At 40.1% G+C, this 144,179-nt stretch overlaps 5 protein-coding genes and 1 pseudogene across 19 annotated transcripts in view; 2 read left to right on the plus strand and 4 right to left on the minus strand.

Moving 5' to 3' along the window:
* Window positions 1-1,440: 1,440 nt before the first annotated feature.
* On the plus strand, window positions 1,441-28,804 carry lcorl (ligand dependent nuclear receptor corepressor-like). 2 transcript variants are annotated; one of them, XM_051704977.1, is made up of 8 exons: window positions 1,441-1,580; window positions 5,298-5,363; window positions 5,499-5,578; window positions 5,866-5,998; window positions 9,639-9,854; window positions 17,321-17,393; window positions 22,421-26,856; window positions 27,399-28,804. In XM_051704977.1, the coding sequence occupies exons 1-8, from the start codon at window positions 1,484-1,486 to the stop codon at window positions 27,410-27,412; spliced, it is 5,115 nt and encodes a 1,704-aa protein (XP_051560937.1). In that variant the 5' UTR covers window positions 1,441-1,483; the 3' UTR covers window positions 27,413-28,804. The 2 variants fall into 2 exon arrangements, with proteins under 2 accessions (XP_051560937.1, XP_051560938.1); XM_051704978.1 differs by lacking the exons at window positions 22,421-26,856; window positions 27,399-28,804 and adding an exon at window positions 18,074-22,204.
* Window positions 28,805-29,416: 612 nt separating this feature from the next.
* Window positions 29,417-54,652, minus strand: LOC127445156 (condensin complex subunit 3-like). Of its 4 annotated transcripts, none has more exons than XM_051705013.1 (22): window positions 54,515-54,652; window positions 53,230-53,344; window positions 52,909-53,130; window positions 44,084-44,312; window positions 43,811-43,956; window positions 42,765-42,849; window positions 42,485-42,680; window positions 41,753-41,902; window positions 37,502-37,642; window positions 37,201-37,324; window positions 36,156-36,245; window positions 35,872-36,057; window positions 33,413-33,523; window positions 33,080-33,199; window positions 32,768-32,998; window positions 31,936-32,117; window positions 31,670-31,832; window positions 31,386-31,556; window positions 30,408-30,534; window positions 30,234-30,272; window positions 30,047-30,113; window positions 29,417-29,909 (listed from the first exon to the last, which is right to left on the minus strand). In XM_051705013.1, the coding sequence occupies exons 2-22, from the start codon at window positions 53,335-53,337 to the stop codon at window positions 29,783-29,785; spliced, it is 3,015 nt and encodes a 1,004-aa protein (XP_051560973.1). In that variant the 5' UTR covers window positions 53,338-53,344; window positions 54,515-54,652; the 3' UTR covers window positions 29,417-29,782. The 4 variants fall into 4 exon arrangements, with proteins under 4 accessions (XP_051560973.1, XP_051560974.1, XP_051560971.1 ...); XM_051705014.1 differs by having other exon boundaries at window positions 53,230-53,347; window positions 54,515-54,585; XM_051705011.1 differs by lacking the exon at window positions 54,515-54,652 and adding an exon at window positions 54,148-54,293.
* Window positions 54,653-58,055: 3,403 nt separating this feature from the next.
* On the plus strand, window positions 58,056-92,605 carry LOC127445151 (protein FAM184B-like). 2 transcript variants are annotated; one of them, XM_051704994.1, is made up of 19 exons: window positions 58,056-58,511; window positions 64,640-64,819; window positions 65,553-66,206; window positions 71,808-71,943; window positions 72,163-72,314; window positions 74,946-75,218; window positions 77,239-77,334; window positions 79,819-79,998; window positions 80,314-80,420; window positions 82,670-82,787; window positions 82,885-83,067; window positions 83,641-83,857; window positions 86,519-86,649; window positions 86,764-86,930; window positions 88,504-88,656; window positions 88,815-88,923; window positions 89,013-89,117; window positions 90,330-90,586; window positions 92,457-92,605. In XM_051704994.1, exons 1-19 carry the CDS (start codon window positions 58,377-58,379, stop codon window positions 92,545-92,547), a joined length of 3,444 nt encoding a protein of 1,147 aa, XP_051560954.1. In that variant the 5' UTR covers window positions 58,056-58,376; the 3' UTR covers window positions 92,548-92,605. The 2 variants fall into 2 exon arrangements, with proteins under 2 accessions (XP_051560954.1, XP_051560955.1); XM_051704995.1 differs by having other exon boundaries at window positions 88,815-88,920.
* A 576-nt stretch (window positions 92,606-93,181) lies between these two features.
* LOC127445153 (uncharacterized) lies at window positions 93,182-110,343 on the minus strand. Of its 6 annotated transcripts, none has more exons than XM_051705001.1 (18): window positions 110,214-110,343; window positions 109,385-109,563; window positions 109,154-109,258; window positions 108,049-108,222; window positions 107,857-107,959; window positions 107,098-107,675; window positions 104,090-104,888; window positions 102,556-102,730; window positions 101,132-101,292; window positions 99,823-100,008; window positions 99,616-99,701; window positions 99,455-99,517; window positions 97,332-97,423; window positions 97,163-97,242; window positions 96,950-97,038; window positions 96,059-96,201; window positions 93,508-93,610; window positions 93,182-93,408 (listed from the first exon to the last, which is right to left on the minus strand). In XM_051705001.1, the coding sequence occupies exons 2-18, from the start codon at window positions 109,549-109,551 to the stop codon at window positions 93,204-93,206; spliced, it is 3,309 nt and encodes a 1,102-aa protein (XP_051560961.1). In that variant the 5' UTR covers window positions 109,552-109,563; window positions 110,214-110,343; the 3' UTR covers window positions 93,182-93,203. The 6 variants fall into 6 exon arrangements, with proteins under 6 accessions (XP_051560961.1, XP_051560960.1, XP_051560962.1 ...); XM_051705000.1 differs by having other exon boundaries at window positions 108,049-108,219; window positions 110,202-110,333; XM_051705002.1 differs by having other exon boundaries at window positions 107,857-107,923; window positions 110,202-110,333.
* Window positions 110,344-118,771: 8,428 nt separating this feature from the next.
* On the minus strand, window positions 118,772-119,697 carry LOC127445540 (neuronal acetylcholine receptor subunit alpha-9-I-like; annotated as a pseudogene).
* An 18,925-nt stretch (window positions 119,698-138,622) lies between these two features.
* Window positions 138,623-144,179, minus strand: part of LOC127445142 (rho-related GTP-binding protein RhoH-like) — a 27,093-nt gene continuing 21,536 nt past the window's right edge. For 4 of the 5 annotated variants that reach the window (XM_051704966.1, XM_051704970.1, XM_051704971.1 and 1 more), the window contains one exon: window positions 141,767-142,077. In XM_051704966.1, the coding sequence (XP_051560926.1) occupies window positions 142,002-142,077 (76 nt within the window). In that variant the 3' untranslated portion in view covers window positions 141,767-142,001. Of the gene's footprint in view, window positions 142,078-143,781 lie in introns of all 5 variants that reach the window. The other variant, XM_051704976.1, reaches the window with a different exon arrangement.

Raw genomic sequence — 144,179 nt, forward strand, 5'->3', positions numbered from 1 at the left:
GTCAAGAAATGGTGAATTCAGAGGTTTATTTATCATTGCTGACAGAATGTGACTTCTGAAGCTGACTGTATTTCTGTGCCACTGCCAGTCTAATGGGATTAAATTAGCAACCATTTACAATCAGCTTCAGTGATGATCATTAAGCATGGCAAACAGTGTTTTTATTGTGTTTTTTACACTTACATAAGAGATGGTTCACGAGCACATTGTAAATGTCTTATCAATAGTGTGATCATTCAGGTGAGGTTGACATGAAGAGTTTAATTTGAGGCCAGTACAAGAGTTCTCTAGAATCTAGATGACAGACAATCAGTGTTGGGTAAATTACAACTACTAATTACATCTAATTAATTACTAACTACTAATTACATCTTCTACAGTGTAAGTAGATTACTGTACTAATTACTCTGTCTGAAAAGTAATTGCATTTCTTATTACTAATTACTTTTCAAAACCCTTATAAACCTCGACCAGATGAAAAATACATGGATTGACATGAAATTGTTCTTTTGATTCTTTCAAATAAATAATATAAAATCAAATAAATTATTCATGAACTGGCCAAAAGAATTTAAGGGGGCTGCGTTAAATTAGAAAACATTTTACATTACCACACCTGGTGTCACGAGTTCTAATCCAGGGCGTGCTGAGTGACTCCAGCTAGGTCTCCTAAGCAACCAAATTGGCCCGGTTGCTAGGGAGGGTAGAGTCACATGGGGTAACCTCCTCGTGGTCCCTATAATGTGGTTCTTGCTCTTGGTGGGGTGCGTGGTGAGTTGTGCATGGATGACGCGGAGAATAGCGTGAAGCCTCCACACATGCTATGTCTCCGCGGTAACCCACTCAACAAGCCACATGATAAGATGCGCGGATTGACGGTCTCAGACGCGGAGGCAACTGGGATTCGTCCTCCGCCACCCGGACTGAGGCGAGTCACTACGCCACCATGAGGACTTAGAGCGCATTGGGAATTGAGCATTCCAAATTGGGGAGAAAAAAAAAGAAAACATTTTACTTTATACATTTTAACATTCACTATTGTTTTATATAGAATTGTTCTATAGTCTATATACAGTATTTAACGCAATTACATCAGAAGTATCTGTAATTAAATTACTGAGAAATTAATGTAATTACAGTAATTAATTACTTAGTAATGCATTACACCCAACACTGCAGACAATATACTCAAGTGTAACTTAAACTTCATTGTCGACATTTTTTAATATCGAAAAATACCAAGTAGCAAAATGTAATTAAAATAAATAAATAAATATATATATATTTTTTCCTCAAACAATACTCCCTATTTATCCAACAACTTTACTAAATAAATAAATAGATATAATGGGGTAGGCGGGTTGTTTATATAGCTAAGCACCGCCCCTAGCCTGTTCTGACACGTGTCAATCAATTGGAACCGGGACGTTGATGACGCACTGTGACGTCACAGCCAGAGCCGGGGGGAAGGTGGACGGACAGAATGGCGACTCAGTGCCGGATCTCCAAGTGCACGGCGGAAAAAAAAGGATTCCGGCGGGAACTCGACTCATGGCGGCACAAACTCATCCACTGCGTCGGTAAGATGAAAGCAAAGTTTGTTCGCGTAGCTCAGCGCGGGGACGTATTGCACTCGGGTACACCATTCGCTCCGTCTCGCGCTCGGTTTCTGTTTTTGCCCGGGTCTCGCGGAGTTGCTAAGCGAGCGTGTCACGTTCATTACCGTAGCCATCGTCCGCGCTAGTCCTCGATAGCTTTTGTAGCTAACAGAACAAAAACGGCTCCATTTTCTTTGTCCCGACTTCTTGATTCCTCGATAACCGAGTTAGCGTTGCACTCATTGACCCTCTCTTCCTAATACTGAGGTACAGATGACCGTGTGATTCTATAATAACAATAATGATAACTGCTTTTGAATATATGGTGTGAAATATGCGGGTAGTTGAATAGATACCGCTTAACTTAAGCGGTGTTGACACTTTTGTTGAACCGAGTTAAGGTAGTCTTCACATAATTAATGTTTACTGCATAAACAGATCACTAAATAACCGTAATATTACGTCACGCTGTTGACATGTAATGCATTGCTGTTAATACGATAAGCTCGTGAACTTTTGTATTTATTTATTTTATTTTTTTTTGACATAATGTAAATGTAGTTGAAGTGAAGGGCGCCAGTCACAGTCATACATTTTTATCATGGCATAATGACCACATGCATCTGCAGTCTGTATTTGCTTTTGTTGTTTGAGCAGATTAGTAATATATATTATAATATATTGTATGTAATTTTATGCACTGATCAGCCATAACATTACAACCACTGACAGGTGAAGTGAATAACATTTATTATCCAGTTACAATGGCACTTGTCAAGGGGTGGGATATATTAGGCAGCAAGTGAACAGTCAGTTCTTGAATTTCATGTGTTGGAAGCAGGAAAAATGGGCAAGCGTAAGGATCTGAGTGACACAAATAGTGATGTCTAGATGACAGGTTCAGAGCATCTCCAAAACGGCAGGTCTTGTGGGGTGTTCCCGGTATGCAATGGTTAGTACCTAACAAAAGAGGTCCAAGGAAGGACAACCGGTGAACCGGCGACAGGGTCATGGGCGCCCAAGGCTCATTGATGCACGTGGGGATCGAAGCCTAGCCCGTCTGGTCTGATCCCACAGAAGAGCTACTGTAGCACAAATGGCTGAAAAATGTAACGCTGGCCATGATAGAAAGGTGTCAGAACACACAGTGCATCGCAGCTTGCTGCGTATGGGGCTGCGTAGCCGCAGACCGGTCAGAGTGCCCATACTGACCCCTGTCCACCGCCGAAAGTGCCTATAATGGGCACGTGACCGTCAGAACTGGACCATGGAGCAATGGAAGAAGGTGGCCTGGTCTGATGAATCACGTCGTCTTTTTAGATCATGTGGACGGCCGGGTGCGTGTGCGTCGTTTACCTGGGGAAGAGATGGCAGCAGGATGCACTATGGGAAGAAGGCAGGCCAGCGGAGGCAGTGTGATGCTCTGGGCAATGTTCTGCTGGGAAACCTTGGGTCCTGGCATTCATGTGGATGTTACTTTGACACGTACCACCAACCTAAAGATTGTTGCAGACCACGCACACCCCTTCATGGCAACGGTATTCCCTGATGGCATTGGCCTCTTTCAGTAGGATAATGCCCCCTGCCACACTGCACACATTGTTCAGGAATGGTTTCAGGAACGTGACGAAGAGTTCAAGGTGTTGACTTGGCCTCCAAATTCCCCAGATCTCAATCCGATTGAGCATCTATGGGATGTGCTGGACCAATAAGTCCAATCCATGGAGGCCCCACCTCGCAACTTACAGGACTTGAAGGATCTGCTGCAAACATCTTGGTGCTAGATACCACAGGACACCTTCAGGGCTCTTGTGGAGTCCATGCCTCAATGGGTCAGAGCAGTTTTGGCGGCACGAGGGGGATTTACACGATATTAGGCAGGTGGTTTTAATGTTGTGGCTGATCGGTGTATATCAAAAGCCACTGTGTTGTCACAAATGATCCGTTATACAAATTAAGAGAGACAAACAGCCTTAATCTTTTGTAAATTGTCTTTGTAGACCTGAAAATACATCATAGGCTTATCAACAACTTCCCTAATAGCACACGTACATCACCCAGACGTCTGTTTGATGTGCGTGTTTAGATCTGGAAGACGTATTTTTTTACATTGTTTGCTGTTGTGCAATAGGTCTGTATTGCTTTTCTGTCAAAGGTCTGTGCATGTACATCTCAGAGACATCTCAGATGTACATGTGCTATCTTGAGTTTGTGCTGGGAGGCAGAGGTTTTGAAAAATGTTTAGCAGCAATAAGCAGGGCCAAGCCGAAAATTGGCAGCAAGTGTCACACACTAAGCAAACCCCAAAGAATGCACAGAGCGAATATGATGTACATTAAATATGATTCACGAGTCACCCCAAGCAGGGCTTGAACCAGTACGCTTCTGATCTGCAGTGCACAAATGGCCAAAACAGTGACAGTCACCAGAGATAGACAAGTTGATATTACAAAAGAATTGGTGAGAAAATGTTGTAACAGCTCAGTGGTGTTGAATTATGCAGTGAAGTACGGCTTATGTTATAGTAAGCCCAATGTGAAGACCCAAAGGTGAACAGAAGTGCAATTTTAAAAGCTATACTTCATCGGATTCGAACACTTAATCTTTCAGGTTTTAGTCCAGATAATTACACATTGCACCACTCAGTTGACACAGCCCATCGATGGCAAAAAGACATGCCAAGGTTAGAGTCAACAAACTAAAGTCTTGGTAAGTTATCTTTTAAACTAAAGGTGGTGCTGTCTCCAAACTGCTCAGGTACCCACAGGATATGCTGTCAATGATGCATAACCAATTTTATTTCAATTCTGACAAAGTATTCAAAAGACGCATCAATTTATAATTTCAGTGTGAAGGAGGGGCAATATGAACAATGTCGGAAAAATTGGTATCGTCGAAATCCTCAAGCCCCAAGGAATCCATAGACACCAACCTCATGATTAAGAAATGGTTTAAAAGTTATGGGCAAAAATAGCAATTTTTGAGATTTCTTGACCAATAGGTTGCACTGTCACCAAACTTGGCATGTACCCTCCGAGCATGGTCCTAATGAAGCATGCAGAGTTTCGTTTTGAAAGACTAATGTGTTGCTGGGATACAGGCTTCTTCCTGTTTCACGTCGACGTTGTTAACTTTGAGTGGTTGCTTTTCAACAAAGGCGAAAATCAAAATTCATTACAGTCATTTTTGTGCGGCTCGGTCTGAAGAATATCTGAACAATGATTTTGGACGAACCAGAGAATGTTTGAAGAACATGACTAGAAAAAACGATAAACATCATAATCCGAGATGGTGGATTGTAATGAGCAGAGTTTTCATTGTTTTAGTTTAAGGGGTCCATTACAGTCAACATGAAAGAAATTATACGCCCATACAATTTTGTGTCTAGGCCAAACAGTTCAAAAGATTTGCACAAAAGAAAAGTAAATATTTGAACTGGTGGTGGCGCTATTGAGTTTGTCCCAGAGACCCCAAATTTTGTCAGGGGGCTGTTCAGACCCAGCCCTGTCAGTGTGCCAATTGTAATCATTTTATAATGAACACTTCATAAGACTGCCATAGACTCTCAATGGGGAGGAAGAAGAATAAGAAGAAAACACAGATAATAGGCTCTTCGGGATTTTGCCCCATAAAATGCTAGTTGTCTAGGGCATGTTTACTCTTTGGGATTTCTTTCTAATATGTTGTGTATTGTTACAGGGTTTGAAAGTATACTGGAGGGAATATATGGACCAAGACTGCTGCAAGATCTCAATATATTTGATGGTGAGGTTTTATGTTGTTTATTTATTGGATCATTTTATTCTTTGCTTGGTCTAAGAAAATTAGTCCTTTCATCAACTCCGTGTTAAGCTTCATCTTTGATTGACACTAATCGTGATTCATCTGATTCTCCCCCAGAGTGTGAACCAGAGGCTGTAGATGATTGGTCCATGGATGCAAACTGCTCCTTTTGCAACCTGCAGCTGGAAAAACTGAATGTAAGTCATCCCACAGAAGCCACAAAAAGACTAAATTAGTGTGTTAGCTGGTAAGAAAAAGCTGGCTTTGACAGTTGAATAGGATGAATAATTCTGTGTGTTTAGCAGCTGTTGTTCTGGTTATTTTTTAATTCAAGCTTTCATCTTCATAAGGCATGGTTAAAAAATTGTCATAAGCACATACAGTATAATCATAACTGAATGAACCTCAAGCCTGTGAGGCTACAATCAAGAATTTGTGCTGAATGTGGCAGGTGTCTGATCAGTCCACTCTTTTTGTGACACAGGACCATCCTCCCACTGTGATCGTGCCTGGGTCGCCACCCCCTGCTGAAACCCCCCCACCTCAGGGCCAGTCCTCCTCTGAAAAATTCCAGTGCCAAGCAGACCGATTCCTCCACGCTATATTTCACAAAAAGGGTGAGCAATATTACCTTACTCCCAGGACATCTTATCTATGGGGCGTGATCTCATTGTGACAGCTAACTGATACTTTATCATTGCTCTGAAAGACAATACTAATGTTATGCACTTTGATCTTACCATTAGGACCACCTAAAAATTATATTATATTCACCTATACTTCCATATAAAGGCCTATTCACACAAATGCAAAATGTAAATGCAAAACTAACTGCCGCCGCCAGGTCTATTCATTCCAAGACTGAAATGAATATTTGTCTGCTGAAATGACCCCTAAATTCACTCCTGTACAATAGGCGGTGCTGAACTGCAAACACATCATGCAAGCAAGCTAGTTTAAAGATTCTGTCTAATGTTAGCAATGAATAATAATATACAGCTCAGGAAAAATTAAGAGACAACTGCAAAATGATCAGTTTCTCTGGATTTACTATTTATAGGTATGTGTTTGAGTAAAATGAACATATTTGTTTTATTCTATAAAGTGCTGTCAGCATTTCTCCCAAATTCCCAATAAAAATATTGTCATTTAGAGCATTTATTTACAGAAAATGACAACTGGTCAACATGACAAAAAAGATGCCGTGTTTTCAGACCTCGAATAATGCAAAGAGACAAGTTCATATTCATTTTTAAACAATACTAATGTTAGGAAGAGTTCAGACATCAATATTTGGTGGAATAACCCTGATTTTCAATCACAGCTTTCATGCGTCTTGGCATGCTCTCTACCAGTCTTTCACATTGCTGTTGGGTGACTTTATGCCACTCCTTTAAGCCACTCCTTTATGCCACTCCTGGAACAAAAATTCAAGCAGCTCGGCTTTGTTTGATGGCTTGTGGCCATCCATCTTCCTCTTGATCACAATCCAGAGGTTTTCAATGGGGTTCAGGTCTGGAGATTGGTTTGGCCATGACAGGGTCTTGATCCGGTGTTCCTCCATCTACACCTTGATTGACCTGACTGTGTGGCATGGAGCATTGTCCTGCGGGAAAAACCAATCGTCAGAGTTGGGAAACATTGTCAGAACAGAAGGAAGCAAGTTTTCTTCCAGGATAACCTTGTACGTGACTTGATTCATGCGTCCTTCACAAAGATGAATCTGCTCGATTCCAGCCTTGCTGAAGCACCCCCAGATCATCACCGATCCTCCACCTGGTCATCTAAAGATGACCTTTAGACCTGGAGAGGCCTACAAGCTACAGTGTCTCACACTCACTGTGAAATTTGGTGGAGGATCGGTGATGATCTGGGGGTGCTTCAGCAAGCATTTAAATGTGGGAGTGAATCCGCTAAAATTTTCATTCCATGTGTGGATGAAACACAGAACTGATTTCCGCAATAGAGCGCAACAGTGCTGTCCACTTATTCGGTGTCTGGGTTCTGCGAGTATTTTTCCCATATATTTTTTGCATAGGCTTTTTATAAAATCCTCTATAAAAGAGTTCTAAGACCAAACCAACCAGCTCCGAGGTGAATTGCAACATCAAAAACTTTGTTTTGAGGCAATAAATTATTTGAAAATTGGACAAAAAGACAAAGGTACAAGGTTGTGTACTTAACATCTTTCGTGAGGGTACAAACTACAATCCCATGAAGTATTGCGAATGATGCAATTTAAAGAAATGATGGGAATATATCAAACTATTGGTTTTAGGTTGTTAAGTATTGAAACAAAATATTGTACGTTTATTGCGATATAGTACAAAATGTACAATGAGTAGTTTAAGGGTAAATGGAGATTGTCACTTACAGTGCGTCGTGGGCAAATTATGTGGGCTTTGTTGGAGGCGGTTCTCCGATTGGTGAACGGTTCTCTGCTGTGCCATGTGTAATGTACTTGTTTACCAGGAATTCCGCTATCAAATACGCAATTTTCGCCTCAATTCGGGAGGCGGAGGATGAATCTCAGTTGCCTCCGCATCTGAGACCGTCAATCCGCGCATCTTTTCACGTGGCTTGAGCACGTTACTGCGGAGACATAGCGCAAAACATGCTATTTAAACAATGAGCACGTTTACAAGCACACCCAAAAATCTTAAAAGCTTATTTTAAAAATCAGACAGCAAATTTGAAATAATCGCATTATTCTCTACTTCTGACGTCAAACTGTGAAGAGGCATCTGCTCAACATGTGCACATTGGATGAGCCGGTGAAAATGCTGAGTAAGGTGTTTACATGGCATGCAAAATCGGCATAATGGGCAAAAATCTACCCATGGGTTATTCATAAGCCGTTTATGGGCTTTACGGCGATAAACAAACACGGTTTATTGCATTTATATGCTTAAGCATAATTGGTGTAAGCCCGTGCATGTAAACGTGCTCAGTGAAGTTGAAATAATGCAGACAGATGGCTTCAACAGAAGCATATACCATCGATGAACAACCTCGGAGCTCAAGGTAGGTCTGTTTTGAAATGTTTATAAGTTATCATTAAAAATCAGTTTGTCTATGGAAAAATGTAATGGGTTTTTTACTTCCAGAACCAGACTGTTGCGCTCTTATTGCGATGATTTACAAGTGATAACCATAGCAACACTTCAGTGTCTAGCGCCTGTGGTTAAAAGAACAATATACATCAATAAAAATGGAAAACAAAAAGATTTAAAAAATAACAGTAAAACCTGGGGCCTGGGTAGCTCACTACCACCCCTGGAGTCACAAGTTTGAATCCAGGATGTGCTGAGTGACTCCAGTCAGGTCTCCTATGCAACCAAATTGACCCGGTTGCTAGGGTTGGTAGAGTCACATGGGGTAACCTCCTCGTGGTCACTATAATGTGGTTCTTGCTCTCGGTGGGGCGTGGTGAGTTGCGCGTGGATGCCGCGGAGAATAGCGTGAAGCCTCCACACGTGCTACGTCTCCGCGGTAACGCGCTCAACAAGCCACGTGATAAGATGCACGCATTAACGGTCTCAGACGCGGAGGCAACTGAGATTCGTCCTTCGCCACCCGGATTGAGGCGAGTCACTACGCCACCACGAGGACTTGGGAATCACCCGAAGCTTCCAACGGCATTAGGGTAACACGCATATATAAACCTATATATCTTATAGGTCTATCTCATTTTTATAATAACGTTATAATTCAGTGGTGAAAGTTGGCTTTTATAAAATGCGCACTTCCATTGTTCCGAGTTCGCTTTGCATTTTCTTTCCGCCGATAAAAGCTGATCCTCGTCTGTTTGTTTGCAAGACTCCAATAAGAACCAGATACAAATAGAGAAGAACTGAATAAAAATCTAAATATAACAAGTATTGCCTTGTAAAATAACTTGGTTTTTGCTTTAACCATTGCTGCACATTTTTAATGTCTTTCTTATTTAACACACTTAAATGAACTCATCTGCTGATTAGTGGACCATTTCATTTACCTGAGCTGGGTGTGTCAAATCCAAAATGCGTAGTGCTGGGAAGGCTTCAGGAATGGTTTGAAAATCCCTGTGTTGTCTCATAAAGCTTAGTGTCTATTGTCTTTAATTCCATTTGGACACCGCATGCAATAAATTATTCAGCCGAAAATCTATTTGTGAGGTGAAATAATGCACTTTTACCTAAGGAAAATCTTCAATGCATAGAATTTTTCTACTTCATAAGATAAGATCTTCAACTAGTGCTGTGTTCAATTTCCCAGAGTTCCCTCAGAGCTGCGATTCAAGTATACCAATGGTGGCGCAGGACTTGATGCGCAAGATGATTCGGCGGTTTGCCTTGGATTATGCATGTAAAAGTCAGTCTCATGAGGGACTGATTGGCCTGAGTGACAACTCTAACCTTCTCCCTCAAGAAACAGATCCTGATGGGCCCCTGGACCTCACTATCAGCCGGGCTTCCCAGGCCCTGCAGCAAGGTTAGTACCATAAATGTTTTATTTTAAATGGAATTCACATCTGTTTTCACTTCAGGAGATCAGCACACCGTCATGTACGGGAGTTTGTAACTGCAATATTATGTCGTTGATTCTTGAGACATGGGACAAAATGGGCTACATAACTGAAAAAATAAAATGTATGAAGAAATTTTGGATTAATCCGTTCAGCGTGCTCAGGGGTATTCATCAAGTTTGAGCACAATGTCCTGCCTTTCCAATGACTCAATATGGGTCAACACTGCCAGATACCTAAAATGACAAATTTTACTGACAAATCTGGCATTCCACCACGGTCTGATCTGACAGTGTTGACCAGCAGTTGCATTATAAAAAATCTTTATCCATCACTCTGATGGACTAAGTTGTAAAATGTCTGTCATGGTCTATTTTTATCCGTCATATTTATCATTTCCCTGAAAAGTACCAGGACTACATTCAGGGATGTCACGTCCACAATAACTGATCGGACTGGGGGCGACATGTCCCTCTCACGGCTGCCGCAGTGAACTGAAGGAATTTGTAAGAGGTAGTCTACCATGGACAGCGGCCACTGCTTTTTTCTTTTCTTTTTCCATCAAGGACTACTGGGCAAACAAAGTCAGTCAGGTTTATTGCAGCTGCAGCAACAAATTACAAACAAATTGGGTTTGGTAATCCAGTATTTTACATGACAGTGGATATACACTGATGAGCCACAACATTAAAACCACTGACAGGTGAAGAGAATAACATTTATTATCTCAGTTACAATGGCACTTGTCAAGGGGTGGGATATATTAGGCAGCAAGTGAACAGTCAGTTCTTGAATTTCATGTGTTGTAAGCAGGAAAAATGAGTAAGCGTAAGCATCTGAGTGACTCAAATTGTGATGTCTAGACGACTGGGTCAGAGCATCTCCAAAACGGCAGGTCTTGTGGGGTCTTCCTGGAATGCAATGGTTAGTACCTACCAAAAGTGGTCCAAGGAAGGACAACCGGTGAACCGGCGACGGGGTCATGGGCGCCCAAGGCTCACTGATGCATGTGGGGAGCGAAGGCTAGCCCGTCTGGTCCGATCCCACAGAAGAGCTACTCTAGCACAAATTGCTGAAAAATGTAATGCTGGCTATGATAGAAAGGTGTCAGAACACACAGTGCACCGCAGCTTGCTGCTTATGGGGCTGCGTAGCCGCAGACCGGTCAGAGTGCCCATACTGACCCCTGTCCACCGCCGAAAGTGCCTATAATGGGCACGTGAGCATCAGAACTGGACCACGGAACAATGGAAGAAGGTGGCCTGGTCTGATGTGGACGGCCGGGTGCGTGCATGTCGTTAGGGAAGAGATGGCAGCAGGATGCACTATGGGAAGAAGGCAGGCCAGCGGAGGCAGTGTGATGCTCTGGGCAATGTTCTGCTGGGAAACCTTGGATCCTGGCATTCATGTGGATGTTACTTTGACATGTACCACCTACCTAAAGATTGTTGCAGACCACGTACACCCCTTCATGGCAACGGTATTCCCTGATGGCAGTGGCCTCTTTCAGCAGGATAATGCATCCTGCCACACTGAACACATTGTTCAGGAATGGTTTCAGGAACGTGACGAAGAGTTCAAGGTGTTGACTTGGCCTCCAAATTCCCCAGATCTCAATCCGATTGAGCATCTATGGGAATGTGCTGGACCAACAAGTCCGATCCATGGAGGCCCCACCTCGCAACTTACAGGACTTGAAGGATCTGCTGCTAACGTCTTGGTGCCGGATACCACAGGACACCTTCAGAGGTCTTGTGGAGTCCATGCCTCGACGGGTCAGAACTGTTTTGGCGGCACGAGGGGGACCTACACGATATTAGGCAGGTGGTTTTAATGTTGTGGCTGATCGGTGTATCAAAGATTTTTCCTATAAATGTTAGATGCGTTAACTTATTACGTTCTGTCACAAATAATACTATGAGGCAAGCTGATCATTCCTATAAACTTAGCTATATGTAGCCATATTAAAATGTCTGTAATAAAAAAATGACATTTCATAACAGGTGAGTCTTGTGAAAAGTTCTATTTAATAATTTGCAATGCTAGGGAATGTTACTTTTGAAAGTGATTTTACATTTTTGTGCCTATAACAAAAAGTTATGTTGTATCATTAGTTTTTAAGTTACTCACTTTGCATAATCTCACGGTCATTTCTGAGAGCTCGCTCTCTTTCTAAAACATACACAGTGTGTAAAGTGACAGTAAAGATGGTTAAGATGAAAACTGATGTGCTAGGTTTAAATTGTTTTCCTAATTTTATTTTTATCTGTTAAAACTTAGGGCTGCACAAGTAATCGAAGTGACCTTGTGTAAGGTGAAATAAATAAATAGTCTGATTAAAAGTTTATTTGCGCTGCTGTGCCCTGTCTGTATTTTAGTGCGTCATTACAGTGTTTTTAGAGCGGTTCTGTGCTCCATAACTCCATCTTGTTCTAAGAGTAACAGATGCACAATGAGGCCTTTATTATCGTCTGCAGTGGTGGCATCTCGGTCTCCGCTGGGCACATGTATCATAATAATAATACGGGATACAGATGAGGTGTACTTAAAGCATCTTTATTAAATGACTCCGGAGTAAACTGGATTAACAGCAGCACCTGTTGAGACTGCAAACATTCGCTCTTTCTTCCTCCAATCTTTCCTCACACAGAGCGTGTTCCCCTCATTAAATCTCGAGTGGGAACGAGTGAAAGCAGAACTGATTACCGACATTCAACAAAATGAAAAGGCAAGGAACCTAGATAAATAAAATAAGTCGAGATACTATAATGTAATGCATTGTTAAAAATATAATAATACAAAAATCACTGTTGTCAGTCGATAAGAATATTGAATCGTGATTAATTGCATGATTTTTCATTGTTAACCGCAGATTTCGAAAGTATTTAAAGTTGGCATGAAACGGAAGTTGCGACCAACTTTATTTCCTTATTGTGACGTACACTATATTGCCAAAAGTATTCGCTCACCCATCCAAATAATTGAATTCAGGTGTTCCAATCACTTCCATGGCCACAGGTGTATAAAATGAAGCACCTAGGCATGCAGACTGCTTCTACAAACATTTGTGAAAGAATGGGCCGCTCTCAGGAGCTCAGTGAATTCCAGCGTGGTACTGTGATAGGATGCCACCTGTGCAACAAGTCCAGTCGTGAAATTTCCTCGCTACTAAATATTCCACAGTCAACTGTCAGTGGTATTATAACAAAGTGGAAGCGATTGGGAATGACAGCAACTCAGCCACGAAGTGGTAGGCCACGTAAAATGACAGAGCGGGGTCAGCGGATGCTGAGGCGCATTGTGCGCAGAGGTCGCCAACTTTCTGCAGAGTCAATCGCTACAGACCTCCAAAGTTCATGTGGCCTTCAGATTAGCTCAAGAACAGTGCGTAGAGAGCTTCATGGAATGGGTTTCCATGGCCGAGCAGCTGCATCCAAGCCATACATCACCAAGTGCAATGCAAAGCGTCGGATGCAGTGGTGTAAAGCACGCCGCCACTGGACTCTAGAGCGGTGGAGACACGTTCTCTGGAGTGACGAATCACGCTTCTCCATCTGGCAATCTGATGGACGAGTCTGGGTTTGGCGGTTGCCAGGAGAACGGTACTTGTCTGACTGCATTGTACCAACTGTGAAGTTTGGTGGAGGGGGGATTATGGTGTGGGGTTGTTTTTCAGGAGCTGGACTTGGCCCCTTAGTTCCAGTGAAAGGAACTCTGAATGCTTCAGCATACCAAGAGATTTTGGACAATTCCATGCTCCCAACTTTGTGGGAACAGTTTGGGGATGGCCCCTTCCTGTTCCAACATGACTGCGCACCAGTGCACAAAGCAAGGTCCATAAAGACATGGATGAGTGAGTTTGGTGTGGAAGAACTTGACTGGCCTGCACAGAGTCCTGACCTCAACCCGATAGAGCACCTTTGGGATGAATTAGAGCGAAGACTGTGAGCCAGGCCTTCTCGTCCAACATCAGTGTCTGACCTCACAAATGCGCTTCTGGAAGAATGGTCAAAAATTCCCATAAACACACTCCTAAACCTTGTGGAAAGCCTTCCCAGAAGAGTTGAAGCTGTTATAGCTGCAAAGGGTGGGCCGACGTCATATTAAACCCTATGGATTAAGAATGGGATGTCACTTAAGATCATATGCGTCTAAAGGCAGATGAGCGAATACTTTTGGCAATATAGTGTATTTCCGAGTGAAACGGCTTATCAAACAAGAAAAACAAATGTAGGATGTGGACTTAATTTTCTCCATCGGTTGTTGATTGGATTGTGAAAAGTGGCCGTTGCATAGCAGAATGTAGTCAGATCTGAATGCGAGTTTGCAGTCGTTACAAACACACACTCCTTCCACCGTGCTGCTCGAGCCAGAGCCGGTTATCGGTGAAATTGAACAGCGATCTCAACACATTGATGATCAAACTGACAGTATAAACGCACGAGCACATCACGGTCTTCTCTTATGATCAGGCTGTAGCCGTTGAAAAACAAGCGAGTAAAAGATCACAATATTTTAACGTTTTGAATCACAGTACACTAAATATAGAGGGGAAAACACTTACTCATTCTGTACATCCCAAGATAACTGCATTAAAAATATGAATAAACTCCAGAGACATCCGAAGCGTTGTATTCAGTAGTGATCACCTCAGCAATTCAGGCGTGAAATGTCACGAACACCTCTGCGAATTCGCCGTTATTCCTCCTCATTCGAAATGTAAAGTCATGCAAGCTGGCCCGTAACTAAGTAAGTTGGGGTTAAGGAATGGGAGGTTTGGTGGAAAACAGCCGAAAATACACTTTTTAATTTCTGCATTAGCTGCAAGTTTGTTTATACTGAAGGGTATATTTCCACCGGTTAAAACAGAGTACCACTACGTCAGTCATTTCACCGGAATATCAAGTCATGATATTTCGATTAAAGATTACAAGGTTTTTTTTTTATTTTATAAAACAGCCGATATGCATGGATGAATTGTTTATAATGAGTCCAGTAACATGCATTAATAAAATAAATAGGGTCAATTTTGATTTTATGCCAACTTTAAATTTGACTGTGTATACTACTATTCTTGTCAAAATTCATTTAGTCCCTTCTTATAAAAGAAAACAATATGTAACAATGTTTAATTAACATTTTCCAAACAAAGTATTCCACAATATAAAGACAGAAATGCACTGAAGTAGCACTGATTTAAATAACATTTAAATGTTTTACAAAGTCTAAGTGGGAGATTGACTAATTGAAAAAAACTAGGTTGTGTTATTCACTGCAGTGGACATTAAATCTCTTAATCTCTCATCCTCCACAATATTATTAGTGACTATCCACTTTGCTACAGCAATTGTGAAGCTGCATTCACGTAATTCGTGCTGTTTTTTAACTCCACATGGAAAACGTCTAGTTTTGCTTTTAGCGCTGGCACTGCGCATGTAAATTATACTTAATCCAATTCCAAATTGTCCAGTTATCCGGTAAAACGGAAGCGCGACACGGCGCCGAGGTGACACTGATCCTTCACACTAGCAAGTCATGTGAATGCAGCGTTATACAGGTCTCATCTGGGTTTTTATTTGTACAAAAAACATGGTAAGAGGTCCTTTCTTCATTGCATGATTATAGACAAGGAGTCACTGTTGTGTGTTTTTGTGGTGTGAGCTCCAGTGTAATGACCCCAGGCAGACAAATCTCAAAGGTTCTGCCCTAATCCAACCAGTGTTCAGAACTCACACGGAGCCGAATGAAATGTCAGAATCTAATGTCAAATTGGTAAATGCGTCGATTGCGATTAGATGAAAAGAAAATCGGTGATCGGTATTCCTGATCAAAGCATCCCTAATATTCATGTTGACTGGGTTCCAAAAAATAATGATGAATAGTGGGCTGAGACCATATAACAAAGTGTACAAAAACAGGTACACAGTGGACAGGTACAATTTGAATAAGAAGATTCAAGTGCGGGTTTTTTCTGTTTTACCGTTTTATTTATTTATTTGTTGCCGAAGTGAAAAGGTCTGAGTTTGGTTCTTTTTAAAAGGTCTCCTGTGTGAACCCTCAAAGAATAGTGCAAGTCTTTTATTGGCAGAAAGACATGGGCAAAAATTACCGAATTTTGGTAAAAAGGAATCACTTACTAGTTTTGTTTATCATATTGCAGTTCAGATCGCAATCACAGTATTTTTCTAAATAATCGCAATGTGACTTTTTGTCCAAATCATGCATCCCTAGTCAAAATTATGGAAAGCATTTGGAATTATTAATATTTTGTCAGTATTTAAAATTGCTACATGACAGAAAGCACGAAACACACAGCACGCCCGGTGATGTCCGATTACCGAACGAATGACTCTTATGGGCTGGTTTTTTTAAGTGAATCAAAAGCACTTGTACATCAGTCAGAGCAGTTACCAAATTAATCTTATACTGATGCGCAAGTTATGAATGTCCAACTTGAAATGAAATAAGAGCTGTTAAAACATAACACAGTCTAAACTGTCTCTGGAACTGTTTCTGTTTATTTAATGTTGTGATTCAGACCTGTGAGTCTTCAATCATGCAGTGCAGTTACTAACTGGTTGTTCATATGACAATGTGCAGTTATTAGTAATACCTGAGCTATGTTGTAATCAGTGGAATTATAATACATAATATTATATCTAGATATATATGTTATCACATTTCTTGTATATTTAATATAGGGTTAGGATCAATTATTGGATTGCATTTATGCCTCTAAAAAGTGTGCAAACATGCCTTTTACAAGAATCGTATTAAATTGATTTCTAATTTGTTATATCTGCTCTATAGAAATCAAAAAAGTTATTTTACTGGGTTTTCAGATGATCTATCTTACTGTGTCTTTAATTATGTCTAACTCGGGGCCTGGGTAGCTCAGCAAGTAAAGACGCTGACTACCACACATGGAGTCGCGAGTTCGAATCCAGGACGTGCTGAGTGACTCCAGCCGGGTCTCCTAAGCAACCAAATTGGCCCGGTTGCTAGGGAGGGTAGAGTCACATGGGGTAACCTCCTCGTGGTCACCATAACGTGGTTCTCGCTCTCGGTGGGGTGCGTGGTGAGTTGTGCGTGGATGCCGTGGAGAATAGCGTGAAGCCTCCACGTGCTCCGCGGTAACACGCTCAGCAAGCCACGTGATAAGATGCGCGGATTGACGTCTCTGACGCGGAGGCAACTCGCCACACGGATTGAGGCGAGTCACTACACCACGAGGACTTAGAGCACATTGGGAATTGGGCATTCCAAATTGGGAAGAAAAGGGGAGAAAATCCAACAAAAAACTCAGTATGCACAGTGAAATAAGTGTTTATCTATTTACCTAATGTAATTAAGATGATCTTATGCATTTGCACTTAAACTTGATTAATAACCTTTGTTTTTAATTATTATTTTTATGGATTTCTTTTCGCAGTAGATGGAGTACTTGACCTCTCTAAGAAAAACACATCTTCAGAAACAGCATCTACACAGCAAAAAATTTCAGGGTGAGTACTTGAGCTTTTCTTGTCCTGTTTACCAAGTTTTGTGTTTTACTCAAGAAAATTCTGGTACCAAAATGGTAACACTTGTAACTAGTAACATTTTGACGGAGTAAAATTTCCAACATGCTTTTTTTATTGGAAATAATTCTGACCCTTTTATGTACAAGTCTGTTTCATTTGTATCCTATTTGACCATTATGTGTGAACAAAGTTTAATCCTCAAATTTGATGCAATTTTTGATGTAGAATTTAGTGTTTGTTTTATTGCACTGCCAAAGGGGTTGACTCTTTTCTAACTTGTTGGAAGGTAACGTCACATTTGCCAACAGTCAGGGGCTTCACTTGTTACTCTGTGCCACCTGTATTTATTTATTTTTTTATTTATTTATTGATGCAGTATTTTCACATGAGAAATAAATAGGTGAAATACAAAATGCAGCTGCATTGCAAAGATACTGGAAGTACTTCCATAGATGCTTGTCTTTCACCACACGATTGACGAGAGACTGTCCTTCCAAGAAGTATCGTTTGCAACCTAAGGCCAAAAACAAACAGTGATTACACAATTGAGAACGAGTGATGTTACCAAAAGACAAGGCAGTAAAGGAGTGGACCCTGAGTGTGTCCTGTCATTTGGTCCGCTCACCCGTTCGTTTCTCATCCTCCCACCCACCTCCCCTTAGGAGACCAGTCAGAGAGGACTATTTGGATCGCAGCTCTGAGTTTGCAGAAGGTTTGCTATCTAAAGCCTTGAAAGATATTCGGTCTGGATCACTGGACATTCACAAAGCAGCCATACTATACGGGATACCTCAAAAAACCTTACAGCTACGGACAGAGGCCTTATCACCAGAGTGGAAGGCAGGAGGACCACAGATCTTTGGAGAGAACGGTAGGGGCACAAATGCGTTGTGGCCAACCAATGACACACGACTGGTCCTGCAGAAGGTAGCGGCCTGGGCTCGCACTCAGTCTGAGCAATCTGAAGTAGGAAAATTTAAATTTCTCTCTCCAGAGCACACTGAGCTGAAGTTCCCAGCAGCAGTGGCTGCTTCGTCATACCTTCACCATTTAACCCTGCAGAGGATGGTCTCGCAGTTGCGGGAGCAGAACGACAGACCCCTTTCGAGCTCTGAGCCAGCCACACCTCCTCAGAGTCCTGCCATTGGTCCAGCTGTGCACATCCGAATCCCTCAGGTACGCCTTAGTGCTCAACCCAAAGCCCAGCTGGATCTGGCAGGCTTGGTGGATGTGGTGTACCAGGCCAACAAAGCCTCCGACGGCTCCACTGCTCTCCACAAGCTGAAGTCCATTCTCCCCAAACAGGGTTTGGTCGAAAGCCACTCTGGCCTGGAGTCACGTCTACTCCAGGGTGACCTGCCTCCACTGTGTCTGAACATAAAGAATGGGAGTGTCGGTGGGAGCGTCACTGGAAGTGTTGTTGACTGCAGTGACGATGACCGTCGAGACAAGCAGCCACGGAAAAAACGGGGCCGTTATCGACAATATGACCACGACATCCTGGAGGAGGCCATAGCCATGGTGATTGGTGGGAAGATGAGCGTGTCGAAAGCGCAGGGTGTCTATGGGATTCCACACAGCACCCTGGAGTACAAAGTGAAAGAGCGAACTGGCACGCTCAAAACCCCTCCAAAAAAGAAGCTCCGTCTGGCCGAAGCAGCAAGTTCAGGATCTGGAAAGTCAGGGACAACAACCAATGCCTCAACTACTGCCTACAAAAACAGTCTTAACTGAAAACCAAAACCTCAACTGTTTCCTAGAGATGGTTTTAACCAACACACATCGCCTAAACTACAGCCAACAAAAGTTTTTTTTAACATGCAGTCAGGGCCTAATGCAGACTTGGAAGATACACTTGAATCCTTAACCACAAGTTATATGGTACATTTCATGAAATCACAAAACATGCCTTTTAAAAAGTCTATTCAGGGGTTTCACTGTGGTTATCTTTATGATTATATACTTACGATATTGTAAAGCACTGTTGTTTTTTTAAGTTAAGTACGGTTTTAAAACTAAGAAATATTCAGGTTTTGTTCATACATAAGCTAATCTCAGCTTAATGATTGTCGAATGCAGCTTTCACACTTAGTCTGTGTAGCAACTGGTCATTTCATTTCAAGTCTATTCTCACAGTATTTTATATGGTGTCTGTGTGGCAACTTCGGGACCGTAAGCCTGAAATGCCTCATTTAACTAACTAGTGGGAAATGTCAGTCCTTATATGCAATGGGTAGGTTTGGATACCAAGTTGGAAATGCAACATAATGCATGTTAGAATGGTGCACGGGATAGAAAAAAGCTTGATGCAAGTCTCAGTGAATGTGTTTTACAAGGAATAATAATAGATTCATATTCATTACTTTTTCAGTACTCTGAACTACTGTAATCCTCACTCAGATTCTGCTTTATAATGTTGTTATTCACACTTAAAGGCGTCGTTTTGCCAGTCCACTACACACTTCATGAACAAAAGCGGTTCAGAGTACGGTGCTGCGGAGTGTGGATCAGAATTTGTCCTTGTTTGTTCCATGATGAAGTCATCATGGGAAGGGAATGCAAAGCCTGATCCAGGTGCTACTCTGAATTGCTCTGTTTGTATGGCCAGATTTTTGTAGTCTTGCTGCTCTTGCTTAATTGCGTTCTTTTCTCTTGTTAATGATAACTATAGCTTTTAATGACCTATTAGAGTTCTTATAGTTTGGACCTGTTTTTGAACTGTTTCGGAAGCTCTTGTAGTTCAAGAGTAAGATTCAGTTGCACTTTACAAAAGATGCACACATACTTGTTATAAGTTATCGTGTTTCATATTAGCTATGAAGAATATGGCCGTTTACTGACCTTGAATGGCATCTTTTTATCATAGTTCTGATCTCTGATTCACAAGTATACCTGCAGTGCTTTGCAAAGTGCAGCTGAGCCATTATGTGAATTTTGTGATTTAAGCTTCGGAGATATGAATAGTTCCATATGCAATGTTAATGTTAATTTTTGTGTTGTGAATGTTCTGTAAATGGTTTACTGCTTGCTCCTCAAAGTTAAATGATCCCCCAAGAAGAAAAAGAAACATTTATTATATTTAACTCTGATTTAAAAGCATTTATCATAACCCATCCTGAATGTTCTTCACAGCTCTTAAATTCAATAAAACAGTGCCTGCTCTTACAGCTACTGCAAGGTTAGTGTACAGGCTAGTAGCAGTTTTACTCGAAGAAAATATTTGAAAAGAAGTAATGGATTTATATACCATTATGAATCATTTATAGAATTTGTGTTGTGGATTTCCATGCTATTACTATGATTACCAATGTAACAAACTTTTCGGTTTTTCTCGGGGATAGATGCGTCACGGGCACGGTCTCACTTTTACCGTAAAGGGCAGTTATACAAGCGTTAATGACATTTAGATACTTTAAATTATACAGATGTATTCTCAGTGCTGTGCTTTCAGATTTTCATTATGTGGGATCCCTTTAGGCTCCCTATGGGGAATATTGGTCCCCATCCATATCACATTGTAATCCTAATGTTAGTGTGTAGAAACAATGCCAAGGCAGTCTCGTGTATAATTCACATTTGAGTATTCTCAGGGTAACAACAATCCTATGAAAATTGTGGAGCATGTTGGTGTTCGATCTGTTCTTTTATAATCAGATAAGGGCCCTTAGGATACCGTTGAAGAGCCAAATATGGTTCATCCAAAGCCAGTTTCTAGACAGTGTGTGTTTTGGAGTGGTTATAGTTCAGAAAGGCTAAATGTAAAATTATTTAAATTACATTTCTTTCCTTTGGAGACCATTTGTCTTGATGAGATGGATCACTAAATGGATTAAAATCACCAGTTTAGGCCTTTCAGAGTACATGTAATTTCATATTCATAACAGTTGCAGGATATGATTCATTTTGCAATCAGTTATTTATGCATATATTTGTTGCACTAAGATTGATTTTATACGATTCCCTCTAATTCTAATATCTAATCGTATTTGTGTTTGTGTTATTTAATTTGATGTAATCAGACTATGAAGTTTAAATGTTGTGTTGATTTTGTGTTGAAGCACTTCGTTGCTCTTGCACATTGATATGTGTGATGCTTTACTGCACTTGCATGCATAAGTGAGTTAATTGTCCTGTAATGTTCTTCAGTGTGTTTATATTTATTCTTAATGACTTTTTGATCAACTTGAGATGGGGGGAATACTAAAAAGCTGTTTGGTCCTTTAAACATTTATTTGTGTCTAAAATATTTATATTGCTGTGGTCTCTTTTTTAACATTTTAGAATGTTGGGGCTAATCAAAATTGCATTAAGCAAAAATGACATTTATTGTAAATTTAAGATGGAGTACTGAAGGCAAATTACTCTAGTGCTCTTTGTAACTGTCCTACATTCAGAAATATATCATTTTTCGACCCAAGGTCTTTAACAAATCGATGTCTCTGGGATTGAGCTATATTTACTTTGCAAAACAGACAAGTAGCCTATGTAATTTTACCGGTTTATAATTGGGTTTTGTCAAAAGACATGTTGATTGTCAGAAGACCAAATTAATTAGGTTTTATAAAATGATTAAACTGATATTCTGTATACAAAGTTTTTCTGAGTGTAAGCGTTACTACAATCGCCATCCTTTGCCTTCAAGTTATCAATAAAAACGTATGTGTACAGAAGTGTTTGTACTTTTTTTTTTTTCCCCTAATACATGCTTGCTATAGAGAGGTGGATTTTTGCAATACCTGTTAAACGTAATGTGTGTATATATAAATGTATCTGCAATGCTGTGTTATTTGATGCCTTTATTAAGATGAACAGTGATCTTTTACATTCAGCTATGCAACGGTTTATAGAAGGATTTTACTGAGTTTTCAGTAATTGAGCCATCTGTTGCTTTTGTTCAAGTTCACTCCGATTTACTCTAATTCAATATTTAAACTACTGCTATCCCACACAATCAAGTGCATTACTGAATTAATGAATGAGTAATGATTTATCCCCATTTATCTATATAGTTCCTTAGGGCCAAATGAGGAGGACCAGTCCAGACTGGGGAAGGAGGACGGTTCTAAAGCTCCAGAGGTCTGGAGAGTCACTGTGTTGGAGAAAGTCATGTCTTCGCTTTGTTCCCGCCATAGATTGCTGCTCTATCACATTCTAATGGACATGAAGGAAGACTACAACATATCTGAATCTCTGCGGGATGCTCAGAGACGACAGTTTAAGGCTGAACCCCTCTACTGCCATGCTGACAAAAAAATGCATAATGAAATCCAAACAGTTACATTAAGTGACTGCTCTGAAACTGCTGCCGTTTGTTGTAGAACAGCTTGTAGGGTTTCAACATGTGTGTTTGCTCCTATATGTGTGTGTCTGAAGAACATTCATGGCCACTCCTGCCAGAACATAGCCATGGCATGTGTTGGCAAAGTTAGCTGTTCTAACTCTACTGTTTGTTGTACAAAAATATCCCTGTGCCAGCATCAGAATGATCACGCCTATATTGCTTATCCAAGAGGTGTCCCAGTCAACTCCAAAAACGTTTTTAACTCTCATATTGGCGGTAAAGGAAGTCGTAGCCCCTCTCCACCACCACTCTCACCAAAGCCTGTGGACACTGAGTGCAAAATGGCTGCAAAGACAAGCATCTCCCACATTCAGGACTGCAAGGGCCTGAATATGGCACCACCTCCACTCCTACCTCACAGAACAGAGTTTGAAGACACAGCTTTGCACTCTAACATTCTTCGTTTGGGATCTACTGATGAACATTGCAAGAAGGTTGTGACATCTCATTCACAAGCAGAGAATGAGAAAGAGAATGACCACCAGTGTGGATCTTTAATAGGAGACCTAATGGATCGAGTCACTGAAAAGCTCAAGAGTATCCAACCATCAGAGAGGGAACAGACTCTTTTTACCCATGCCAATCAAATCTCCAAGACAAGTGATGACACCCATTTGACAGAGATTATAACAACTGTACTACACAATAGTAGTGACACCGATTACAACCTTAATGAGCTTTTACAACAGCATGTAGCCACAGAACAGAAATCACCTCAGACACGTTTCCGTAGGAGATTGGAAACTTTAGAGGCCATGAGCAAGTCACCAGACCTTCCATCATCACGAAGACAAAGCTTACAAATCAAAAGAGATTTGGCCAGACTTAGTCCATCATATTGCAGGAGGAAGATAGGGTTTGAGAGAGATAAGTGTCCAAAAAATGTTAAACCTCCCCCCACACATGCTCTTGTTGATCAATTTGAATGCAGTAGGCTGGAGAGAGTATCCAAGACGGTGGACACAAAGCCCCTAAAAGATTCCTGTGACAATCTGACAACTCACACACACAGTGATGAGACACAGCATATTCAGGAGAACCAAGAAACCCAACCCCAACATATTGGTCTTAAAGAACTACTGCCTCGTGATAAAAGGGCACAGTCACAAACTACTGGTTGTCACTGGAAGGCGAAAGCAAATACCCATGAAAAGAAAAGGCTAACTGTTCAAATTGGAAGGTCCAGACGAAATATTGTTCCACCCCAGCGTTTCTCTTCTTACGTCACTGAACCACGAAAGATGTATTTTGCGGCCTGTTTTTCAGAAAGTATATTTATCAAGCGTTCCCCTACGGACAGCACCTCAACAGCACTGTCAGAAGAAAGTGTCCGTGATGAACAACCATTCATAAATGAAGATGAAAAACAAGACTGTGATGTTCCACAGAACATGGCTTTACTGAAAGATGACATTTCATCCAAAGAAGAGCCACTTTGTGAGAATGGCAATGATGGAAGGAATCACCATAAACTGAGTTCAAGAAAAAGGAAAACAGGCCAAAATTCCTCATTACCATCAAAAAGATCTAAACCTAATAGAACAAACAGTCTAGACACTGACTCACACTGTCCTGCTGTATCTGTGTCTAACTCTACAACCACTGAGAGTGTAAAACATGCTAAAAAGAGCCCGTCTGGATTGAAGTACAACAGTCCAATAAAGCTTATGTTTGTTTCCACTGTGAGAGGTGAAGATGGTGTAAAATATACACTCAAAGCAGCCGCCTCTGGCTCAAATTCACATGGAGAGATGTTTGATCCATGTGTAGAATCGTCCTGGGCAGGCAGTGCAGTAGATGAACGTGTGCAGGATTCAGTCATTGATCCTGCTCCAGGGAAAACCATTGAGCGTGGTGGGAACAAATGCACCTCACCAAAAGAAGTGGCTTCACTTGATGTATTATCGCCCAGTTGTTCAAACAGTGAAGGTGTGAACCAAGAAACAGTACCAACTGCACATCAAACAACACCAGTAAAAAGGCGTCCTGGGCGCCCCAAAAAATTAGGGCCACAAATTGAGAAGTCTGTGAAACGTCCCATTGGCAGACCTCCAAAACCAAAAATGGTAGATTCAGGTGCTTCAAGAGGTAAAACTGTGTCCAGTGTGGTGAATCATAAAACATCAGAAATGTCTTGTAAGGATGATGGAAACAAAAATCTAAAGATTACCATAGTGTATGGAAGATCAAGAAGGGCAAGGAGGGTAGTTTCTGAGGATTTGGGTCATTTCCCAGCACACCAACATGTTTATGAAGTATTTAATAGTGGCATGTACAGTAAGACATGTTCTGGAATAACAAGCAGTGATGATGAAATGACCAAAGATCAGCTAAAGGATCTCAATTTGTTTATGCCTGTCAAAGATAGGAAATGCAAAGTCCATTCCAGCAGCAACATCAAATGTCAAAGTGACACGGCAGCATCAAGAAAACCAGGAAGACCTCCCAAGGTCAAGATTTCTGGGATTTCTGTCACAGTCACCACAGAATCACCAAGGCAAAGATACATACACATGAAAAGGGACACACAAGATTCACATCTGCACCGAAGGACACTTCTAGTTGAACTTGAACCTTCCAAAGAGCAGAAGACGATCAGTATTCCTACTGACATTCACAAGGATGAAGTGGATGCACTGAAAGAACATTGTCAGAATCCTAGAAGGACACTTATACCAGTGAGACATTCCATTAGAGAGCGGAAACCCTCCATTCATTTGCTCCACTCTGTTGCTACTGCCAGGTCCTGTGCGCTGGTCCGTAGGTCACAAACACTACTACTGAATAAGGCTAGATCGGAGGCCAGCCATCCTACACGGAGCAGACATGAGGAGCCACCAAACAATGCACTTTCCACAAAGACCAAGAATGTCAGCTGCATGCAAGATATAGCCCGTTTTTCTGCTGTGTCAGTGGACACAATTTTCTCATCTACTGAAGGTTTTAGGTGGTGGCCTACCTCAGCATCACCTGAGATCTTAAATGAAGAATTAGCCAGGAGGATCAGGCTGATGTCCAATACTTGGGTATCGGATGTCCTAGAGGCCAGCAAGTCAGTGGAGATGAAAACCAGTCTTGAACCAAAAACCTGCGAGAGGCTTAGTAGTTCTGAGAGGAAGTCTGCCTCTGCCATCAAAATGCTCTTTGAGAAAAGCTATAATATGGAGAAGCTCTGTAACTGGTTTATGCAGACCACAGAAACTCAGTCCCTTGCGATTGTAAAGAAGACGAGTGCAAGAAATCCCAAGGAGGTCTTTCACTACAACTCCAGCAGACCTAATTGCAAAGTGAATATTTGCCCAAGTCCACAGGCAGAGCGGCTCAGGAAACATGTAAAAAAATTTGCTAAAGTTGTCCCAAAGAGTCCATCAATGCACAAGCAAGCTCAAGAAATGCTGTCCATGGCAAGGAGGTCACAAGTCAAGAGAAAGCTCTTCAACATATCACCATTTAAACTGAGGCATAATGTAGGGCAGCAGATGTCTAGGTCTAAAGGCACATGGGTTGCCTACAAAACAGCTTTGCTCAGAGTAAGGCTAAAGTTTAAAACCAGGCACAGGAAAGCATTAAGAGCTGAGAAGGCACACAAAGTCTTTTGTGGCCAGATGAGAACAAAGACTTCAGGTGCTCAGACTATTGAATTGTTAAACGAAATGCCTAATTTGGTAGATAAAACACCCACACCAGCCATGAAAGCGCAAAATGCATTAAAGCTTTTAGTTAAAAGCCCAGGTATAGTCGAAGCTTCCCAAAAGATTACAGAAGAAAAAAGTATCAGCTCCAAAGCTTGGAGTCCTGAGTCCCTGAAAGAGTGCAGGGTGTTTCTAAAAAAGATCAACTCCCCAAACACACAATCAACGACGGAGGAATGTAACATTTGCACAGTAAAGCTCTATGATGTCTCTCCAGAGCAAGAGGAGACTGAGGGCATTATGATGGGGCGGACACTAAAATTTCCAGTACAGTTGCCCTTATCCCCAAAAAGCCAGAGCAACAGAGGCAAATGGAAAAGCTGCAGCACAAGAACATCTCCCCCAAAAATGCTCAGACAATCAAGGAGCAGCAGGGGTGTTCTGGGAGCGAGGTGGTGTGACTTTGTGTTCGGTAAGTTGTCTTTTAGCATTAGTTCACTTTAGTTTGTCTCTGTAGAGCATAGTTTAATTGACATTAAAATTGAATAGTGAGTTTTTGTAACACTTTACAATATGATTCCATTTGTTAACATTAGTTAATGCATTAGGTAACATGAACAAACAATTGTATATTTTTAACAGTATTTATCTTTGTTAATAAAAATACAATAGTTCATTGTTCACGTTAGTTCCTAGTGCATTTGCTAATGTTAACTAATACAATTTTTGATTAAAGGAAAATGTATTACTATATGTTAAAAATAACATTTACAGCATTTGTTAATCTTAAAGTATTTTTCATGGTTAGTTCATGTTAATGTTAACAAATGGAACCTTATTGTAACACATTACCAGTGGGGGTTTTATTGACTGGGGGAGTGTGGATGGTCTTTTTTCAATGTTGGGTTGGTGTTTTTATCAGGTAAAGATTTAAATATCGCAGCATGTCCCGTTTATATAGTTTGCATTCTCTTCAGAGCTCAAATATCAATGTCTCCAATTTGTTGTTTACAGGATCTTTGAAATAATTTGGGACCAGACTCCAAGACATTCTCTTGAACTCAAATACAAGGTGCCTTTTAACAGTGGCCTGTCTGAGTATCACAAGCATTACGACACGGGACCTCAGCAAGCATCATGTAGTAAAAAGATTTGACACTTGTCATTATTTAGACACTCGTTGCACTATTTAAATCTACTTTGATCTTTTGTTTGTGAAATGATTTTTTTCCCTTTTAAAAGCTCCCTCATGTTATTCTTGGTGCAGATCAAGTGAAGGAAAGATTGTTGCAAGGAGTATCAAAGGTTACATGAGGACTATTCTGTTTGTCTAACCTGTGATATTGGAGTCTCATAGCAGAGCTCAACCTGAGACATATAAGCCAAACATATGTTCATTTCAAACATTCATCTACATTTTACAGTATCTTGTAAAATAGCTCTTTAAATGGGTTCTTTGCAAGTACTTTTTTTTTTTTTAAGGTAACATGGCAATCTTTTTGTTGGAAAAGTCCCTTGATGAAAAAACTGCTTAAGCTAGTGTAAATGGGTTTGCTGGTCTCTTGGCTGGTTTTGGACACTTTTCAGATGTTCAGGTTTGGAGACCAGCTTGAAACAGGAAACCACCATGTTTTCTTTTTTTTTCTTCAGTAGGGTGTAATAGTTCTCTTATGTGCTATTATTAAGTCAGTAAAAACAACTCAGTTCTGTTTACTGTCCAGTCAGACTGTACTCACAAAGCATGAAGAATATATTTTTATTTGTGTGTGTGCGCATCTCTGTATCCAGTTAGTGTCCTCTTAACTTCCATGGAAACCTTGCTTTTCTTAAACTTCTGTGAATTTTGACTGTTTGCCAAATTGTTAATTCAAGCATTAATTTACAACCTGATTTTTGTTTTTGCACTACCAAGCTCCAACTGTTACCCATTTTATTTTTACTGACAACTATTATGTATAACGTCACTGTGGTGCAATGTTTTAGTCTCTGAAAGCCAGACTTTTTTAATTAAAAGCTTTTAGGGTGATCTAGAGACATATGTTCCACTTATAATTTCTTGAATAGAAGATATTTTGTGCAAACCTTAATGTGTGATCTATTGCAGTATGACACCTACCTCCTGATATCTACTGGTAAGGCACGGTGGTCTCAGCCTAAACTGGTATTGATTACCCTAGTGGTGTAACTGTGTGGTTAGCCAGGTCAATCAACTCGGCCTCTACCAAGAGCATTTAAACTAGTTATACTGCCTGTGCATGTTTAGTTTGCTCCAATTTATTTATTTCAATACTGCATTGCTAGCCTTTGTTTCCAACTGCTGTTGGTGTTATTAGTCTATGACCCTGTCCTTTCCCCCTTGTAACAAGACTGGTTTACGTCTGTGCAATAAAAAGCTTAGTTGATGCTACACTTTTAAACAACCCCCGCTGTTCTCCTTACATTCTCTACTCCGAGAAAACTGGTTCATTTTGACATGTAGCCTGGATTTTTTTTTTATCAAACTGGTTACTACTAGATTGGATAATTTAGTGTCTGGATCATGATTCGCTAGAGGCATTTGTTCTTAACCTACTGAATTAATTACTAGATTTGCTCATGTTTCATTATAAAGGGTTCTACTGTCTAACACAAGCATGTGTAAATGTACTGCAGAGATTGGCTAGTGCAGAAACCTTTTTATTGGCACTGACTGTGCCACAGCTGGTTGAACACCAACCAGCTACAGTTTAAGGGCCTCAATTACCAACATTCTGGAGCCGCCCACTGGTTTCAATGTGGCAAGAGAATGCGCAGAGGTTAATTTGTGCATTATGTGTGTATACCTATGCCAACAGTATGCTGGAGCTTGGAATGGGCCTTTTGTATATTACCATGTTCGTTTATGCTATTTTGAGGTTTTGGCCACTGTCAACTTGTTAATTGGTGCTATAGGTTGTATATAAACATCTCTTGTTTTTATATACAAGTATATATACACACACACTTTTCAATGTCTCATCATTAGAACAATAAAAACTATTGCAAATACATGATTTCATTTTCCTGTCAATAGTTTTATTCTGTGAAGAATTTTAGAAAAACATTTTATTTTGAGAAAGGCATATTGAATAAAGAAAAAAGTAAGAAGTTGTCCATGTTACAATGGTACCTTAAGCTGGTTTCTCAGCTGTTATGGACATGCACCAATGGTTCCAACATTTATTTGTGGTACAAACGATTTATAACAGCAAATAATAAACTGATGGCGGCAGGAATGAGTTAGGCCCAATCCCTCTATATTTTTATAGAAATGTAGGTAATGCAAGCTACAACAGACATCAAACCATTATTCCAGTCATGAATATGTGGAAGTGGTAAAATAACTTGCTGCTCTAAATTAAGAGTGCAAAAAATCTGACCTATGAACCATTGGCCTCTTGGTTCATGAGGGCAGTGAGATCCTGTTTAGTTTTATCCAGAGCAGCCAGCTTAGCACGGCGACTTGGTCTCACTGATGTAGGGGCTTCAGGAACATTCTCTTCATCACTATAGAGACAGCAGGTGTACAAAAAACACATGCTGAAGTTTAGACAATCTACAACAGCACATGCATATTTGAGATATTGAGAAACGAAACTGCCATCATGTCACAAATCCTTGATCAAGAGGTGGAGCAAGCGCACCTTTCATCAGAGGACTCTGCTTTACTGGCTTTCCTCCCATTCTTGGCAGTGGAAGCTTTTTTCTGGCCTGAAAAGACACATCAGACTTGATAATGTACTACAAATAAATACAACAATTTTATCAAATGCTATAGCAAGCAAAAAGATTATTCAAATTCAATAAAATGTAAAATGGTGTAAACTGTACCTCTTTTGGCACGTTTAGGTTTAGTCTCATCTTTGGTCTCTGAAAGTTTGCATGGGAATGTTTATCAGTGTAACTACTTTCAGGTACTCTCAGACAGTATAAAATAACTTATTTCCTTCTCACTCTGAGATGTGACTACAGAGTGGTAAAGTATGCATTTTTGTAAACTGGTACCTCCAATGTTATCATCCAGGGCAAGCAAGGTGGTGTCCTGGTTACTGGCCGATTTAGTAGAATGATCCCCATTAAGCTGGTTACGAAGCTTCTCAATAACCCTTGTGCAGTACTTATCTTTCACTTCCTGCATTACACAAGACAGACACTGTTAAACTGATGGATATATTCTTCTTCTCTATACCTCATGCCAACTTTATTCCATTGGTAGGCCTGTCAAAGTTAAGGCACACAATTAATAATGTTTGTTTTCTGCCACTATTTTATGTCTTTAGTGCATTTAATATGACATATAAACAGTTTTAGCAAATGACAGAGAAAGACAATCTTATATAACTTACAAAATCAAACCCAGATGGGATGCTCTACAAAAGGGAAGTCATTTGCATTCTTTGTATGGTGGCGTTTTCTTTGTCATTGCAGCATATTAATGATTACGGAGTTATCTGGATTTCATCGTTTACAGTTTAAACCGATTCTGGATTGTTACATTCTTTGAAGAACATCGGAGTTGCTGTCAAACAACAGGTCCATAAATTCAAATCTGATCGGTAGCAGGCTTATTTAACGTAATCAGGATTAGATCTCACCTTAAAGGAATATTCCTGGTTCAATACAAGCTTAAATCAACAGCATTTGTGGCATAATGTTGATTACAACAAAAATTAACTTCGACTCATTACTCCTTTTCTTTAAGGGGGCTCACACTGGTAGTTTAGTCCGAAATGGAGCATGAGTGACAGGGAAACTTTGTGGAACACAGAAGAGGCGAGGTGCCTTTTATATATGTGGGTGAGCGAGCGTGCAACCAGCTGAGTCCTCAAAAAAAGATAGTTTGTCATCAGATTTCGTCACCTTCTCCTGGACATGTACAACTGCTGAATTACAGCATGTGACGCACAGAGGCAAAAGTGTCGTTCGCTTTGGTGCGCATGGTTTAATTGTGATTACGCAAGCATGACATAACTATGGTAGTACCTGTAAAATGTCTTTTAGTAGGAGCTGCAATTCACTGTTGGCAGGTCCTGGTTCAGTGTTAATCTCCAACCAGCTGAGGGTTTTACAGTAGAGACGCACTTCAGGAGCAGAGACGTCCCTCAAGATCTCATTACAAACACGTGCTGCCAGAGAGTCGTGTACGGACACACCCTGCCATAGAGATGTTTGATAATTTTTATTATCAACAGAGATGAATGTAATTGTCTAGCAGTGTGTGTGATCAAAACCCCTTACTGTTATTTTTGTAGTATGTACAAGCATACCTGTATGGCAGCAGGTTGCACAAGTGCACTGGGTCGTGTAAGCTCAACGAAGAGTTCAGCCACGTTGGAGGTGTCTACCTCAGACAAAGGAGAGGTCACAGGAGCGTTGAACAGTGTTCTCATGGTTGGCAGAAAACTTTCCTCCACACATTCTTGATTTGCTCTAGAGTATAAACAACAACAGTATGATTACATGTCATTGTGGTAACAACAATCTTCTGCTTAGCTTTTAGTTTAAATGAGGTAGGATATCCCTGTATGAATACCTGCTCGCTCGGGCATACATCTGTAAGAATACCCCGAGGCAATGGCGTAGTCTTAGGTCATCCTCCGTTACAGGATTGTACCACAGCAGCACCAGGCGGGAGAGAAGCTTTGGACTTACGATCCTCCCACAGAACATCAGCTTGGCCAGACCCTCTGCTGTCTCGGTGCGGAGTTCACAGATCTGAGAGAGATTTTTTATTTGCATTAAATTGAGCATTTTTCCATTTAGAGTCTGTATGAACAGGGACAGCAGTGAAAATGCCTGCAAATCAGCACTGGCAATTTGCTGGCTCAAGGAGTTGCTAAAAAAGTTCTGACTTAATGCACTGTATGAACACGAAACATTAACAGTTAAAAAATATCTGAGGTTTGGATGCTCTGCAGAAAGAAGTCTATTATCAAAGGAGTTTGACATTTGAGTTGTAAACATTTGCCATGAAAATGGTGCAAATATTGTTCATTCAGCTCCAAACAGTGCCTTGCCTTTTTTTTTTCAAATCAGCACAAGCCAACTACGTTTGCAAGCTGTGACAGCGCAAAGAATCGCCTGTTTTGGTGTTACCACAATAGACTGGCGTGCAAATAAGTCTCATTTAAACAGTACCGCAGGCTCGGCAGACGTGAACAAGCTGACATCTCAGCATTATATCAGCCAATTGGCCACCATGCTTGCTAGATATCAGCATTGGCCATTAAATAAATCCATATCAGTCAATCTCTAGCTGCAATACATAAGACAAGTTACAGTTGTACTTCTATCGTAAAAGTTAATACAACAATTTTACAAGTGTCATGAGTGAAAGTGGCTATTGTAACAAGAACATGCAGTACCTCACTATCAAGGAATTCTGACAGCATCTTTAGAATGCTCTGCATGGGACTCTCCTCCTCATCCTTAGCTAGTTGGTTAGAATGTCCATCAGTGTTGTCTGGTGAGTCAGGTGTTTGGGAGGAAGGAGGGGCAGGCTTGTCTTGCAGGATGTTGAGGCCGTTCAGCAGAAGCTGGTCAACAAGTGCTCGGAGAGCACTGATTCTGATTTTAGGCTCATCTAGCTGCGTGATCTACACACAAACAAAGATAAATTCCCCTTCAAGACACAGTGAATTCAGTCTTCATTTACACAAGTGTGTGATATAAATTACCTGCAAGAGCAGCACAAGGTGAGTGTTGGCGAGGTCTTTGCTGTGGAGAGCAGCAGTTCCCAAACAGATAATAGCCATGTTGCGTACAGCAGGGTTAGGGTTGGACACACTTGGTAATATCTATGGAAGAGAGGTCACTTTGAAGTTCTCATAATAAAAGCAGCTCAAGTCAAGTATTGTGTTGATTCTGTGTTGAGGGTCCACTAACCAAAGTTGTGTAAGCACAAGCACACACGCACTAGCTAGCATCTACATAAAGAGCATTTAGGGTATGAGTGTATGAAATGTGTGCTGTAACGTGCTTAGAATTGAGAATAAGTGTGTATATTGTACCAGTGACTCTATTAGAGCATTCATTGTAGGGCAGATTCCTCTCTTGATGTTAATTTGCTTGAATAACTCAGCACACATCGTCAGACATTTCAATAGTGTCTCTGGATCACTCTGCGAAAAACACGCATACACACACAGGATTACTTTTCAGCATAAGCCACATATACAACAGGTGCTGTGAATAATAAAAAAAATATATTAAATCACACACACGTACTTCAATAGTCTAATAATACAATTGGGTTGTTGGGCAGGAACACCTGAAACTACACACAAGCACTTTTTTTTTTTTTTTTTTTTTTTACATTTACTGTGTCTACACTTCTGCTTCTAATTATAGACCGATATGTTTTTTATTTTAATGGCCGATGCCAATATCCAGAGAGCAGTGTGGCCAATAGGCCAATGCAATGCCGATATATCACACAATTTAATATAGTAAACAAACAAAAAATGCTAAAATATATAATATATGAATGAATAAACTCTTATTTAGCACTATATTTACTCAATTTTACACAACACTTTAACGTTGTCAAAAAACTAAAAAAATATTGTATTTTAAATAAGATAGTAATTTCTTCCAATTTCTGTTTAGTCATCAAATTTTAATAATTAATTTTCCCATGAAGAATGTGTTAATATATTAGGAAGAAGGAAATAACAGTACACATAGTCCAGCAACCATGGATGGCATGTGCGCATTAAAAATCGCATTCTCAAAAACTACCAAATCAAACCAATTGCACATACAGTGCATAGTGAATAAGACATTTACTCATAGTGCACATGAAGCACTTTTACTTTCAAGTTGCACTCACGCGGGGCCTGGGTAGCTCAGCGATTATTGTCGCAAGTTCGAATCCAGGGTGTGCCGAGTGACTCTAGCCAGGTCTCCTAAGCAACCAAATTGGCCCGGTTGCTAAGGAGGGTAAAGTCACATGGGTTAACCTCCTCGTGGTCGTGATTAGTGGTTCTCGCTCTCAATGGGGTGTGTGGTAAGTTATGTGTGGATCGTGGAGAGTAGCATGAGCCTCCACATGCTGAGAGTCTCTGCGGTGTCATGCACAATGAGCCACGTGATAAGATGTGCGGATTGACGGTCTCAGAAGCGGAGGCAACTAAGACTTGTCCTCCTACTAAGTAGTGGGAACTGGGCATACCAAACTGGGAGAAGTTGCTGCACTCACACGCTCGTGCAGATCCAGCGTGAATAGCAATCTCCTGACAATTTAAACGGCCTGGATTACCTGCTTGGATTGTCACCGACTGACCATCGTAATTTGTGAATCAGAAGAGCTTTTGATCCGTATCCTGAAGTTTTGATTCTGGCTGATGGAAAACGCACTGAGGAAGATATTAGAGGAGCGCTCGACGGGAAGAAAACACTGGATTTCCATGAGGTTCGTGAATTACATCTGTTTAAATGAGATATCTGCATATTTGCTGATGGTATATTATAGAACTTTTATTGATATTTGCCTTTTATCATTAGAAAAGTTACAGGGAACTGTTGAGGAGAGACTGTTAGAATATGTGCTTTAGAGGAAGATTAATGAGCGTTCCACAGGATGTTGGATTTGTTCAAGTTTTGTGAGGTTGGTTTATTACATCTGTTTAAACGAGATATGTGCATATGCAGACGGTATATGATTAGTTTCAGCGTTTCCAATTAATTGACTAGACTCTGGCGGCCCGCCACAGTCTAATTTGCCCCGCCACGGTCTCAATGAACCAAAAAAACATTTACACTTCTCATCTAAAATATTTTTGCACTCATTTTTGTTTCATATCAACAAAATATGTCAATCACATGCTCGAAGTTGGATCATTACATCATTGAATTTACTTAATGTTAACATAACTGCATTTTGTGTTTACATTGAACAGGAGGACCTTTTGAATTTAATGCAGAATATTTCACTTTAAGGGTCTATGTGAAATCAAACTTAGTAAATTATAGAAATAAGGTTTTAATTAAATTAACTACATTGAGCTAACCACAGAAATGAGGAGCCATCCATGGTCTTACCTTTGCTACTTGCATTGCACTGTAAATACAAGGGCAAGTGCAAAAGGGGTTTAAAGTCTGGGCCTCCAAGACTTATTGACAAAGGTTTCCTCCTGTCTAATATCTGTTCTGTTCGAATGATGTTTGATATTAGGAAATAATGTAATGACAAATAGTAGCCTAAACACATTTAGAAACTTTAACTACAACAGCCACAGCTGTGATAGTTTAAAAGATTACACCTAATAGATTAGCACATTTAATGAGAAGAATATTTTCCATGAATAAAGCACAGAACGCGAGATAAATGTCATTAATTTTGTTCCGGAAAATCCAAAAAATATTTTCAATGTAGGAAAAACCCTGCATACATGCATGACGGTGCACTGCATACGCACACATTTGATTGATTTCGGTGTGTGTGATGGAATGAGACTGAGAGGAATACCTTTTCCACATGCTGTTCCTTGATATTGTCAGTGGGCTGTGAGGCCTCCAGGGCGAGCTGGTTTTTTAACTCCTCCAGCTGAGTGATGGACTCCTTCAGCTCAGCTGCACGACTGAAGTCCTGACAGCTGATGCATTCTTCTAGAGTCTGCTTCGCTTCCATTATCTGCACCCGCACCTCAGCCAGCTATAGACAGAGTAAACCCAATATTTTAAAAACAAAGCCAGATGCAGTGCAATAGGTTGACACCTGTAAGCTCCTGTGGTTAATGAAATATCACTCACTCTGACTTGTTTCCTGCGTTTCTCGTTATCATCCACAGGCTCAGCGATGGGCATGATTGGCTCTCTCACATCAGAGATTATTTCAGCAATCTGATAAGCAAATACAAAACAATTAAACCTTCAACAAAATGGTGCAAGCAACTTGACTGTGGAAATCAGGGAATACACTATCTCAGGCATAATACAATGGTCATCTCAGGCTTTCATGTTTTTATGAACAGGAATTTTTCTTGGTCTTTTGAAAAAATATGTAAACATATAGTAATGCAAAGCTCCTTCCCCAGTCCATACAGAAAAACTGATAAACTGGTTGTTTAGAAACCTGACATCAGTGAAGAAAGTAATGCGTGTTTGGAACAACATGAAGGCGAGTAAATGACAGCTTGAGAAATCAAGAAGAAAAACAAAACAAAAAAAACACTAAAAATCTGTATAAGATGGACTTTGTTAAAAACCTTGCCAAGGGTGACAATGGCAGAATAAAACTCAGTGGACTAGAAATACCACAGTCCAATAAAATATGTTTAACAGACAGTGGACTCTGTCAAGATGAGGCATGTATGCTGGATCTTAAATGGCCTATCCTAAAAGAATGTAGATGACTGTCCCATCTATTATTAAAATGGAATAAACGTCTTTTTCCCAACATCAGGAGGATTGATTTAATGTAATATATTTTCTAAACATTGACACCATTCTGACTGCCACTTGCTTTTGACATATGCATTGATGAAAGGTTTCAGATCTGTGGAAAATATAGAGCACATTTTGAATTCTGTAGATAATTCTTCTTTGGCAGCATTATCTGCTTGCTCATTTCCAGAGATTGTGGACAGGTACCCAGCAGAAAAATGTTCAAGGGTACAGACAGATTAAAATGTTCATAATTACTGTTGGGTGATCTATTTAGATAGATTCCTGAACTTCAAGACATGATTTTGAATCAGAAACTATTAGATGATGACAGGAATTTCATTTCTGGGTGAATAATCCCATTAAGGGTATGAAAATCACTGAGGTGAACCAATTAAAATCATGCACTGACCACTTGAAGTTTCTGCGTCTCATCTCGTAAAATGCCAATCAGTTTCTCCACCAGTGGACCAATCAGAGAGGTGGGCGTGTTGGGCAGCACAAGAATATCTTGCAGCACTGCCACCATGCGCTTCCTGGAACAGACCATCATGAGAAGATTAAAACTTAACTGTTTTAATATAAAATGAATGTGCAGTTCAAGTTAAAACAAGGTTTTAAAGACCCTGAAGAACCCTTACTAATTGTCTAATGCAACCATGCTATTCTTCTTGATTAATCAGTAAGATAACAAATGTACTGAGAACTTATACCTTCCACCTTCTTCAGAAGTGTCCAGACACCCTACTAGCAGAATCAATTGTTGTCCAACAAACTCCTGGGTCATCACCATCTCAAGCTGTGTCATATCAGCTCTCTGCTCCTCAGACAGCTGAGTAATGGTCTTCAGATAACTGAAACACAACACAAAGGTTTCCTTGTATAGCTAAAATGCCAAGAAATGTTTGACAGTGGCAACTTGAGTGGACCAATTACAGTATGCAGCACAAATGAGTACACCCTCCTGTAAGTTATAAAACGTAACAAAATATTTTCTGGTTCTAGTTGAAGGACATTGATCAGCAGGTAATTTTTTTCAACTATCAGACACATATACGTGATTAGTTAGTGTAAAAGTGTTACTTCACCCATTGAATCACTCTCAGACTCAATGCTGACAACAAATGGACCACATGGGGGAGAATTGTCAAGTAGATGAAGAAAGAAAATGATTGAACTGCACAAAAGGGGACAATGGTACATGAGTATTAGCAAATAACTGTTATTGAGTCAAAACACAGTAGCAAAAGGTGAAAAATTAAAAAAGGATGGACTTGACAAGATTCCTGAAATGTTCAGACCATCGCTGTACGCTTTCACCTCATGATGAGTGGTTTTGCTAAGAATCGCCAAGCACGTGCCTCAGAGCTGGCAAAAGCTGTGGGAAGCCAAACTGGAGTGACCGTTTCATCTCACACAGTGACGCAGGTATCACATATCGCCCGTGAGCGGGGCTTGAGCAGTGCGTTTTTGTTTCGCCGCCCATATTAACAGATTACATCCTTCACATTGCAAGCGTGAGTCAAGAGGTGATGCTTCTCAGAAGCATCCCAGACACGGCAGCGAGCGGATAGTTTTGCCGTTTTTTGCAGCACGTCTCACGCTGGACTCAGCAGCTCAGGGTGTACAAAATCAAAAATAATCAAGAGATTATTGAAAATAACCAAAAGCAAATTAAAAATATTTAAGCACTACAATCTGCATACAAACAAATACAAATTAACTAAATAAAATAATTAATAAAACTGCAATGCTTTGGCCTGATTATGTATATATATATATATAGGGATATAGTAGGCTATAGGCTTTACAACATTAACCGATCATGACCAAGTTTGCTGATAAAATATAAACAAATGCACATGACTGCCCGCTGTTTTCATTGAAGCAACAATTTACCTCATTCAAATTTGCATGGCCACAACAATGGACGAGACCCGACTGATTGTGGAGGTTGAGAATTAAAGTTCTGGACAACCCTCAGCATTTATTAAACAAGAATTTATTAGCAAAGGAAAAGGTGTGGGATACAGTAGCTTCAGCAGATTTGTGCAGATATTGTGTAGAGTTAATGTTTTAATTTACTGTACTGTTCAACACGGTTTTACCAGGTGTTTTAACAAAAAACAAAAATGCTGCTATTTGAATGTTTTTACTTAATTTATGTGCTGTCGGGCTGACAAACTTTCGACTAAATGTAGACGATTAAGGACTCAATACTGTGTGGGTTAGGACCGGGGTCTGTAAATTACCATTGTTGTGTAAATGTTGTCCTCCTACTTATGTACAAACGATTTCATGAAGCCAAAATTTCTTATATTTATCGATTACCCCCTCTCAAAAACAAATTGCATTATGGCCTTATTAAAAGAAAATGTTTGGTGAAGGAACCTAGAGATAACTTTTTTTGCACAGAGCCGCAGCTGTGTCTTGCAGAAGAGACGTAGCCGATGTGAAAGCCCAACCCAACCACGCAGCACATGCCCCGCTCTCGTCTCGCTCACAGAGGATGTGTGAAACCGGCATAAGACAATCTGCAAAGTGGAATGCATGGTTGTTTTCCACACAGGAAGTATCTGATGGAATCCAAAATGCATGTACAGTGGGAAGTGCATGGTACCCACAGTGATGTACTGTCTGTACAATGTAGATTAAGTTCTTATATGTGGATTTATGAGTGCTGAAGGTGTGGGGGATTTTCACTTCATCAATGGCATCATGCATTCACAGATGTTCTGCAAAATCATAAGACGCCACCTTCTCTTCCCACTCTGGGCGGTTGGGCACTTTTTTACCATGACAATGACCCTAAACATTATTCCAAAGCCACTGCTACATTCCTATGGATAAACAAGATAGTATGTCACGGGGGGGGGGGGTGGGTGGGGGATATACCGGTATACATAATAAACCGCAACCAGTATACATTTTGGATAATCGTCTGTATCGCGGTTGCGCAAAATCACCACTGCGTGGCAAGAAATGTGCACCTCAATCTAGTCAGTTTCTACGCAGTACACATTCTGTCTGAAAAATGGAGAAGGAAGGTGGAGCGGCCTCACGTAAGACTAAGCAAATTCAATGGCATTCTTCTCACGACCTAAATATGCTTCTCATTTCACATATGCAGCCGTGTATCACGTGATTGTCACGCATGCTGTCTCTGAAGCATGAAAGTGTGCGCGAGTCCAGCAGGCTTCCAGATTGTGCTCCACTGACAGGGAAACTCAGAGTTTGTGATCACTCAGGTTCTCTCTATCGTGGCACAAACTTAAAAACTTGCATGACCCATTTGAATTCCACTGAGTTATGAGGTTTTTTTTACCTTAAAATATTATGGAGGAAGTCATACATCTCAAACCGCGAGACTGCCTGATATTCTAACCAACGCTGATGAGGAAAACAGCTAAAACAATGTGTCATGTGGCAACAATTGTGTGTCATCTGTCATTTTTTTTTTTTTAAACTTACTACATATCACCCTAAATAAAATTCAGTTCGAATGATGTTAGATATTAGAAAACAAACCAGCTTCACTTTCATATTCAAATATTGTCTAGAGATGATTTAAATCATTAAGAGCCTAATGAAGTGGGGCCTGGGTAGCTCAGCAAGTATTGATGCTCGAGTTCGAATCCAGGGTGTGCTGAGTGACTCCAGCCAGGTCTCCTAAACAACCAAATTGGCCCGGTTGCTAGGGAGGGTAGAGTCACATGGGGTAACCTCCTCGTGATCACGATTAGTGGTTTTTGCACTCAATGGGGCGTGTGGTAAATTGTGCGTGGATCGCGGAGAGTAGCATGAGCCTCCACATGCTGAGAGTCTCCGGTGTCATGCACAACGAGTCACGTGATAAGATGCGGAGTGACGGTCTCAGAAGCGGAGGCAACTGAGACTTGTCTTCCACCACCCAGATTGAGGTAACCGCGCCACCACGACATATTTTTGTATTTATGGATTATTTCCTTTGTTGCATTACTTTCAGATGTCGAGTTTCTTGAGGAAAGTTTTATAAAAATACTACTAGTCAACAACATCAGACTGAAATGTAAAATTTAGCATTGTGGTAAGGTTTATTACCACTTTTTGATTCCCACCAATTGATTTATTTTTTTACTCTATGTCAAGTTCCAAATAAAGAGAATATTATACAAGAGGAAGTAGTTTTCATTTATAAAAGTAAATAATTCAATGAATGGATTTTTCAAAAATAGGCATTACAACATGGTTATTTACCATATAAACCAATTTTTATTGATTAAAAAAAAAAAAATAATAATAATAATAATAAAAATAATAATTATATAATATATATATATATATATATATATATATATATATATATATATATATATATATATATAATTTAGTGATATCATGATATAAGATTGTGGTCATATTGTCCACCCCTAATGTCACCCAACCTCAACCCTATTTGAGCACCTGTGGGGTGCAAGTCGAGCATCACTCCCCATTAAACAGAGTATTCAAGGAGGTAACCCCCTAGGAGTGGAACAGGATAGACGTGACAATATGTCATGAACTTGTACACTTCATGTCAAGAAGGGTCAGAGCAGTATTTAAAAGTTACGGAGGACAATCTTAGTACAAAAATATTGCACAATTTTTTAAATGTATTCAAGGGTGTACTCATTTTTGCAACCCTTTACTTTAGCACAACTGCCTAATTTAAATTATTTTACAGATATTGATAAAATTTCTTCTTCCGATTTTGTTATTAAGTATGTGTTTTATGCATTCCACTTTTGTCATTTTCACAAGAATTGTAATAGTAAACATTCAGAAATAGAAATATATCTTTGGTTAGAAGGGGTGTACTCATTTATGATGCATACCGTAACAGAATTCGAAATACTGTGAAAGCAATGTTGTAGCACTACATTGTGCATTAAACATGTTGTATGGGATGCAACTCAGATCATGTGCAGCAAATACTCATTCACCTGTACAGATACTCAGCAAAGATGGCCGCCTCAGGTAGCAATTGCTCCAGTAATTCCTCTCCCTCATCTCCTTTACTCTTGACGAACTCACACAGCGCTCTCCAGTATAACACATTTTCACATGTTAAGGAGCCCACAGGAATTAGCTTCCTGTGTAATGAAACATACATTTATGCAATGAAACTGATGCTTATACTTCAGTCCGTTAACTGAAATTAGTGATTGGCACATCAAGAGCAGAACACTTAACGGTTTTCAGAAAAGATTTCAATATGGTCAAATGTGTTTAATGTAGAGATAACTACACTCTGGTAGCAGAAAGCATGTTCAAATTAGGCAAAACATTTGAATTTGACTTGTTTAATAATTTTAGCATCACTTGACAGGTCATTGCACATTTTGTCAAATATTTTTTTTCCACAAGGTCCACTTACAATACGTTTTTGTACCACCAACTCTTACCTGAAAAGTTACTCCAATCTAAAATTCCTCATATGATGCCATTAACAATTATTCAAAATTATTTCATATATATTTTGTCAAGACGCAGATGCATACAAAAAAAAGGAGGTGGGTGGCAGGGAATATTTTTTTTAATTATTATTCTGCTGGAAAGCTTTTTTGTATTTTTTAATTCTTCTGAAAAGCTACAGAGCTTCAACCCAAGTGTACACCCCACAAAGCTTAAGACTAAACTATGCTTGTTCCTGTACTTGGATTCAAACAACTGACCTCTCATCCAGCCTGGCACCATTCTGTAGGACCTCATCAGGGCTTGTTGCCATAGAGAAGATGGCATATAGGGTGGTCACTGCAGTCTCAGAACAGTTCTCCACATCTAGTCTGTGCAGCAACTGCAACACATCTCCCTGGAGCAAGCGAAGCCAAGCAGGCAGCAAATGGGTCTTAACGACCTCCTTCACTGAGTCTAAGAGAGATGCACAATTAACTTTTATACATGTGGACAACTAGACACTTTGACAGTCTGGTTAACAATGCTGCATTCCCTTACCTGCAGAGTCATTGAGGCCTTCATGCAGTAGACTGACTCTCTGAGCAATGGACAGAGCTCTGATATGCACTTTCTCTGCAAGAACCTGGGTCAAAAATGGGCACTCACATCAGAGTATATACAGTACACACACACACACACACACACACACATCAGATTTAAAGGGATAATTCACCTTAAAACAATCACACTCTCATCATTTATTAAATCACTTTCTTTTTTCTGCGGAACACAAACAAAGATATTTTTAAGGATGTTCGAGATGTTTTTGTCCATACAATGCAAATCAATGGGGTCCAAAACTTTCAAGCTCCATAAAGGTATCTTAAAATTAATTCCTGAGACTATAGTTTAATCCATGTCTTCTGAAACTATACGATCGCTATGGGTGTGACACAGACCAAAATTCTAAAGGGATAGTTTACCCAACAATAAAAATTCTCTCATGATTTACTAAGAATATTTCAGCTCTGTAGATCCATACAACGCAAGTGAATGGGTGCCAAAAATGTTAAGCTCCAAAATCCACAAAGGCAGCATAAAAGTAATCCATAAGACTCCAGTGGTTAAATCCATGTGTTCAGACATGATATGATAGGTGTGGGTGAGAAACAGATCAATATTTCAGTCATTTTGTATCATAAAGTGTCCTCCTTGGTGAATTACCAAAAACACAAGAAGGAGAAAGGAAAAAGTACTTAAATATTGATCTGTTACTCACACACACACATATTTCTTCAGAAGATCCAGGTTAAACCACTCGAGTGGTATGGAGCACTTCTACGCTGCCTTTACATCCTTTTTTGGAGCCCACTGACTGGCTTGCACAGACAAAAACACACTAAAGATCTTTTAGATTATCTTTGTTTTCCACAAAAGAAAGAGTGTCATATGAATTTGAGACAGTATAAGGGTGCATAAATGATGAGAAAGCTGAAAGTACTAAAAAAACCAAATGATGCCCATACGATTCAACATGAATCCCACTTCCAATTTCTACACATTCACTGCAGGGTGAACATTGTTATATTGCTAGACAATTTTACCTGATAGGCAAGTTTCCTGACTTTCTCTTTGACATCCCTGGTGCGCTTGTAGATTTTAGAGAGTGTAGTGGCCGAGGGAGCAATGCAGGACAACACAGCACGTCGAACCTCAGGATTGGAGTCATTTTCCAGAAGCAGAATATACGCTACATGCACACAAATCCATTTTAATTCTTATTCAATGGGTCAATCTCTTATGTGTTTACAGTAAATGTGAGTTGGGACTTTGGTACCAATGGAGAGCATGTGTGCAATTATGAGCATTTTAAGTACCTTTGATAGTCGGGCAGTCAGTGTTACTGGGGTCCTGCAGTCGGGCCATGGCCAATGCTGCCTGTATCCTGACATTAGGGTATTTGTCTGTGACTCTGACCAGCATGGCCTCATGGATCCTGTCGCATAGATCATCATCTATCTGAGCGTTCTCACTCAGACTGCCCAGCAGCTTATTCACCAGCTGACATACACGAAACCGCACTGCATGGCTGTTTGCACCATGAGACTGAGGGAGAGAACAAGATGGTGAAGATAGATTAGAAATATAAATGTAAAGAAGGAAATATCCAGAGGACAATGAAACTTAAATGCCACAATTCCAAAATCAGTTTAATTTAAATTTCAAACACTTTATTTGCAAGCACATTTTTGATCTGCTACGAGGTGTGCATAATGTTTTTTGCCCAGACAAAATGTTCCTGCATATCAGTAGTTGGGTTTCCATCCATGTATTTATATGTACATTCTGGTATATCACATAAAAACTGCTGAATGGAATCACCAAGATGCAAATAAAATCCCCAAAATCTGCATTAAAAAAAAAAAAAAAAAAAAAAAAAAAAAAAGTATTCACTTGCTTGAGGTCGACACATTTTTTATTTGGCAAGAAGAAAAGAGTATAAACTATGATGGGAACACATTTACCAAATAAACTCCTGAGTTTTTAAGGAATACAAGGTGTGCATCAAAAACGTCACGGAATAATTCTTTCATAACTGGACTAGCCAATCAATCATCGCATCTGAAACGCTGCTCTGGTAATCCTGAAATAACTGTCCTGAAGCCTGCAAAGAGTTTGCTGAGCAAGTAAGCCGAACACAAACTTGAATTTTGCCAAAGAGCATGTTTATTATTTGAAAAATACCCTATAGGTTAGATCCGCATGGTAAAGTCATAAGGATGGATGAACGTGGTGCTCCCAGAAGTGTGTGACGCGCTGTCGCTCCCAGACATGAGACACAAGAGTTATTTATTCTTTAAGAGTGTTTTGTCTGCATGTTGTTAACTGCGAGTATTTTATTAATTATGGCTATAATTTATCTGAAAGTGACTATTTTGTTCTTTTGAACACATTGGATGGAAACCCGGCTTTATTCGCACATTGTTTTTGCAATATTATGGTTTTTCAAAATAAAGGAATATTCAATAAAAGTTAAGCTCAATCGACAGCATGTTGCATAATATTGATTACCAGAAAAAAAATAGACTCGCCCCTCATTTTCTTTATTAAAAAAACAAAAAAAAAAACAAATCTTGGGTCCAGCGAGTCACTTACAATGGAAGTCAATGTGGTCAAACCGCAAATGTTAAAATACTCACTTTTTCAGAAGTATAGTCACAACAGAGTTTGTACAGATGCTTCAAAGTTAATTCAAGGACTTTAAGCACATTTCTATTTGTTTTCAAGGACTATGCTCGAGATGTCATTAAAACAAATTATTTTTGTTAATTTTAAATAAAAATATTTTAACCATTCAGTTCATTTATTTTTATAAAACACCACTTATTACAAGTACAACAATAAGCATCTTTAACTACATATTCTCACAGTAACAATTCTTGGTTCATTCATGATGAAATTGATGTGCAGTTGTAGTGTGCTCCTTTAAAACACACTTCCCTTTCCAACAAAAGTGAATAACTGTGTCTGTAAACAGTAGTTCATATGACTCATGTGCTGTGTTTTATGTTTTCTAAAGTCACACAACAGATTTATGTGAGGAACCGACCCAAACTGCAAATGGGTCATTCTCAAAAATGTTTGACTTTCCAACATACAAAATATTGAAATTTTCCATTCAGTTCAGTTTTGGCCTATAAACGCTGAGGGTAAACATTTTGTAACATGTTGACATTCATTTTTATTCATAAAAGACAATTTGGCTGTTGTTCTTTTATTATTTAATTTTGTTTTACGAACGAAGCAAGTTAACACTAAGTTAACACTAATGAGGGTTAAATGGGGTACAACACCAAATATTTTTGTGTGAAAATATTAGTTAAATGTGAATTAATAACTTTTTAACATGCTGGGGAAAAAAATAAATCACTATATGCATATTTAAGCAGCCACTGAACTTAAATCTTATATTATTTTCTACAACTTTTGGTATTTAAAATTATTTTTTTAAACATTTTAACATTGATAAAACCAATAACATGAAACCAAGGGACAAACATTAAATTTAAATTATTAATAATAATTTTGTTTTGCTTTTTTGCACACTTGTTTGGCCTTGCACTAATGCTTTTATTAAAAAAAAAAGTACAAAATAAATACACAAATAACTTTACATGTCACAGAAGTGGTGCAACAGATGAAGGGAACAAGGATTTTTTTCAGGCAATTAACAATTTCAAATATATTTTCTAAATAATTCGCAAAACAGAGTCAAGCCATTTCATATCATTAAAGGTTAGGTTATAGAATTATTATTATTATTTTTATTTTTATTTTTTTTTTGCTATGTGAAAGCTTTTTCAAGACTAAAAAAGTCAAGGGACATGTTTGTCAACATTTTTTGATATTGACACAAATGTTGTCAGAAATAACCTATTTTGTGAGATACAAAGCTCTCTTTACAGAAGGGGGCGCTACACGGCTCACAAAATTAATTCTCCATTGATCTGCATTCAGATCATTCAAAAGGTTTCACATCTCATTTTTTCAATCCGGAGAGTAATTTGTAATTAAAACTGATAGTTGCAAGAATTCATACTTGTTAAATCCGCAACAGCAGTATCTATAAAACATATTTTTTTTAAATCCTCCAGTAACGCTTGATTGTGATTGGCCCATTCTGAACAGCGCTGCCAAAAGTAACAGGTGCCACGTGACAGCGCTGTCGATGCACTGCCTGTTTTAGCAGTTGTCTAGTGGTCTGTCGTCGTGTTTTTCCGAAAATAAATACATTTCATTTATTAAATGAAATAAGCAACGTATTTTAAGATTTTCTATAATTCAAGAACTTTAAGCACCTCTTGGTAAAAATTGCAATTATCAAGGCTTTTACAGGACTTAAATTTGCTAAATTCAAGTACTTCAAGCACCTTGTACGAACCCTGTCACAAGACATAAAAGATATGCATGTAAAAATTATTTTAGTGTGATGTGATATCACTTACCTTTTCTGTGTAAAGTTATAGCCAATTTTACAACTTCATTACCATGATGATGTAATGTCATCAAACCCTAAAAGTACTGTAAAAATGACGATTTAAACAACTTTACAGGTCAAATAATACACACATTTTATCAGAAGAGTTAATGCAAGTGCTTGTATAAAATAAGCTTCACATTTCTGTGTTTAAACTAGTGGTGCACCGATCAGGAAATTTGAGGCAGACACCAGGTCTCCGATTTTTTAACACCAAGATCGGCCGATACCGATTTTTTAAAAAGTGCCCTTTGCCACACTTTTGCAACTTATACGGTGCAGTTATATTTTTATGCTCCACACAGTTAAAATACGGTAACACTTTGTTAGTTGCAACATATACCATTACATTTTTTTAATTCAAAAGTTGTATTAGTTAACATTAGTTAATGCACTATGAACTAACAATGAACAATTGTAATTTTATTAACATTATAAAGGCTGTAAAAATATATTGTTCATTGTTTGTTCATGATACCTCATGCATTAACTAATGTTAACGAATGGAACCATTTATAAAGTTACTAAAATGTCATTAATTACATTAATTGTGAATTGCTAACATTTATTTGTTTTGAAACAGTTATGAATAGTTCTGTTGTCAATGTCAAAAGGTCATTGTGACACACTGGCAACCAGTAAAATCCATGAGAGCATCACACACAGCAGAGATACGTTCAAAAATCAAAAATAAATATATTCATTACAAGCTCTAAAACTGCTCCAGTGAGAAATCATTAATATTTGATTTATTTACTGTCTCTGGCATTTTGCTGTAAAACAAATCAATAATTAAGCAAATGTGTGAAGACGCGGTGCCGTTATTGAAGTTTAAACAGTTACGTCTGTTATAAGTGTTATTGTGCCCAACATTAATCTGATTTAAATTGGGATCCTCACAGAATAGCGCTGAGATGAGTGACTGATGAAATATTGAGAGCGAGTGAGCATATTGAAGTGCTCATGATTGCTCAAACAGTCTCTTTCGCTCAACACAACGGCTGACTGTCACGACTCGTTACATCACATATACTCAGATTTGTATACGCACGTTTATTTGTGCGGCAAGTCAGAATTACTACCATAATGACTTTAGAAAGCGGGCAACTTAATATTCATACACGTGTTATTCTTACACATTTTTAAAAACAAACCTGCATATTCATCTGAATAACAGCATGTCAGAAAGTTTAAATTCGTGAATACTTCGATTTGCCAACAATTCACCCTCCAGTGGTCACTCTGTCATGAATCAAGTGCTGAGAAAGCACTCATTCATTAGAGTAGTAGTGTATATGTGATTCCCTGCATGCTGCAAAAAAGATCAGCCCTGATTCTAGGCACGATCGGCTAATCGCCGAACACAGACTTAAACCGGGCGAACACGGTGCGAGTTCTGACACTCGGGAGGTTGTGAGCCCCTGCACATGTTACAAGGTGTTGCTACAATTTACAGTGATGTTTTTGATGTTACTCAGACAAGGACAGGATATAAGTTTAAGTTTTCTGAACTAATAATACTTAATGTGACACCGTCAGACATAAATACATCTTGGTCATCTTTTGCCCTTGCTACAGTATATAGATCACCTGGGCCATACTCTGGTTATATAGATAGAGCTTTAATTGGTGACTTCAACATTCACACATATAATGAAAATGACACATTGGGACTAGCATTTATCGATATACTCAACTCTTATGAAGTCAGACAAAATGTGACAGGACCAACTCATCGCCATAATCATACGCTAGATTTAATTCTGTCATATGGAGTTGATGTTGATACTATAGAAATTCTACTGCAGAGTGATGACATCTCCGATCATTACCTCGTCTCTTGTCTGCTGCGATCAGCTAATGTCACTCAATCTACACCACGCTATCGTTCAGGTAGAACTATTCTTTCGACCACTGAAGATAGCTTCACTAATAATCTTCCAGAATTGTCTCACATACTCAGTAAGCCAAAACATCTAGAAGAACTTTAAGTAATAACAGAAAATATTAGTCTTCTCTAGCACTCTTGACAGTCACCCCCCTTCGATCCCACACTCATGCTCTCAAGAGAGCAGCTTGGAAAATGGAGCACAAGTGGAAGAATACAAAATTAGAGGTTTTTCACGGTGCATGGAAGAATAGTGTCTGTAGCTACAGACGGGCACTTAAAGCTGCCAGGTCAGCATATTTTAGCAAACTCATAGAAAATAACCACAACAATCCTAGGTGCTTATTTAGTACTGTGGCTAAATTGTTTAGGAATGAAGCACTGACTGAACCAGATATTCCGTCGCAGCACAATAGTAATGAATGTCTTCATGAATGTCTTTACTGATAAAATTGAAATAATCAGAAACTAAATTGGAATTATGCAATCAACTGTCACGGCACCTCAGAAAACAGGGTCTCATAATTTCTCACGAGCGACTTCAATCCTTTGTTGTCATAAGTTTTGTTAGCTCTTCATGACCTATCAAAAAATCAAAAGCCACAACATGTATGTTAGATCCAATACCAACTAAGCTCTTAAAAGAGGTATTCCATGTAATCTCAGAACCTCTTCTTAATATTATTAACTCCTCGCTATCGTTAGGACTTGTCCCAAGAAACTTTAAAATGGCAGTTATCAAACCACTTATTAAGAAGCCACAGCTTGATCCAGGAGAATTGGCTAATTACAGACTGATTTCAAATCTCCCATTCATGTCAAAAATAGTAGAAAAGGTAGTGTCCTCCCAACTATGTTCATTTCTACGGAGAAATTGTATATATGAACAATTTCAGTCAGGATGTAGACCCCATCACAGTACAGAGACTGCACTTATCAGAGTTACAAATGACTTGCTCTTATCATCTGATCGCGGCTGCATTTCTCTTCTAGTGCTTTTAGATCTTAGTGCTGCCTTCGACACCATAGATCACAACATTCTCTTGAATAGGCTGGAGAATTATGTTGGCATTAGTGGACTTGCATTAGCATGGTTTAGGTCCTATTTAACAGACCGCTACCACTTTGTATGTGTAAAGAGGAATTGTCAAATCAAACAAAAGTATGGAGTGCCACAGGGATCAGTTTTAGGGCCTCTGCTTTTCTCCTTAAACATGCTTCCCCTGGGAGATATTATCAGGAATCATGGAATAAGTTTCCACTGTTATGCCGACGATACCCAACTTTATATTTATAAAGTGCACAAAATGTACTTGGTCAGTTATACTTGGATTTAATTTAAGCGCAAACATGATGTTTAGTGCAGAGTTATTTTAGTGGAGTAGGCTACCGGTATTATTCAGGTTTAGATGTAGGCTACGTCCTTCTCATCTGTGTCACCGCTTGAATGTTGATAGCAGACTTTCTGAAGATTCGTGAGGTCTTCTTGTCCATGTGAATGTGCTTTAAAGCCTCACACAGCAAAGTTTAAAATTCTTATTAGAGCAGCGGTTGATTGACGGGTAGAACTTTCAACCTAGAAGTCCTTTGTTTCACTAAACACGCGCTTAGAGAGTTAAAAAAAAAAAAAAAAATCTCACATATGCACTATTGTGTGCATATACAATTATAACCTATACCCCCTAAATGTAGCCCAAGATCTGAAACGAATGCAAGTATGACGAATAAAAAGACTATGACGGAAATTTGAAAACTCTGTCCGTCAGAGTGATAGATTTTCTAGCGCAACCCGTATAGCAAATGATGTCTTTGACGAGCAGAGAACAGCATGACATTTCTGTAGAATCATTCCCAGTGATGTGGTCGTTGAATTATATAGGAAAAACAGTTAACACAATTTTCCCCAAATGTGTAAAAGCTTCATGAACACTCAGTTTACATTGATCGTGTGAGTTGTAACACCTTCTCCTGATTGGTCAGCTTCAGGTAGATCGCTAAATCAGTCCAAATGTTTTAAACATTTTTAAAAATTATTGGGAGGTCGTGAGCTGCTCGTAAGCCGCTCGGCCCCGCACGATTTCCATGCAATTTCCCCCGAAAAAAATAAATAAATAAATAAATAAATAAAATCAGTAGGGACCACGTATGACAGCCGAAAACTACACTGTGTACGCCCGCCTTTAAGACAAAGATGGGCCAATTTAGATTGGTGGCCGATCGATCGGTGCACCCCTAGTTTAAACCCTCCAAAAATTGCCCACATTCATTTTCATTTTTCCCATTCACTTCCATTGTAAGTGTCTCACTGCAACCTCGATTTTTGCTTTTTTAAAGAAAAGGAGGGACGAGTCGAAATAAATTTTTGTGGTGATGAACATTATGCCACAAATACTGTCGATTGAGTTTAACTTGTATTGAACCTGAAATATTCCTTTAAGGTGCACTCAGTAATTTTTTCCTCATTAAAAAGTTTCTCCTAAAGACATGATTTGTAATTTTCCAATATTTGTAGGAAAACATGACTACTCACATTAAAATGAAGACTCCAGTCATATCAGTAACCTTATAAACAGTGTTACGTAATCAGATTACTTTTTCAAGTAACGAATAAAGCAACACAATATTTTTTATTTTAGACCATAAAGTAACTTTTTAAATTAAATAACGCGTTGCTTTTTTTACATCTCTACTGTGCAAACTTCGGGGAGGGGGCGTAGTGCATGATGGGCATTGTAGTTCTAAAGAGTGGGAGGCTTGCTTATCAGCGATGCACAATGAAGCTGTAGTATGTGTGCATGATGGGCAATGTAGTGTGCACATGATGGGTATTGTAGTTCTAGAGAGTATGAGCCATGCTGACCAGCGATGGGCAGAGCTCAACAAGTCTTCTTTTAGCCCACCCTGAGATTTATGTTTTAAAAACTGCAAAATATTGCTGGTTAAGGAATGTAAATCTGAACGCTTCAGTGGAATCCAGTTGTACTCATCTGCAGCGGTGGATTTGATGCGCGCTGGAGCTTACATGAGCAGCCGTAATAAACTTTGCAATTGTCATGACAATCACAGAGAGAGTTAAGAAATGTGTCCTCATATGGCAACATTGTCAAAAATGTAGCATTCAGGCAAGTGACACTTTGACTCTCACAATTGATTCATGTAGGCTGCATTTAACAGTGTGCAAACACACATTTTCGTGGTATATTATAGCACAGGCATAAGCCAGAAGTCTTCCCATGGCCACGGCATGATTATACAGTTAAATACAACGTGGAATGATTGCTGACTTTTTGTACATCTAAATATTGAATGCACAGCAGAAGAGTGGCGGTGAGAAAAAAGTAACACAAAAGTAACGTAACGCTTTACTTTCCATAAAACAAAATTACTTTTTAATTAGCTACTTTGAGTAACGTAATATTTTAACGAGTTACTTTTAAAAGTAACGTTACCCAACACTGCTTATAAAAGCTGTTATATTCTACATGGAGAGGGTCCACACATGGGGGCTGCCATGTTAGAATCACATGACCAGCCGAATACTACTAAATCTCAGTAATCGTCCTGTTATTGGACACTTTCACTCATTGATTAAAGTAATCATGGATGACTGAATATTACATTTCTGCAATGGCACCTGAAACTGAAAACTACCGATTTAAATGATGCCGCATCCACGCTGCTAGGTGTCAGTGTAAGTCCAAGATGACAAAGACAACAGTTACGGAGTGCACCTTTAAATTTGCAAACTTGGATGGAAACATAGCTAATGGCACTACCTCCAACAGGAAGCTGAACAGGAAGTTCAAGAACCCATTGTCGTCATCTTCCTCCTCCTCCTCCTCCTCCTCTTCTGCCTCATTTACAGGCGTTTCAAAACTAGCAGCAAACTTTGTGACAAAATCAATGACGTTTTCCACTGCTGGCTCTCGGGTGTAAATGATCATGGCATACCTCAGGCAGCGGATGAACTCCTCATGGAATTCAGTCTTGTCCTCCAACTACACACAGAACAGGTTTAAAATTTAGTGAACGTGCTGAAAAATGTACAAACTATATAAACAAAAAAAAAATAGCTCTAAATGATACTTCTGATGTACCTTATTATAGCTGTTCCTCAAACTGGCCACAAGTTTGGCCTTGTTGTTATGAGCTTTCTGTGCACGACGGAAAGCTTCTTCAATCTCCAGATCAGTGTCTCCAGTCATGTTGATGCTGCTGAGACACACACGCACACACACACACGCAAGCACAGACAAACAGACACACACACGCACAGACAAACAGACAGACAACCACACACACACAGACAGACAACCACACACACACAGACAGACAACCACACACACACAGACAGACAACCACACACACACACACACACACACAAACAGAAACAGACACACACACACACACACAAACAGACACACACACACACACACAAACAGACACACACACACACACACACAAACAGACACACACACACACACACAAACAGACACACACACACACACAAACAGACACACACACACACACAAACAGACACACACACACACAAACAGACACACACACACACAAACAGACACACACACACACACACAGAAACAAACAAACACAGAAACAAACAAACACAGAAACAAACAAACACACACTTAGTTTTCTGTAATGAAGCTGCAGATTAGCATCAATGAGTAACGTTAGAGTTTGGCTTTTAATAACACACTTCACATGAACGGTCGGTGTTCAAATATTAGACATAACAGACGTGTTTTGTAGATGTATACCGTTAAATCAACATGACTGAATCGTTACCTGATGTTTCCTCGCACTTTTAATGATCTAAATGAAACTGAACGAGCCCGACAGAAGCAACAACCTCAAAAATACACGACGAAATAACTCCTGATATTATAACTTTACCAAGTTTAAATTTCCCAAAACGGTAACTACTCTAGTATCTTAAAGTAATATTTAAAATCTGACCAAGACGTTAGGATAAAAGAATAAAATATGTGTCGTACCTGCAGGAAGTCGGATTTTGAACTGTGAACAATGGCGAAAGCGCCACTTTTTAAATAACGCTCTCGCGAGAAATACCAGACACATCTTATTAGATGAGATGCGCCACTTCTATTCAAATGCATGTGAGAAATTGGATCGCCCAACGGAACGGATGTCCCGCCTTACAGCTAAAAGAGCCAATCACCTTTTAGATACAGACATCGCCTGTCAATCAACTCAAGAAAGCGCATGCGTATTAGCGATACAAGACGGGAAAATTGCGTTTTCTAGCGTAATCTGAGCTAAGAAAGCACAATTTCTGATTCCAGTGTTGTCACATTTTATTGCTGATTTGAAATATGTTATTTGATCGTAATCTTGACCAACCGTTTTTTAGATTTAAGTCTCTCCCCATTCAGGTAGATAGGAGCTGCACTGGCATGACTGGAAATAGCCTCCCGAGAGCGTTCCAAAGATGGCCGTCAGTGAATTGACTTTGAAAAAGACTTTGAAAACGACTTTGGAGATACAGCACTTCTAGAAGGTAACCCTCGTTTGCAGAAAGTATCGCGAGAGCCGCGTTCGACGTTCACGCACTCACACTGTTTATTGTGTTTATTTGGATTCCCACAGAAACTATACACCTACCCCTACACATAACCCTAACCTTAACCCTACCCCTAAATCTAACTTTAGTAACAACGAATGACGCTCTCGCGAGACTTGGATTGCCAGGGCGTTACCTTCTACACACAGCGGCAATCATCCCGGTCATCACCCTAATGTTTTTGGAGCAGAAAGGGGCTGAGAAAGAAAGCTGCAGTCAAATCACAGGACCTTTTTGCCTCTCTTAGGTATCTGCTAGCACTAAAACATTCACAAAAGTTCGTTTAGCTTCATTAATTTCAAAGATCTGGACCTGACATATAAACGAAAGTCTCCATAAAATGATTTAATAGCTATGCCTTATCCTCTAATCACAAACAGCTGTGACTGGTTCGTGTCCAGTGCTGACAAATGGAACAGATATGGCTTATTTTGTTCTATGGATGCAGCATTACTGATCTACCGTAGTAATCGGCTGACTTATTGATCAGTCACTCTCAGGCTGCAGCTCTACACTCTCCCATACAGTACGGAAGCCCTGAAACCACAACGTGAAAAAAAAAAAAAAAAACTTAACTAGGTCAATTTTTTTTATGTGTTTTAGTGCCAAAACCCTGGGCACTTTTTGATAGCCATATGCTATATTATATGTATTTATGTTGGTTATTAGGAATTTATGGGGACTTCACCAACATAAGTCAACCCTGTTCTAACGAGGTTGGTTGCTGGTTGGTGGAATGAGAGTTGCGAGGCGTGGGGCGAGTGCAAAGCGGTAGTCTGTGTTCCGCAACTGCTACCGGGTCCTTGAATAATGTAGAACGTGTGAGTAAGGGCAGCCGGTGGAGTTTTTGGTGCCCCCCTAGGGTAAGATGGTGCCCCATAGGGAGTTGGTGCCCTACGCACACTGCGTAATATGTGTATAGGGAGAGGCGGTACTGGTGGTTTTCCTAGAAGGAGGTGGGGTTACTCCAAAATGGGGTTACGCCAACTCAAAAAGGGGGCGACACCTCCACATATGGTTAGGGTTAGGTAAGGGGCTCCCTATATATTGCTGCCGATTTGGAGCTCCCGCCCCTTTTTGGAGCAATGCCTGCAGCTATACCCTTCTCTAGTTTTCAGTTATCAATGCCAGTGTAGAAATTCATTATTCACAGTCAGTCATCATTAATTCAATTCATGAGTGAAGGTGTTCAATAACAGAGCAGTCACTGAGATTTATGCCACATTCCAAGTCGGAGGTGGGAATACCTGAGTTGAAATTTCCCGTTTCCAACCTTAAAGGGATAGTTCACCCAAAACTAAAAATTCTCTCATCATTTACTCACCCTTATGCCATCCCAGCTGTGTATGACTTTCTTTCTTGTGCAGAACATAAATGAAGATTTTTAGAAGAATATTTCAGCTCTGTAGGTCCATACAATGCAAGTGAATGGGTGCCAACATTTTCAAGCACCAAAATCCACATACCGGGAGCATTAAAGTAATCCATATGACTCCAGTGGTTAAATCCATGTCTTCATACACAATATGATAGGTGTGGGTGAAAAACAGATCAATTTTAAATTATTTTTTATCATATATTCTCTCCCTGCCCAGTAAACAAATAGAATAATATTAGTGTAGATGCCATCCAGTTTTTTCACATCACGGTCACATGTGCACACCACAAGATGGCATCATGACTCAAAAAGAACATTTCATGTTATTATGCAATATACCCTTTTCACATTCCGGTTTTGGAACGCAGGAGTAACTCTCTCAGCAGCTGTAATAGAAACCCCATCGCATCTGTGGTCATTCTTATTTCAAAACTAATTCCAGGGTAATATATCACAAAGCATAATGTTATAAATTTACACTCAATATTTAAAATTACGATATTTACGCTGCTAAATAAGGCAGAAACGTGTCATCACAGTCTGTGAAAAAGGTCTATATTGGCAAAAACATAAAAGTCATGTTGTATATTCATACATTTCGTGCAGTGAAAATACTTGAGTTTGTTTTTATGTTTCACAAAACCCAGCTCCCTGTTATGTTTGTTGGTGCTTATCGCTGAGGTGGTAAGTGGTGGTGGCGTAGTGGACTAAAGCACATAACTGATAATCAGAAGGTTGTCAGTTCAATACCCCCAGCCACCACCATTGTGTCCTTGAGCAAGGCACTTAACTCCAGGTTGCTCCTGGGGGATTGTCCCTATAATAAATGCACTGTAAGTCGCTTTGGATAAAAGTGTCTGCCAAATGCATAAATGTAAATGTAGGTCAGTTGATCGATCTAACCTGACTTTACAAATCAGATGTCCGACTTCGAGCATCATTATTTTCTGTTTTTTTTTTTTTTACTTTTTTATTTGGAATGCCCAATTCCCACTATTAGTAGGTCCTCGTGGTGGCGTAGTGACTCGCCTCAATTCGGGTGACGGAGAATGAATCTCAGACAGTTAATCTGCGCATTTTATCACGTCGCTCATTGTGCATGACACAGTGGAGACTCACAGCATGTGGAGGCTCATGCTACTCTCCGCGATCCACGCACAACTTACCACGCGCCACATTGAGAGCGAGAACCACTAATCGCGACCATGAGGAGGTTACCCCATGTGACAAGTAGCGGTTGTAGCTTGTATGACGCCCTGGGCGAAACCTGCTTCAACCCCCCCACCCCCCGGACAACTGCCCATGTCGCCCATGCCTAAATCCGCCACTGCATGTGACTCTACCCTCCCTAGCAACCAAGGCCAATTTGGTTGCTTATGACACCTGGCTGGAGTCACTCAGCACGCCCTGGATTCGACCTCGCCCCCCTCAGACATTATTTTCAAGAAGGAGTTGAGAAAATTCATAGTTCAGTGTTGTCTGGAATGCACCAGAAGTGAGTAAAATTCGGCTGGTCATGTGATCCTAACATGGCAGCCCCCATGAGGGGACCTTCTCCATGTAGAATAAAACAGCTTTTATAAGGTTACAGATATGACTGTTCATGATTTTATAGGTATGTTTCAAATTTACCATTAATTTCTTTATGAGTAAAAAAATTACTGAGTGCACCTTTAAATGATTTTGCTGAATAGGCTAATAGGTAGATGTTTTCTACCTTTATTTACCTGGCACTCTTATTACGACTTTTATGCTTTGGGGGAGGGAATGACATTTTTCAGAGCATGCAGATTTGCTATGTGCTTTGAGAATTGCTCATAACGTAAAATCATTTAGGTCACAAATTAAATGTGCGCAACTTGGCTCTGACTTTGCTTTGGAAATGATTGCATGTGTGTGTTGGTTCATGGGAGGGGTTATGATTACACTGCAGTACCCGTGACTCGTAATGTAAGACTGTAGTGACGCCCCGGGTGAGAGACAGGTGTCCGGGCTGGGGGCACATGCCGTTATTGAGTCCTTTCCCGCGGGGCGGTGAGCGCTGTCCTGTCCGTGTCCCTGATGGCATTTGAGTGTGAGCAGCGCGCTCACCGGGAGCAGCTTTACGGCGGAGCGGGAGAGTGTTCGCCGGTCGCTCCAGCGTGCAGAATGATTTCAGCTGTCGTAAGGACTTTCCCATCAGGATCACGTAGAGGCGACCAGGGTGTTGCGCAGCCCGATTTGTGATCGAACAACGTGGACTAACGGGAGATTCCGGGGTTATTATGGCTTCCAGCGCTGGGAAGATGAACCAGCCCCGGGACGGGACCGCTATTGCGGACGTTTCCAATGTGGAGCAGGAACTGTATGACTATCAGATGCACACGAAAATGTGCAAGAAAATAGCGCAGCTGACTAAGGTAAGCACTGCATTTTGCTGCTCAACTAACAGGACTCATATGGTGCACTACCGGTAACCCAGTCCGTTATTAAGCCCCCGGTATTACCGTCTGTCTACCGCGTGCCGCACTGGTGCATATTACCGTGGTGCATAGGCTATATGAATATGTGTAATAACTAAACAATCAAATAAGGACCAGCTACTCCCGTCTACTGCGCACATTTTAAGCTACATTCTTTCTATGTACTTAAAAGCACTACAGTGAGGACAGTCTGTAAATATTAAATACATATCAGTGTTTATGCATCCTGAGCCACTGGCATCTCTTCATTAGGGAAGGAATGCAACAGGGTTTAACTCATAGTCGCATGTCTTTCCATCACAGGTGATGCAGAGGCAGCCAGAAGGCAATCCAAGTCACGAATACAATGCAAACGTTTTAAATAGGGATGGGCATTTAGAGTAAATGTAGTACTCTAAACTCGAAATTTAGAATTAAGATCAACCTTTAATTGGAACACTGTGCATGAACAACAACATCTAGACAACATCTTTCCATGTCTTCTGAAGGGATACAATCACTTTTTTTGGGGGGGGGGGGGGTTGGAATGCCCAATTCCCAATGCGCTCTAAGTCCTCGTGGTGGCGTAGTGACTCGCCTCAATCCGGGTGGCGGAGGACGAATCTCAGTTGCCTCCGCGTCTGAGACCGTCAACCCGCGCATTTTATCACGTGGCTTGTTGAGCGCGTTACCGCAGAGACGTAGCGCGTGTGGAGGCTTCACGCTATTCTCCGCGGCATCCATGCACGATTCACCACACGCCCCACTGAGAGCGAGAACCACATTATAGCGACCACGAGGAGGTTACCCCATGTGACTCTACCCTCCCTAGCAACCGGGCCAATTTGGTTGCTTAGGAGACCTGGCTGGAGTCACTCAGCACACCCTGGATTCAAACTGGCGACTCCAGGTGTGGTAGCCAGCGTCTTTACTCGCTGAGCTACCCAGGCCCCCCAAAAATAGATGCCCTTTTAAGCGGAAGTGCCTTTAAGAGCACAGAGATGTATCTTTTTCTCACTTGGACGAGATCTCTGGAGGGCACACACACACCTATAAAGTGCGTAGGCAGAGAGAGAGAGAGAGAGAGAGAGCGAGAAAGTAAAGAAATGTTAAGATGGTTTAAAAATTAAAACTGATACACGTCATATTTCATGCCTCTCAAATGTTTTTCTTCTTTATCTGTCAAAATGACGGACAGCATTTTGCAATTATCTGCCAATGTTGTAAAAATTCTGTACATAAAACATTTCGTGTATAAACATTAATGTAAAGACCTATAGAGTGATGTATTGCTTTATCAACCAAAACTATTTTTTTTAAACTTTTGCATATATCGCCCACCTATAAAGAACCTGACCAGAATTCAGTGTTTTATTTGAAAAACTGACCTGAACCTCATCTGTAATCCAACAATTTTTTGGGTCCCGTTGGGCTTGGGTCGGGTAGCAGACCTCTAAGCTGAGGTGGAAACACATGTTGCTAGTTTGAATCTTTGTATGGTAAATCAGTGAACTGGACAGTTGTCGGGATACCCCTCCTACCCATACACAATATGCTCTTGAAACAAGACACTTGTCCCAAGGTTACTACAATTAGAATACTCTAAGCCACTTTGGATAGAAAGAATGTGCTTAAACACCAAGTGACCAAGCAACTTATTCCACGCGCTTTTTACAACACACAAAATCAAATGCATATAAGCACAAAATTGATGTTCATTAACAAAACAGAACTTTTTCATAGAAGTAAACACATTTACACGCACTCCCCCCATATTTTAGAGTCTTGGAAATTCAATTTCAATTCATTTTTTTATTATTATTTTTTTGTTAAACTACACCTTGATGATGCAGGATAAAATCAGTAACCTTAATCTATGTCTAACACAATGTAAAACAGATATTATCCTCTAGGGCTAGGCTAACAATCATGTTTAACCATGGAAATGTAGAGGATAAATGTTGTAATTGCCATTTACACAACGCTGTCATTTGTGTCTATAAAGGAGGGTGAAGGAAAGGGAGAGAGTGTGTATCAAGTTTTATTAGTATGGAACTTAGTCAGGTTTCATTTGATGCGAATGAAAACGAAGCTCTGAGGGATAGATAGCTTGTACTGTAATGTATAGGTCTTAAGTCAACGGTAATTTACTTGAAACTTTTTTAAAGGTGTTTTTTCAGTGGTTCGTGAGCTGAACGATAAATACCCTGTTGCAATGCAAACTATTGAATGGACTAAATCTTCCCTCATTTCTATACCTCACAGTCTTGTTTTCATTCTCATCAAATTAAATATGGCTTCTTCACTGACTAAGGTCAGTTGGGGTTGAGTAAGAACATAGATAAGTCAGCACTGTCATTGAACAAAGTAGGTCAGGGCTTGAAATTCAAACCCATCACACTGTGTGAGCTGGAGTATCAACAGCTGTGTGGAATCCCTCTCTCTTTCCTCATGTAAACAAACTCTTATTAGTTATCTTTAGCACTTGAGGGACTCATACACAACTATTACAATAGGTGCAAACATTGATGCTCAAGAAGGAAACACATTATATTAAGAACCAAGGTGATGTAAACTTTTAAACAGCATGGTTTTTGCAAAGTGATATTATTTTGTCTTGTTTTTTTTGTTTTTGTTTTTTCTCCCATTTTCTTCCCAATTTGGAATGCCCAATTCCCAATGCGCTCTAAGTCCTCGTGGTGGCGCAGTAACTCGCCTCAACCCGGGTGGCAGAGGACGAATCTCAGTTGCCTCCGCATCTGAGACCGTCAATCCGCGCATCTTATCACGTGGCTTGTCGTGCGCGTTACCGTGGAGACCTAGCGTGTGTGGAGGCTTCGCGCTATTCTCCGCATCCACGCACAACTCACCACGCGCCCCACCGAGAGCGAGAACCACATTATAGCGACCACAAGGAGGTTACCCCATGTGACTACCCTCCCTAGCAACTGGGCCAATTTGGTTGCTTAAGAGACCTGGCTGGAGTCTCTCAGCACTCCCTGGATTTGAACTCGCAACTCCAGGGGTGATAGTCAGCGTCAGTACTCGCTGAGCTACCCAGGCCCCATTATTTTGTCTTGTGGGATATATGTAAAATCTGATATGTAGCTTCAGAAGGGCAGTACTAAATGAAAAATACGATTGTTTCAAACTTACAATTAATTTCTTTGAGCAAAACCACAAGAAAAAAATTGTGAGTGCACCTTTAAATGAGGACGAATGGAAAGAGAGACACAGGTACTTCAGCACTTAAAATAATCATTTAAACAAAAGCCATTTTCTCTCCTCTTTTTATCAGCATTTTTTTCTGACCTAACATTCCCTCTCTACCAGTCGGTTCCAGTCTGTTCGACACTATGTGCACTGTAAGTTATGTGTGCTGTGGTTCTATATAAAGCTAGCAGACATTTCTGTCTCATAGATATATGACATTTCTTTCCCTTATATTCTGTGCACCGTAAAACATGAGAGTTCATGTCCAAGGACAGAGAGAGAGAGAAAATAGACAGAGGGTGAAAGTTAAAAGAAGTAGACAGGGCTAAGACAGAGAGAGAGGGCAGATTGCTTCCAGAAACACTGTGGGGTATGAAAGAGAGAGCGAGCGGGTGAGTGAAGAAAGGAGAGAGTAAGTTCCTGGCAGTTTATCATACGGAATGCTCAGCTCTGCTGTGGTGGCGATTAACGACAGACAGACAGACAGGCGTCATGGTACCACACGAGCCGCTGGAGGGATGAGTGAGACGTCGGGAATCTGATGACACCCTAGGCATGGGGCCTTACGGGTAGGACACATTGATGGAGAGCCAAAGTGACGTGTAATATTAGGACTGTCTCATATGCCTACACACACAGGCTCAAATACACTGACACTTACTGTATGACCACAAACTAAACAGCGTTTTGAAAAATAGACTATATGGCCCAAAGTAAGTGGAAACCGCCTCTCATTGAACAGGTCTGGCTATTCCAGCTACACCCATTACTAACAGGTGTAAAAACTAAAAAATCATACAGCAATGCAATCTCCTCAAACATACATTTTCAGTAAAAATGGGCGCTGTCATAGGATGCCACCGGTAAAATAATTCTGAGTCTGGTGTGGAAGAACTTGACTGGCCTGCACAAAGCCCAGACCTTATCCCCATTGAACACCTTTGGGATGAATTGAAACCTAGACTGTGATCCAAGCCCTATCGCCCAGCGTCAGTGCTTGACCTCACTGATGCTCTTTCTCATGAATGGGAGCAAACCCCCACAGCCTAGTTTCAACATGTAGTGCACAGTCTTTTATAGAAGAGTGGAAGCTGTTATAGCAGCAAAGGGAGGATCAACTCCCTATTTATTCCCATGGTTTTTAAATTAAACAAGAAGCACATATTGGTGTTCGGGTGTCCTCATACTTTTGGCTATGTTGTGTACATTCAGCAGCACTCAACCAATCACAAGCTCTCGTAGAAGATTAAAACTTACAAGAATTCAAATGCAAAAACTGGCTTTAGCAAACAAAGTGTAAACATACACACACACACACACACGATGAATAACTACAGGCTAAAGGCCTTTGCACACTCTAACAGGTAAAGATTGGGCAGGGAGGAGGCGGGAACCAGCTGAACAGTCAACATAAAGTTTTAATATCAAACTCAACTTAAAACCATCATAAACAAACATGCAGCACGGCCGCGTGCATCTCTCTCTCTCAAACCTGCCCAATTCAGGCCAGGGTGCCACTGGTCTGACTAACCCCCCCCATCTCTGGGGGGGAGACGCTGCCCTTCTGGTCGTTCTGTCAGTCGGTGGTCCACCCCGCCTCCTGTGACCCTGGGGGGAGAGAAGAGGGGAGGCGTGGGGAGAGGGAAAGGGTGAGCGGAGACACACAGGGAGAGAGAGAGAGAGGAGAGAGAGAAGAACTTGCTCACTGGCTCCCGGACGTGCTGTTGCCCGGTCCTCAAACGCTCCTCCGCCCTCTGGCGGACGGCAGTGAGTCCTCCGGACCCTGGCGGACGGAACCGCTCCTCCCCTTCTCGGCAGACGGCAGCGGTTCCTCCAACTCGCCTGGCGGATGGCAGCGGTGAGGACTCCGTGACAGCGCATCCCTCTTCCCTCCCGGGTTTCGGCACCAATGTAACCGGTAAAGGTTGGGCAGGGAGAAGGTGGGAACCGGCTGAACAGTCAACATAAAGTTTTAATATCAAACTCAGCTTAAAACCAACATAAACAAACATACAGCACGGCTGTGTGTGTATCTCTCTCTCTCAAACCGGCGCCTCCGGCCGCCCCTTATCTCGCTCTCCCACTGATCAGCTGATTCAGCGCTGGCCGTGCTCCATCATTGCCTGGCCACGCCCTCCTCCTCGTCACACACACCAAACGCACATTTTCGCCATGATTAACATTTTAAATAGAAACACTAGATTCCTGTGAAGCCATTCACTCTTGGAGCGAATATTCGCGCGGCGACAATGCGAAGCATTTTTTATGGTGAGTGTCAAATTTTTTTCTTCACCCAGCAAAGAAATGCCCTGACCAATAAAATATGAGCTTTGAATCACATGCTGCTACAGTTACTAAAACCAGTGCAACTGGTGGCACTAAAGCACAGAAAGCTGTTTTGACCACCGACATTAAAACGCTGAAGGAACTCAAGGAAGAAATCCTGTACAAGCAGTGAGGACGTGCATAACTGGTACATATTTTCTCATATGAGTTTTCTTAATATGTAAATTATGTTGCTGCATCACTGCCTTGTAAACCCTTTAATCTTATGTGGATTGTCTTCGTAATGCATTCCATATTGCTTTGCATATAATCTTACATGAGTTCTCTTATATCCCTTATATATTATATGCTGCAGCACTTTTGGCTTTGTGTCACTTTTTTTAAATAAACAACCTTATGGATCTTAAGAGCATATGATTGATCCTGATCAGAGAGGTGGAAGATTTTTATCAGTTTGCTCTTTGGTCAGGACTATAGAGAACATTAGAAGATACACAGATGTGCTTCCAGGTGAATTATTTGTCTGTGTTGTCCCTCCACTGTAAAGCTCTTTTTACAACATTTGTGGATATATATTTTATGTATAGGTCATATATTCTTTAAACACTAAGAATGAGGAGCAAGAGGCAACTCTGCAATCACTACGGCACATTGCCACGGAGACACAGGGCAGCCTCCAGCCAACCACAAGCCAGGATGATGAAGAGGACGAGTCAGCATCTGTTCTGAGGACACGCCTTCTAGAGCTGCAGGCCACAGTAGAGGAGGTAAAAGCATCTGGAAATCAGCACGTCATCCAACATTATATTAATATCTGGGTCACAATATTATATTTCAATTTTTTGTTTAATGAATAGATAAGATGAGTGGTTCCCAAAACTGTTTGACGGCAAACCTCCCATTGTCCAAGACAATATTCGAAAATAAAGTGTTACCCTTATTTTAAATTCTGTTAAGTAAACTTGAGGCCTCTTGGAAGTGTCTTGAGTAGGAATTTGAGATCTTGCTCTAAGGGCTCCCGAGCCACCGGGGGCCCCGCAAATCAAGGTGTTTTTTATATATATATATATATATGCTTAAAGCTGTTAGTAAGACATCTCAGGCATCTATTAAGTCGCAATTAGACAAGTATAGGGTGCCCCCTTGTGGCCCGAGATGGAATGGAGTATGTAAGGATTGATTGCGAGGGGCCTCCAAGTGGGATTTTGCTTAGGGCCCCCATATGCTCAGAAACATCCCTGAGGTGATGTAATAATTGCAGCAGGCCTCATGTGTGTTTTTAGTTTACAGTTTTATTGTAAGTCTTCTATTTTAACCTTAAAGTTTACTTGCATTGTCTGAGGCAGACAATTTTAATTTAAAAATAATTAAGGGTCTTCCGTTGAGCTCATATTAGCCACATCTCTGGTTTCTATATGGGTTTAATATAGAAAATACCCATAAAGGCATGGATAGAATCACATCATTCGCTTAGCATCTGTGGCTGTGTGTCCATTTCAGGTGGAGGAGCGCGGACAGAAAACTGAAATAGAGTACACGGAGCGCATAGCTGTGTTAACCCAAGAGACAGTGGATCTGCGAAGAGACTACCATAATCTGCAAACAGAGAGAGACAACCAACACAAATTACTGCAACAAACACAGGACGAAAACAAACGACTAGAGAATGAGTGCCAAGAGCTACGCAGAGCCAGAGATGAAGAGAGCAAGAGAGAGGAGGAGGAGAAGATGCATAGAGTGGAAGAGGAGAGAAAAAGAGATGAGGAGGACAGGAATAGGGAAGCAGGAGAAAGAAAAAGATTAAAGGAGGAATGTGAAGAAAGGTTGCAAGCATTGAGACAGGAGATACAAGCTCTTAGAGAGGAGAAAGAGAGAGTAGAGAAGGAATGGAAGAGGGAGGTGGAGGAGTGGAAGAAGAGAATGAAGGAGATGGAAGAGAAAAGGAGGGAGGAGCAGGAATCAGCCAAAATGATGCTGCAACAGAGCCTCAATGAACACATCTGTCAGTGGCACCAGAGAGAGCAAGAAAACCGCAAATCCCAGAATGCAACACTTCAGCAGAGGCTGAGAAAAGCAGAGGCAGAGTTGGAGGTCCAAGAACAGAGGCTGACTGAAAGCAACAGACATTGCAGCAAACTTCAGGAGAGAGTAGAGGTACACATGTGCACATGCATACCTACACACACCAGTGACAGCAGGAGCTTCTCAAAAGAGGAGAAGTGTACAATACCGGATGTATTATTTTGGTATCAGTAAGCTTCCCTAATGGCAATATGTGATCAAACTCAGAACTGTTTATTTACAATATTCACAAATGCCAAAAGCAAAGGAATATTAAAAACCATGTGTCACAACAGAATGCAGTCTAAATGTTTATTGTTTGTTTCATGTTAGTTCATATTGCATTAACTAATGTTAACATATACAACACATTACATTGATAACCATAAAAATTAATTTGGACTTGTCCCTCCTTTTCTTTACACAAAGCAAAAATGGACATTTACAATGGGGCACTTACAGTGGAAGTGAATGGGGCCAATTTTTGAAAGGTTTAAAGGCAGAAATGTGAAGCTTATAATTTTATAAAAGCACTTACATTAATTATTCTGTAAAAACATTTTTGAGCTGTAAAGATGTTTAATTTGTCTATGTTGCGGTGGACTGTTTTTCTATGTGGATGAACATCTAGTTATTACGTCATCATCAGAATCAGAATGAGCTTGATTGACAAGTGTTCTCACGTACACAAGGATTTATTTATTTTTTGGTGATAGGAGAAACAAGTGCACACAGAACATTACAGTGAGACAGAATATAAAACAAGGTAAGAGTATAAATAGACATAAAAATAATAGGACATATAACAGAATGGCGTATGTACATGTACATGTGCAAGTGGTAATGTATGTGCAAGGTAGGGGTATGTACAGTTATTGAATTAAATATGTGAATTTACATATGTATTTACATTTTTGCACTATGGGGGAGTCCTGAACGGCAGTTTAATTGTTCATGAGGAGTAAAACCTTTTCTTGTGCCTGGATGTCCTGTCGCTGAGTGCTCTGTAACAGTTCAAAGAGGGAGTGGGCAGGGTGTGTGGGGTACAGAGTGATTCTACCTGCATGTTTCCTCACTCTGGAGACATACAGGTCTTGGAGGTTGGGCAGGGGGGCACCAGTAATCCTCTCAGCAGTGCTGACTGTCCGTTGTAGTTTCCTTCTGTCTGATTTGGTGGCTGAACCAAACCAGACAGTTATGACAAGACAGACTCAATGACTGCTGAGTAGAACTGTGTCAGCAGCTCCTGTGGCAGGTTGAACTTCCTCAGCTGGCAAAGGAAGTACAACCTCTGCTGAGCCTTCTTCACAATGGAGTCTGTGGGTGTGGGTGTCCCACTTCAGGTCCTGAGAGATGGTAGAGCCCGGGGGGGGGGGATTTCTCCTGAAGTCCACCATCATCTCCACTGTTTTGAGCGTGTTCAGTTCAAGGTTGTTGTGACCGCACCAGACAGCCAGCTGATCAACCTCCCATTTGTATGCAGACTCATCACCATCGTGGATGAGGCTGATGACCGTGGTGTCATCTGCAAACTTCAGGAGCTTGACAGTGGGGTCTTTTGCAGTGCAGTCATTTGTGTACAGGGAGAAGAGCAGTGGAGAGAGAACGCATCCCTGAGGAGCACCAGTGCTAATTGTGAGGGTCCCGGATGTGAGTTTCCCAGTCTCACTAGCTGCTGCCTATCTGTCAGAAAGCTGGTGACTCGTTGACAGATTGGAGTGGGCATGGAGTGCTGGGTCAGTTTGGTTGAGAGAAGATCAGGCATGTCCACAGATAGGATCCTTGCATAAGTCCCAGGTCTGTTGAGATGTTGCAGGATATAATGCAGTCCCATTTTGACAGCATCATCCACAGACCTGTTTGCTCGGTAAGCAAACTGAAGGGGGTCTAGCAGGGGTCCAGTGATGTCCATCAGGTAGGCCAAAACCAGTCTCTCAAATGACTTCATGACCATAGACGTGAGAGTGACAGGTCTGTTGTAATTAAGTCCTGTGATTTTGGTTTTTTTGGGAACCGGAATGATGGTGGAGCATTTGAAGCAGCAGGGAATTCACACTGCTCCAGTGATGTGTTGAAGATCTGTGTGAAGATGGGTTCCAGTTGGTCAGACTTTCAGACAGGCAGGTGAAACACCATCTGGACCTGAAGCTTTCCTAGTCTTTTGTTTCCTATAGACCCAGCACACATCCTCCTCACATATCATAAGTGCAGATTGAGTAGCAAGAGGGGGGAGGAGGGGGGTTCCATGAGGTGTTGGTGTGTGTGTGAAGTGAAGATCAGAGCGGGGGAGGGGTGTGAGACTGGGCTTTTCAAACCTGTAGTAAAACACATTTAGTTCATCAGCCATTAGTTGACTCTCTACAGAGCAAGGGGGAGGTGTCTTGTACACAGATGCAGGATCATTGGCTGAAAACTGTTTTTTCAGCTTTTCAGAGCAGCTTCTTTTAGCCACACTGATTTCCTTAGTAAGTATGTTCCTGGCCTGGTTGTACAATGTTTTATCCCCACTTCTGTAAGCATCCTCTTTGGCATGACAAAGATGTCTGAGTTTTCCTGTAAACCATGGTTTATCGTTATTGAATGTCCTAGAAGGGATGCACATATCCTCACAGAAACTGATATATGATGTCACAGTATCTGAGCTCGTCCAGGTCTGTGGCTGCAGCCTCAAAAACACTCCAATCAGTGCAGTCAAAGGAGGCTTGTAGTTCCAAGCTTCATTGGTCCATCTCTTTACAGTCCTTACTACAGGCTTAGCTGGTTTTAGTTTCTGCTTGTAAGTCGGGAGAAGATGAACCAGACAATGATCAGAGAGTTATAAAGCTGCTCGTGGGACAGAGCAATATGCATCCTTTACAGTGGTGTTGCAGTGGTCCAGTATGTTTCTTTCTCTGGTGGGGCATGTGATGTGTTGTTTGTATTTTGGCAGTTCATGTCAGGTGAGGTTAGCTTTATTAAAATCTCCCAGAATAATAATAAGTGAGTCCGGGTGTTTTTGCTCCGTGTCTGTGATGTGATCATCCAGCTGTTGCAACGCTGCATTCACGCACGCTTGTGGTGGGATATAAACACTCACCAGAATAAACTAGGAAAACACCCGTGGCGAGTAGAAAGGCTTACAATTGATGAAGAGTGCCTCTAAATTAGGACAGCACATTTTCTTCAACACTGTTACATCTGTTCACCAACATTCATTGATGTAAAAGCATGTTCCACCACCTCTCGTTTCCCCCGATAACTCCGCTCTGAACAGTTGACAGCCTGGCAGACATAATGCGCTGTCCGGGATGGCTTCACTCAGCCAGGTTTCCATGAAACACAGAGCAGCGGAGTTAGAAAAGTCCTTATTTGTTTGAGTGAGCAGAAGCAGTTCGTCTGTTTTGTTGGTGAGGGAGCAGACATTCGGCAGATAAATACTCGGCAGCAGAGTCCTAAAGTCGCATTGATGAAGTTTCACAAGCGCGCCGGCTAGCTTCCCTCGCTTGCGCTTTTTTGGATCGCTTGTAGAGCACCGCTGCGCCACCAACTAAAATGTCTAATAAAACGTCTGGATAATCAAACACCGGCAAAAAATGATCAGGTATGCTCTGCCGAATATTCAGCAGTTCATCCCTGGTGAAACTGATCAGGAAAGAGACAAAAAACATGACAAACAAACAAAAGTAATAAAAACGCTAGAGAGCTCCACACCGAAGCAGACATCTGCGGCGCCATCTTGAATACTCATGGCAACAAAGTTGTAAAATTGGCTATAACTTTACATTGTATCACACTAATATCATATTAACATGCATGATGTTTGTGTCTTGTGTCTATACTTTTGAAAAAGTTGGCCCCCATTCACTTCCATTGTAAGTGCCTCACTGTCACCTCGATTTTTGCTTTTTTTTTTAAAGAAGAGGGACAAGTCGAAAATTAATTTTTGTTGTAATCAACATTTTACCACAAACTCTGTTGATTCAACTTAACTTGCATTGAACCCGGAATATATTCCTTTAACATTAACCAAGATTAATAAATGCTGTAAAAATATTGTTCTTTATTAGTTCATGTTAATGTAGTTAACTAATGTTCACGAATACAACTTTATTGAAAGTGTTACAGAAGTTTCTATAGTGAGTACAGTTATGGTTAGCTCTGGAATTGTATCTAAAATATTTCACTTGCTTGAATTTGCTCTTTCTGGGTGCAGTTTATAAAATTATTTTTATTCAGCAATCACAAATGCATGGAAAAGTCGGGAATGAATTTGTTTAAAAGCTGTGGGAACCTTGTATAGAGAAGCTGGCTTCCAAATGGGACAAACATGCATATGAAAAGTCAGTGTCTAATAAACAGGCAGATATTTTTCCCTTGCAAAAAGCACTTATGATAATCTCATAGACTCCAAAATGACAATAAATGTCCTATAAACAGATAAATAGGTCTTTGCTACATTAAAATCAAAGTCTATGTGCTATGTACACTTCTCATGAGAGAAAAGACTTAAACATGTATACACACACACACACACACACACACACACACACACACACACACAGAAAAACCAACTTTGCTGCAGAGTACAGGAGAAAGCCAGTGCACATACATCCAGTTAAATGGCCATATGTAACTGACCTTTCAGTGGGGTGTGCATCTCAGTGTAAGGGGGCAGTAATTACCGCTGTGACTTCCAGATCTAATTGAGATGGAGATTAGAGGGATCTGACAAACACCCACAATTACCATCACTCACACACACACAGCTGTACAGAAACAGATGGCAGACCTGACTCAAACAGACTGTGACAATACCCCACATAGACATCTACAAATCTGACCAGATCTAATGCAGACGTGTGCACACAGCCTGCAAAAATAAAAAATAATTATTTGATTACATGGGATTGGGGGTAAAAGCAAGAAGCAGAAGTGGAGCGGAAAAGCAAGTTATTGGACTTAGCAGTGTAACAGTATTTCTAACCCCAGCAACAGTAGCTAGGCATGCAACATTGACTGTGAGGATATTGATGGAACAAGAGCTCTGCTGTCTCGGATTTAGCTCTTACGTACACCACAGCTAATGCACATTAGACCTGCCTTGAAATGTTATACACTGAGTGCAGATGAGTAACACTCTCTCCGCTTTGGTTCAACATCCTTCACAAAAAATGTATCAGAGCCAGCCACCTCAGATCTGCAAAGTCACAGCAGCTGCTGGGTTATAATCAAAAGTAGCCTCAAAGTAAACACGAGGCAGTCTAGGCTGGTTTTGTTCGAAACAGAAGGCAGCTTGTTGCTCAGTCAGTCAATGACTTAACAAAAAGTGTTTCAGTAAGGAAACTGGTTTTAGACAGTCTTTTAAGACAATATAACAGCATGTCTAAATTAATGATCTAGAACATATTCAAGTGAACTTTAGAGATAAACAAGCAACTGTTAATGACTACAATGCTCATTTCTCTGTAGAAATTGAATCGTAATTTGTAATATATATACGTATGTGTGTGTTTTGGCATCCCAAACACAGCCTGAAGTGATTGATTAATGTCATCATGGGCCATGTTCATCACTGCTGTCCAATAAAAGATTCTCCAGGTTAATGGACAAGGATTAAAAACGAGGAAGTCTTTAGTTGTGGTGCAATGCTGCATCATTAGGTATGCAATACTATGCCATTCAGATATCTTTCTTTCGCCGTCTGCTTTCTTGAAGGACCTGGAGGAGCAGCTGGAAGAAGGGCGTCGCCGTGTGACCGAGGCAGAGGGTGTTGCAAAGAAAGCAGAAGAGGAGTTATCTGTAGCCAAAGAACGATTATTACTGCAAGAAAATGAGCTTCAGAGCAAGTCAGGTACACACACAGTACATATTCATAACTGACATGTCTTAACTTTCTGCATTTATCTCCAATATCATAGAGGCGTTAGTGTTTTTACTACAGTAAACAATCTGTGACTCAACACAGTTGATATAATTGCTTTTGTCCAATGGCAGTTGCGATCACCAGCTTTCTGATCTAACCTTCTTTTGTCATGTGTTTCTCTTGCTTGTTTGCTTCTCTGTATTGCAGAGGAGTTAATGAGTCAGAATTCATCTCAGGTGAGAGTCTCTGCAGAAGTGGAGGAGCTGAGGTCTCAACTCAGTCGTCTCAACATTAGAAACAAAGAGCTGGAGCTTCAGAACAGTGGCCGCTCCAATGACCACGCCCGCATGCTCAAACAGGCAAGCAACACTCGCACATTTGAACACCCCTGAAAGACCCTATGAAATGAAAACTGGAGTTCAGTGGCCTTAAGTCCATGTCTGTAAGCTTTGAGGTCTGCTAGTGTTCTCCTAAAAGTTGACAAAATACACTTTTAGCAGATCTGCCAGGAAAACAAATCTAAAATACTGATGACTCATCATTAGGGCTGTCATTCGATAACATTTTTTAATCAAACTAATTACATGACATGCTGATGAATTAATTCAATTAATCACATATATCGGTATTTGCTATTGAAGTAAGAATTCAATATACAATAATCAAAATAACTATAAAACATAATCATTTAGAAAATTCACAGACATTGCTTTATTGTGGCAGACATTTAAAGCATTGATTAGAAAATACAAAAAGTGGCTTTAGAGGTCAGTATACAGTATTGTTTAATTTCCATATCATTGAACATAAGCTTTTCACTTGCCTTCACCACAGCAATCCATTTCACAATTGAGTTTGTCAGTCTGTCTGAGGTAGACTTTGGCTGTTCTCACAGGATGTGTTCTTGCGTTCCATCTGCTTTATTGTCGTTGGTCTATAAACACATGCATCAGAGAGATGCTTTTGGAGCGTCTTACTACGGTTGTGTCGCGTTTCACTTGTTTTCAGGATCACTAGCCATAAATGCTGCATTTTTAGGAAGCTGTGTTAAGTTCAACTTTAAAAAACGTGTCTCGAGGCCCCTGCACTCTGCTCCATCCAGCTATCTTTGAACAGTTGTTGGTTTGTTGTTTGTGCAGCTTTAGTTGTGCTGACTGCCCCATGCTGACTGCGAGTTGCAAAAACATTAAGGTGGTACTTAAAGGAATGTTCCGGATTCAATACAAGTTTAGCTCAATCAACAGCCTTTGTGGCATAATGCTGATTACCACAAAAATTATCCTCCTTTTCTTTAAAAAAAAGCAAAAATTGAGGTTACAGTGAGGCACTTGCAATGGAAGTGAATGAGGCCAATTTTTGGATGGTTTAAAGGCAGAAATGTGAAGCTTGTAATTTTATAAAAACACTTACATTAAATTGTAAATTGCATGTATATTTTGAGCAGTAAAGTTGTTTAAATTGTCATTTTTACAGGGGACCTGGGTAGCTCAGCAATTAAAGACGCTGACTACCACACCTGGAGTCGTGAGTTCAAATCCAGGGCGTGCTGAGTGACCCCAGCCAGGTCTCCTAGGCAACCAAATTGGCCCGGTTGCTAGGGAGGGTAGAGTCACAAGGGGGTAACCTCCCTGTGGTCACTATAATGCAGTTCGCTCTCGGTGGGGCGCGTGGTGAGTTGGGTGTGGATGCCGCGGAGAATAGCATGAAGCCTCCATGCGCGCTACGTCTCCACGGTAACACGCTCAACAAGCCACGTGATAAGATGCACGGATTGACGGTCTCAGATGCGGAGGCAGCTGAGATTCGCCCTCCGCCACCCGGATTGAGGCGAGTCACTACGCCACCATGAGGACACAGTTGGGCATTCCAATTTGGGGAGACATTTTTTTTTTTTTTTTTCATTTTTACAATCATTTTAGGGTTTTAGGGTTTGTTGACATTAGATCGTCATGGCAACAAAGTTGTAAAATTGGATATAACTTTACACAGATGCGGTTAGTAAGTGATTTTATCACACTAAAATCATGTTTACACACATATCCTTTATGTCTTGTGGCTAAATGTTTGAAACAGTGAGTATTTTAACATCCAAAAATCGGCTCCATTCACTTCCATTGTAAATGCATCACTGTAACCTTGATTTTATTTTTTTATTTTTTTTAAGAAAAGGAGGGACGAGTCAAAATAAATTTTTGTGGTAATCAATATTATGCCACAAATGCTGTTGATTGAGCTTAACTTGTACTGAACCCGGATGTGACAAGGAGGAGGGCGTGGCCGGGCCGTGATGGAGCATGGCTGGCGCTGAATCAGCTGATCAGCGGGAGAGGGAGATAAGGGGCAGCCAGAGACGCCGGTTCAAGGGAGAAAGAGACGCACGCGGCCGCGTTGCATGCGTGTCTGTTTATGTTTGTTTCAGTTCATTTATGCATTAAATGTTTATGTTGATTGTTCAGCCGGTTTCCGGAACATTCTTTTAAAGCTTGAATTGCTCCATTTGTAGGAATATTCCTTGTTGCGGAATTTACGTATGGTCACATGTTACTTTTGTATAATTACTTTTGTATAATTACTTCTTTTATGTAATTACCAACTCTCTGTTTTAATAGTAAATATGTTAAGACAGGAAAGAAAACTGCACTTGTTAAGCCATTTCATGGGGTCTTTAAACACATACAGTACTTCTACTATTCTCTACTGCCACAATGACATATGAGAACAAGTAAACAACATGGAGAGATACTGTAGGTAAAATTGCATTCCAAATGATGCCTGCCTGCTCAAACATGTAAGCCTTGCATACAGTACATATACCAATGTTTAAAGCACACCCAATCAAACACAATCAAATTATAAAGATCAACCAAGCCCTTAGCACATATTAAAATATCAACAGTGACAGAGAGGCTGAACTACAGTCATTCTTATGACCTAACACTGGTGCTATCCTGAAATTTCATTTATTCATTAAATGTTGTGTGTGTGTTCAGCATGCAGATACTCTATCCTCTATGCGTCTGGAGCTGCAGCGTGCTCACACAGAGGAGATCAGACGCCTTCAGCAAGAGGTGGAGAACGAACGAAAGAATGACAGACAGGAGCTGGAAGAAGAGAAGAAACAGGTGCAGCAAAAGATGGAAGAAGAGAAAACGCGGCTGAAAGAGCAGCTTCGGAAAGCGCTGGAAGAGGTGATCCGCAAACACGCCAGTGAGCTGCGGCATGCGCATGCTACTCTGGATGCAGAAAAGAAGACGACGTTGCAGGTACAATGGCAGGTTGCAGCTACTGTTGTCATGGAAACATGCAAACTCTTCATGACAGAAATATTGATGCACTTACTCAGGGACACTCAAATTATGCAGCTTGGGGGCCACTTTTGGAAAATGCGAGGTGACTGGTGAATAAAATGACCTGGTAATAGAAATTAACTTAATTTTTATGATCAAATTCTTTAAAATAGCCTTTTCATTTTTCAGAACAATATAGTCAAAGTGAATTTAAACATTACAAAATCTTTACCTCACTTGTAAAGATCATTCAGTATATAGATAATATTCAACATAAGTCAAGAACAGTGTTCGGTGGCCAGACTTTGAGTATCACTGCGTTAACCTCAATTGTTTTGGCCTGGTTTTATTATTAAATGGCTCATGGAAAACATGATTTTCGTTGCGCTTTGTATGTAGATAGTAAAGCTGCCTCTCCAGTCCATTCAGATGAATTATGGCAACTAAGCTGCAAAAATGTGTCATTCAGAAATCAGAACCAAGTGCACAGTAACACAGTACGACCACCCATGGTAACATATCAATGCCTTGTAATCAATTTATATTATACACTCATAAAAGGACATTTACATTTAGACGCGTAACCCTTGTGATGTGTTGGTGCGAACACATTTTGTGTTCCCGGTCAAAAATGACCGGCCCACTAAGATTGTTTATAAATCTCTCATATTGCATATATTATCGCAAGATATTGCATTACAACTTCTTTTTGAGTAATTATGGTTTTGTACTCCTTTTTTGAACGTGTTTAAAAAAAAAATTTTTTTTTCATTGATAGAAGGATTTATTGAACTAAGCTAATACTGGGCCAGTAAGGGGCACTCCCTTTGGAAAGCAGAAATAATAAGAATAATAACTACGTAATAAATTATAACCACTTGCTTGATCTGAATGAAGTAGGTGTCATTTTAAAGCTTAGAATCTGCACTTTACAATGCATATAGCTGATCTACCAATTCTTAAATAATGCTTTTTAATTTGCTGACAAATTATAACTGTTTCGTTCTCATCATTTGCAAATTTGTTATCACAACAGTTACATTCACAGTTGGTAAAACCATAAAAAAGATGAGATAGCCATGTGTTATATATCATTGGAAAGGTCTCTATAAGCAGAATGCAATGAGCAAATTTGTTTCACTCAGAGGTGAAACTGCAGTGATTATAAGTGTATGAAATTCCCACAGACACACATAAATATAGTAAACAGTTTGTCATGTTTTTCCTTAACACTTCCTGAAATATACATATAACAAGACAATGACGTATCATAACTTACAGCAGACTATCCCAAATCAAACAAGCCCAAACACAACATAGTATGATAAGTAAATCTTGAAATATTCCTCAGAGTGTATATAGAAAGATGATGCACAAAAGGGCGTTCAACACTCGATGTGTGTGTGTGTGTGTGTGTGTGTGTGTGTGTGTGTGCACATGTATGAGGACTTTGTGTGTTCAAACACGTATCCACATATGCACTCTCGTAAAGGATTGGGATGCTCATGAACACTTAATATTTCTGTATTTTGTAGTATAATCTATTGATTTCCAATGGCCGGTCATTTTTGACCGGGAACACAAGTGAAACAAAGTGAAATAAAACCAAGAAAATGTAAAGAAAATGGTCAAAAAATAAATAAATGTGTTTTCAGATACAATGTGAACGAAGTCAAGGAACTGTATTCCAATTTGATTAAAAAATAAAATAAAAAATGTTGTCCGGGTCAGAATGACCGGAACACAACATAAGGGTTAAAGGGACAGGAGCTAAAACAGCCTGTTTAATTCTGTTTTTGGTACCAGAATCCTTGACTAGCATGAACACGTGAGAAAAAAATGCTACAAAAGTGCAGAATATGGCTCTATTTAAAAGAAGTGACTTTTTAACTAGTTCAAACAGTGGCGTAAACAGCCCTGACTGATGTATTATCTAGATACAATGAGAACATCTTTCACCAACCATACTAGTATTATAATGTTGGCTTGACTACAGGTTGAGATGCAGATAAAAGCCAGTGAAGAGGAGAAACAGGGTTTACAGACAGAGAGGGAAGAGCTATGCAATCAACTACAGCTGTCTAAAACAGAGGTAAGATATGACACACAAAAACACAGAGAAAAAGCAGATGTCATATAAAAATGATATATACATAAAAAAGCTTTAGATATGTTTACATAACATCATTGACCTCTTAATGAATCAGGTCACCATGAATGACTTGTACCATATGCATATCAAGCTCTTTTAAATTTGTTTGAGGTTCAGGCGAAGGGAACAGGCTCAGTTCCTCTACTTAAATACACAGAGACAGATTGAGCGGCCCAGAGCTCTCCACATGACCATGATAAATGAGATAGCAAGAATAACATTTGTACTGCCCAAGGCACAGCGCTTCAGATAATGCTAAATCTGCCAGCAGGTTGCCAGGGTCAGGGTAGCAAACTAGTACTTCATTTAAGTATAAGGGAAAATAGTGTTTTGTTTTTATGCTGTGTCTCAATGAAGCAAGCATCATTGTGGGCCCTGATATATATATCAGATGACAGGAAGCCGTTTGTTCTGTAAGCCACTTGCAAGTCATATCAAATACCTGGATTTAAAAGCAAATATACACAGTTCATCCTGAAGGTTAAAAACCTGGGCTGATACGCCAAGCCCGAAAGGGCCGATCTTTAAACAATCCCCATTTTACCTAAAAGCGAGAATCTCAGGTGGCAGGGTGGAGTGTCCTTATTAAATAAGATGTTTTTCCAACGTTGTGCCATGTATAGGAAATAGGGATGTGTCAGTGTTGGATTTTAATACACATCATGAGAGTAAACATTTGGTTTGACTTGCTCTGTGCAATGAAGTGTTTAACTTCTAAAGACATGAATTGTAATTTTGCAATATATGTAGGAAATCATGACCACTCACATTAAAATGAAGACTCCATTCATATCAGTAACCTTATAAAAGCTGTTTTATTCTACATGGATAGTACGTAGAATAAAACATTATTCTACATGATGTGAGCTCAACTGAGACCCTCTTCACTACTATTGGTTGTCGCTCCCGAAAGTCTCTCCATATATTCATAAAGTTAAGCTTTTCTCAACTTTTTGAAGTCACTGGACATGTCTACATCTAGTCGCCAGAGGTCTCTGTTCCTCGCCGGAAGTCGCCAGCTCTCATTGAAAATGAATGACATTTAGTCGCTTTGCCGCTGGAAGTCGTTGCATGTGTGTACGGGGCTTTACAGTACAGCCTCTTCATGGGTTGTTGTGTTGTTTAAACTGTTTTTGATCGTTCCGCAGACAAAACATTAAAGAAAAAAAAACATCTTTTCAAAAGATTTCTGTTGACAACAAACTCCAGCAAGCAAAGTTGTGGAAGATTAGATGTGATCTAGGACCTTTATGCAGCTTTATGCATGCCATTGAAAAGACTGTATGTCCATTCACGTTATCGTTACCATCAAAATCAAAAATCAAACATGGCGCTACTGAGAAGAAGGACTGTTACTTGTGACATTACCTGCAGTGTGCAGTGTTCCAGTTATTATGCATCATTTATATATCTTTTTTTTTTTTTTTTTTACGTGGGCTATGATAGTTTTGTGCAATAAAAGTTTTTGCATGTATACATTTTGGATGTACAATATACAAGACACTGTTTTTCAGCATCTTGCACTATGAGCATTGCGTTTTTAAGACGTTGTGTCTTAAAAATTAAGCAACCAAATTGGCCCTGTTGCTAGGGAGGGTAGAGTCACATGGGGTAACCTCCTCGTGGTCGCTATAATGTGGTTCGTTCTCGGTGGGGCGCGTGGTGAGTTGAGAGTGGTTGCAGCGGAGAATAGCGTGAAGCCTCCACACATGCTATGTCTCCGTGGCAACGCACTCAACAAGCCACGTGATAAGATGCGCGGGTTGACGGTCTCAGACATGGAGGCAACTGGGATTCGTCCGCCGCCACCCGGATTGAGGCGAATCACTACATGACCACGAGGACTTAGAGCGCATTGGGAATTGGGCATTCCAAATTGGGAGAAAAAAATCTTATTTGTTAACATTAGTTAATGCACTATAAACTAGCATGAACTAACAATGAACAAATGTATTTTATTAATTAACATGTTCATTAATTAACAGCTTGTAACAAAGTTCAATGGAAAGGAGGCGGCGAGATCCGTCTTAACAACATAAATAATAATTTAGTGATTAACTTAAACAAAAAGACAAACACATGCCAGACAGCTGCCCGTAACTCTCTCTCTCTGTCGAACTGCCGCCTTCGGTCGCCTTTATCCCTCTTGGGCTTGATCAGCCTGTTTAGGGGCCGGGTGCGCAGAGTCACGGCCCAGCCCTGCCGTCCGCCCTGCCACACAGCTGTTAAATATATATTGTTAATTGTTTGTTTATGATACCTAATGCATTAACTAATGTTAACAAATGGAATCTTTTTGTAAAGTGTTACCGATTTTTTTGTCTTTGCATGGGACCAGGGAATTATTAATCAAACCCGAGTGGTTTTCATATGCTCTCATGGTCCTTATGGGTATGTGCTGATCTGAATTTGCTTGACTTGCAGATAGCGAAATTGGAGGGGGTGATTCAGACACTAGAGAGAGAAAGAGAAGAGGAGAGGGAAAGGGCAAAAGAGAGAGAGAAGGAGAGTGCAGAGGTGGAGCGGCAGCCGGCATGTGGCCCGGAGTGTGTAAGAGTGAGAGAAGAACTGGAAAACACACACAGCAGCATGCAGCAAATACAGGTACTAGCTCTTGCTTGCCCAATGTACACTTTCATCTGACTCTGACATGTGGACAGAGTGTCAGCGATGTCCCTTTGCATTACTGCAGAGGTCTGTCACACATACACTCATACACACACACACACACACACACACACAAAGGTCTGCATGTCCCTCAAGGTAGCTCAGGGATCTGCTGATCTCAGCAGATCTGTGCCACCCAGATGAGATGGGAAAAAATGGAGGACATTCAACAAAGACATCAACATTCGCCTTGCAACCTAATCCTATCAATCTATCCATCCCTGTCCTTCTTTCAATTTATGTCTCCCACAGGAGGAGTCTGCTGCACTGAAAGAAGTGTTGCAGGCAGAGATCTCTGCTCTACAGCAAGAGAGAGACATCCTACAACAGTCCAATCATTGTATAGAGGAGAGGACCAGGTGTGTAGGAAAGACCGTATGAGTGAGAAATGGGGGAGAGAAAGAGAGAGTGGCTCTTTTACTTTTACTGTGGTGTTTCTAGTAGGTCTGCCAAACAAAATGTCACAAATTAGTTTTTGTAATTATTAGTTTCGGCATCTTGTGATGATTACATTTGAGATGTAAGACATTTGCATACTGTACTGTATATATTTCGTGTTAATGATCAAGTGATGGGAAAAAGCTCTATTTGTTGTACAAAACAAACCCAGATGGGACTTGTGACAGAAGTCAAGTACTTTATAGCCTCTATATGGTGCAATTTAATAACCACACAAGCATGTAAAGTCTTAACTATCACCAAAACGGCAAAACACACAATGCATGGCACTGATGAGGGACCGTTGTGGCCGGCTAGCTTGTTTGAGTTCTCCCATGGGGGGTCTGTTGACGCTCCGCTCGAAGTTAAAATAAATTAAACTTTCAACCTGTTGCCGCTGATCTATCAAAGCATCAGCTAATGACAGGACAATTTTGATGAAGGATCATCACGTGTGCAGTGCCAGCACTAAAATCAGAACAAAAGTCGTCTGCTGCACTTTTTATGTGGAGTTCAAAGCGGTGCTTGTCGATGGCGTTGATGTCCTGATGCGAATCATAAATGTGACTTCATGATTGGTGTAGATAAGTGGATAGCCATAGTCTGCCGGGACTAGTTTTTTCAATTAGTCAACCTCCCTCTTAGAATTTGGGAGATGTTTAATGTTACTTGAATTGGTGCTATTTTAGTGCATTTCGTGGAAGGCTTTGATTGGAAAATGTTAATAAATCCTTATTGTTACATATTTTTTTTCTGAGAAGGAAATAAATGCTTTTCGACTGGAAAAGCAGTGTATACTGTATATACAGTACATTCAGAAAGTCCATTCACTTAACTCTGTACTTAGTTGAAGCACCTTTGGCAGCGATTACAGCCTCAAGTCTTCTTGGGTATGATGCGACAAGCTTTGCACACCTGGATTTGGGGATTTTCTGCAATTCTTCCCTGCAGATCCTCTCAAGCTCTGTCAGGTTGGATGGGGACCGCCGGTGGACAACCATTTTCAGGTTTCTTCAGAGATGTTCGATTGGGTTCAAGTCTGGACTCTGGCTGGGCCACTCAAGGACATTCACAGAGTTGTCCATAAGCCACTCTTGCGTTGTCTTGACTGTGTGCTTAGGGTCATTGTCCTGTTGGAAGGTTCAGTCTGAGGTCCTGAGCGCTCTGGATCAGGTTATCATTAAGGATATCTCTGTATTTTGCTGCGTTCAGCTTTCCTTCAACCCTGACCAGTCCCCCAGTCCCTGTCACTGAAAAACACCCCCACAGCATGATGCTACCACCACCATGCTTCACCGTTGGGATGGTATTACGCAGGTGATGAGGGGTGCCTGGTTTCCTCCTGACATGACGCTTGGAATTGAGGCCAAACAGTTCAGTCTGCGTTTCATCAGACCAGAGAATCTTGTTTCTCACAGTCTGAGAGTCCTTTAGGTGCTTTTTTTGCAAATTCCAAGCAGGCTTTCGTGTGTCTTGCGCTGAGGAGAGGCTTCCGTCTGGCCACTCTGCCATAAAGCCCACATCGGTGGAGTGTTGCAGTGATGGTTGTCCTTCTGCAAGTTTCTCCCATCTTCACATATGATCTCTGGAGCTCAAACAGAGTGACCATCGGGTTCTTGGTCGCCTTTCTTACCAAGGCCCTTCTCCCGCTATTGCTTAGTTTGGCCGGGCGGCCAGCTCTAGGAAGAGTCCTGGTTGTTCCAAACTTCTTCCATTTAAGAATTATGGAGGCCTGGGTATCTCAGCGAGTACTGACACTGACTACCACCCCTGGAGTCACGAGTTCGAATCCAGGGCGTGCTCAGAGACTTCAGCCAGGTCTCCAAAGCAACCAAATTGGCCAGGTTGCTAGGGAGAGTAGATTCACATGAGGTAACCTCCTCGTGGTCGCGATTTGGGGTTCTCAATGGGGCACGTGGTAAGTTGTGCGTGGATCGCGGAGAGTAGCATGAGCCTCCACATGCTGTGAGTCTCCACAACAAGTCACATGATAAGATGCATGGATTGATGGTCTCAGAAGCGGAGGCAATTGAGACTTGTCCTCCACCACCCTGATTTCATTTTTGAGTGAACTATTCCATATACATATTTACTTTGACAGCCCTAGTTTCTAATATTGCGTAAAAATGGGAAAGGGTGCCATTTTATTCATTTAAATGTGTGTGTGTAGGCTACAGTTTGAGAAGCAGTTCTCTGATCAGGTAGCGGAGCTGAAGAGAGAGAGAGAGGAAGAGGCCAGAAAGATCAACCATCAATGGCAACACAGAGTAGAAGAACTGGAGGCACAGGTAACACGCACTCTCCCTCACTGTCAATTGTAGTCTTCAGATCAATTCCACAGAAATACACACCTGATCTGTATTATTTTTCTATTTGTCTGTGAAGTTGGAGGAGAGGAAAGTACTCTCAGAGAAGATGGAGGAAGAGTGGGAGAGGCGTTATAGTAATGGAGAGATGGAACGGATGAAGCAGGAGATCCAAAAGACGAGAGATATGAACTGCTCGCTCAGAGCTCAGCTTCACTCCACCATTCAGGAGAAGGAGAGGCTTATGAGGCGACAGTTACAGGTGCATTGTCAACAGAGATGTCCAGAGATTCAAATGATGTTGTTTCTCCTGACAAAGTTGATACTTATATAAAATGTGAACCATTAACTGAGAACTCCTGAAAGAGCTGGGTGTGCAGCAATGTGCCCTTGTGCAGCATGGAATGAACGCTCCGTGTTGTGTTGTCTCAAGGGTTGCCACCCATCCAGGATCGTACCGGAAGTCTCCCGTTGTTCTCTCACAAATGTCCCGGAATTTGAATATTTCCAGCCGATGTGAGAAAGGTGCCCTGAGGTGATCCTACTCAGCCTGTCAGGAACAATTCAAGGCACCTTTGTGTTAAATTAAATCAATTAAACTGAGTAATCTTTAACAAAATAAACAATTATTTAAAGTTGTATTGTTTAATTTTGTTAAACTGAATTCAGATTTAAATGCATATCCTAAAAATAGGCAAATAATGTTTTGAGTGTATTGATGTTATTGTTTGATTGAATTATTTGCCAACAGTTTTAAATAATATGTTTTATAGGGCCAAGGTGGCAACCCTAGATGTCAGTGATTTTGCATTCTCCATGTCTCTGAGTCCTGTAGGTGGTACAAGAGGAAGATGAGGATGAGGAGGATGGAAAGGCTGCAGGAAAGAGGGATGAGGAGAGGGAGAAGCGGGGGTGGCGTGAGAGAGAGGAGGAGTTGTTACGTGTGGAGAGGCTTAATCACCAGCGTGCTCTTCAGGCCCTGGAAACCCGAGCCAATGAAGAACTTCAGTCAGAGAGACAACGCTTGCTCACTCAGAACAAACTGCAACTCGGTAAAAACACACACACACACAGATACATGCTCTGGATGCAGCATTTTGAGGCACTCTCCTGACATGAAGGCAGTTCCACAAAGTAGGCATCTTAAAGGGGTAGTTCATGAAAATCCAAAAATGAAAATTCTCATTATCATTTGCTGACATTTGTGTTGTTCCAAACCCGTATGACATTCTTTCTTCTGCAGTACACAAAAAGAAATAATTTAATAAATGTTGGCTGAATTCAGTTCAATGGCAGTATATAATGACTCACTCAAGCACTCAATGAAGCACCCAAAAGTGTCATTAAAGTCTTCTGAAGGCATATCACTTTGTATGTTGAACAGACCATCATTTATTTTTTTTGTAATTAACATTTTTTATTGATTCATATATACACCACAAAGAAAAACCCAACAAATATACAACGAATCAAAATTTCACGTTCAAACCCCACAAATATCCCTCCCTATTCACAAACCCCACCTTGACCCCCAACAAACACCCCTGTGGTCCCAGATAATAACACACACACACACACAACAACAACAACAAAAAATAATAATAAACATACATAATTAAACTAAACTACACTCTCCACATCCCCTCCCCGAGAGTCCCCCCAAAAAAACGAAATAATTGCCCCATTTTTTAACAAATAAGTCCCAAAACCCCAGCCTTCTACTTACCACTTCCTCGAAAGCAGCCACCCATTTCCACACACCACTCCAAAAAAGAGAGCGCCCCATCCAACTTCCATCCCCTTAAAATTATTTGCCTGCCGATCATGAGACTGGTCAGAACCCAATTTTTAATGTGATTATCCCCCAAATTTATGACCGCCCCATCATCCAAAATACAGAGTCTGGGACAAAGTACAATCTGAGTGCTCAAAACATCACACATACAACTCTGAACTTTCAACCAAAATTCTTGAATCTTAGCACACCCCCAAAAAACATGGGTTGTGTCTCCATCTTCTGATTGGCATCACCAGCAGGTGGGTGTGTCTTTAAGACCAAGCCTATATATCTAGAGGGGGTCCAATAGAATCTATGTAAAATCTAGAATTGCATAAGGCGAACCCTTGCATCTCTAGATGCAGACTTGATGTTTTTTAAAATCCTAGCCCACACTTCCTCCTCCAATACCAAGTTTAAATCTTTCTCCCATAATCTCTTGATAGAAGTTAGAGCTCTGTCCCCCAGACTCTGAATTAACAGGGAGTAATACACTGATGCCTCATGACCTTTTCCAAAAGCAGTAATCACCTCTCCTAGAGTATCTGCCGCTTTAGGGGGGTGTATGGTACTCCCAGAAATACTACAGAGCAGGTGGGGCAGCTGTAAATACCTATAGAACTGAGATCTGGGAATCCCAAAGTGTTGAACCAAATTTTCAAAAGATCTAAACACTCCACTCCCATACAGGTCACCGAGTGTAGTAACCCCCCTCTTAATCCACTCTGACCAGCAGAAAGGGGATTTATTAATACATAATTTGGGGTTCAGCCATAAGTTCAAGGCAACATTTAAATAAATGTCTGAATTAAACACTCTGGACACTTTTGTCCATACGGAGTCCAAATGCGAGATAACGGGGTGTGATTTAACTTCTCCAATTAGTTTGATAGAAAGGCTTTGCAATGGCGAAATAGGGGCAAGAACTTCCTGTTCAATACAAAACCAGGGAGGGGCTGGTTCGCACAGGTGGAAGCGATCAATGAGCCAAATGTCTGAGACCGAATACATAATAATAAAACAAAATCTTGGGTAGTCCTAGCCCACCTTTGTCAATCAGCCTATGCAGTTAACTGAAATGTAATCTGGGATGTTTACCATTCCAATTGAAGGACTTCGCTATACCATCAGAACAGACCATAATTTAAGTTTCATTCTCACATCAAACCAAATCATTGATAAAGTCCAGTGCTGAAATCAAATATGTCGATAACATCAAATGCGCATCTCATCATGACCAATGCTGCATTCTATTCAACTCGGAAAATCGGAATTTCCAACTATCTACTTGGACAAACACAGTGCAATTGAAGTCAGACTTCCAACTTAGAAATTCGGACATCTTCAACTCCGATTTTGCACTAAATGCAGGTGCATGACGTCATGCAAACATGTCTGCACACAGGGAAATGTACGAAGTTAATGATAAACATTCACTTTTATTAAATAATATCGATCAATTAATCAAAGTTCCCACATTTTATGAAATTAAAACTTGTTTAACAAATGTTTGCTGCGGAGACAGACGTACAAAACATGGTTAATATACTCTCTTTTGATAATCGCACACCTATAGCACAAATGCAGAGATCTATACTTCCAAATTGTACAGCAGCATCACATGTATCCTTTGCTAATTCGCCCGTTTGGAGCTCTGTTTTTGTGGCGTGCGGACTTATTGCCTATGTAGCGTGTTTCAAACTGGTTACTTACAAAGTTTCATGGCGGTTAGGATGCTGCCTTAGAAGACATCTCACAAATATTTGGAACAGAGTGCGTTTCTAAATCTCAAACTAACCGTCTTGGTATCGTACATACTTGGAGAATGACAACAATAAATAAAATGGTGTTTCGGGCCACCTCTGTAAGCATGATACATCTCTGTAAGCATGATACACCTCTAATGTATGTTCTGACTGTGGATGTGTGTTTACAGACAAGCAGAAGGCAGAACTGACCCAGCAGCACACTGAGTGGGTGAGACAGGTCACCCAGAGACACATGCAGCAGATTGAGGACCTTCAGAATGAAATACACACACACACGCAAATGATGACCCTGCAGCAGGTACACACATGCACATAAACAAACAGAGCTACAGAGATGACTATGGGCACACACACACACGTATCAAAACTGCCTTAAGCGGTGCATCACCACACGACTCTCTCTCCTTCTCAGGATCTGAAGCAGCAAAACCGCTTACAGTCATTAGAGAGACAGCTGGATGAGAAGAGCAGTGAGGTACAGGAACTTAAGAGAGAGAACGGAGATCTGAAAGAACGAATAAACACAATGTGTGCACAAAGAGAAGAGCCGGAGAACCACAGACACACTCACTCACAGGGGTAAGTGACCAGGGGTTAGTGACCGAATGACCAGACACACTTGGAATAAAAGAAGATAAGAATAGTATAATAATTTTGACTGATATTTCCACTTAAAGGAATAGTTCATCTAAAAATGTAAATTCTCTCATTATGATTTTTAGAAGAATATCTGCATCTCTGTAGGTCCTTACAATGCAAGTGAATGGGTACCAAAATTTAGAAGCTCCAAAAAGCACATAAAGGCAGCATAAAAGTATTCCATAAAACTCCAGTGGTTTAATCCATGTCTTCTGAAGTGATATGATAGGTGTGGGTGAGAAACAGATCAATATTTAAGTCCTTTTTTACTATAAATTCTCTTCTCTGCCCAGTAGGGGGCGGTACGCACGAGGAATGCGAATCACCGAAAACAAAAGAAGGAAAATGTGAAAGTGAAAGTGGAGTTTTATAGTGAAAAATGACTTAAATATTGATCTGTTTCTCACCCACACCTATCATATCGCTTCTGAAGACATGGATTAAACCACTGGAGTCTTATGGATTACTTTTATGATGCCTTTATGTGCTTTTGGAGCTTCAAAATTTTGGTCACCATTTACCGTTCATTAAATATTCTTGTAAAAATCTAAGAAAGTCAGATACATCTGGAATGGCATGAGGGTGAGTAAATGATGAGAGAAATTTCATTTTAAGGTGAACTATTCCTTTAATCAGTAATTGGTTCTTAAATATCGGCTTTACCAATAAATTTACACATAGACCAAAACAAAGATGAACTTGCAAAGTGACAGACAAACTGTGCGAAGTCTTGTATTTCAAAAGACTTTTGAAGAGCCTTGCACAATTGTATATTGCCAATAAAATTGGGATAAATTAATACTTTGTTGGCTTTGTGCACTAGTCTTGTAAAGCAAGCTATTCACCTTCAGAGGTTAGTGATGAATGATTTGCAAAGTATATGTCTCAATGCAAATAAAATAAGAGTTAAATATTGGTTATCCATATCGGTTATTAGACACTTAAAAATGAATCAGGATCAGAATGATTCATAAAAAAACAACATCTCTAGATAAAGGGATGAGATGACCACAGACTTACACAGAAGTCAATGATGAGACAGCCCAGACTGTTAACTGCGGTGTAAAGTCTGGTTCATGTTGCTGCTTAATCTGGTTAAGAACAGTTAGACAGGATGGTGACCAACCACATTTGGCTTTTTTATGTGACATTTAAGGACGAATCAATCGGAAATAGCCCTGAGCGCATGGGAGCACGACTTGTTTCACAGCAGGAACAATAACAACCTGTGCACTCTGACTCCTGGAAATTGCGTAAAGCCAGCCAATCAGATTGTAGCTTTCCGTTTTGAGAAAGTTGCCACTTTTGTGTGCAATATATTGCACATCAGGCGCCCAATGGACAGTCTGTTTGGAAGTGGTTAATGGCTGAAACTAGTGACACCATCCGTAGTTTAGTATCAAACAGCCTCTCGTTACTGGCCACGCACATATTAGTCACGTTCGGGTTTTCTGGAAAGACTTGTATACAAGCTCGTATTTTTCATGTTGATGTTTGTGTATCTGATGTGCAGTTTCTCAGAGGAGAGAGACAAGGGTGGAGAAGTGGATGAACATGACATGGAGAGTGTGAAGAGAGAGCACAGAATGGAGATCCAGACCATAATATCAGACTTCAGCTCCGCCCAAACACAACTACAGGCCCGCATAGTTGCCTTGGAAACAGAGTACCTATACCACCCACATCAATAATGCCAAACACACGCATTCATACAGAATTAATCCAAGCAAAACCCTTCTAGGCTATAACGATGGTTTAGAACCTGGCTAATAGAATTTCATATTATACAGTTCATTTATTTAATGTTTGTATGCTTGCGTGTAGGTTGAGAGAAAGGGAAGAAAGGGGAAAGAGGAGAGTAGAAGACCTTCACACTATCACTAAACTACAGGACAAGCTAAGCGAGAGAGACCAACTCATCAAAAGTCTGGTGGTTAGACACACACATACACAGACACAGCGGGAAGCAGGATGCACCTACTCTTCTCTTTCTTAATCTCAGTCTTTTTTTTTCTACTTCAGGAGGATCTCCACCAGCTATCCCAGCGTCCTCCTCTCGACAGTGATGTAACAATAAAGCCCTATGATTCTAGGACACAAGCAGGGACTTTCACACCCAATAAAAAGGTAGTACACCTCCACATCTCTCCTTTAGTATTGTAAATGTGTATGTAAATAATGCTTTTTATTACTATGTATTATTTTATAGTGGTGTAAATAAATGAAAACGATTCAATGTTAGTTTTCCTTGTCTTCATTTAGTGTAAAACTGTGGAAAACGAGCCTTGAAACCTAGATATTTACTTCATGCATTAGACATTTTGAATCTTTTTGGACACAATGGCTGTTTGATTTAAAGGAACAGTTCACCCAAAAATGAAAATTCTCTCATCATTTACTCACCCTCATGCCATCCCAGATGTGTATGACTTTCTTTCTTCAGCAGAACACAAATGAAGATTTGTAGAAGAATATTTCAGCTCTGTAGGTCCATATAATGCAAGTGAATGGGTGCCAAAATTTTGAAGCTCCAAAAAAAAAAAAAAAAGAAAAAAAAAAAAAGGGAGCATTAAATAATCCATATGACTCCAGTGGTTTAATCCATGTCTTCAGAAGTGATACGATAGGTGCGAGTGTGAAACAAATCAATATTTAAATTATTTTTTACTATAAATCTCCACCTTTGACCAGCCCTGTCCAGTAGGTGGCGATATGCACAAAGAATGCAGATCACCAAAAAAACAAAAGAAGAAGAATGTGAAAGTGAAGGTGGAGATTTATAGTAAAAGGACTTAAATATTGATCTGTTTCTCACCCACACCTATCACATTAACATGGATTAAACCACTGGAGTCTTATGGATTACTTTTATGCTGCCTTTATGTGCTTCTTGGAGTGTCAAAGTTCTGGTCACCATTTACTTGAATTGTATGGACCTACAGAGCTGAGATATTCTTCTAAAAATCTTCATTTATGTTCTGCAGAAGAAAGAAAGAGTATGTAAATGATGAGAGAATTAAAATTTTTGGTGAAATATTCCTTAAAATGATTAAAAATAAATAAATGTTTAAACCATTTCAGAGCAAATATTTAAATATCAAAAAGTTGCCCAGCCCAACACAGAAACATTCGCTCAACTAATGGTGCGAGTTTGGGCCTGGACTATCAAAATACTGTTTTTGTAACTGTGCCCTTGACCAAAAATCTGCCTTGTCATTTTTAATAAAACAATACATGCAGTCTGTTACAGTAATTTATAACTAATAAAACTCATTATTATTCTGTTGTAATATTCAGAGTTTTATGTAATAGCAAAATTCTGCCTTGTCATGTTTATAGAAGAAGGGAGTTGAGGAAACTAGCATGACGAACCACTGCTCATATGATGGGGGGTCACCCAAGACCAAATGCTCACCAGTTATGGAGCGTGGGTTACCCAGTTTGGAACAGAGTGGTCGTGGGACCCACCTATCAAGGACACACACTCCCACCTCCCCTCATGCTGAATGCAGAGCTTCTGTCAGGCACAGCCGCCCACCCTCACAAGAGGTGCGACATCAGCCCCAGCTTAAAATCAACTACAACCAGCATATCAGGTAATCACCAGCACACCAGCAGTTCTGGATCTAACCCGCTTATTCTGAACACAATCTCTTTTCTTTTCTGAAAACTTTTTTTCTTTTCTTTTTGAGGTGGATATAGACAAATCTGGACGTATGAGGTTTAATTGAGAATTCTATAGCTCCATATACTGTATGTTGCATAATCTTGTTAATAGGAACTTTTAAGAAATTTTAAAAATAAAATCCTTTTTAAAAAAGGAATGTTAAAGGGATAGTTCACCCAAAAAAGAAAATTCTCGCATCATTTACTCACCCTCATGCCATCCAGGATGTGTATGACTTTCTTTCTTCTGCAGAACACAAATGAAGATTTTCAGAAGAATATCTCAGCTCTGCAGGTCCATACAATGCAAGTGAATGGTGACCAGAGCTTTGTAGCTCTAAGAATCACATAAAGTCAGCATTAAAGTAATCCATAAGATTCCAGTGGTCTAATCCATGTCTTCAGAAGTGATATGATAGCTGTGAGTGAGAAAAAGAACAATATTTACTCTAAATCTCCACTTTAACTTTCAGATGTGATAGTGAAACTAAACAGGCGCCACATGTGACTTTCAGATGTAAAAGTGAAAGTGCAGATTTAGATAAATAAAAGGACTTAAATATTGTTGTTTCTCACCCACACCTATAATATCGCTTCTGAAGACATGGATTAAACCACTGGAGTCTTTCTGTTTCCTTTATGTGATTTTTGGAGCTAAAAAGTTCTGGTCACCATTAACTTGCATTGTAAGAACCTACAGAGCTGAAATATTCTTCTAAAAATCTTCATTTGTGTTCTGCAGAAAAAAGAAAGTCATACACATTTAGGATGGCATGAGGGTGAGTAAATGATGAGAGAATTTTATTTTTGGGTGAACTATCCCTTTAAGAACAGCGTGCATTTACAGCTTAATTGTAACATACAGCATTTAGAGGTTTAGCATGTAAAGGATCATGATGCATCATCCAACGTACTGTATTATTAGGGGGAAAAATGGAAACATTTGCTAATTAAGTTTTTAAAGCCAAAATATAAAATAATGAAAATGGACCATCTTGCCCCACTGCTGGGGTAAGATGACCCCCCTACCTAGTGCAAGAAGCTCCCTGGGGCAAACATATCCCAGCTGTCAAGTGATTTTTGCAGAATATATAAAATACATCTGATAACATGTTTAATATTTTTTTAAAGTGTGCCATTAATCTAAAATACTAAATATGTTATGTAAATTGATGCATTTTTTACAAACCAAATAACACAATCCCAGTCAAAGTGATATCTCAATTACACAACCATTCTAATAGCTATGTATAGGCCTATATTTTTATTTCATAATAGTAATAACCTATGAATTCAGATTGAATAATTCCACTCAATTGACCTATAGGATATGATGAATAAATCCCCCAATTGTGAGGGGGACATCTTACCCCAAGGGTTTAACTGTAACACTGAAATAAAAACCAGATTTATTACCCTACAAACATAAATGTGTTACTGTGTCCACAAAGCCTCCATTAACAAATACACATAATACCCAAATGTAAAATAAATTCACAGATCACTATTAACCAATGACAAAATATTTAACCACAAAACTGTTCAGATGGAATACATCTCCCAAATGTTGATGTTCAGATTGAAAGTCCAGATTAATGAGCAATGAACAAATAACCATTCAATAAATGTGTTGTTAGTGGCCAAGAGGAAAATTAAAGGTGGGGACATCTTGCCCCATCTGTCCCAAATATCACTGTCCACCCTATTAATATATACCAATGGCAGCTTTTGAACATTCACCCTACAATCCCTGCTCTTCACTGTAATGAGGAATTAATCTCGCATGTGTTTGGTTTACAGGACTCCTGCTGAGCAGAGGGTTATTGAAACAGGACCTGATGGACAAGACCTTCAAAAACAGGAGTGGTTCACCAAATACTTCTCTTTCTGAACTCCCACAGCGCTCTCCGCAGTCTCCATTCAATTAGGAACGGGCTCACCAAAGGCTCCTTTTGGTGCATACACACAGTCAACTGCAAGCTAACACCAAATAAGCTTTTCTACAAGATGCAAGTTTATGATGTTCAGCAAACAGTCACACAATGGCCCAACGTCTTAAAGTGTTACAAAAAGAAATTATGCATGGACCATACAGAACTAATCAAACCCATGATGAACAACAGAGAATGAGGTTTCCTCCATTGGTACTTCAGTGTGGTCTCTCCCCGCACATATGCCTCCAGCACAAGATCATACAAAGCTGAACGATTCTGCTCCGATTCCTAATTTATCTAGTGAACTGCCAATTTTGGAGTGGCGGAAATGTGGTGTGGAATGCTGAGACTTTTCTTAATGAATAAACAAAACAAAAAAAGAAGGCAAAAAGAGCTGACTTTGCCATACTATGCCAAAACTGTGTAACTGTCTCAAGATAATTAATGTATATCAATAAATTATTTTTGTTTTGTAAAAAGCATGAGAGAACGTTTTCTTTATTTTTTAATATCTTTCAACAAAGCATTAGAACATTTTACTTTTCCTTGACCGGCAATCCTAAAAACAAATGTCTACCTATGGTGTTTATTAAAACACGCACGCAATACACGTTTATTGAAAGAATCTGCAGTGCATAAGAGCTTCTGTGGCTGACGCATAATTTAGTATCTCCGAGTGGAAGGATTTGAGGGTGCTCTTTAGCGCCTTCTGATGGCTGGACTGGACTTTGTTCCTATAGTTCATGCTCAACAGTTTATCCGCCAGATAGTACAGCCACAACACGTTGGAATGAGGATTATACGTCGACCAGCAGTTACTGAGACAGAGAGAATGAGAGAAAGAACAATGAGAATCATCAATAGTTGATATGGAATTAAATGTACAAATCTCTTGCTTTTTAAGGTTAGGTACATACTTGTTTTCTTTCTTCATTAAACGGTATATTTCAAACTGAAAATCTCCCTGGCCCATAAACAACTCATCATCGGCAGAGATGTCGCATGACACCGTCAGTCCATCTATGAGAGAAAGTGTTTTCACTGTGAAACCTGCCCTTCAAACTGATTTACCCTCATGCCACTCCAAACCCATTTTCAGTTTTTTGTGTAACACAAAAGTGGAAACATTTGATGAATCATTACAAAGCTGTTGCCATTCAATGACATAAAGTAGCGACCACCAGGACTAAAAACCATAAAAGCACCATAACAGCAGTCCAAATGATTTGTGCGCTATATCCCATCTTCCGATGCCATTCGACAGCTTTGTGTGAGGAACAGACTGAAATTTAATCGTTATTCACTGATAATCTTCACCTTCACTGTAGCTTGCGTCTAGCCCGGGGGTTCCCAAACGGTTTTGGTCAGCTAAAACCCTACGACTTAATTTACTGAAAGTACCGCCTGATATTTTGCTATTCTTGTTATATTTTATTGAACTTTTATATATATTGTTCTCTTATAATAATTACTCGTTTTATTTTACAACCCCAATTCTGAAAAAGTGGAGACAGTATGAAAAATGCTATTAAAAACAAAAAGCAGTGATTTGTAAATTCTATTCACCCTATGCAATATTTAAAGCACTACAACAACACATTATTAGATGTGAATTTTATTGTTTTTCTTCAAAAAATTTAATAAATAAATACACATTTCAAATCACATGATTGCAACACGCTCCAAAAAAGTTGGGACAGTCGGGTGTTTACAACTGTGTAACATCACTATTTCTTCTAATAACACTTATTAAGCGTTTGGGCACTGAAGACACACGTTTGTTACGTTTAGTAAGTGGAATTTCCCCCATTCATCCATTCTACAGGTCTTCAGCTGTGCAACTGTATGGGGACTTCATTGCCTTATCGAGTGCTTCATAATGTGCAACACATGCTCAATTGGAGACAGGTCAGACTTAGGACTGCAGACAGGCCAGTCTCGCACCTGCACCTCTTCAGAATGTGTTTTGGCGTTGTCCTGCTGGAAAACCACTTCTGAAAGCACGTGATCTGATCCCTTAGACGTCACTGTCTTAAAAACAGGCATTTGTCTGTAATGGATATCATGACATGGGCTCGGGAATACTTCGGTATACCTTTGTCAGTCAACACCATTCGCCGCTGCATCCACAGATGCAAGTTCAGGCTTTACTCTATGCAAAGGAGAAGCCATACATCAACACTGTCCAGAATCACAGGTGACTTCTCTGAGTTCGGTCTCATCTGAGATGGAAAGTAGAATGGTGGAATCATGTTTTGTGTTCTGACGAGTCTACATTTCAAAAAGTTTTTGGAAAAAACAGGCATCATATTGTCTGGGTCAAAGAGAAAAAGGACCATTCAAGCTGTTAACAGCATCAGGTCCAAAAGACAGTGTCTGTCATGGCATGGGTAACTCGCACATCAGTGAGGGCACCACAAAAATCTCATCTTTGATTACCTGACGCGAGTGGATGCTAGATTCAAGCTTCAGTGGTGGGCGAGATTATCAGTGAATCATTTCATTCTGTTGAATGACGCAATTCTGTGGAAAATGTATCTGCGCACGCAGATTCAATCTGCGCCTGCTCATGTGCAGCGTAGTAGAAAACTGCAATAAATGTGTAATCTGTAATTCATAAAAGTTCTACACATTGGCCATTCCTCGCATGTTTGTATATTCAGTATTTTGGTTAATTTCATGTTGCTTTCAGCTGTCAATCAGTGTGTAGTACTCTCAGCTCCATTTAACCCATTTTATTACATTTAAATACCTTCAGCAGAACTCTGCAGATTCTCAAAATAAGCCAAGAAAATGTGAAAAAATAAAATAAAAAGTCTGCAGATTTATGAGTGGTATGGTCTACTTATGGTGGGTTTGTTTTACTTGGTCACTATGAACAGTTAGGGTTAGGGTTAGGTTAGCAGCGCAACGATTCTTAAGATTCTACTTTTGTGTTTCACAGAAAAACAGCATACAGGTTTGCAACAAAATGCAGATCAGTAAATAATGAAAGAATTTTCATTTTTAGATGAAGTATTCCTTTATTTTAAGAAGAGATAAACAGTGTAAGAGAGTTTTTATCCCCTTTTCTCCCCAATTTTGGAATGCCCAATTCCCACTACTTAGTAGGTCCTTGTGGTGGCGTGGTTACTCACCTCAATTCGGGTGGCGAAGGACGAATCTCAGTTGCCTCCGCTTCTGAGACCGCCAATCCGCACACCTTATCACGTGGCTCGCAGTGCATGACACCGCGGAGACTCACAGCATGTGGAGTCTCATGCTACTCTCCGCGATCCACGCACAACTTACCACGCGCCCCACTGAGAGCGAGAACCACTAATCGCGACCACGAGGAGGTTACCCCATGTGACTCTACCCTCCCTAGCAACCAGGCCAATTTGGTTCCTTAGGAGACCTGGCTGGAGTCACTCAGCACACCCTGGATTCAAACTCGTGACTCCAGGGGAGTTTTTATCTTGGACTTACCGATCTCTAGGCGTGAGAGCGAGTAGTCGATTATGTTGACGTGAACTCCTCGTGTCTCAATGGAATGCACGGATCCATTGAGAATGAACTCATTCTGCTTCTGCTTAGTGTTATTCACCAAGATGTTCCCCCAATGAAGGTCTCTGAAATCAACACACACCACTTACAACAGCTAACAATTGCTGGGTTTCCATAAAAAATGTTTAGCATTTTTTTTTTTTAAGCGCATTAAAAAAAAATCTGACTTAAGAAAATACGAATTGTTGCGTGTTTCCATCCACTACGTTATGCACATTATCAGGAGGGAGCCGCCTCGTCATGATGGAGCAGCTGAATGACCTCTCCCTGCTTTGGGGACAGTTTTATTTGCAAGATTGGAGCAAGTATCTCATTTTATTAAATGCATTCACGAGACACCGCAGAATAAGTGTAATATCTGATGTACGGTAATGTGGGCTGAAATAGCTGTGATGCCCACACACCGCCAGTCTCCGCATACCTGGGAGCGCCTGCTCTCAAAACTGTTCTGGATGATTGTGAGGACCCACTTTATCGACCAGCTCTGGGTTAAACACTTCCGAATGACAAGCGCTATGTTCAAAGAATTGTATGCCAAGGTCGGACCTTTCGGTGGGCTAGTCACATTGTCATAACAGATCATTTTAGTTTTTAGTAGACCAGTTTAATTCAAAGAGTCAAAGAGAGAGAAAAATGCTTATGTGGAACTAAATTACCACCGTTTTTGGACTGTTTTCAAGAAACCTTGACTAACAAAGTGGACTTCAGAGAACAAATGAAATGCTACAAAGGTGTAACAAAGTGACACAAAAGCTCAAACCTAAATTTCAAACTAGTCCTAAAAAACTTCTACATTTAGGCCAGGTGTGTTACCTGTGTTCAAAGCACAACGCCTGCTCAGCTACAGCCAAAGCTGCGGTGACTTGATGTAAAACACTCTTGGCCTGAGCCATTGAAGACAGCTGAGATGGCACACACAAACACAAACGTATGAGTTGTTAGTATAATGATAACTCATAAGTCCAACAATAATACAAGTATAAACAAAGCAAATCAGTCTCCAAAGGGAAAGTCTTGCAAGAGTACCTTTCCATTCATGTTCTCCAGATCACTCCCTCCAAACTCAAACTCCAGGATTAAAAACAGCTGCTCATCATCGAAGAAATCTGTGCCAAAATAATGCATTAAAGAAATAAATTGTTTTTACTAAACATGAGTCCCGGCTCTCAAATTGCGAGGCGGCATCTAAGCTTACCAGGCCTGTCGTTTTCAGATCCCTTCTGGCGGTCAAACTTGTCCCAGGCTTTGAGCAAAGCTTCAGGGTACTGTCCACGAACACAATGAAGACTAAAAATGAAAGGAATAGTTCACCAAAAAGTGAACATTCTGCCATTATTTACTAACCCTCATGTCGTTCCAAACACACGTGCTGTTTATCTTCTATTGAACAAATACAGACACTTCCGAAGAATCTTTACACAGCTCTGTTCCATACAATGACACTTCACAGTGACCACTAGGGCTGGACGATACATCAAATATTTACGATATAATCACGATGATTTTAATGCACTTTTTATTTTGGCCGTTAAGTTTCATAAAGAGCGCATCAGTAGACTCATTTCACAATCCTTCAGGCTTGTACAATTAATCAAAATAACATTAAAATGGCGATATGATCATACATGATTATTAAACCGCAAAAGGCTGTGATTAAAGATCGATAAACATGGTCTGTGTGCGCTTCAGAATAAACCTGTGACGCACTGATCTGTGTGCACACGCAGGGCTAATGATGCTTTCAACACTTTCACAGCGGAACAAGTGCATCGTGAATTCAAAGTACTGCAGATTCAAGCGTTCGAGCAATTCCAAACATTAGTAACCGCTACAAGATTTTATACATATTATATCTACAAATGCTGCACAGTATTACAGAAAAGATGACAGCGTTTCACCAGATGCAGAACATTGTAAACTACAAATGGCAATTTCAGTGTCAAAATAAAAGCTCCAGGTGAAGTACATCAGACAGAAATGTATTACTTTTGTATAAAACCTTAAATCCTCGAAATAGTAAATTAGATTATAATAATAAACTTGACTGGGTCCCACAGTAATATTTTAGTATTATGCAATATTAAACTGGGTTCCAAAAATTCAAAATAAATAAAGTAGTTTTTGCACACCTTGTTTATTCACCCAAAAAAAAAATATATATATATATATAAATAAATAGTAAAAACATATAAAGGTAAATTATGCTTTTTATTAAGTTACTATGTATCATGGTAAATGTAATATAAATATAAAAGTGCATATCAATGAAAATATATTTTTTTTAACTTTATTTTTTATTTTGTATTACTTTATTTCTTATACTTTTTCAATTCTCCATTATTTTTAAGTAGATTTTTATTTATCGGCTTTAAAATATTCAATCTAATTGGCTACAGTGGCTGTGTGGATGAAATGATGGTTCCTCCATCACGAGCCATTTCAAAACAAATACATCATTATCATAGGCTGAAAATATCGAAATATAATTTTTGTAGCCATATCGCCCAGCCTTATTGACCACAGGCTGTCAAGCTTCAAAATAGAAAAAAAAAGGGCTCCTTTTGTCATCAACAACAGCAGCATATGGATTTGGAACGACATAAGGGTAACTAATGGACATTAACATTCTTATAACAAATTCCTACACACACATACTTTCAAGGGAAAGTTCACCCAAAACTAAAAATTCTCTCATCATGTACTGACGCTCATACCATCCCAGATGTGTATGACTTTCTTTCTTCAGCAGATTTTTAGAAGAATATTTCAGCTCTGTAGGTCCTCATAATGCAAGTGAATGGTGACCAGATCTTTGAAGCTCCAAAGAGCACATAAAAGCATCATAAAAGTAATCCATAATTCTCCAGTGTTTTAATTCATATTTTCTGAAGCGATATGATAGGTGTGGGTGAGACATTTTTTGCTTAATTCTTTTCCATGCCCAGTAGGGGGCGGTATGCATGAAGAATGTGAATCACCAAAAACACAAGAAGAATAGTTTGAAAATCTGTTTCTCACCCACACCTATCATATCACTTCTGAAGACATGGATTAAACCACTGGAGTCTTATGGATTACTTTTATGCTGCCTTTATGTGCTTTTTGGAGCTTCAGAGTTCTGGTCACCATTCACTTGCATTGTATGGACCTACAGAGTTGAGATATTCTTCTAAAAATGTTCATTTGTGTTCTGCAGAAGAAAGAAAGTCATACACATCTGGGATGGCATGAGGGTGAGTAAATGATGAGAGAATTTTCATTTTTGGATGAACTATCCCTTTAACAACACTTGAGTTTAAGTTTGCTAGAAAAGCATACTTGTTGAGGCCGATGAAACTGTCGGTCTTGTTGATTTCCTTTGAATTCAGGCAGCTCAGCTCTCTGCAGAAACATTGAAGATCAGTGTATCCTAAAGTTTGCACAGCTTTACACTCAAATGCATTATAGATTTGCTGAGCTATGCCAGAATGAAGTCCTACTTGGAAATGATGATTTCATGAAGAATTTCGCCAAATGTTTTCTGATGTTCACCGTTGACCTTCTGATTGCCCTCCACCGGAATAATCTACAGTAATCACAGATTTTTTTGTTGTTCAATTGTGTGCTTATTCATACTGTGACCTGTCAGGCAGTTGTTACTACGCTCCTGTGATGAAATTATATACGATTTAATTGTGTGTACATACTTTGAGAGCAACGGTCTGGTTGGAGTCATTTATGGTTGAGAAGACCTCTCCGAACGTTCCCTCGCCGATCTTGTTGCAGCGCTTCATGCGAGATGGAGGGATGCAGTCGCTGAAGGAAAGTGGGCCACTCTGCTGACATTCCTGATACACTTTCTCTGCATCACTTATATCCTCGTCATATGGAGTCTGGACCACAGACAAGGAGAGAGAGTAAAAACGAGAGAAGAGAAAGATCCTTCTCTTTTTTTAATGAGTGATACTTGGAATAAAGAGACCTGAATTATCAGAGTGAAAAAAAAACAAGATAGTAACTCGAAAGTTAAAAATAACAGTTACAGTTAAAAACTCAACAAAGCTGTTCAACAAACCTCATTTTAATGAGGTGCAAACAGGGTCCATCATTTTACTTTCTGCCATAAATATTCTTACTGGCCCCTGAAACTGTACTTTGCATTATTTTTATGAAAATATATTTTTGTCCCTAAATGATTTTTCCAAACATAAAAGCACTATACATCTTTTTAGCAAGATAATAATAAACCATGCAAACAGTTTGGGAAGCAGTCTCTTGCATTAAAGCATTAGTTCATCCAAAAATGAAAATTCTCTAATTTACTCACCCTCATGCCAACCCAGATGTGTATGACTTTCTTTCTTCTGCAGAACACAAATGAAGATTTTTAGAAGAGTATCTCAGCTCTGTAGATCCATACAATGCAAGTGAATGGTGACCAAAATTTCGAAGCTTCAAAAGCACATAAAAGTAATCCATACAACTCCAGTGGTTTAATCCATGTCTTCAGAAGTGATATGATAGGTGTGGGTGAGAAACAGATCAATAATTATGTAATTTTTTATCATAAATTCTCCTCCCTGCCCAGTAGGGGGCGATATGCATGAAGAATGAGAATCACTAAAAACACAAGAAGAATGTGAAAGTGAAGGAAAAAGGACTTAAATATTGATCTGTTTCTCACCCACACCTATCATATCACATCAGAAGACATGGATTAAACCACTAGAGTCATCTGGAGTACTTTCATGTTGCCCTTATGCAGATTTTGGAGCTTCAAAATTTTGGCACCCATTCACTTGCATTGTGTGATCCTACAGAGCGGAAATATTCTTCTAAAACTCTTAATTTGTGTTCTGCAGAAGAAAGAAAGTCATACACATCTGGGATGGCATGAGGGTGAGTAAATGAGAGAATTTTCATTTTTGGGTGAACTATCGCTTTAAGAGAGACCTTCATATAACAGTTAATCATTAGCTTTAAGGAGGGAACGCATAAAGCTCTCTTTCTCCTTACCCTGGGGGTGTTTATGGTGGACCGGAGCAGGCGTGAAGGCGTAAATCTGGATAAAGTTGTGCAGACAGGAGAGGCAAACAGGTCGAGACTGGTGTCAACTGGAAACCCAGAGCCTGGGGAGCTCAGATGAGACTGAACCAATCGTCGAGGGGTGGGAAATGCTGTAATGAATAAAATTGTGCATGAGTGCACACACAAACACACACAGATTTTAAGGGGAATTTATAAAGAGCAAGAGATATAAGAACGGGGTACACAGGTATACAAGCTCCCAAATGTGCATAATTTGCAGGCAGTGGTGGGCAAACCAGGGCAAGCTCAGACTACTGTTTTTGGTGTTTGGAAAGTTGCTCTTAAAGCTCCTACTCAAACAGTGACGAAGATTAAAAACGGTTTTTGACAAAATATAAAATTTGGAAAGATAAAATAAATTTATTACGCAAGATTGCAAATAAATGCGTGTAACTTCATGTCTCCGAACACTGCTCTCCCAGCAATGCTTTTACATTTCATAAGCTGTGTCAATCATGTAATTCCTCATTTCAATTATTGGCCATTTGTTGCCCCACCCATTTGAGAGATTGACTTATTATATAGAGAAGCTGGGCTACCAAGCATGACAACAATACATGAATTAAAAGCCCAGTGTCCAATAGACAGTCAGATGCAAATCTTATGCAAATTGTGCTCATGAAGCTCCCATAGACTCCCAGAGAAGCGTGGCATCTGGGTAGGACCCAAAAATACGTGTTAAGAGCCCCTGGTCCAATGAACCTCTATCTTTACTCTAGTGAAATCTACTGGTACAGGTATCTGCCATAGACTCCCACTGAAGCACAGCTTCAATACTACTCTAGTTTCTACTAGTTTCTACAGACATACTCGTATAGAAAAAAGTGCAATGAATTACTTTTACAAATTGCGCAGTAGTGATCTGTGATATTTTACTCTTTCATTCGATAAAATACTGACATCCAAAAAGTAATATGTAATTACATAGATATGTTGCACATTTATTAAACTCATCATTTCCGCATTTCTACTGAAATTTAAGAGGAAGATGTGCTTACCTATAAATCTCCACTTTTTACATTGTTTTTGCCGATGCATCGTGTATATCGCCACCTACTGATCGGTGCTAGTCAAAGGTGGAGATTTATAGTAAAAAAGGACTTAAATATATATCTGTTTCTCATCCACACCTATCATATCACTTCTGAAGACATGTATTAAACCACTGGAGTCTTATGGATTAGTTTTATGATGCCTTTATGTGCTTTTTGGAGCTTCAAAGTTCTGGCCACCATTCACTTGCAATCAGTGTTGGGTAAGCTACTCTAAAAAAGTAATTAATTGCTGTGTGAATCAAAAAAGACTTTGCGTGCTCATGTCTGTGTGCTTTATCTGGCCTGTTGTAAACATACCAGTTTTCTTCTTGTGCAGGGACAGCGCGGCCTTGAGTCGGCCCCAGGTGTGTGTGGTGAGTGTGTCGGGAGTGAAGTTGGCCAGGATGGAGGAGAGATTCATCTGCTCCATTCTAAGAGGGGTCAAAGCCAGACTAATTCCACTGGTGCCATGCAGCCAGCCACACGCTGATTCCTGCATGTATGCACAGAAACGAAGGCAAATTTACAGTGAAGTAATGGCACTTTCATTCTCTGAAAAATAACACACTGCACAAACTCAAAATGACCAAAGACCATTTTGCTAATAGAGGGACCTTAGTGATAATGCAGATATGAGAATTCTTCCCATGTTCATTCCTAAGTTGACCAAATAGAGCTGTTCAGCTTGTGGTCCTAAAACCCAGAAGAGAATTAGCAATTTCGAGGCATTCGTTCGGAAATTTCAAACTTGCAGCTTCCAATTTAGACTTGAAGAGACTTTCATGCTTTGTTCTTTAACATAAATTACACACAGTCAAACCTCAAACATGAATTTTGAATAGTTCATGCATTAATGAAAATTCTCTCATCATTTACTCAAAGTCATGCCAACCCAGATGTGTGACTTTTCTTTCTTCTGCAGAACACAAATGAAGATTTTGTGCAAGTGAATGGTGGTCAGAACTTTGAAGCTCCAAAAAGCACATAAAGGCAGCATAAAAGCATTCCATAAAACTCCAGTGGTTTAATCCATGTTTTCTGAAGCGATATAATCGATTTTGGATGAGAACAGACCGAAATATAACTCCTTTTCCACTGTACATTTTGCCACTGCAGTCTCTAGGAATGATCATGATTTCAAACTCGATTACACTTCCTAGCATCTGACGCATGTGCAGAGCGCTAGATGGCGCTAGGAAGTGTTGTCGAGCTTGAAATCATGATCACAAAGGAGACTGCTGATGTCAAGATTTATAGTGAAAAAGGAGTTATATTTCGGTCCGTTCTCATCCAGACCAATGAAATGGATTAAACCACCAGAGTCTTCTGGATTACTTTTATGCTGCCTATATGTGATTTTTAGAGCTACAAAGTTCTGGTCACCATTCACTTGCATTGTATGGACCTACAGAGCTAAAATATTCTTCTAAAAATCTTCATTTGTGTTCTGCAGAAGAAAGAAAGTCATACACATCTGGGATGGCATGAGGGAGAGTAAATGATGAGATCATTTTCATTTTGGGTGAAAAAATAAAATCCCTTTTAAGCTGCTTCAAAGTGACTATAACTGCTGTCCAATTCAAGCATGTATGAGGTAAAATGCTTTATGAATGACGTGAAGAGCAACTTGTTAGCAACTTGCATTTAGTCAGGAATAACTGTGTGTAATTTGTGTTGTAGAACAAAACGGGAAAGTAAAAACCTCAGCCTTCTGAGTTGGCCTTCAAATTCATGTCATGATGACGGAACAGCTCTTTTCATAAACAATACTTCCATGACATGTCAAGGAATGAGTAGTGTAAAAAAGAAATAATAAGTACATGAATGCATCCTTGACAGAGAGATAACTGACCCCTGCATTAGTGTCTGCTCCAGCAGACAATATGCTGCTCCAGGAACTGTTGTCCCCAGACACACCCTTTATTCGTCCTTCCTTTCTTCTCCACTTTTCATTGTGTTCTCTGGTACCCCTCTTTGACCATCGGCTGACATTCAGTCCACTCACACAAACTTTACGACCGGTGCCAGTCCCGGCACCTGTGTGTTCTTTAGGCACAACAGGTGGTCGTGCTTTGCTAGGAGCACCAGAGGCAGATGGAGAGACTGAAGGCAGTTGGAATGATGCAGACAGACGTCTAACAACTCTTTCTGTATTACTGGGAGTCCTATGATTTACTGGACTCTTTGAGCTAGCAATGCAGCTCTCTGTCTCATTTAGAGGTGGAGAGGTGGCACGGTCTCTCTGGCGGATATATGGGGAGTCAATGCAGGGTGCTTTTGCTGCCCCTTCGTTGGCATCAGGATACCCATCCAAGTCAAGACGTGGAATGCCGACGGTGAGGCAAGATAACAGACATTCAGCCTTAAGACGGTCAATGAGAGGCTGGCTTGGGCAAATGGTCTCAGGTAAAGGGGAACTGGGAAGTGATTTAGAGGAGGAAGAGACATAAAGGGGTGTGAGAGATGGTTTGGGGAGTGAAAAGCAGCTGGATGATACAGCAGCGTGGGTTCGGCTGCTTGGACTGATCGTTGTCAGCTCCGAACAGTATGAGGAAATCTTCTCCACATGTTTCATGCTGCATCTTTGCACTGACAGATGGTCTGAGATGTCTATTCTTTTGAGTATTACGGCTACATCCACGGTGCGACACCTACATATCCAAGTAAACAGACATAACTGGAACATTTCAGAACATTAATTTAATTGAAAGCATTACAGACATTTTGCACTTTGTTTCTGACACTTTGCCAGTCAAACATTTGGAAAAACCTACTCGTTCTTTTTCATTACTAATTTCAACACTTTAAAATAATCATCACCAAAACCATGGCTATTTCCAAGCATTTAAAGGAACAGTTCACCCAAAAGTTAAAATCATAAATTTCTCTCACTCATGCCATCTCATGTGTATGACCTTCTTTCTTCTGCAGAACACAAATGAAGATTTTTAGAAGAATATCTCAGCTCTGTAGGTCCTTACAATGCAAGTGAATGGTGACCAGGCCTTTGAAGCTCTAAAAAGCACATAAATGCAGCATAAACATAATCCATCAAGCTCCAGTGTTTTAATCCATGTCTTCAGAAGTGATCCAGTCAATTTTGGGTGGATCACTTCTGAAGACATGGATTAAACCACTGCAGCTTGATGGATTATGTTTATGCTGACTTTGAGCTTCAAAGTTCTGGTCACCATTCACTTGAGTTCATGTCAATACATCGGAGTTCACGTTGGTTTCACACATTTTTGAAAAACATTAAAAGTGTGCCTTTTCGGGGGGCCTGGGTAGCTCAGCGAGTTTTGACGCTGACTACCACCCCTGGAGTTGCGAGTTCGAATCCAGGGTGTGCTGAGTGACTCCAGTCAGGTCTCCTAAGCAACCAAATTGGCCCGGTTGTTAGGGAGGGTAGAGTCACATGGGGTAACCTCCTCATGGTCGCGATTAGTGGTTCTCGCTCTCAATGGGGCGTGTGGTGAATTGTGCGTGGATCACGGAGAGTAGCATGAGCCTCCAAATGCTGCGAGTCTCTGCGGTGTCATGCACAACGAGCCACGTGATAAAATGCGCGGATTGACGGTCTCAGATGTGGAGGCAACTGAGATTCGTCCTCCGCCACCCGGATGAGTCACTACGCCACCACAAGGGCTTAGAGCACATTGGGAATTGGGCATTCCAAATTGGGAGAAAAAGGGATAAAAATTAAAATGTATGTTTTTTAATGAGTCTCTGGATGGTTACACAACATGACATTTTTTACTTTAAGCTCCAGAAAAAAATAAAACGATAAAAATGACTTTGAATTCCAGAATTTAAAACATCTTAGAAGAGATGTATTCAAGTAACTGTTTAGTGCGAATTGCATTTGTAATGTATTTTTTTATAATTTAATACATCTGGACAAAAACTAATGAGCAGCACATCACTGACTCGCATGATGAAAGTGAACAGTGGAAAAAAAGAGACCATAAAACCAGTTAATCAATACGACTCATGCAGGTTTGAGGTCCAGTGAAGTTTTTTTTTTTTTATTCCCCTTTTCTCCCCAATTTGGAATGCCCAATTCCCACTACTTAGTAGGTCCTCGTGGTGGTGCGGTTACTCACCTCAATCCGGGTGGCGGAGGACAAGTCTCATTTGCCTCCGCTTCTGAGACCGTCAATCCGCGCATCTTATCACATGGCTCGTTGTGCATGACACCGCAGAGACTCACAGCATGTGGAGGCTCATGCTAATCTCCGGGATCTACGCACCCAATTGAAAGCGAGAACCACTAATCGCGACCATGAGGAGGTTACCCCATGTGACTCTACTCAATTTGGTTGCTTAGGAAACCTGGCTGGAGTCACTCAGCACGTCCTGGATTCGAACTCGTGACTCCAGGATTGGTAGTCAGCATCTTTACTCATTGAGCTACCCAGGCCCCCACAGGTCCAATGAAGTTTGACGTTATTGATGTAACCAAAATTTTTGATTTCAGTGCTTTATTAATGATTTGACTGAGTGAATAACGACTTAAATTTTCTTATGCTCATCACACAAAGTGATGGAATGGCTTCAGAGTACTTGGAATATAGTGCATTAGATGTATTGATTGCTTTTACTGTGGTTAGTTTTATGGTGTGTTTTTTGGAGCTTTTTCATTACACCAATTATATGGCAAACAAACTAAAAAGAAATTCAAATGTATCCTCCTGTGTTTCATGGGATAAAGACATTCATACACGTTTGGAGCAAGTCAATAACGGCAGAATTTTCATTTTTGGGTGAACTATTCCTTTAAGTGAGTCTGAACTTTCGACTTGTAGTGTGAATGTTGTGTCAAAGTTGTGCATTACAACAGCTGAAAACAACATTACTGACCTCTCCTTTAGCTCCTCTGCTAAAGACTCCAGGTTTGATGGAGGTGCCGCATATCCAAAACCTCCCCTTGCCTGTGAAGATGTGTTCCCTGCACATCCCTCTTTTCTCTGGTCCCTCTCTCCATCTCCAGCTGTCTCCTCTCCTCCCTCCATCACTCCTTCTCCTGTGTGGTTTAGGAGCTGTTGGATTCTCTCCTCTTGTGCAGTTTGATCAGACACTTGGCCCTTCTTCAAACCACTTTCGTTGTTTTTTTTAGGCTGGTAATTTTCATCAAAGCTGAGGGAAGAGATCTCACTAATGGAGGGCTCTGGTATTTGCAGGAGCTGTCTGCAGTGCAGGGAAGGGGTGCTGGACAGCAGGGGACGTTTACCTGGAAGGTGCTGATCATCGCTATCATTAAAGGACACCTCACCCAGAGCCCCACGGGTCTGGGAGCATTTGCGGTTGTTGTGTATTTCAGGATTGTTTAAGCCACGGTTTATCAGGCAGAATGGCTTCCTACTTGCAAGGCCTTTGTTTCGAGAACATGAAGGGAGGAAATCATCGGAGGAATTTAGTGTGCGGTGAAGAGCAACAGACTAGGAAAGGGGAGAAGAAGGGGGAGAAACATGAACAAAACACTGATGTTTCAATGACAAACGGTGAACTTCTCCTCTCTCTCTCTCTCTCGCTCTCTCTCTCTCTCTCTCTCTCACACACACACACACACACACACACACACACACACACACACACACACACACACACACAGTCACTTACGATCTGCTTGTTGGTGCATTTCCGAGCTTGGATGAATGGCTGTGGTCTTTTGCGATGTGTGACAAACCTGCCCAAAAGGGAATTGTCTGTCACTTTCTCTGCACTAACAGGACACAAAATATCACATCAATCAAACGGAGAAGACAGATTTGATTTTCTGATTTCTTACAGAATTTACATCACAGGACTTACACTGCACATTCTTCATCAGATGTTCTTGGATTGCTTTTCTTCATCATTAAGGAGTCATCCTCATTATCACTGCTGCTGAGCACTGACTGTATATTTATTTTTGCCTTTTTTGTTGTTCGAGTCTTTCTCGCAGCTGTAGTTCTCACTGATGGTTTAGCATTTGTCTTCTTTCTACTGAAACAAATGCATGAAATACAACATAGTAAGGTTAAAAAAAAGAAACAATTAAATGATGCAGTTCTCTGCAATGAAAAATTGGACATGTCACTTTAAGCTTGAATTGGTCTTGAACAATTGTACGAAAACCAGAGATTTTTTAACTTCAACGGACAGTTCAACCAATAATTAAAATTCTCTCGTCATTTACTCACCCTTATGCCATCCCAGATGTGCATGACTTTCTTTCTTCTGCTGAACACAAATTATGATTTTTAGAAGAATATCTCAGCTCTGTAGGTCCTTACAATGCAAGTGAATGGTGACCAAAACTTCAAAGCTCCAAAAAGCACATAAAGGCAGCATAAAAGTAATCCCTAAGACTCCAGTGGTTTAATCCATGTGTTCAGAAGTGATATAATAGGTGTGGGTGAGAAACAGATCAATATTTAAGTTCTTTTTCTTTTCTTTTTTTACTATAAATCTCCACTTTCACTTTCACATTCTTCTTCTTTTGTTTTTTGGCAATTTGTATTCTTCATATACTGACACCTACTGGTCAGGGCTGGTCAAAGGTCGAGATTAATAGTAAAAAGGACTTAAATATTGGTCTACTTTTTCACCCACACCTATCATATCGCTTCTGCAGACACGGATTAAACCACTGGAGTCGCATGGATTGTTTTATGCTGCATTTATGTGTTTTTGGAGCTTCAAAGATCTGGCCATCATTCATTTGCATTGTACAGACCTTCAGAGCTGAGATATTCTTTTAAAAATCTTAATTTGTGTTCTGCTGAAGAAAGAAAGTCATACACATCTGGGATGGCATGAGGGTGTGTAAATGATGAGATAATTTTCATTTTTGGGTGAACTATCCCTTTCATCTGTTCCCCCCTTAAAGTTGGCAAAATGTTTGTTCTGGAGTGGCTTATGCCACACTCCCGACCTGAATGGCAAGGACGGGGCATAGTTTTCCTCATCACTCTCCTTCTCTTTTATGCCAGTCATTCTTTTACTCTTAGCTGTCCGTGAGGCTGTGTCTCTCATTTTCCTTGAAACAGAGAGGAACGGATCGTAATTTAGCTAAAATAACAGCACGACCATTTAAATGTCAGACCTTCATCTTGTTACATTAAACAGAAATGTTAATAAGCAAGTAGGTGAGTGTGTGTTTTACCGTTTCTTGGGTTGTGTGGCCTCTGGTATGGACTGATCAGATGAAGGAGTGCTAGAAAAAGAAAAGACTGCCTTCTTCAGGTCAGGCGAGAACCAAGGCTCCACCTTCCGCATTCGTTTACTGTATGTCCTCATAAAGACTGGCCCGTTTCTTCCTCTGACGTTCATTTTCGGTCTGTCCTACAGAGTGGAATGAAACATAAAAACATGGTAAAACAACCTGCGATGCATCTCTTTGTTAATGGATGCATTCCTGCATTGCTTCCAAGAAAATCATGTGCTTAAAAATACATTTTTACAAACTTCCAGTACTGCAGTATCATCTGTTACAGGACAATAATATTGGCGCATGGAGATCCACAAAGATCACAGTTTAACCATATCAAGGAACACAATAATTTTATTAGAACAGCTCGAACCCTTTTTATTTTTCTAAATAACTAAATAAGTGATTTTTTTTTTTTTTTTAGTAACAGTAAGAAATATTTTAGACACCCATGTGTTTGTCTTTTCTTTTTTTAATCTTGAATTCATTGAGAATTTTATATAAAATTGCTTTCATGCTGCCTTTATGTGCTTTTTGGAGCTTTAAAGTTCTGGCCACCATTCACTTGCATTGTATGGACCTGCAGAGCTGAAATACTCTTCTAAACATGCAATTAAACAGAAATTACAAACAATAGTTCTCGGATATGCGTTAACGTAACTGATTAAATCCGATGAACACGTGACATAGGCAAACGGCTAAACAGGAAACAAATGCACTGTCTTGCACATATTTTAAAAACGAATACACTACTATCAGTTTAACTACTGACCATTAAATTTACCTCCAGATCGTGACATGCAGATCCCCTCTATGGTATCAGAGCATGAGATTCTTTAACTTCTGTTTTATGTAAAATATTTTATGAGTAAAGCAAACAATCGCCAATACGACATCCCGCTACATGTTCAAACTGAGAGGATCTGCTGATTGGTCATTGATGGATTACGTCACTAAAGAGGGTGTGACCAAATTAAAAGTAGGAACTACATATTAATTGTTCTATTTTAAATCACTGTGTATTCTCAAATTAATGATTATTAATGTTACCCAGTGGCATTTTCAGTCGTAGATTATAATCCAGACCGGTGCTATAGCAGTATTATTTAGGAACGCTTTCAGTTGTCACTTGATACGTGTTACTTTTCTCAGCGCTGTTCGAGCTGGACCAATCCCAGAGGTTTGTGATCAGAATCAGAGCGAGCTTTATTGCTAAATTATGCTTACGCATACAAGGAATTTGTCTTGGTGGCAGAAGCTTCCTGTGCACAAACAATACAACAACAAGACAGAGATAATACAAAAATAGAATACAAATAAAAAAGTGAATAGAAAATATACACTGGTGGCCAAAAGTTTGGAATAATGTACAGATTTAGCTGTTTCGGAAGGAAATTGGTACTTTAATTCACCAAAGTGGCATTCAACTGATCACAAAGTATAGTCAGGACATTACTGATGTAAAAAACAGCACCATCACTATTTGAAAAAAGCCATTTTTGATCAAATCTAGACAGCAGACATCACTCCAACACCTTATCCTTGAGTAATCATGCTAAAAATTGCTAATTTGCGACTAGAAAATCATTTGCCATTATATCAAACACAGTTGAAAGATATTTGGTTCATTAAATGAAGCTTAACATTGTCTTTGTCTTTGTTTTTGAGTTGCCACAGTATGCAATAGACTGGCATGTCTTAAGGTCAATATTAGGTCAAAAATGGCAAAAAAGAAACAGCTTTCTCTAGAAACTCGTCAGTCAATCATTGTTTTTCAACTACTTTGAAGAAGTTTAATAAGTTCTGAAATGTTTTTTCAAATTGTAATTGTAATTTTTCAAGTTATTAATGTCCTGACTATACATTGTGATCAGTTGAATGCCACTTTGGTGAATCAAAGAACCAATTTCTTTCCATAAGGGCAAAATCTGTACATTATTCCAAACTTTTGGCCGCCAGTTTAAGTATATATAGAAATACACAATAAGACAATATATATATATACTGTATATACATATGTACAAATACAAATCTGTTATATACAGATAGTGCAAGGGAATGTAATGGCAGAAGAGCTAGGATATGTTGGATAAATATAAATAGACTAAGCTGTGTATTGCACATAGTTATTGCTCAGTGGGGCAGTTTCATCAGTTCATGAGATGGATAGCCTGAGGGAAAAAAACTGTTCCTGTGCCTGATGGTTCTGGTGCTCAGTGCTCTTTAGCGCCGGCAAGAAGGCAACAGTTCAGAAAGGTAGTGGGCTGGGTGAGTAGGGTCCAGAGTGATTTTTCCAGCCCTTTTCCTCACTCTGGAAGTGTATAGTTCTTGAAGGGGGGGCAGGGGGCACCCAATAATCCACTCAGCAGTCTGAACTGTCCTTTGTAGTCTTCTGATATCTGATTTTGTAGCTGAACCAAACCAGACAGTTATTGAAGTGCAGAGGACAGACTCAATGACTGCTGAGTACAGTAGAACTGTATCAGCAGCGCCTGTGGCAGGTTGACCTTCCTCAACTGGCCGAAGTAAGTACAACCTCTGCTGGGCCTTTTTCACAATGGAGTCAATGTGTGTCTCCCACTTCAGGTCCTGTGAGATGGTAGTGCCCAGGATCCTGAATGACTCCACTGCTGCCACAGTGCTGTTCAGAATGGTGAGCAGGGTCAATGTTGGGGTGTTCCTCTTAAAGTCCACTACCATCTCCACTGTTTTGAGCGTGTTCAGCTCCAGGTTGTTTTGACTGCACCAGACAGCCAGCTGTTCAACCTCCCTTCTGTATGCAGACTCATCATCATCCTGGATGAGGCCAATGACAGTAGTGTCGTCTGCAAACTTCAGGAGCTTTACAGAGGGGTCCTCGGCGGTGCAGTCATTTGTATACAGGGAGAAGAGTAGTGGGGAGAGCACACATCCATGGGGGGCACCAGTGCTGATTGTACAGGTGCTGGAAGTGAATTTCCCCAGTCTCACTAGCTGTTGCATATCTTTCAGAAAGCTGGTGATCCACTGACAGATAGAGGTGGGAACAAAGAGTTGGGTTAATTTAGTCCAGAGAATAGCTGGGATGATGGTGTTGAAAGCCGAACTGAAGTCCACAAAAAGGATCCTTGCATATGTCCCTGGTCTGTCCAGATGTTGCACGATATAATGCAATCCTATGTTGACTGCATCATCCACAGACCTGTTTGCTCGATAAGCAAATTGAAGGGGATCCAGAAAGGGTCCAGTGATGTCCTTCAGGTGGGCCAACACCAGTCTCTCAAATGACTTCATGACCACAGACGTCAGAGCGACAGATCTGTTGTCATTAAGTCCTGTAATTTTGGGTTTCTTTGGGACAGGGATAATGGTGGAGCATTTGAAGCAGCAGGGAACTTTACACTGCTCCAGTGATCTGTTGAAGATCTGTGTGAAGATGGGGCCAGCTGGTCAGCACAGTCTGGACTGTCTGGGCCCTGTGCTTTCTTATCTTTTGTTTCCGGAAGACCCAGCACACATCCTCCTCACAGATCTTAAGTGCAGGTTGAGTAGCAGGAGGGGGGAGGAGGGTGGTTGCAGTTGGTGTGTGTGTGAAGGTCAGAGTGGGTGTGGGGTGTGAGACTGGGCTTTTAAAATCTACAGTAAAACACATTCAGGTCGTCAGCCAGTTGTTGATTGCCTACAGTGTTGGAGGATGTTGTCTTGTAGTTAGCAGTGTCTTTCAGGCCTCTCCACACTGATGCAGGGTCTTTCAGCTTCTCAGAGTAGCTGAGTAGCTTCTTTTAGCCACTCGAATCTCTTTTGAGTTCAAACCCTTTTTACTTTTCACATCTCTTCGTTACATGTTTTGTAACCATTAGAAATATTTTAGACACCCAGGTGTTTGTCTTTTCTTTTTGTAATGTTGAATTCATTGAGAATTTTATATAAAATTTCTTATTGATCCATGTTTACCTTATGTTGTACATTAGTCTTTTTGAATAAAGCATTGAAAAAAGACTTCACTAAACTTGAACTAGATGCACTCAAGGTACCATAAACATTTCGTGGACATTTTACAAATACAGGCCTTCAGCAAAATGTTTAGGGCAAATACCTTAGATCTTAAACGCTTATTAGATTTAACAAATAAAACATGCAAATAAATAGAAATTACAACCAATAGTTTTTGGATATGTGTTAAAGAAACTTTTGTGAAACCCGATTAACACATGACAAGGGCAAATGGCTAAACAGGAAACAACTGCATTTCTTGCACCTGAAGAAGCACATAAAGGCAGCATAATTATAATCCATACGACTCCAGTGGTTAAATCCATGTCTTCAGAAGTGATATGATAGGTGTATGTCTGAAACAAATGAATATTTAAGTCCTTTTTTACTATAAATCTCCATCTTTGTCCAGCCCTGACCAATGGGTGGTGACATGCAGAAAGAATGTGAATCACTAAAAAACAAATGAAGAAGAATGCGAAAGTGCAAGTCGAAATTCATAGTAAAAAAGAACTGAAATATTGATCTCTTTCTCACCCACACCTATCATATCGCTTCTGAAGACATCGATGTAACCACTGGAGTTATGGATTGCTTTCATGCTGCCTTTATGTGCTTTTTGGAGCTTCAAAGTTCTGGCCATCATTCACTTGCATTGTATGGACCTACAGAGCTGAAATATTCTTTTAAATATCTTCATTTGTGTTCAGCAGAAGAAAGAAAGTCATACACATCTGGGATGGCATGAGGGTGAGTAAATGATGAAAGAATTTTCATTTTTGGGTGAACTGTCCCTTTAAGAATTTCAAATGAGACCAGCAATTTATCTTTTTTTCACCTGTGTTCTGCCCTCCTACATTCCTTTCTCAGAGAGTGGGTGGAGTCTTTGAGCCAAGACTGATGGTCAGCTTTATTCTTACATCTACTTGGCCCCAAAGAACCAACAGAATCAAGAGCAACAGAACAAATATTGTTAAAGAGTTCAACCAGTTTTTCAGTGTTTAAACCACAAGGGGGAGCAACTGTAATATGTGATACTAGGTTGCAGCAGCTATGTCTAGAGCTGAGTCAACAGTTTCAAACATAACTAAGCTGTGATCAGAGACTGCAGCATCAAATTCTTCAAGATTAGTAATAGAAAAACCATGAGACAGAACAAAATCTAAAGGATGACCCTTTTGAAGAGATTTAGATGGACAGCAAAGATGAATGTTTAGATTCCACAGGATTAACACACTTTCACAGAAACTCAGAGAATTTTTTGAAAAAATCCTTCCTTGTTACATTTCAGGGGCCTTAAACCAGAGCACACAGTACCAGCCCAACTAAATCAGTCATTGAAAGTAGGACCTAAGTGCATAATCAATGCATAATCAATTCATATTAATGATAATGAGAAACAGTGACTTTAATTTAGAGAATTCCTGTGTTTCTAAGAATTTCATAACCTGTGCACTCAACGTGCGTGAAAGTCATGGTTTAACATACAAATCGCAATGACAGTGATATCCAAAAATATAAACATATTAAGAATAAGATGAGCTCTAAATAAAGTAAATGTTACAACAAACACCATAACAAACAGTAAAGCTATAAACAATACACAGTAACCTGCATAATTTATTCATACTGCAATGTAATGCTGGGAACTTCTTATCACAGTCTTATAAGACACAGATCGCACAACTTGCTGAATAATGCTCACACCTGACAGAAATGCAGAAAATAAGTCATAAAAATATTCTTTAGTGGCTATTTGAGTCTTTGAGACTTATTTAGTTTAAAAATGAAAATTCTCTCATCATTTACTCACCCTCATGCCATCCTAGATGTGTATGACTTTCTTTCTTTAGCAGAATACAAATTAAGATTTTTAGATGAATATCTCAGCTCTGTAGGTCCATATAATGCAAGTGAATGATGGCCAGAACTTTGAAGCTCCAAAAAGCACATAAAGGCAGCATGAAAGTAACCCATAAGACTCCAGTGGTTTAATCCATGTCTTCAGAAGCAATCCAATAATTTTGGGGTGAGAAAAGACCACTATAAATCTTGACATCAGCAGTCTCCTTGGCGATCATGATTTCAAGATCGATTACACTTCCTAGCATCATCTAGCGTTCTGCACATCTGTCAAGCACTAGGAAGTGTAATCGAGCGTAAAATCATGACTGTGCCTAGAAACTGCAATGGCAAGATGTACAGTGAAAAAGGAGTTACATTTTGGTCTGTTCTCACCCAAAATCAATTGGATCACTTCAGAAGACCCGGATTAAACCATTGGGATTACTTTTATGCTGCCTTTATGTGCTTTTCGGAGCTTCAAAATATTGGTCACCATTCACTTGCATTGTATGAAGCTACAGAGCTGAAATATTCTTCGAAAAATCTTTATTTGTTTTCTGCTGAAGAAAGAAAGTCATACACATCTGGGATGGTTGGGGCGATGTGTGGGGGCCTCCATATGCTCAGAAACGGCCCTGCTTAGAGGCACAGTTAAAAATTTCAACCTAGTCTCATAGAATAAACGTTAACTAAATTGTTGATTATTATTATTTTTTTAGCCCCTTTTCTCCCCAATTTGGAATGCCCAATTCCCACTACTCAGCAGGTCCTCGTGGTGGCGCGGTTACTCACCTCAATCTGGGTGGTGGAGCACAAGTCTCAGTTGCTTCCGCTTCTGAGACCGCCAATCCGTGCATCTTATCACGTGGCTCGCTGTGCATGACACCGCAGAGACTCACCATATGTTTACTTATTTTACATTGATATTTCAAATTATTATCTGCAACAGGATACAGTACAATGCCAAGAATTAGACCTTATCTTATGTTGACATGTTGATATGATGTAGCTAATACACTGATGTTACTGTAGTTATCCGGTCTTTTCCATGCATATGCACACTCTTCCAAAACATATTCGCTTATTTGTTTACATAGCCACATAACTACATTCACTGACAGAAACCTTGGTGTGTTAAGCCGCTTCCTCTTAATCTTTTTAGCCTTGTAAAATAAATTGGATTTGCATTTACATGTTTCGGAACGCTGCCTTCTGCAAAAAAAAAAAAAAAAGAAAAAGAAAAAAAGTATGCCATTTTGAAGTGCATGTGAACAATATCAGTGTATGATTGTGTATTTTAGAATTTCAAGTTCAAGCATTCACCTTATTTTCCAGATTGTGGACATACATCTATCCATTCCATTTGTCCCTACATTTTTGTGGAAAATAAGAGTGCTTGATGCATTTAGTACTGATCCCTTGATCACATTAATTCTGAAACCATGATATTCAACCAGTGGCATGTCCAGAAGTCTCCAAGTTAAGGAACTGTGATAACTGTGGGCATATTTTAAGCTATGTACTGTGCTAGAGCACCACTAGTATTAAAGCAAATCTCTTCAGAAATCTGCTTTTGAGTTTCTCTTTTATTGTCAGTTTTAGTTTAATTATTATTTAGGTGTAAGGATCAAGTATCCATATAGAGGTGGCAGTATAAAGTGGCAGTGTTATCAAGTTTTAACTCAATAATTTTTCGTCTTTTGCCTTCTTTTTGACCAGGAGATCCTTCTAAAGATGATTTATTTATTTATTTGTGTTGCACCATTAGTAAAGAAAACTCTATGCAGAAAACACTGCGTGGAACAGCACAGCAAATCAAAGAAATAAGTTGTGTGAATACAAATGCATGAAAGAATGTGTTCTAGACTAATTTATGTAAATATTACTATATTCAGTGTAAAAGGTAGATAAGGATGCTTAAAAAATTAGAGGAAGAGTGTTTCAGTTAAACGGACAGTTCACCCAAAAAAGAAAATTCTCTCATCATTTACTCACCCTCATGCCATCCCAGAAATTGAAGGCTTTCTTTCTTCTGCTAATCACATAGAAAGATTTTCAGGAGAATATTTCAGCTCAGTAGGTCCTTACAATGCAAGTGAATGGTGATCAGAACTCTGAAGGTCTAAAAAGCACATAAAGGCAGCATAAAAGTAATCCATACGACTCCAGTGGATATGATAGATGTGGGTAAGGAACAGATCACTACCACCCATGGAGTCGTGAGTTCGAATCCAGGGCGTGCTGAGTGACTCCAGTCAGGTCTCCTAAGCAACCAAATTGGCCCGATTGCTGGGGAGGGTAGAATCACATGGGGTAACCTCCTCGTGGTCACTATAATGTGGTTCTCGCTCTTGGTGGGGCGCGTGGTGAGTTGTGCGTGGATGCTGCGGAGAATAGCGTGAAGCCTCCACACGCGCTACGTCTCTGCGGTAACGCGCTCAACAAGCCACGTGATAAGATGCGCGGATTGACGGTCTCAGTCGCGGAGGCAACTGAGGTTCATCCTCCGCCACCCGGATTGAGGCGAGTCACTATGCCACCACGAGGACTTAGAGCGCATTGGGAATTGGACACTCCAAATTGGGGAGAAAAAGGGGAGAAAAGAAAAAAGAAAAAGAAAAAAAAAGAAACAGATCAATATTTAAGACCTTTTTTTTTTTTTGACCAGCCCCAACCAGTAGGTGGCTAATTGTGAAAGTGAAAGATACTTCCACACCAATATGTGGAAGTAAAAGTGAAAGTGTAGATTTACAGCAAAAAAAGTACTTAAATATTGATCTGTTTCTCACCCACACATATTATATCACTTCTGTAGACTTGGATTAAACCACGGAGTCGTATGGATTACTTTTATGCTGCATTTACATGCTTTCTGAACTTCTGAGTTAATGGATAAGAGAATTTTCATTTTTGGGTGAACCCTTTAAGTGGTATGAATAAAAAAATCTGCTTCTCTTGGTGTGTTTCACACTCCAAATTTTTTTGCAAACTTGCCAACAAAAAATATTTCAGGCTGTATCACAGAATCCTTTTGTCCTTCAAAGACAGAATCTCTCAATGAGTTTATATGTTTGTGTTTGTGTGTATATATATTACAGGACTGGTCTAATATACAATATTAGTGTGTGTGTGCTTGTGTGTACTTGTGTGTGTGTGTGTGTGTGTGCAAGGGTAATTATGCATTATTGTGTGCTCATGCCAGATGAATATTGTGTTACTCTACATACACATGTGGAAACACATCTACACATGAAATATTAATAGCATTTCTTTTACTATTACAGCCAGAGAATCTGAAAGAGTGGAAAGAACACAAGTAGACACAAGAAAGTGTGAAATACAAACAACTAACACTCATGCAGTAACTGTAATCCAGATATCAAACAACTGAATGTACAACATGTGCCCATTTGCCAACAAACACAGGGTAAATTATTGTTTGACAAAAATAAACAATCTGTAACTAACTGGACTTTGACACATTATATAAACACTTGTGACTGTGTCTTGAAGGTGCAAAGGGCTCTAGGTCGCCTCGGCCAAGACTAGGATGCTCATGAGGAAAACCATGATGAAAAACACCCACATGAAGAATCTGTCCATCACCTTAGCAACATTCTTCCACTCAGCCCCTTTGGCCTGGTGTGTCCTCTGCTCTCTGAAACAGTTAGCGATATACTCAATGTTTTGCATCACTTTCTGATGTTGGCCGCAGATACATGCTGAGCCAGTTGTGGTCTTATTGTAGTTGTCTGCTCCATAGGTTTTGCTGTAGCCATTATCATGGTGATAGGCAACTCCATTGAGTAGCCATTGCTGTGATCGTAAGTGTATCCATTGAGTTTTTCCGGAATGGAGAGTTCGCTTTCTTTCAGTTTTTCCTGGCTTATCCGTGGTTGCTTATCACATCCATCTCGACCGATATAGTGTGCATACTTAGAGTGATGGGCACTCTGTGGCACAGGAGAATTTGATGATGGGTGGGTCCTCTTCTGATGCTCTTGTCTATGCTACCGATTGTCATTGTGGTGGTGTCCATTTCCCTGGAGATTCTTCTCATGGCGATGGTCTCTGTGATTGTTGTACCCATTAAACTGACTGTGGTTTGGACAGTCACCATAAAACCCTTTGTTAAAATACACATCTCTCTCCAGGCTAGCCAGTGGGTCTTCAGAGAACGATGAGCCTCGATCGCTCTCAGGTGTTGTGCAGTTCTCCCCTACCTCATACACAAAGAAAATTTTAGACATGTAGTCTATGATCAGGACTTTGGCCCAGTGGGGCACAGGTTTTGCCTCCGCTCCACAGAAGTGTATATTCATTATAAAGATAGTCAAAGATGTAGAAGCTGTTATCATAGTCATTGTTGCAATGTAGTATTTACCTATGAGAAAGAGAAAAAAAAAAAAAATTATCCATTCCTCTCCACTGTAAACCAGGTTTTGCGCCATTCAGGATAGAATTGAGAATGCTTTTTAAAGGTGCAGGCAGTTAGTTTTTACTCATTAAAAAAGTTTTACTCATAAAGAAATGAATAGTTACTTTGCAACATATGTACAGTATAAGAACATGAGCACTCACATGAGATGAAGACTCCAGTCATGTCAGCAGCCATATAAAAGCTGTTTTATTCTACATGGAGAGGGTGCCCTCACATCAGGGCCGTTTCTAGCTATAAGCGGTATAAGCAGCCGCTTAGGGCCCCTGAGCCACAAGGGGCCCTGCAAAGCGAGGTATTTTTTTATCGTGCTGTGGGGCCTCCAATTAGGATTTTGCTAAGGGCCCCCTTATGCTCAGAAACGGTCCTGATTTTAATAAAACTTTAATTTTTAAGTAGAAATTATGATGGCTGTATGGGATGAAGAGCCAATGGTTAGGTTCTAGGTTCTTTAGATTCTTCATTGTTTGTCCTTGTGCAAGTAACATAATTATTTTTGCTTATTTTCATGTTGCATCAAATTAAAATAGTAAATTATAGAAATATACAAAGACACTAAGAAATGTACTTAGAATATTAAAGTTATATAATGATATTAAAATCACAAAAGTGCATTTGACTGGACTGAGTAGTCAAATAGTGCAAATATTATGATTGTGCCATATAGAGGCCGTGCACATGTTTGTTTGTGCAAAAAGTCTCTGGATGTGTGTGTTGTGGGATGATGTAGTCTTATGGGTGGTATGAATAATGCTCTAATGTGCAAAGATATAACATCAACAGTGGTGCAGTTCAATATGAGGTAGTTCAATATGCGTTATCGACGCGCGTGCACTGGTCGAGAAAATCTAGGTGGTGCACGGTTAAGCCGCATGTCTGTGCTGATGACAACATTTGCGTTACACATACTGTGCGCGGAACGATCCGCAACGCGGATACTCGAAGTATACTTTGGCCTTTGGCCAGAACAAAGTCTGAGACGTTTTATATACTAATTGAATTTTCACAGTCTATTGCTATTTATTTCTGTTTATATCCATTCATTTTCTTGACATGATTATTGTTTACTTTGAGTATTACATTTTGATGTTTGAAGTAAATGATTGGAAACAAAAAGATTCTTCTATGTCTTCTCTTTGTAACACCAGGTCAGGTTTGACTGTAAGCATAATGTGACATTATTGCAAAAACTGACACTTCAAAACAATAAAAACAAAAACAAATTCTAAACTTTGACAAATAACAGTTTTATCAAATCTAAATCCTATATATCCAAATGCATAACTGATACAAATTTGGAATTATTACATAGGTGGCTGCATAAAACGCCGCTGCCATCTACTGGCTATTATTGTCATAACATGATTTTCAAGTCTTGTTTTTTTTTTTTTTTTTTTCACGCAGATGGCAGCAATCTGCCCCCAATACATGGTACATTTTCATATTTTCTTCATGTTTCAAATGATAGAAGTGTAGGTTTTTATTGTCATAAAGTTACATACATTTGCATATGCAAATAAATGGTAAAATCGAGACATTTATATGTAAATAAGATCTAAAACAAAAACAAAAAAATTTGTGAATAATTGTGTTTTTACTTCAGGGAAGAAGAAATTGTATAAAAAAAATAAAAAAAGCTACACCTGTACAGTTTCTGGTCAAAAATGACTGCGAACGGTAAAGTAAGCGGTCCATCTTTATCAGAATAAGAGGGTTAAATACTCAAGTACAATAAAATGTGGGGGAAAAAAATTATTTAATTTTACTCAAGTATGCTTTTGGATAAATACTTTAATTGAGCAAAACATTGACACAGTATGCATTCTTTCACCAAAGTACATTTTCTTTGTTCCTTTTACACCCCTGTTTGGACTGAGTATTCAGTCACATAGGGTCTTGCTCTGCAAGAGAACACCCTGCCGTTGTTCATGAAACAATTACTTTCTCGTAATGAAGAAGAAAGTCTGAACCCTTAGGTTGCACTTAGTGCCTTCTACATATCACATTGGTTAAATGTACTCCTCAGGTTCAGACAATAAATATTTGATTGAGTTTGATCAGGGCGGTAATTCAGTGCCTCTTGAATGAGAAATTAATTTCCTCTTTCAGGAACACACACACACAATGACTGCCAGTGCCTTATACAATGATCAGCCATTCACACAGAACACAAACACTGCGCATAAAACCGTATGGATGCAGGCTGTTGCTCCTTGTGTAACGAACTGGCCATGGAGACGGTGTTAGGATCCATGTGTAGGAAGTTTATTAAAGTACACAAGCAAACAATCCAAATCGGCAGGCAAATAGAGGTAGTTGTTAAGCAGGCGGTATAATCCAATAAACCAAAAAGACTGTCCAACAAGGCAAACAAAACAAAGGGGTATCCAAAAGGCAGTAAATCCAGGGAAACAGGCAATGGTCATAACAAGAGAACAATCAGCAATGGCAATGGAAAAACACTTGGTAAGGCAGGGTAAACTGGCAATACTTCGCGCCATGATATTTATATAGTTCTAAACAGGAAGTCACCAAAGAAGAAACGGTACAGAGTTAGTATTCAGGAGAGGGCTCCCTCTGGTGGTTGGTAGGAGGGGTAACAACCTTGGATGTTACAGAACCCCCCCTCTACGAACAACTCCTGGTGTTCTTCTGCTGGGACATCCCCTTGGTCGTGGTGCCAGACGATTAGGATGGGCATGATGAAATTCTTGGATCAGGGATGGGTCCAATATGTCCTTGGTGGCTACCCATGATCTCTTCTCTGGTCCGTAGCCCTCCCAGTCCACCAAGTATTGCATCTGGCTCCCTCGTCATCTTGAGTCCATGATCTCTCTGACCATATACGCTGGGGCTCCATCTACATCCAATGGAGGTGGAGGCTCAGAATCCGTGGTTCCAGAGACAGATGCCGGGTGGACGGGTTTCAGCATGGATACATGGAACGAAGGAGAGATGCGATAATTAGCAGGAAGCTCTAAAAGGTAGGTAACTGGGTTTATTTGATGGATAATTCTGAAAGGACCCACATACCTTGGACTGAGCTTCCTGCAGGGTAGCTGCAACTTGAGATCCCTTGTGGACAGCCAGACCCTCTGTCCCAGCTGATAGTTGGGATGGGGGCGCCTCCGTCGGTCAGCCTGGAAACGTTGTGCTCTGACCACTCGCTGTAGCCGGAATTGTGCGCTGTCCCACACCCTCTCGTTTCGCTTTATCCAATCATTCACCATTAGCACCGTAGAAGGTTCTCCTGACCAAGGAAACATTGGGGGTTGGTAGCCCAGCACGCATTGGAAGGGGGTTAGACCCGTAGAGGTATGAGTGAGGGAATTCTGTGCATATTCGGCCCAGGGCAGGAAATCGCTCCACTTCTCTTGTTCATGGCTACAATAACTCCGAAGATATCTGCCTATCCCTTGGTTTAGATGTTCTCCCTGTCCGTTGGCCTGAGGGTGGTAACCAGAGGTGATACTCACATTGATATCCAGTTGTTTGCAGAAAGCCTGCCAAACTCAGGATGTGAACTGTGGACCTCTGTCAGACATGATGTCCTCTGGTATTCCATAGACCCTAAAGACTTGGAACAAAGCATTAGCGGTTTACATGGCAGTGGGTAAACCCTTGAGATGGACAAGTCTACATGATTTAGAAAATCGATCTATTATTACTAGAATGGTAGCATTACCATGGGAGTTTGGCAAGTCTGTGACAAAGTCGATGGACAAGTGGGACCATGGTCTTTGTGGTATTGGCAGTGGTTGAAGCAACCCCGTGGGCAGTTCTCTGGGGGTCTTGGATTGGGCACACACCTGACAAGACTTTACATAGTTAGTTACATCATGAATCAAAGTTGGCCACCAGAAGGAATTACACACCAGTGTAACAGTTCTTTGGATGCCAGGATATCCAGTGCTCAAGGAAGTGTGGACCCATTGGATAGTCCTCTGACGTAGAGCTTGGGGTACGTAGTGCTTGGGGCAGTTAGGAGGTGACGGTTCATGCTGTTGTGCTTGTTGTATCTCCTCCATGATGTCCCAACTAATCGGTGCTATGATGACAGATGGTGGCAGAATGGACCCAGGGTGAGGTTGGAGGTAGGGTGGATCATGTCTGCGTGAAAGTGCATCTGCCTTGCTGTTCTTGCTGCCAGGGCGGCAACTGTAAAATTGAATGTGGGTTCAATCTCTTGGCTGCATTGATATATTCAAGATTTTTGTGATCGGCGATAACCTGGAAAAGGTGGACTGCCCCCTCTAACCATTGACGCCATTCTTTGAGGGCTGCTTTCATGGAAAGTAATTCCTTATTTCCCCACATCATAGTTAGGTCCCGCAGAGTTACATTTTCTTGAGAAAAAGGCACAAGGGTAAAGCTGGCCTGGTGTTCCGTGACATTGTGACAGGACTGCTCCAATCCCGCAATCTGAAGTGTCTACCTCAATGATGAATGGAAGATTGGGATCAGGATGTTTCAGTATCGGAGCGGTCGTGAAGCTTGGCTTGAGGGAGATGAAGGCCTGGTATGCGGCATCGTTTCAAGGCAATTTGTTGGGCTTTCTCTTGAGCAACGACATGAGTGGGGCTGCAGTGATGCTATAATTCCTGATGAAACAGTGATAGAAGTTAGCAAAGCCCAGAAACCGCTGTAGTTCCTTGATTTTTGAAGGTCAAGGCCATTCAGTGACTGCTGTTATCTTAGAGACATCCATTTCTACACCTTGATGGCTGATATTGTAGCCTAGGAAAGTGGTATGGGAGGTATGGAACTCACATTTTTCTGCCTTGACAAATAGCTGGTGTTCCTGGAGATGTGATAGAACTGTCTTGACCTGCTGGATATGTTGTTCCATGTCTTATGAGTAGATGAGGGTGTCGTCAATGTAAGCCACCAGACAATGATTCATTAAGTCTCTGAATATCTCATTGATAAAAGACTGGAAAACCGAGGGGGTGTTAGCAAGAACATACGGCATGACCAAATATTCATAGTGCCCCCTGGTGGTGATGAAAGCAGTTTTCCACTCATCCCCTTCTCAGATCCTGACAAGGTTATAAGCACTTCTCAGATCAAGTTTGGTATAGATCTTTGCCTCATGGAGTTGTTCAAGGGCTGAGGGGATAAGCAGTAATGGGTAATGGTACTTTATGGTGACAGAGTTCAGGCCTCGATAGTCGATACAGGGACGTAGACCTCCATCCTTCTCTACAAAAAAGAACCCTGCAGCAGCTGGAGAGGTAGAGGGATGGATGTAACCGGAGGCAAGGACTTCCTCAATGTAATTCTCCATGGCGAGGGTCTCGGGGCATGACAATGCACATGCCTTGCTTCTCGGTGGGGCTGTATTGGACAGAAGTTCAATGGCGCAGTCCCATGGACGATGAGGAGGAAGTTGTGTAGCTTTGATTTTGCTAAACACCTCACTGAACTCTGCATACTCCTTGGGGATTGTGGGCTCCTTCTGTGATTTGGGGCTCTCAATACTGGTGATAAGAAAAGGCATGGAAACAGAAACATGGAGACAATGTTTGTGACAAACACTTGACCATTGCGTGAGCTCACCTTGTTTCCAAGATATAGATGGGTCATGGATGACCAGCCAGGGATGACCCAGGATAAGAGCATGCTTGGGTGAGTTGATGACATATAGTGAGATTACATGAAAAAGTCCAACCTTGATGTTTATCGGAACAGTCTGTTGGGTTATGCCAGTACCAATAGGAGTGTTGTCAACAGTGGTGATGTTAATCATTGGGGAACACTGAATGGTGGGTATGTTGAGTTCTTGTACAATCTTCTGATTAATGAGATTTACAGCAGCACCAGAATCCACTAAAGCTGTAAAACACTTTACATGATCACCAGTGGAGACCTCTACAGGAAACAGAAAATTATGTGAAACGTGTGATACAGTGTTCATTGTACTCAAATTTTGCCTTGACTCAGGAGAACTTGATTTCTTGTATGGGCATGCAGCGTTGAGATGACCTGGTGAGCCACAATAAAAGCAAAGGTTTTCGTTGCGTCGACGTCGGCATTCCTCCACAGAAACGTGAGCGTAAACAACTTGCATGGGTTCGGGTGATACAGTGGATGCCTGGGCCTGTACTGAGACTGAAGAATTTGAGGCGGAGTGAAACTGAGGCTGTGAAGCATTTTGAAGCAGATATCCATCTTGATGGCCATGATTATATATTCAGAAAGAGTAGTACCTTCACCCTTACAGGTTAGCTCCGTCCTGAGTTTTAGGTTAAGCTCCTCATGGAAAACAGACTTCAGAGCGACATCATTCCACCCACTCTGAGCTGCTAGTGTCCTGAACAGAACTGCATAATCTGCTGCTGATCGATGACCCTGGCATCAATGAAGCAGCTGAACAGAGATATCTTGGCCGCCTGCTGGATATTCGAAGACTTCGTGGATTTGTTGAACGAAGTAATCAAATGAAACCTGGATTTTAGGATCTTTATCTCAAACAGCGGCGGCCCAATCGAGAGCTTTGCCGGTAAGCAGTGACATCATAAAAGCACATTTTCTGGCGTCTTGATCAAATGATTCAGGTTGATTTGAGAAATATACTTTGCACTGTCATAAAAAACCCCTGGCATTTTTCAGCAGAAACATCAAACTTATCAGGTAGAGCAAAGCTTAACGGTATAGCATGGGGAGCTGGCAGTGAGTGAATGTATTGTGTCAAACATTCGTTGGCAGCCCATAGGTTGTTCAGCTGGTCTTGGTAACCCTTTAATACCTCGCACTGGTGCGCTGTGAAACTTCCGCTGGATCCATGTTAGGAGGAAGTCACCAAAGAAGAAACAGTACAGAGTAAGTATTTGGGAGAGAGCTCCCTCTGGTGGTTGGTAGGAGGGGTAACAACCTCGGATGTTACACCCTGCAATTACATATGACAAGAGTTAATGGATGAACGAGCCACAGAAAGGAGTTAAGCCCCATTTGATCTCCTCTATATGTCTGCATATTGTTTTTATGTATATATGCAGCCAAATTCCACAACATGTCTCATAAAATAATGAAGGACAAACCTACTTTAGGTTTAAGTTTCTCTAGATCGATGAGCATGTTCTTAATTCAGAATCAACAGCACTATTCCACCAGTTCTAAATGAGGTCAAAACATGATTCCCAATCACACAAATGGAGCTCTAATACATTAGTCACAAAGCTCACACTATACATACACACATACAGTATAATGTTTACAGTATCACAAGGTACATGGAGTTAATGAGAAGGGGATCCTCACATTATACAAACACTCACCTCTCCAACATTGATAAATGCTGACACTTAGAGTTACCCACTATAACAGCTATTATAGTGAAGACTAGTTGTCAATCAAACATGTAACATAAGCTTTTCAAGAGACAATGTGCTTTTTTAATGGGTAGGCACCATTAGAACATTAGCTGTCACTCCAGTTATTTAAGAACTGGGCCTGAATATGATGTCAATTATTTGAATATGATCTGTGCATGTGTATGCCCAGAGGTTAAAAGTTTGGGGCCATCATGTAAGCTGTGCGGTTTTAACATATAGTCGAGCACACCATGCCACATCAAGGCCAGACGGACAGTGTGTGGGTGGTTTACTTGTTCGATATCTGCCTTGATCTCATAACCATCGGAAGTGATTTAGGCCCACTGTCTCCGCAGTAGGTCTGGTATGTGTAGCTGAACATCACAACGAATTAGCCTATATTCATTTGAACGGAAAAATGTGAGTAAAAATAAGCCAGAGATTAAATGTGATGCACTTGTGTGTGTCTTGCGCTCACCATATCTTTGATCTGTGAGAGTGTGATCTGCAGAGTGACGTTCAGGGCTTTGTCTGTGTCCTCCACAGGCCGTAAAGCACTAGAATAATTCTCCATTAGGTCATTCAACAGTTTTTGAGCATAACGACCCTGAGCAGAGAAAACAACTAGAGAAGTAAAAAGAACATTTTGATTATTTTATTCATTTGTTTGTTTTTGGGTGATAGCAGGTGTAAAATATAGCAGAGACATACAAAGTAAAGGATGACAAACTTATTTTAATTGTACAACCCATTACAAAAATAAACAATGGTATTTCGGTAGACACCATCAACAAAAAGAGTACCTTGGTATTATCATAGTTTATTTATTACATTTGCATTATAACAAGTATTATAAAAGTTTTATAACACTTATACTTGTCTTTAGCACACACAATTCTAATATATATATATATATATATATATATATATATATATATATATATATATATATATATATATATATATCATATATGGAGGACGAAACCTGCAAAAACTATACATAAATGTGGCCTGGGTAGTTCAGTGATTATTGATGCTGACTACCACCCCTGGAGTCATGAGCTCGAATCCAGGGTGTGCTGAGTGACTCCAGCCAGGTCTCCTAAGCAACCAAATTGGCCTGGTTGCTAGGGAGGGTAGAGTCACATGGGGTAACCTCCTCGTGGTCGCGATTAGTGGTTCTCGCTCTCACTGGGGCGCGTGGTAAGTTGTGTGTGGATCACGGAGAGTGGCATGAGCCTCCACATGCTGTGAGTCTCCGCGATGTCATGCACAGTGAGTCACGTGATAAGATGCGCGGCTTGACTGACTCAGAAGCGGAGGCAACTGAGACTTGGATTGAGGTGAGTAACCACGCCACCACGAGGACCTACTAAGTAGTGGGAATTGGGCATTCCAAATTGGGAGAAAAAAATAAAAACTATAAATAAACTATAAATAAATAAATACACAAATAAATAAATAAATCTGCATATTCATGCATAAATAAATAAATAAATGCACCAATCAATGCAAAAATAATACAATATAAAACATAAATATATGGTTGGGGAAATGCAAATTGTTAAAAGAAACATTTTAAATTGAAAGTTGATTTTCATTCCACATTTTGAAATTTCTTCAATCATGCATTAATTTCTGTATGTTGTTTCGTATTTATTTTTCCTTCGCGCAACATGCTAATGAGAGGACGTCAACAGCTGTTCAGGCATCACAGCCAAACCTAAAGTCCACCTACTAATATTTGGTTGACTTCCTCTCATTAGCATGTTGCATGAAAGAAAAATAAATACAGAAATTAACACATTTTTGCATTTCCTCAACCGTTTTATATTGTGTTATTTTGCATTAATGGGTGCATTTATTTATTTATATGTATATCTCCTCGCACATTTAATTATTAATATATTAATTTATGCACAAATATATGGATTTATTTGCTTATTTATATATGTATTTGTGTATTTATTTATTTATTATTTTTGCAGGTTTCGTCCTCCATATTGAATGAAGTATTACAACAAGTATTATAAAAGTATTATAACACTTAAAAATGTATGAATGTCTTTAGCACACGCAAACCTTTTGCAAATGCAAAATAATAATAATAATAATAATAATAATAATAATAATATATATATATACAACAAATTTGCAAACGCAGAAGAAAATAGCAAAAAGTTGAATACAGTTGAATACAGTATATATATATGCTGTATATAAAGCATTATTCAAAATGAAGACAAAAAAATATTGTGACAATTTCTGGTTGTAAAACTTTGTGGAACATCATATGCACGTCTATAGTTAATGTGATGAATGACACCTCTGGTTACTCTGCTTGATCGCCTGTGTGATTTTGATGGGAACTTTCATACATCCATTAAAAATGACCTTGGGACCAGTTGGTTACAAGTCATTGCAAAAAAATGGCTAAAAGTGAAATTAGTCAGAAATGAATTACAAAAGAACTAGCATCATTTGATTGTTAATGTCTCTTGGTACATTTTGTTATCAAATGCAATGGCATTCATACATACCATTATGCTGCCAAGTGGGTATAGTGTACTTTCTACTTTCTAGGCAGTCTCTGACAGCCCTATTGTATATACATATACATCAGAATGGGAGAAAAAAAAAGAATATGCATTTACCATGTAGCAAAATGCTAATGTGAATAGCAAGAGATATGATCTTCATTTTTCAGAGGAATGGCAAAAGAATAAAATCTGCCAGATATTTTTTTGCAGCTTCAACTCAATTCAAGTTTCTGTACATAGTAACATGATGTTTGTTGCACAGGTGGAAAAAAAGACAATGACAGATGTCCCGTAGAGCTCTGAGCGTTGTTAGTGGTGTGCTATCTGCCTATTGCCAGGTACAACACTGAAGGCCTGAGTGTCATTCTTACTGTTTCTCTGGAACAAGAGTCGAGGTATCACATAGCGTGCACACACACACACACACACACACACACACACACACACACACACACACGTTGGTTTTGCTATACAGTTGTGCTCAAAATTTTGCATACCCTTGGAGAATTGGTATTATATGTACCATTTTTTAAAGAAAACATGAGTGAACAGGCAAAACACATTTCTTTTATTTCTTATGGGATTCATATTCAACTGTAGGTTATAACAGAATGGCACAATCATAAAACAAAACATGGCAACAAAGAAACAAATGAAATGACCCCTGTTCAAAAGTCTGCATACCCTTAGTTCTTAATACTGTGTATTGCCCCCTTTAGCATCAATGACAGCATGCAGTCTTTTGTAATAGTTGTCTATGAGGCACCAAATTCTTGCAGGTGGTATAGCTGCCCATTCGTCTTGGCAAAATGCCTCCAGGTCATGCAAAGTCTTTGGTCGTCTTGCATGAATCGCACGTTTGAGATCTCCCCAGAGTGGCTCGATGATATTAAGGTCAGGAGACTGTGATGGCCACTCCAGAACCTTCACCTTTTTCTGCTGTAACCACTGGAGGGTCAACTTGGCCTTGTGCTTAGGGTCATTGTCATGCTGGAAAGTCCAAGAGCGTCCCATGCACAGCTTTCGTGCAGAAGAATGCAAATTGTCTGCCAGTATTTTCTGATAACATGCTGCATTCATCTTGCCATCAATTTTCACAAGATTCCCCGTGCCTTTAGAGCTCACACCCCCCCAAAACATCAGTGAGCCACCACCATGCTTCACAGTGGGGATGGTATTCTTTTCACTATAGGCCTTGTTGTCCCCTCTCCAAACATAGCGCTTATGGTTGTGACCATAAAGCTCTATTTTGGTCTAGTCACTCCAAATTACAGTGTGCCAGAAGCTGTGAGGCATGTCAAGGTGTTGTCGGGCATATTGTAACCGGGCTTTTTTGTGGCATTGGCACAGTAAAGGCTTCTTTCTGGCAACTCGACCATGCAGCTCATCTTTGTTCAAGTATCGTCGTATTGTGCTCCTTGAAACAACCACACCGTCTTTTTCCAGAGCAGCCTGTATTTCTCCTGAGGTTACCTGTGGGTTTTTCTTTGTATCCTGAACAATTCTTCTGGCAGTTGTGGCTGAAATCTTTCTTGGTCTACCTGACCTTGGCTTGGTATCAAGAGATCCCTGAATTTTCCACTTCTTAATAAGTGATTGAATAGTACTGACTGGCATTTTCAAGGCTTTGGATATCTTTTTATATCCCTTTCCATCTTTATAAAGTTCCATTACCTTGTTATGCAGGTCTTTTGACAGTTCTTTTCTGCTCCCCATGGCTCAGTATCTAGCCTGCTCAGTGCATCCACGTGAGAGCTAACAAACTCATTGACTATTTATACACAGACACTAATTGCAATTTAAAAAGCCACAGGTGTGGGAAATTAACCTTTAATTGCCATTTAAACCTGTGTGTGTCACCTTGTGTGTTCAAGCAACAACCAAACATTCAAGGGTATGTAAACCTTTGATCAGGGCCATTTGGGTGATTTCTGTTATCATTATGATTTAAAAAGGAGCCAAACAACTATGTGATAATAAATGGCTTCATATGATCACTATCCTTAAATAAAAGGCTTAGTTTTAAAAGAAAAGTTTTTTTGCATGATCAGTCATATTTTCAAAATCAGTGCCAAAAATTTCACAATTTCTGCCAGGGTGTGCAAACTTTTGAGCACAACTGTACTTGTGAGGACCCTCCATAGACATAATGATTTTTATACTGTAAAAACTATAGATTCTATCCCCTAACCCTAACCCTAACCCTACCCCTAAACCTAACCCTCACAGAAACCTTTTTGCATTTTTACATTGTCAAAAAAACATAATTTAATATGCCATTTCCCTTGTGAGGACCACCCAAAAGGTCCTCACAACCAGAAATGTCTTCACAGAACAGGTTTCTCAATACTTGGTCCTCACAAGTATAGCAAAACCTGTACACACACACACACACACACACATTTGGAGATATTATCTTATCTAAGAAGAAAGCATGCATATTACTTTTATTTTATTTTGGAAGACGAAACATCTTCTGTCTGTGTCTTCTCCAGACTTTTTATGGATTGTCTATTATTGTGATTATGTGTGAACGTGTGTTTGTGTTCTGTCTGTCACAGTGAGAGCTGATCTGACAAGGGTGTAGTGCAAACAGGTCATGTGGTTGGAGTGTTACACACAATGAATTTTAAAGCAAGAGACAGGTCTGTGTCCCCTCTCTCTTGCTCTTACCAACATGATCACACGGGAGGTCGGCATGTTGTTTCCACTTGCACACACTGAATTTTAAGATAGCAAGAGTAACAGAGAGCAACAGGTAACATGTTACAAGGTCTAAATCTTGAACACCTTCACATTCTGAGCTCTTCCTCAGGCATATGATGGGGAAATTATGGAAAAATTAGCTTTTTAATAATTTTCTCTTTGCATCTGTCACATATCTATGTCTCATTAGAAAAGGGTTCAAGTAAGTGTTTACTGTTTAGTTTAGGATCAGAAATGAAAAGTGTGTTACTGAAACTATGGGGCCACATTTACCTATGTTAACTGTGCATTATAAAAAAATATAAAAAATATATAAAAGATGTTCTCCATATACAGTATAGTAAATAAGAATACAAGTTATGCTTGTGACAGTTATCACATATTTTCATATGTTTGAGACCAATAGTGAGAATGCTCCTATTTTGCATTTTTCTAATTTAATACAGATTTTTATTACAAATTATGTGCATACAAATTTGAGATAAGTTGAATTGAAAAATTAAACATACATTTTAAAATTTCTCAGTATTTGGTATATTTTTTTCCTTTTTTCTTTTTTAGATGAAATCATGTTTAATGCCACCAAAACAACTTTTTTGTTTAATGTGACCAAAACATTAAATACACTGCATTTGTTTAAGAAAAGTTTTGTTTTTTTTTTCACAATTATTAATAGCTACAGTACGTTTTCACTGCGCATGAATGCAGCAAGCGATGTCAGATGAAAGATGCTATCCGAACCACTGATCTAGAATCAGTTTTCACATTTCAATAATAGTTCATATTTGGATTTGGCTTTGCGAAACTGATCCTAGACCAGCAGTTATGGCCCGTTTTATCCCAAAGCAGAAATCGGATGGATGCAGCAAGTGGTAATTGAGTGCGATAATTCCGCTATGAATTCTGTAAGCGCAGGCGGAGGTTGTAACCAATTAAATGCCTTTATGTACTTTGAAAACAGAATGCTGTGCTGCTAATTAGGACACTGATTTGCAAAATAAAACACGTTTGTTAGTTTTGATGCAGGGATTTTGTGTATATATTCGCTGGGATTCAAGAAAATCTACTTTGCCAGTATACAGTATTATGAGGCCTACACATTCAATTAAGGGTGCTAGCACCCTCAAGCACCCCTGTAGAACCGGGCCTGAACCTGATGATCCATGTTAACACAGCGCAGTGGTGTAGCCAATTAGACCCAGGCCCACCGAGAATATTAGAGATTATTCTTTGACTTCAAATATATATTTATAAAATAGTTTAATAAATGCTTAAATTCTGATTTCTGAAAGTGTGAAAGAACTGTTTGTATGCACCACCTCTCTGTGTCACAGTCTGGCCTTACTGTGCCTCCTCTGACTGTCAGTTTGTCTTGCCTGAGTGTTTTCCTGTGTTGGTTTTGTCTCTCTTTCCCTCCGTTACCCGGACAACAGCTCGTTTTCCAATTAACTCCTCATCGGCGGTACCTGCTCCCTATCAACCCGTCCCTTCTTAAGCTCCCCTTGTGGAAGCTTTTCTCCGTCTCTGCTCTATGACTCACACACGTGAAGGCCTTGCTTCAAAGCCCCACCTCATCATCCCAGCAACAAACTATCCACAATCTTAACAGAGGTCCAAAACATAGACAGAACAACCATAACTTTCTACTGACACAGCCAAATGACCAAAGCAATGCAAGGAAACGCAACAACATGCAAGTACATCTTCAGACTTTTGCTGAAAGTGCTGGTGTCTCTTTAATATAATTTTAGGAATCCGATTGCAAATCGAGTTAGACTCAAAGAAGTTTCGAATGGTTCTCAAGGTATTGTCTAAAGACTCCATAATGTTAAATTTCTCTGTACAGATCATTTCATTCACCAGGGGCTCCTCTGCCAAGAGGCAGCGCTGCTGACCGCCAGGAGGCGGAAGAGCATGCTGGTGACTGCCAGGAGGAGCTCGTTACTGACCGCCAGGAGGCGGAGGAGCCTGCTGCTGATCGTCAGAAGGTGGAGGAGCCGCTGTGGAAGCCAGGAGGCGGAGGGGCTCGTTGCTGACCTGCAGGAGGGGTCCGAGTCTGTTGCTGACCGCCACGAGGGGTCAGAGTCCTCTACAGCACCCTTGGAGGGGTCCAAGTCAGCTGCTGTTCCCTGGACGGCCACTAATGTCCAGTTCCCCGTGGCCGTCGATGAACCGATCCAGTTCCCCGTGGCTGTCGACAAGCCTGTCCAGTTCCCTGTGGCCATCGACGAGTCTGTCCAGTTCCCCGTGGTCACTGAGTCTGTCCAGTTCCCTGAGGCTGTCAACGAGCCTGTCCTGTTCCTTGTGGCCGTTGACGAGCCTGTCCTGTTCCCTGTGATTGTTGATGAGCCTGTCCAGTCCCCTGTGACCGTCAACAAGTCTGTCCAGTCCCCTGTGGTCATCAGCGAGTCTGCCTAGCTTCCTGCAGCCGCCAAAGACCAGCTTGCTTTGCCCCCTGTGGAAGCCACTGACCTTGTCCCTACCCTGTGGCTGCCTAACCTCGGCCAGACCCTGTCCCATTCCTCAAGACTCCTATCAGGTCGCCGGACCCCGCCCCCTACTTGGACCCTCCTCCCAGGCTGCCGTACCCTGCCCCCTTACTCGATCGCCAGCTCTGTAACCCGGACAACAGCTCGTTCTCCAATTAACTAATTATCGGCGGCACCTGCTCCCTATCAACCTATCCCTTCTTAAGCTCCCCTCATATTGAGTCCATTGTCGAATCGTTTGTGTTTCCACCGTCGGTTGGTTCCTGTCTGTTCATGTATCATCGGCCGTTTTTATTTTTGTTTTTTTCGAGTTTTCAAGTTTATCATTCTGTTTTCTGTTTTTCCTAGTGGGTGTTTTGGTTTGTATTTTTGTTCTTTGTCAAATAAAGCCCACATTATTGCCTTCCTGCATTTGGGTCCTGCTTTACTTACTCATTTCTTGACACTCTGTTGCTAAGGAAAATTTGGTTTAAAAAAATATGGGCAACAATTTGGCCTATCCATTTTTATTGAGGTCCCTAAAATGTTCTGTTTACTACCAGGTTAGATTTTAAATCCCACATCTTCAACATGCTCTCAGACTTTTGGACTCCACTTTATATTTATGTCACATTTAGATTTAAAATGCACTTAGCACATTATTCTTTGAGAGATGTCTGTAAATGAATCTCTTAGTAGTGGGTTGTGTCAAACAGCCCACTCATATTTCCCAGCACCTACGCAGGAATGCGATTGCACATGCAAGGACCGTAGGGTCTGAAATGATGAGAGATGAGAGGAATAAGACAGGAAGCAGTTCTTTTTGAGGTGTCTCTCTCTTTCTCTTTCATTTTTAGGCATAGGAGGGTTTCATATCCTGTAGTGCACTACTACACATTGTGCTACAGAACTACATCACCCATAATACTATTGTGCAATGGCAAAATGCAGTAACTACACATTTTACACATTCCAAATTGAGCTATGATCGCAATTGTATCTCTTAGGGGTACGATCCACCCTGTGACAGAGAGGTTTGGCTCAACTATGCTCTTATTCAGAGAAAACAGAGTGTAAAAGACCGATAAACAGTTTGTCTGGATAATCAAAAAACTTTTTGGTTTTGGTGTTGCTGTAGTTACTGCGTGTTGCCTTTGAAGGGCAGAATGCTCTTAATCAAATAAGCTGAAAAAGGAAAGCTATTTAAGATCCTTTCCTTTCCCTGTTCTGTTCATGTTACTCTTTGGCAGAGAAATAAATTATGAATGATCTGAAAATGGTGCTCTCTCTTAGTGCTTCCTGAAATGAAGATGACTCTTTCAGTATCATTTTCAGGGGTATCTTCCCTGTCCTACTCACTCCTTCTTCTCTGACTCACCATTGGCCAGATAACACAAAGTGTGGAAAACCCTTACCATTCAAATTATGTTTTTTAAAAGCTGTAGCTATTTTAGCTGTTTTTGTTGCTTTTTCAGCATAACCCAAGTGACTGGAGCTTAAATGCATGTGTAACATGTAATCTGATAATGCATAATCTCTAGCTTAACTGTCATAAATAGGTGATTGTGCAAGGCTTTGATGCTTTATGGGTGGATTGTGTATGTGTGTGTATCAGAGCGCTCGTGTGGTAAGAGAACATTGCAGGTGTTTCCTGTTGTAGAGAAGAGAACAGACAATGTGGCAGGGTCGCAATAATGAACGCATGTATGTGTGCATGTGTTGATTTGGTATGATGTGCAGACCACAGAACTCTGTAGAATAGAAGCTCAGCTGGTCAAATATGGATTGAAGTATATTACTCATGTATAATGTCTCCAAAAGTCTCTGCTGCACACATATTGCTCTTTCAGGTCTTTTTTCAAGGTATCATGAAAGGTCAAACAAAGTCTTGGTATTACATGCATTATTTGATTCATTGTTGGTATTCAGTCACCTAACACATGTTCGTCCAGTAGGAGTTACAGCTTAGCAAGTGTATTTTTACCCTCGACACATCTGTTCGTTACACATACATACACATAAACACATGCACACACACACACACCCAAAGCATCTATGCATTCATGGGTATTCATAGTGTACTAAATCGTCTTTTCTGGTAGTTTTCACTTCCACTTTTGTGGTATAAATATTACAGTTAGTGTAAAGCCCTGTCGACCATATTCCCCCTGTTCCACACTCATATTTTACAAATGAACAGAACTCACAAGCAGCTACAGTAAATGGTTAAACCCATTTACAGTGGAATAATAAAAAAATTAAAAAACATTTCTGAGTTCTTTTAAAGGAATATTTCAGGTTCAATACAAGATAAACTCAATCGACAGCATATGTGGCATAAAGTTGATTACCACAAAAATGAATTTCAACATGTCCCTCCTGTTCTTAAAAAAAAAAAAAAAGCAAAAATCTGTGTTGCAGTGAGGCACTTACAATGGAAGTGAATGGGGGGCCAATCAGTAAACATTAAAATACTCACCGTTTCAAAAGTATAGCCGCAAGACATAAACAATATGTGTGTTTTTATGTGATAAAATTGCTTACTAACCTTTTCTGTGTAAAGTTACATATTTTACGACTCGTTGTCATGGTGACGTTATGCTGCAAACCCTAAAACGACTGTAAAAACAACTGGATAATTGGACTGTAAGTGCCTCACTGTAACCTTGTTTTTTTTTTAATCCCCTTTTCTCCCCAGTTTGTAATGCCCAATTCCCATTACTTAGTAGGTCCTCGTGGTGGCGCAGTTACTCACCTCAATCCGGGTGGCGGAGGGCAAGTCTCAGTTGCTTCCGTTTCTGAGACCGTCAATCCGCGCATTTTATCACGTGACTCATTGTGCATGACACTGCGGAGACTCACAGCATGTGGAGGCTCATGCTACTCTCCACAATCCACGCACAGCTTACCACGTGCCCCATTGTGACTCTACCCTCCCTAGCAACCGGGCCAATTTGGTTGCTTAGGAGACCTGGCTGGATTCACTCAGCACACCCTGGATTCGAACTCGTGACTCCAGGGGTGTTACTCAGCATTAATACACGCTGAGCTACCCAGGCCCCCTGTTTTTTGCTTTTTTTTTTTTTAAAATAAAAGAAGATTTGAGTCAACATATTTTATGCCACAAATGCTGTCGATTGAGCAATAATTGCATTCAACCTGGAATATTCCTTTAAGAATGAACACAATGGACAAGCTATTGAAAAGTAAAAAAGTGAACCCATTTGCAGTGGAATCATATGAAATGAGATCTTTTAATTTAATTTTTTTTTTCTTGTGTTAGAGGGCACCAAGGCCACTCAACAGTTTTAAGTTTAAACCTAAACATGAAACAAATTGTTTAAAAAAAAAATACAATAGAATAAAAATAACTATGATTGTGCAGGGACATACTGACCTCTGAGAATAAGGCCACAACTTTTACAAAACTTTTAGAAAAAGACATATACTTTATATAATAGAATCTGCATAACTAAAATATATATTCATGCATGCAATGAAGTTGTAACTTTTTTCTTTGGAGCCTTGAAGTACAACATGGTTTCAGGGAGTTCAGAGAGAACTGTTTTCCTGCTGCGATGTGGTTTCGGGGTCTGAAGCCTCCTCCAAAAGCTCAGGCCTATATCACCTTGTCTCCATAAACCACATATGCTACATTTTCTGTTACTCTCTTCTGCTCCTCTGCCGAGTACTCATGTAATAATTTTTTTACGAAAGGTTTCATTAAAACAACCTCCTGCCTAGATAAAAACGCCATGAAGGGTCATGATGCCATTTACTTGGGAACATTATAATTAACCCAATTCTGTGCTGTTTCCTCTTTCAGTTCACATCCAAGAAATGTCATGTTTTTGTTTCATGTATGCATTCTTTAACATTTTGAGGGACTTTCCTACCATCTGATCTGTTCTATATCTCAAGCCTGTGTTAGAAATAGTCATATGAACAAGCAAGCACATAAGTATGCTCGTACAGAAAATATGTAAAGACATAATCTCTCTTCAAATGTCACTTTGAATATAATTACCGATGAAGAAAGATTCTCTAAACTGTAAATACAAAAAAATGAGCAGAAACAGGAGATAATTATTGTGGATTAAAACAAAGATGTTGTTTCAAATGTGTATTTAGACAGACACACACTATGATTACAGTTTAGCAGTCTGCATGTGCTGCATGCTTTTTAAGGAACCCTGCCGGTCATGCATGACTCACAATACAATGATTAGTATTCTATTGTTGTCCCAGTTGAAACTGAAGTGGAGTTCAGCCTTAAACAATATGAACTCTGGCTCTGTTGTCTTCATGACCATTCTCAGCATACACCAGTACACACGTTAGCCTCACACTCACACAACCAAAAGCTGGAAGTCTGGAACCTCAGTGCTTCAAAGAAGCAGCAATAATGTTCTTTCTTATGTCCTTCACTCTCCTAATGCGGAAAGCAGAGCAATATGTAATATGTATAACATGTATTAAAATGAGTGTATGATTTGATAATGTAAAAAATGCTTACAGGTTGGCTATACAAGTCAGAAAGACGTGCTCATTTAGGCAGAATTGATATAAACACACACACACACACACACACACAGATGTCCCCCGGTTGGCTGTGCATGACAGACCACACGCACACGCACACACACATCATACACAACATAGACCAAACTAAATTTGCTTATTAAAACATTAACTTATTCAAGTGAACCCCTAAAGGCTATAAAAATAAATCATTTGAAGAAAAAAGAACGTCAGGACAGAATACTTTATTGCAGCTATTCCTAACCCTCCTCAACAGTGTAACAGGTACAGTTAAAAGCATTGTCGTCAAATCAAAGATACATAATGGAAGTGATTTATTCCCTAAAACTGAGATGTTGCTCATCACAGCATTTGATCTCATCTTGGCATTATGAGCTAATGTGAATACATGCATCGTAATTCATCACAGTTCTGGGGTAGATACTGGGAGAGAAGGTTTTAAGAGCCCAATGGGGGGCTGTTCACAAGCTACTAGAAAAAGTCAGCTGAAAGAGCAGATACCATTTTTAAAAATACCTGTTCAGTTCTGCAAAATAACTAAAGTCTCCATATGTATTTTCTAACAGATGTACCATTCAAGGGCATAGATTTGGCTTGAACATTAGGGGGGTTGCAGCGTGAAGCATTTACATGTTTCCATTGATCATAAATATTGGGGGGGGTTGCACTTGCTTGTTTTGATTATGGGGGGGGGGGGGGATCTACACCCTTGGCTGCATATGTCTTTTTAAAATATGTTCTTATAAAATCCTGTTAATGTTAAATAGTTTTAAAGGAATAAAATGAACAACGTCACAGCTTAATAATAACTAAATTATCTATTCAGTTTAAAGTGAACAGTCAAAAGCAGTGGTTCTCAGCTGGTGGGTTGCGACCCAAAAAATGGTTGCGGACAGCAGGAAAAAATGCTCTGAATGTTGGTAATAAAATGCAACTAACCATATATTAATGCATATTTAATATAGTATAATAAATAGACCTATCAATTTTGAAAATGGGAGAAAAATCTTCTATTTTTTTGTTACTGACGTCAAACCCTCTACAATAATTCGTCTGTCACTTGGTCTTGCTAATAAAAATATTTGGCCCAGTGTTTGTTCCATGTGTTAGTCTGGTAAATCACACTTCTGCTGTCCGCGATGCTTTGCTTCAGCCTGTCATCTTACTAATTTTGCATATTTTTGGGCATGTGCAGTTCTTGTACACTGTAAAAAGTGGTAACCTGCAATTGTTACCTTAAGGAACTATTTCTACCTTATCTAATCATTAAAATTAATTGTGTTGGATTAATGTATTCAGGTTGATTCAGTGATGTTGAATAATATTTTTGAATAAAATCAGTTAATTTAGATGTTATATAATTTTTTTTATCAGTGTAATATGAACACATTTCCATGTTGGATTCTGAGGGCCTCTTTGTTACTTTTGTATGATAAACCATATTTTTACGCTTTTGTTTCCACCTGATGTCCATATAAATCTGGGCCCTGAAGCAGAACCACTGTAAAAAGAGGTAACCTGCAAATTCTACCTGATCTATCCCTTAACATTTGTTTTGTTGGTTTAAAATGTGAAATATTTTTGACTTGGATCAAACTAGTTAATTGAGATATTACCACATGAAACACATTTTTTAGATTAATATTCTTTTTTTCAGTGTAGGACTCAAAATCAAACCATAATTTTCCACAAAATCTGTCATGCAGACTTCATGCCTTGTTCTATGAATTGCATCAAATAGTCTTTTCGATACAGTAGTAAGACGAGGTCTCTGTTGAGACCTCATTTAGTTGTGTTAGACTGAATAGAGGAAAATCTTTTATAATTATCTTAGTGATGAAAAAAACGGAGGTTTCTAAGAGCCCATATGTGTAGGTTACAATTAAACAGTATCTCCGTTTCACAGCCCTCAGGAAACTTTGCAGGGGTTAAGATCCAGCAGTCTCCGCCGTGTCCGTCTTCGCGCCCGATTAACGGCTGTTCGGACGGCACACTCAAAAACCTGTTGCACGCCACGGCTACTGAGTGCCGAGCATTCCAGGTATCCCTTGGCACGGATCTCCTGTGCCACCTGTTTGCCCTCCGAGGCTGTGGTGCAGTTAGCACGATACGGCCCCATCTCACGATGGTCTGTCTGTGTGGCAACAACCAGAACAGGTATTTTCGGAAGATATTCCCTCACCTCAGCGATCCATTTGTGCCGGAGATTATGTAATGAGTTAGGATTTGCTACCGAATAACATAGCAAAACCACATCCGCCTGCTGATAAGACATGGGCCGGATTTGGCGGAAGGTGTCGTGCCCTGCCGTATCCCACAATCCCAAGCTGATCTGGATGCCATCCATAAATACATTAACGCCAGTGTTTTCATAGACAGTGGGTCTGTAGCTGTCTGGGAATGTTTCCGAAGTGAAGCGTACAAGGAGTGCTGTTTTACCCACTGCGCAGTCTCCAACCAGGACACATTTCACAGAGGTCTCTGCCAAACCATTCATCATTTAGTTGTTCTGGGTGTAGTGATTGTAAGGCGCAGTTTAGTAGGCCGAAGGCAGATAATCAGGGGTGTCCAAGGGAAGATGAAGTCATCATATGAGTTACAGTTTTTCAATACGATGATGACCAAGACTAAAACCTCTGCAATTCCCTCGCCATTCTTAAGGGTTTTTTTTCCTGCGCAATGTGATATTTTAGTCCTCTGCTCAGTAATCCATTGAAAGCTTAATAACTGAGGTCATTATGTTCTGTTTTATTCAAGCAGCACATTCAGAAGAGAGATGTCTGTGGACTTCGAGTGTTTGACCCTTTCACCCGCTCTCTGACTCCTGCATTACGAAAAAAATAAAATACAAATAATTATGTTCACACAAACACTGAGAGAATTTATCACAAAAAGCAAACAAATTATAAAATATCTTTGAAAAATGCAAACTCATGAGAGCTGAAAAAGGAGAGAAAGTCATAGTAGGTGTTTAAGGGGAATTTGAAAGTGATTTGTTTGATGTATTACGCTTTAAGTGTTTAAGCTTAAAATGCCCATTTCAAGTGGTTTAATAAGTACGTACAAATGACCACTTTTATCAAACGATTTGGACAAATTAGCTTTAAAAAGGGGGAACTTGAGCCAAAAGGTGAGTAGTTTGCATCCCTGAATAATTCAAATTTGCCATCATCAATTTTTGCTTACTAGGGAAATTTCGGAAACACCGCTACCTATTGATTAAGGTGGAATTAATGAAATCTATGGCAGTAGGCCGCTCATCTTTTGCTTTGAGTGTTCATACAAATGCTGTGTAGTATAAATGCATTAACTTATTCAGCTGTTCATTCAGTAACTCTATGGGCTAATTCTCATTAAATGTGACATATGCGGTATAAAACACAACCTCAAAGATGATTCTCGAAATGGCCATGGCACGCACTTCCGAGGCCTACTGCGATTATAGCAAAGTATACTGATGATTCAAACTTATCCAGCTAATACTTATGCTATAGTATTTAAATAGTAAATCGCCTCCATGCAAATCCAAGATCCTAACAAATCTTTAAAAAAAATGAGCTGTGATGCATTACAGCCATAATACGTACAATTTGGAATATTAATGTGGTAACAGCAAAAGGCCAAATGATTGCAATAAACCTGGACTGCCAAATACGGCATTAATAACAACTGTTCTACTCGGGTGTAAAACAATTATAGTATTAACACTTGAGGGTCTCTAAGTCGAAGAGGCCTCCGAATTGGCCGGAACATACAAGATCTAAAGCATGGGTGACAATGTTTTTAATATTCTGACTTAAGAGGCTTTATTATAAAATGATGAATCCCACATTATATCTTCAAAAATGAGCTGAAACTAATCAAGTGTGCTTGGATCATGTGTTTCGTCAAAGAAATACTTTCAGTATTGGGGAAAGAATAAACTGAATTTAGGTGATTATAATGCATAAAGTGAGCAAAATCATTTACACACTATTGAGCATTATAAGGTAAAGTTAAATATACACTCTTGCTGTAATATTGATTGCTAATATTTTAGTTTTGTCTAAAATAATGTTAAAAACTAATACTGTTTAAAAATCAAAAGTTAACATTAGATAATGCACTATGAACTAATATGAATTAACAATGAACAATTGTATTTTTATTAACTAACATTGACAAATGCTGTTAAAAATATACAATTAATTATGTTACCTAATGCATTAGCTAATGTTAACGAATGGAACCTTATTGCAACGTGTTACCAAACCCTTCCTAAAAACTGTATTTTTAAAAAAAGGAAAACAATAAAGTTGGGATTTTCAGCCTGTTAGAAAAATTTCAAAAAGGTTTGAGATTCATTTCGGTACAATTTAATTTAAAATCTTCAAATTGTGGGTTAAGTTTGGATTGTTGGTGAATTTGTCGTTCTATGCCGACCTGATTTATAGCATAAAAAAAAAAAAAAAAAAAAAAAAGATCCTTTCTGATCACAGTTCTATACTTAGCAGTAGATACAGTATATGTATAACACAGAATAACTCACCTTTTTTAGCTCTTCATCCGTGAGATTCACAGGCGGATATGAAGCTTAATTTTGAATCTTCTCCGTTTTACAATTTATGAACAATTTAATTAAACATGCTCAAATAAGACTTTAGTCCAAATCTGCATTTTTCTCCAAACTTGTATTGTTAAACAGGAAATTCAAGTGATCTTGGAACACAGAGAGATCATTTACTCCTTCACAGACAAAGCAGATGCTGCATCCTCTAGCAGAGGGAAGTGAAATGTGAGGTTGGCTCTTTTCTCTGTGAAATCGTACATCGCACTGTATCTCTTCTAAGCTTCCGCTGAGTCTGTGTGACATTCTCAGTGCAACTACAGTATTGAGTCGTGCTGCTTTAGCAGTCAAATACTCATTGTGCATGAAACATCAAATCA

Source organism: Myxocyprinus asiaticus, chromosome 8 (assembly GCF_019703515.2).
Source record: "Myxocyprinus asiaticus isolate MX2 ecotype Aquarium Trade chromosome 8, UBuf_Myxa_2, whole genome shotgun sequence".
Lineage (NCBI taxonomy): Eukaryota > Metazoa > Chordata > Actinopteri > Cypriniformes > Catostomidae > Myxocyprinus > Myxocyprinus asiaticus.

Coding starts and splice junctions, on each gene's coding strand:
- lcorl (XM_051704977.1), top strand. CDS start 1,484: ATGGCGACTCAGTGCCGGATCTCCAAGTGCACGGCGGAAAAAAAAGGA. Junction 5,364..5,498: donor AGATCTCAATATATTTGATG/GTGAGGTTTTAT, acceptor ATTCTCCCCCAG/AGTGTGAACCAGAGGCTGTA. Junction 5,579..5,865: donor TGCAGCTGGAAAAACTGAAT/GTAAGTCATCCC, acceptor TTTGTGACACAG/GACCATCCTCCCACTGTGAT.
- LOC127445156 (XM_051705013.1), bottom strand. CDS start 53,337: ATGACTGGAGACACTGATCTGGAGATTGAAGAAGCTTTCCGTCGTGCA. Junction 36,246..37,200: donor AGACGCAGAAACTTCAAGTG/GTCAGTGCATGA, acceptor TTTGCTTATCAG/ATTGCTGAAATAATCTCTGA. Junction 30,114..30,233: donor ACCTAAACGTGCCAAAAGAG/GTACAGTTTACA, acceptor GTGTCTTTTCAG/GCCAGAAAAAAGCTTCCACT.
- LOC127445151 (XM_051704994.1), top strand. CDS start 58,377: ATGGCTTCCAGCGCTGGGAAGATGAACCAGCCCCGGGACGGGACCGCT. Junction 77,335..79,818: donor TACAGCTGTCTAAAACAGAG/GTAAGATATGAC, acceptor CTTGACTTGCAG/ATAGCGAAATTGGAGGGGGT. Junction 83,858..86,518: donor TCAGAACAAACTGCAACTCG/GTAAAAACACAC, acceptor GTGTGTTTACAG/ACAAGCAGAAGGCAGAACTG.
- LOC127445153 (XM_051704999.1), bottom strand. Junction 104,889..107,097: donor GCAGAGGAGCTAAAGGAGAG/GTCAGTAATGTT, acceptor TTGGATATGTAG/GTGTCGCACCGTGGATGTAG. Junction 93,611..96,058: donor GCTCTCACGCCTAGAGATCG/GTAAGTCCAAGA, acceptor TTTCTCTCATAG/ATGGACTGACGGTGTCATGC.